General features: G+C 29.9%; 3 protein-coding genes across 9 annotated transcripts; 2 read left to right on the top strand and 1 right to left on the bottom strand.

Moving 5' to 3' along the window:
• The first annotated feature begins 34,430 nt into the window (after nucleotides 1-34,430).
• On the top strand, nucleotides 34,431-82,530 carry LOC135958020 (uncharacterized). Its single transcript, XM_065508884.1, has 8 exons — nucleotides 34,431-34,492; nucleotides 51,634-52,926; nucleotides 76,693-77,588; nucleotides 77,652-77,750; nucleotides 77,814-77,918; nucleotides 78,412-79,356; nucleotides 79,431-79,490; nucleotides 79,581-82,530. The coding sequence occupies exons 2-8, from the start codon at nucleotides 52,747-52,749 to the stop codon at nucleotides 80,566-80,568; spliced, it is 3,273 nt and encodes a 1,090-aa protein (XP_065364956.1). The 5' UTR covers nucleotides 34,431-34,492; nucleotides 51,634-52,746; the 3' UTR covers nucleotides 80,569-82,530.
• A 9,575-nt stretch (nucleotides 82,531-92,105) lies between these two features.
• On the bottom strand, nucleotides 92,106-93,449 carry LOC135958117 (calcyclin-binding protein). The gene is made up of 3 exons (XM_065508981.1): nucleotides 93,293-93,449; nucleotides 93,065-93,228; nucleotides 92,106-92,939 (listed from the first exon to the last, which is right to left on the bottom strand). Exons 1-3 carry the CDS (start codon nucleotides 93,305-93,307, stop codon nucleotides 92,438-92,440), a joined length of 681 nt encoding a protein of 226 aa, XP_065365053.1. The 5' UTR covers nucleotides 93,308-93,449; the 3' UTR covers nucleotides 92,106-92,437.
• Nucleotides 93,450-99,813: 6,364 nt separating this feature from the next.
• CaMKII (Calcium/calmodulin-dependent protein kinase II) lies at nucleotides 99,814-134,512 on the top strand. 7 transcript variants are annotated; one of them, XM_065509977.1, is made up of 5 exons: nucleotides 100,217-100,686; nucleotides 107,265-107,480; nucleotides 107,567-107,856; nucleotides 112,737-112,873; nucleotides 131,625-134,512. In XM_065509977.1, exon 5 carries the CDS (start codon nucleotides 132,127-132,129, stop codon nucleotides 133,594-133,596), a length of 1,470 nt encoding a protein of 489 aa, XP_065366049.1. In that variant the 5' UTR covers nucleotides 100,217-100,686; nucleotides 107,265-107,480; nucleotides 107,567-107,856; nucleotides 112,737-112,873; nucleotides 131,625-132,126; the 3' UTR covers nucleotides 133,597-134,512. The 7 variants fall into 7 exon arrangements, with proteins under 7 accessions (XP_065366053.1, XP_065366052.1, XP_065366049.1 ...); XM_065509975.1 differs by having other exon boundaries at nucleotides 107,169-107,480; XM_065509980.1 differs by lacking the exons at nucleotides 100,217-100,686; nucleotides 107,265-107,480; nucleotides 107,567-107,856; nucleotides 112,737-112,873 and adding exons at nucleotides 99,878-100,026; nucleotides 106,309-106,520.
• The last annotated feature ends 610 nt before the right edge of the window (nucleotides 134,513-135,122 follow it).

Below are 135,122 nucleotides of genomic sequence, written 5' to 3'. Positions count from 1 at the left end.
ACATACAATAGAAATTTATAGTTAGACGATGATTATAAATGAAAAATGTTAATTGAATGAATGAATGAATTGGTTTTCGTATGGAGTGGAAGACTTACTTTTTTATTTAATTTTGGAATGGTTAGACAGATATACAGATATGTATGTATGTAGATAGCAGTGTATGATGATTGATTGATTTTATCTAGTTATTAATAAAATAATGAAAATTAGATTTGAGAGATTAGTAGCCTGTGTAACCATAAATTTAGGTCTACTGAGGAGAGGCTTTTTAAAAACAATGTTTACGGAAGTGCTTAATTTAATAAAAAAAAATTCAACCGCAGTGTGGTGGATTTTAATAATTTCAGTGAAAACATGTTATTAAAGATTTATATCTTTCAAAATATGTATAAATAAATTTAGGGAATTCAATCTTCAAGTAAAATATTTGAAAATACCGTCTGTCGGAAAAAATATTTTTTAATCCGATTTTTTTTTCATAAAAAGTTTTTTTTTTCGCTAAATATTAAAAAAAAATATTTTTAAAATTTAAAATTTTATTTTGAAGAATAATTTGGTGAAGGGTATACAAAATTCGGCACAGCCGAATATACAGTATTGGCCATAACTAAAGCACCCCTCAATGGATTTTTTGAAATCATAATTTTTTTGATAAAAACGTCTTTTTTGGGATGTATTTTGTATATATTTTATTAACTAATATTGTTAATGTTCATTTAATATTCATTTAGTAAAAGATAATTTTATTAAAAATTAATTTAAAATTATAAATCATATAAAAACTCAAAACGCAACGGACAAAACAAAAGCACCCTCTTATAAGATGTTTAAAAATTTGACTCGGTACTGCATATTTGCAAAGTGAGTTATCGGGAATCACAATGAATGGACTTAAAAATTCCAAAAGATAAAAATATAGATAAAAATATAGTAATGTGCAAAATTTAAGTTTTATACAGTTTATTGCGAAAAAAACAATGACAAGGAACAAGTACTCCAGTAAATTTAAAATTAAAGTTATTGAAGACTTTTTTTCGTTCGCGAAAAAAAACACGATATTATGATTTCTTGATCAAAAGAGCAATACAAAAAGATCCTACAGCATCAGCTATTCAAGTACGAACAAGTTTAAGATTATGCGTTAGCGAAAGAACAATCCGTTGAAGAGTAGTAGAAGCCCGATTATTCAGCTAAGAACAAGAAAGCTAGACTGAAATTTGCCAAAGCCCACATCGACTGGAGTGTCCAAAAATTAAAGACAGTACTGTTCCCTGACGAATCCAAATACAACTTAAAAAGTTCCGCTGGAATAAGGCGTGTACGCTGACCATAAGGAGGAAGACTGAATCCTAAGTATTGCAAAGGAACAATTAAACATGGAGTAGGCAATGTAATGGTCTGGGGTTGCTTTTCTGGTCAAGAATTTGGACCAAATCATAAAATTTATGGGATTATGGATCGGTTCATGTACCGTGATGTATTGAAAGCTGTAATGTTGCCTTATGCCAGTGAAGAGATGCCAAGCTCCCTATCCAACAGGATAACGATCCTAAGCACCCCTTCAAAGTTTGTAAGACTTGGCTACACAGCAATAAGATTCTAGTTCTTCATTGGCCTGGTCAATCTCCCGATCTCAATCCTATTGAGAACTTGTGGCACATTGTTAATATGAAAATAAATCGTGAAAATTGTTGAAATAAGGATCGGAAATTTTCACGATTTATTTCATGCCGTTAAAATAGCCTGGGAAGGAATATCGAAAAACGCCATAAAAACATATTATATTCTATGCCAAGAGATGTTCATGTGCCATCCAAAACAAAGGATTTGCAACTAAAAATTAACTAAAATTTTTTGTTATAGTATATCCTTGAAGGGGTGCTTTAGTTTTGTCCGTTTCATTTTCTACCTTAAAATATTTTTTGATTTTAAGTTACCTCTTATAGAAAGGTTAACTTTGAAACTTTGACTAGCATGTATTTTGTTGTTGCAAGAGATAGGTTTTTGACAACAGACTTAGGTTTTTGACAATTACGTCTCGTCTCCATGTTACCCTATGACTGCAACCTCTGCCACTATATATTCACACGCCAACTTTCGTGAACCTTCTAGTGCTTTCGATGTTAATTAAACATTCAGTGTTACCATACTTTCAAACAAAGTTCAACTCAAAGCTCTTTTTTCTCTTCAGACTGAAAAATTCCAGTTGAGGTGACAAAAATACAGATATAATCGATTCATTCATTTGATAATAAATCACAATGAATCCGTTTTATCTGTGAAGAAAAAATATTGTAACAAGAAAGCTTATAAAGAAACTTCCGAAATTTTCCGACACAAATTTGATGCGATTTTCTAAAAACAATATTCCTGGCAAATTTTTCACTATTGGGAACCCTAATTCCGAATGAAGAGGCTCCAAAAATGACATTTTCAAGGCATCTGTTTTTATCTGCAGAGCTTTAGCATGGATAAAACAATAATTATATGTTACAAGTGAAATATTTTTGGCTCTTCTAAAGAATTCGTGAAGAGGTATGGTGTAGTACCCTTCCGAATTGAGCACTTCACATGGTTTTAATGATTGATTTTTATGATTTTCCGATAAAACAGACTTCAGTAGACTTCTGTCAAATTTAGGACACATATGAATACATCCAAGGAGTCTTTTGAGTCGATCACAAACGATTTATTAAATATTTTTTTTACAAATCGGAATCCGTGGCGAGGAAATCTTTTCTAAGACCAAATGTTCCTGAGATATCAAATGTATGAGAGTGGAGCTAGTGGACAGTGGAAAAACATCCAAAAAAAAGTGGAAATAAATCTAGAAATAAAAAGCGTGTGTGAGGTATCATCTACGTTTGCCAATAAATCCAACATCAAAACTTAAATCCAAAGATACCTCAATGAAAAATTTGTTGAAATCTCGGAGTATCCCTTAGAAATTACAGATTTATTTTAACTATTATAATTATCCTGTATGGTGTCGGGATTGAATTCAGAATGCAAAACTTCTAATAAAATAATAAAAAAAATTGGAATGATGTCAGATTTGACGTTTTGATAGGTATAGCCCTATCTCAAAACAAAAGTAGTAACATTCATGCATGAAGACTTTTGGGAAAAGATGGGGTCTCCAACCACACATGGTATATTGATGTACATATCGTTCATTAGATCCGTTCTCACTCATTGCACACTTGTTTTGGGGAACTCTATGAACACGAAAACATTCCTCTTCTAGTTTTTACAAGATTCAGAGACTTGTCTCTCTTGCAATTACTGGTTTGCATAGTTCGCAGCAAATTTCGCGTTCCATAAAACTATCAACTAGCCGCTTAGATCGTGTGATATCACACCTATGGTAAGGCAGTTACTATTGGAAGCCAATATCATTCGCATAATTCTCTAGATACCAGTAGCAATGCTAGAAAGAATGATTGAAAATTCGACCTTCCGAATGGACCACCTACAGCGAAGTCGCGACCAAAGTAAATGTCAGACATTGTTTGTTTGGGTCATAATAAAGTTTCCGATATCCAAGTATGTTTTAAATGTTTCATTTAAAATTAGAAATAAAAACTCTAAATAAATCACCATTTATAAAGATCAGGACTGTATCAGAGAATGATCTGGTTCATGATTTCTCGTTCTTCCGACAGTACCTAGTCAGACTTGGAACTTTATCCTCAAAGTTGAGGATTTTAAAAGGTTTTGTGAAAAGAAAATGGGGATAATTTTTTAGATCCAAATCAGCATTTGCGTGCAATTTCGTTATCCATAGTTCTTTAAACATGTTTTGCTATGCCAAACGTTCATATTTCTAAAAATTCTCGATCAATTCTCTAACATTGCAAAATCGAGAAAATATCGAATTGTGCTCTCAAATGATTAATATGGCGATAATACAGTCACGGATTCAGGTCAACCATTTGGGGTGGGGGTGTTGGCTTAGGAAATAGAGTAAAATTTCTCTCGGTTGCAATTTAAAATCGACAAAATCGGTTCACAAATGGCTGAGATATAAGGAAAAAACCAGGACAACCTCGATTTTTGACCTTTATCTGGATTACTAAGTCATTAATATAGACAATATGGATATCTAATGATAGATATTTCAAAGACTTTTGCAACGACGTATGTATATAAGACCATAGTAAGTTGGAGCTACAATGGGTGAAAATCGGAAAAAAACATTTTTTAACTCGATTTTTTTTTTCACCAAAAGTTTTTTTCGCTAAATATTAAAAAAAAAATAAAAAATTTAAGGCCTGTTTCACGATGTCGAAAGAAAAATGATTCGAACAAATTTATATGAAAACTATTCGAAAGAATTTTAAAAACTGAGTGTTTTTCATACAAATTTGTTCGACTCATTTTTCTTTCGACATCGTGGAACAGGCAGTTAAAATAAAAAAAAATAAATTTTGTTTACCTAAAAATATTTAAAATTTTTATTTTGAAGTATAATTTGGTGAAGGGTATATAAGATTCTGCACAAACGAATATAGCTATCTTACTTGTTGCTTTTGGTTTTGGATCCACGCCTGTCTTAATGTCTCCCTGAAAATTCCGTGTTTAGAGTTAAAATTTGGAAAATTTTTGTGATTTAAGAAAGCGAAATTGTTTTTTACAAAGTGTCTCTGATAAAAATAATTGTAATATATTTAGTGGGAAATTTTCACGTGATCATTGTTCGTTCATATTTCAGTTTCTCATTATACCTATCATTTGAAACTTTAATACATATACAGTATTGGCCATAACTAAAGCACCCCCTCAATGGATTTTCTCAAATCATAATTTTTTTTGATAAAAACGGCTTTTTTGGGATGTATGTATTTTGTATATATTTTATTAACTAATATTGTTAATGTTCATTTAATATTCATTTAGTAAAAGATAATTTTATTAAAAATTAATTTAAAATGATAAATCATATAAAAACTCAAAACGCAACGGACAAAACAAAAGCACCCTCTTATAAGATGTTTAAAAAGTTGACTCGGTACTGCATATTTGCAATGTGAATTATCGGGAATCACAATGAATGGACTTAAAAATTCCAAAAGATAAAAATATAGGAAGACGTAGTGTGCAAAATTTAAGTTTTATACAGTTTATTGTGAAAAAAAAAAACAAGGAACAAGTACTCCAGTAAATTTAAAATTAAAGTTATTGAAGACTGGAAGACGGGCTTATCACTACATGAATTTAGTAAAAAATATTCAATTAACAGATCAGTTATTTCCAGGCTCGTTTCAAAATTTTTTAAGACTGGTCGAAAATCTCCGGTGCATTCTGGAGGTCGTTCGGTAAAAAAACACGATATTATGATTCCTTGATCAAAAGAGCAATACAAAAAGATCCTACAGCATCAGCTATTCAAGTAGGAACAAGTTTAAGATTATGCGTTAGCGAAACAATCCGTAGAAGAGTAGTAGAAGCCCGATTATTCAGCTGACGACCAGCAAAAAAACATTTCTATCAGCTAAGAACAAGAAAGCTAGACTGAAATTTGCCAAAGCCCACATCGACTGGAGTGTCCAAAAATTAAATACAGTACTGTTCCCTGCCGAATCCAAATACAACATAAAAAGTTCCGCTGGAATAAAGCGTGTACGCAGACCAAAAAGAGGAAGACTGAATCCTAAGTATTGCAAAGGAACAATTAAACATGGAGGTGGCAATGTAATCTGGGGTAATGTCTGGGGTTGCTTTTCTGGTCAAGGATTTGGGACAAATCATAAAATTTATGGGATTATGGATCGGTTCATGTACCGTGATGTATTGAAAGCTGTAATGTTGCCTTATGCCAGTGAAGAGATGCCAATTATAGGGAGCTTCCAACAGGATAACGATCCTAAGCACCCCTCCAAAGTTTGTAAGACTTGGCTACAGAGCAATAAGATTCAAGTTCTTCATTGGCCTTGTCAATCTCCCGATTTCAATCCTATTGAGAACTTGTGGCACATTGTTAATATGAAAATAAATCGTGAAAATTGTTGAAATTCGGAAATTTTCACGATATATTTCATGCCGTTAAAATAGCCTGGGAAGGAATATCGAAAAACGCCATAAAAACATATTATCTTCTGTGCCAAGAGATGTTCTTGTGCCATCCAAAACAAAGGATTTGCAACAAAAAATTAACTAAATTTTTTTTTATATTATATCCTTGAAGGGGTGCTTTAGTTTTGTCCGTTTCATTTTCTACCTTAAAATATTTTTTGATTTTAAGTTACCTCTTATAGAAAGGTTAACTTTGAAAGTATTTGTTTATCAATACTAAACATATTAACAAATGAAAATAATACATAATAGATATTTAAAACTTTGATTTTATAAAAAAAATACCATATGAAAACAATTCATTGAGGGGGTGCTTTAGTTATGGCTAATACTGTAGATATTCATTTATTAACGGTCTTATTAAACAATCCGGGTATTTTCGAAGTTATATGTATTTATATTAATTATGTAGGTACGAGTACATGTTCATAATAATCACCATCATAATTTTCTTTCTAATTTATAGTGTCTAAAGTGGCTGTATTCATACTATACCTCCATAGATATTTAAAACCTCTTCTTGTTTTTATTAATTTCATTTTAAACTCAAAACAGAAACACAGCAACAATTTTACCATAAATAAATTTTCCTTAGTTCAATTAACCAGCAACCAACAAAAAAAAATTCATTTAAATCTCTTAAAATTTATATAGAAGCAACCAAAAAAATGACTCTCACACACATGTTTAAGAAAATACTTACTTAATAATAGAGAAAAAATGATAAATAAATATTAAATGAAGAGAAAAAAATAAAAAACAAAATAAACATTAATAAAATCACATCACAATATAAATAAATATATACATATTTTTACTCGTATACAGCACATTTTTAAGCTGAGCTCCGCTCCACTGTACTCCGCTTTGCTCTGTTTTGCAGTTTAAAAATTATGAACTGAAAATAAAATCTATAGTAGGTACTCACTCGTACTTGCAAGAAAATTATGTACTATGTTGAAATGAACTTTTAGATGGAGTTCAAATAAAAATTCATCAACAAAAAAATAAATAAAATAACTTCTCTCAGCACTATTTTCTTACGTTAATATTATTAACAAACAAAATTTGTATTTCATTTAAAAGAAAATAATAAATAAAACTACAACAACAACAACCATATAGGAAGGAAAAACAAAACATTTTGTTGTCATTTCTGCTTCATGTTTCGTTCATGGAAACGACCAGGCCAACAGAAATCTTAAACGAAGAAGTCGTCGGTTAAGTTTTGTGATTTTGTTTTCTTTACACAACAATAACACAAAATAACAAAAACAACATCGTCATCATCATCATCGTCACAATTCAATAATAAATACCTACAAACGAACAAACAAAAAAATTCTCGCATATCCGTTTATACAAATTATTCTCTTCTCACTAATACGACTACACTTTTCATTTTCACACAATAAAAAACTGTGATTTTCTTCTTCTTTCCTTTTTTTTAATTGTTGTGTTTGTTGTAGAGATGTTGGTTTCTTCCTTCGAACATAAAACAAGTTAGAGTGCTCTATATTCGGCTGTACCGAATTTAATATGCTTGCTCTTCGCTTTAATATTTAATAATTGCAAAATTTATATTGTAGAAGTTACCAAGCGAATGCCCAACTTTTATACCCCTACCACTCAGGGTGAAGGGTATAACAAGAGAAACGAATATGGTGGCGTTTCAAAAACAAAAAACACAGCAACTAAAAACCTTTCATACTAATTTCAATTGATTTTTATTAAATTTTATTATTACAAATATTCTTCTTCTTATAGCTATGAGTACTTTTTAAGGTGTTTATTGCTCAACTTAAATTAGAGTGTGAATATGTGTTCGTCAAGAATTTGCATACAGAGATGCCAACTAAGTGTTTTTCTCACTTTCACATCTATGCGGGTTTCGTTTCAGGGGGAAAATGTTGACCTTTTCTGACCTAATCTACGGGATTTTTTTTAAAAAATATTTAGCTTTTATTTTGAAAGATTTTTATACACTTCCTTTTCGAAGCCCCCAAATAACTTATATACACGATTCATACATCAATATCTCCGGAATTCTTCCGGCTCGGTTGCTATTTAAAATCGAGAAAATCGGTCTATAAATGGCTGAGATATAAGGAAAAAACCAGGACAACCTCGATTGCTGACCTATTTTTGACCTACATACAGTATTGGCCATAACTAAAGCACCCCCTCAATGAATTGTTTTTATATGGTATTTTTTTGTATTAAATCATAGTTTTAAATTTCCCCAGCAAAAAATAATGGAAATGCATCTTTACATATGACATTTTAATCACATCTAAAGTTGCAAATGAATCTTTTCTACCTCTGAAGATGTGATTTTAAATATGGGTATTTGACACTGAATTATAAATATTTCGTTGATGTAATTGTTTCCTACATTTTTTTAATTTTTTAAAATTTATTAAAACCTGTAAAAATTGGTATACAAACAATTTTTACATTTTTTAATCATTAAAATTAATCAACCATTGTTTCATAAATTTTATAACTACATTAAAATCAATTCATAAATGCTCAATTACATCACTTTTTTTCTATTATTTATATTTCCATCCAAGATTCCAAAAAATATAGTTATCCACTACCTACATTAAAATAACACCTTAAAATCGAAATTTAATCGCATCGAAAGCATCGAATTTATTAAGTAACAAGTTGTCAAAAATGAACAACATCCCTCCAATGACAAGCTAATGTAAAATTCATAGCTTTTTCACCAAAATTGGAAGTACATCAAGCATGCTATTTGTTGTGAAAATTCTGCATCTTCTTCCTCACTTTTTTTGCTGGGTCTATTATGTATTATTTTCACTTGTTAATATGTTTAGTATTGATAAACAAATACTTTCAAAGTTAACCTTTCTATAAGAGGTAACTTAAAATCAAAAAATATTTTAAGGTAGAAAATGAAACGGATATAAAAAAAATTTTAGTTAATTTTTTGTTGAAAATCCTTTGTATTGGATGGCACAAGAACATCTCTTGGCATAGAAGATAATATGTTTTTATGGCGTTTTGCAATATTCCTTTCCAGGCTATTTTAACGGCATGAAATAAATCGTGAAAAATTCCGATTTATTTTCATATTAACAATGTGCCACATGTTCTCAATAGGATTGAGATCGGGAGATTGACCAGGCCAATGAAGAACTAGAATCTTATTGCTGTGTAGTCAAGTCTTACAAACTTTGGAGGGGTGCTTAGGATCGTTATCCTGTTGGAAGCTCCCTATAATTGGCATCTCTTCACTGGCATAAGGCAACATTACAGCATTCAATATATCACGGTACATGAACCGATCCATAATCCCATAAATTTTATGATTTGGCCTAAATTCTTGACCAGAAAAGCAACCCCAAACCTCCATAATTAATTGTTCCTTTGCAATACTTAGGATTCAGTCTTCCTCCTTTTGGTCAGCGTAAACGCCTTTTTCCAGCGGAACTTTTTAAGTTGTATTTGGATTCGGCAGGGAACAGTACTGTCATTAATTTTTGGATACTCCAGTCGATGTGGGCTTTGGCAAATTTCAGTCTAGCTTTCTTGATCTTAGCTGATAGAAATGTTTTTTTTGCTGGTCGTCAGCTGAATAATCGGGCTTCTACTACTCTTCTACGGATTGTTCTTTCGCTATCTCGTAATCTTAAACTTGTTCGTACTTGAATAGCTGATGCTGTAGGATCTTTTTGATCAAGGAATCATAATATCGTATTTTTTTCGCGAACGACCGCAGAATGCACCGGAGATTTTCGACCAGTCTTAAAAAATTTTGAAACGAGCCTGGAAATAACTGATCTGTTAATTGAATATTTTTTACTAAATTCATGTAGTGATAAGCCCGTCTTCCAGTCTTCAATAACTTTAATTTTAAATTTACTGGAGTACTTGTTCCTTATCATTGTTTTTTTCACAATAAACTGCATAAAACTACGTCTTCCTATATTTTTATCTTTTGGAATTTTTAAGTCCATTCATTGTGATTCCCGATAACTCACATTGCAAATATGCAGTACCGAGTCAAATTTTTAAACATCTTATAAGAGGTTGCTTTTGTTTTGTCCGTTGAGTTTTGAGTTTTTATACGATTTATCATTTTAAATTAATTTTTAATAAAATTATCTTTTACTAAATGAATATTAAATGAACATTAACAATATTAGTTAATAAAATATATACAAAATACATCCCAAAAAAGCCGTTTTTATCAAAAAAATTATGATTTGAAAAAATCCATTGAGGGGGTGCTTTAGTTATGGCCAATACTGTATATACCCTTCTCACGAAAGTGAAGGGTATAATAATATTATTTGCCATTTACACCACAAACCCGAAATCACATTGTTACGTTCATACCTTTTAAAATCGATGGTTTACTTCCTTAAAATAAACCGTATTATTTTAATTGCAGATAAAAGCGATCAATAGTTTAAAAATTGTAACCACTCTTTATTTATTTAAATTTACACAACAATACTATTACTCAGAATAAAATTTGATTAATTGAATTCCTCGGAATGGCTAAAATTGCAATAGCAAGAACTAGGGCCATTACTCATCCCAATAATCACTCTCTTTTAATACACATACCTTGTAATTTACAAGAATTGATGTTATGTCTAACAGCGCCTATGATACACTGACCCTCTGCAACTCTCTGTTACTATTTATATACAGAGTGTCATCTTCTAGAAGTTTCAGGAATTATCAAACTAGAATGTGTCATTTCTAGAGCCTACTCTAAAGTTATCCGCCTCTATAAAAAATAAAAAGTAGCAAATTATATTTTGCTTTAAAACGGCTGGTATCACTGTTTTCCCTGGTATGTTTGAGTGAGTGTGTGTGAGTGGGTAAGTGTATGTGAGAGTGTATTCAAGCGTATGCGTGTGAAATATTGTGTGGAAATTTTAAATTTGATTATTTGTCTGGTTGTTTAATATTTTTTTTTATTTTTATTATTATTGTTATTTCTTATTAATGTTATTTAAGTAAATGTGAAAAATTCAATTTAATTTGCATAAACACACTTAATTATTGCGACATGTGTGTTTCATTTAATATGAAATTGTGAAAACTGAATTATAATCATATTTTCTTGTCAAACATCTGCAGCTTTTATTAATTAATTATATACACACACAGACAAACAAACCCATTTAAATACGTTTTATTTAAATTTTCTTTTAACTATCGATCGACTCTTTGGTATTTTACACATTTTCTTTTTGCGAAATTTTTATAGAAATTTATAGCATTTATTTGGAAACTTGTTTATTCGTTCGTATTTTTATTATTTCTGTGTTTATTTGTTTGTTTGTTTGTTTATTTTTACTGTGCAATAAAATAGTTTAAAAATTAATATTTGCATAAATAAAGCCAGCTAGCTTTAGCAGCTCTCTTGGTAAAATCGTGGAAAACCAAGCCCAAAAACAAAAATGTCTTGTGTATAAAGTGAAGGAATTTAAGAAAATATATGTATTTATGCATTTATATCTATTAGATATAGATGTAATTAAATGAAGTATGTATTTTATTGAAAAAGTATAAGTAGATAATGTAATAAATATGGGTCCTCTCGACCTTATTTCTTAACTTGTTTGCTGATGATTTAAATAGTTTTGCTATCAATTGCTTTAATTATGATAGAATTAATGAGGAGGATAATAATAATTTTATGCACTAATACATTGTTTATTAAACAAATTTGTATAACCTTTAATTTAATGAATGGAAAAAGTATATTTCGTTATTCCTTTATTGAACTTTGTTGAAGTTTCAGGCTAATTGGATGTTTGAAAACGCATAATACAAGGCCAAAAATTTAATTTGTTATTTAAGTTTTTGCTAAAAATTGTTTATGAATTATTAAATTTCGCTTTTACTTATAACGGAATCATAATCAATACAGAATTATTTTTCTATATAGATGGCGTATCTTTTGAACGTGGTTTTTGTTTTTAATAAATTATATGTATGTCATTTTGGGTACATAAGGGTACATACATATGTGTCATTTATTCTCACTTTGTTATTGAACATTATAGTGTAAACGACAAAGTTTGTTTTTGCTTCGAAAATGTCGAATTTTATACCAACAAAGCGTCATATGCGGGTAGTTTTGCTTTACTTCTTTAATTTGAAACAAGTACCACTGAAGCACACCGATTGCTCACCGAAGCTTATGGTGAATGTGTTTCGTGTTCGGTTTCAACGTGCGGAGATGTTTTGTGCGGTTCAGATGTGGTGATTTTGATACGGAAGATAAAGATGGCCCAGGCCAGCCAAAAAAGTTTGAAGACCAAGAATTGGAGGTATTACTCAACAAGAGAAAATCATTGGGAGCTACTCAAGCAGCAATTTTAAAACGTTTTAGAGCAGCAAGATTCATGCAAAAGCAGGGAAATTGGGTACCATACGAAGCGAGATCTTGAAAGATGCTTGAAAGCTATAATAGAAAATAATTTTTGCACCAAATCTTTACTTGCCTTGAAAAATGAATCCATTACAATAACCCGAAGAGTAAAAGATGGCATGTGTAGCCCGACGCTAAGGTAATGCTCTGTATTTGATGGAAGCAGAAGGGTCCCATCTATTATGATCTGCTGAAATCTGACCAAACCTGTACCGAACACAACCGATTCGTTGAACATGAAGCCCTAATACACCAATACCCTGGCTTGCGTCGCTTCGTTCTGCGTCGTTTCGAAGTTGCGTCTTTTTAAAATGTCTGTGATTTTGAAGTTGCATCGATTTTGCTTCAGTTTCCATCGCATGGCTTCGAAGTTGCGACGTTAGTCCAATTAAATGAAAATCAATACAAATGCATGCAAAATCGTGCTTCGATCTGCGTCGTGTTTCTACGGTCCCAATTAGCGACGTAAACCGTGGTATTAGTGTATTCCACCATGACAACACTCGGCCACATGTTGCAATACCTGTTTAAAATTATTTAGAATGAAGTTGTTGGGAAGTTTGGCCTCATCCGCTTTATAGTCCAGACCTTGCACCGTCCGACTACACTTTTTTTTACCATTACTCCTCTTGGGAGCATATGGCTTCCACAAAGCATCTCCATCTTACACGATTATTTGCAGTTATTTTCGTGTCTTCCCATGTAAGACTGGACTGTCGTAGTTCTTGGAGTATCGTGCGTCTCCACGTATTCTTTGGACGACCACGGCTTCTTGAACCTTGAGGGTTCCACTCTAGCGCCATCCTTGTTATACTGTCAGGATTCTTTCTGATAGTATGGCCGATCCACTTCCATTTCCTACGTTTTATCTGTGTTAGTATGGGTTCCTCGTTGGTGAGGTTCCAGAGCTCCGTATTGCTGATGTTGTTTGGCCAGAATATTCTGCATATGATTCTGAGGCACTTGTTAATGAAGACCTGTAATTTTTACGTGATGGTGTTCTATACTAACCAAGTTTCACTTCCGTACAGCAGAGTAGACTTTACACATGCGTTGAATATTCTAAGCTTGGTACTTCTGGATATCTGTGAGTTTCTCCATACTGGTTGTAGTCTTCCTAATGCCGCTCTCGCTTTATTGAGCCAGTTATTTACTGTTTCAGCGCCGCCATTTGTTGATACTGTACTGCCTAGATAGCAAAAGCTTTCTACGTATTCAACTGGTTGGCGTTGTAGCATGATGTTATCGGTGCTAACGTTGTTGATTCTCATAGCTTTGGTTTTCTTGTTGGAGATCTTATGCGAGAGTAGACAAATATCATCCGCATAGTCCTAATCTTCGAGTTGGCGTGAGAGGCTCCATGTTATTCCTCTTCTCTCTGAACAAAAATATGTTTGTGAAGCCACTTAATTTTTAATATTCGAAAAATCCATGGTGAAAAATGTTTGTCCTCTACCAGGAATCGAACCTGGGGTGCTTGGTTTTGTAGGCAAGCACATTAACCACTACGCCAGTATCCGATATTGGCTTGATTTGTTCTTGACCTCAAAAGACGAGCAGTTCTTTTGGCTCGATGCTAACAATGGCCAATACTTTGAATAAATTCATATTGTACAGAATAAAAGCTAAAAATTTAAAAAAAAATCTCGCATTTTTTATGTCATACACCCAATAATAAAGCCAATTAGATGGATATTAAAAACGTTTTTCTCTGTTTTATTTAAAATAAAAAAAGTTATCCGCCTCTATTAAAAACAACCTTTATGTTTTACATCATGAAAAAAAATCTTGTAAACTTGTGTTATTAGCATAGAGAATTTACATAGAGACGAGACACTCCGATTTGTCAAACAAAAAAACAACAAATCATATGTCTGATACAAAAACAAAATACATTGACTAGCATGTATTTTGTTGTTGCCTGAGATAGGTTTTTGACAACAGACTTAGGTTTTTGACAATTACGTCTCGTCTCTATGATACCCTATGGTTATTAGTTTATTCAATTAATTTTAACAAAAACAAGTAAGAGAGCTATATTCGGTTGTGCCGAATCTTATATTTCGTTTAACAAAAATTAATTTTTTTTTCAAATTTTTTTTAAATTTTTTTTTTAATTTATTAGTAAAAAAATGTTATAACAAAAAATTTTTTTGGTGAAAAAAATATTTTTCCCGATTTTGACCCATTATAGGTTCGACTTATATATGCCGATGCAAAGGTCTTTGTAATATCTATTATTGGATATCCATATTATCTATATTAATGAGTTAGTAATCCACATATAGATAAACAAGTAAGAGAGCTATATTCGGCTGTGCCGAATCTTATATACCCTTCACCAAATTATACTTAAAAATATTTTTATTTAAACAAAATTAATTTTTTTTTTTAAATTGTTTTTAAATTTTTTTTTCCAAATTGTTTTTTAATTTTTTTAAAAAAAAATTTTTTTCAATATTTTTTTTTAATTTTTGAAAAAAAAAATTTTAAAAAGAAGTTATGAAAAAAAATTCGGGTTAAAAAATATGTTTCCCGATTTTGACCCATTGTTGGTCCAACTTACTATAGCCTTATATACATCGTTGCAATGGACTTTGAAATATCTATCATTAGATATCCATATTGTCTATTTTATTGAATTAGTTATCCAGATATAGATCAAAAACAGGCAAAAAATCTAGGTTTTCCCGGTTTTTTTCCTAATATCTCAGCCATTTATGGCCCGATTTTGTCGATTTTAAATAGCAACCGAGCCGGAAGAATTCCCGACATATTGATGTATGAATCATGTATGTAAGTTATTTAGGGGAAAAATGAAAAATGTAGAAATTACAAACGGAATGACAAACTTATATATACCTTGCCACTCATGGTGAAGGGTATAAAAATAGGTCATAAATCGAGGTTGTTCAGGTTTTTATTTGTGTGCCGATTGTCTCGGTTATAAATAGCAACGGAGCCGGGAGAATTCCCGATATATTGATGTATGGATCATGTATGCAAGTTATTTGGGGGCTGCGGAATGTTGATTTCAACATACAGACGGACATGGCTCGTCGACTCCGCTATCTATAACCATCCAGAATATATATACTTTGTGGGGTCGCAAATGAAAAATGTAGAAATTTATATATAAAAGTTTCTACATTAAATCATAAAACTTTTAAGGGACTTATCACGTTAGCACATTATGATAACGATGTATTTCTTTAAATCTGAGTAAAAATTAAAAAGTATTGGACTATTTATTATGAATCTAAAATGATCGACAATTTTCTTAATTGAATTATTTTTCCTAAAAATATTTTCAAAACTCTACACAGATAAATCAAATTACAACTTAAATTTTTTCATAATTTCGATAAAAAATCTCTGGTGCAATGCAATGCAAATCAATTCAAATTCTTTGTCGTTTACACAAATATCACAGAAAAATAAAATAAACAAAAATATTTCAAAATAAAATTAAACAACTAGATGAAGATTATCAACTCAATTTATTTATTATACATACAGACATATTTTTTCAAACACGATTTCATGAATTGCTTTACAAAAACAAATCACTTGAAATAAATTCCAATTGCAACAACAATTTACAATGTAATTTAGTACTTCACTATAAATGAAATACATACATACAACAACAACAAATAAAGCATTTAAATCGAAAGAAGAAAACAGACAGAATCAGAAATATACAGCAACAATTGCAAAAAGAATTTTTACATTCATTTATCTAAATCACAAAATATCTTTCTTGCAAAACCGACAAAAAAAAAAATACACCAATAGGCAAACAAACGAATGGTGAGACGGACAGTTTTACTTATACAGACACAAATAGACAAACAGCTAGATTTAAAACCTAAAACTGATATTCAGACAAAAGATACAAACGACAGATATTTCAGATTGCAATAACCTCTAAATACAAAAAAAAAAAAAACAAATCTACGAAAAAACGCATTGAATTCAAAGTGAAAAAAACAGGCTCAAAAGAAAATCCATAAATGCAGATACATATTTCTTTTTGTATTTTATTTCATTTTTTTGCTTACTTACTTACTTATTTACTAGTATTTCAATTTATACAATAATTTTTATTTTATTTTGTTTGATTTTGTTTTTTTTTTTGTAAAAAATAAACGCATACTTTTGCTGCATACAACAACAACAGCAGCACCACCAAAATATAAAAACCCGCATCCATATTAAACCCCAAACTCATTCCATAAATATGAACACACAGATACAAAGCTACACAGCTACAGATACAGATACACTTGCATATAAAAGCATAAATAACAAATGACTTTATGAGGAAAAATTAATAATAAGAAATATATGAATGTTTGTATGGATGTATGAATGTATGTATATATTTCTATTTAAGAGTGAGTTTGTGTGTCTCTGACTGAATGTTGTACGTACTTTTGTACGTTTATTCGTACTATAATTTTGTATTTTAAATAATGAAAATATACTTTGAATACTCGTTCTTGTACTATTTGAATGTTCAAATACAAACACACAGATACACTCACACATACTTTTACAAATACCTTCATCATGGATATAAAGAGCAGACTGTAGTAAACATACGAAATGAAAATATTTGTGTGTGTTTCTGTTTTTTATTATTTGTATAATTTTATTTTAATTTAATGTTCATATTTATAAAAAAAGAAGGAGAAGAATATAAAAAAGTACACAAACTTCAATTACAAGTGTATGAGTATTTGGTGTTGCCACTAACTAGTTGATTTGTGGGGAAATGGTTTTACATTTTCCGGGACTTTAATAACACTATACAACAAAATTAAAATTTTTTCCCAAAATTACAAGGTCAGACCAATAAATTTTGATAAAGGAGACAAAACAAAAGAAAGACACGTGTATCGGCGTTTTGAAAGTTTACATCTGAATTTCATTTGAGGGGGGGTTAAAGTTTTTCAACTCTGGCACAATCTTATTGTTAATCGGCATAAGAAACCATGTGATCCTTACATTTTAAGTATAAAATGTGTTCAGCAAATTTATGTAAAATGTTACGGAGAACATTTTTGTAGAATATGATAACCTTTTAAATCCTCAGGGGATGGCTCTTTTTTGTCCTTCTTTTAAAAGAGTAAAAAACACCATTAAAACAGGAATTTAAGGGGTTAAAATGTTCCGCAAAAATATTGTCCGTCAAATTTTACTATAAGTCCCTCAATTCACCAAAACGGAAAATTGAAGCAGAAACTCAGAAATAAGACATAACAAAAGAATAAATAAAGTACAGTGGGACCTCGATTATCCGTATTGGTCGGTACCGGAAGCATTCTGCATAATCAATTTTCCCGGTTAATTGAGTTTATGTACATGTTTAAATAATATAAGGATTTTATTAAATTTCGGAAATATGCCCGCCCACATCATTTCATTTTCTGGGCAGAGTAAGTTATTCTACGCATTTTCAAAACTGCAGAAGTAACAGCATTCCAAGCATTATTAATTGACAACAGTGCTTTCTTGATGTTAAACGCTTTCTTAAATTCTTATCTATTGATTGACGTGAATAGTTTTTGCACTATAGTTTTCCGATAATGACATTTAAAGCTCCATATTGCACTCTGATCCATCGGTTGGATCAAAGACGTCACATTTGGTTTGGAAAATTGTATAAATCGTTCATTGCTGAGTTTTCCTATTCTATTGATATGAATTGTGGCAGCTATATAATCAGCTGAAGATTTTTGTCCTAAGTTTGTGAATTCCATGTCGCTATTAATCCAGAACTTTTGGTTCTTCAGCAGTCTTTAAATATTTTCAGTTACGAATGGGAAATTCCTCTTTTTCGTTTTATTCACATTGTGTTTGTTGTTCAAAAATAATCGAAAAAAAAATTGCTTATAATCCCGGATAATTGAGGTAATTACGGTTAATCGATGCAAAAAAGTTGAAATCGATCCAAAATTTGTTTATTTTTCTTTCACGGATAATTGATGTTGCCGGATAATCGAATCACGGATAATCGAGGCCTCACTGTACCCCAAAAATTTATCATGAAAAAGAAATAGTTCAAATTTAACTATAAATCACTAATATCTCTATTATTTTACCTTCGATAGCAAATTTGGATAGGAAGTATTCATTAATTACATTTTTTTTGTTTTCCAAACAATTGGCTTACATTTTTAACTTTACTATTGGATGTATGACTTAAAAATGCGGGATTTACAATAGATGGAGTATGTTTTGTACATATATGGTTTTTGTTTTTATACCCTTCACCTTCGTGGGAAGGGTATATATAAGTTTGTCATTCCGTTTGTAATTTCTAAATGTTTCATTTCCGACCCTATAAAGTATATATATTTTGGATCCTTATAGATAGCGGAGTCGATTAAGCCATGTCCGTCTGTCTGTTGAAATCAATTTTCTGAAGACCCCAGATATCTTCGGGATCCAAATCTTCAATAATTCTGTCAGACATGCTTTCGAGAAGTTTGCTATTTAAAATCAGCAAAATCGGTCCATAAATAACGGAGATATGAGCAAAAAACCGGGACAACTTAGATTTTTGACCTATTTTTGATCTATATATGGATTACTAAGTCATTAATATAGACAATATGGATATCTAATGATAGATATTTCAAAGTCCATTGCAACGATGTAGATAAGGCTATAGTAAGTTGGACCTACAATGGGTCAAAATCGGGAAAAATATTTTTTAACCCGAATTTTTTGTCATAAATTTAAAAAAAAAAAATTAAATTTTTTTTTTAAAAAAATTTGAAAAAAACTTTTTTTAAAAAAAAATTAAAAAACAATTTCGGAAAAAAAATGTTGAAAAACAATTCAAAAAAAAAATTAAATTTTGTTTACCTAAAAATATTTATTTTAAAGTATAATTTGGTGAAGGGTATATAAGATTCGGCACAGCCGAATATAGATCTCTTACTTGTTAATAACTTAGATGTTATTTTGAAGAACATATCTGCCATTTATTCACAATTAGTTATTGAACATTACACATAGGGGCAGCTATATGGTGACTTGTGGCGATAAATGAAAAATGCGTTTTACAAAACAAATGATATGTCATTGGAAAGAGGACACTTTTCTACATATAGTTTATTCGGAACATTTTTTTCCAAGCTTTGGTTTAAGAGTAGCAGCAAGCCAAACGTTATAAAAAAATACTACATTTAATATCTATTAAAAATGGAATATTAAGGTGTATATTTCATTATTGAAATATCTTATTCATTATTGAATAAAATAGTTTTTTTGTATTAATAATATTGATATATGTTGTTGGGAACTGATTTGTAATCTTTTTTTAAAGAAATTATAAATGCACGTACTTAAATTTTGGTAAATTCCGAACAAGCTATTATTATAATTTTTTTTACATGAAAAAGTTCTTTGGAAGTAAAAAAGTAGCATAAATGCGCAAAAATGCCCATAACTATTTTATGTTGATTAAAGAAGGGAATGTATAGAATTATATTCTATTTTAACATTTTGCGGATTTTTGCGGTTTTCGATTTTATTAAATTTTTAAAATTTTAGGCCTTTATTCAAAAACGTTTATCAAAAGTCTTAAGTACAAATTTTGTATGAAAATTTGTTTTATAAATCTTTGATAAATGGTTTTAAATAATATATAGCAATACATTTTTTATTAGCAAATAAGATTTTGGAAATTTTTAAACTATTTTTAGCATCAGTTTAACTTTTAAACTAACGCTAAAATCAGCTACCATCTTTTATATCGCCAAAATTTGAAAAACGTAACTTTCTTCTCATAAATTCAGATTCTGTAACAATACGACTCCGAAAAAGTCCAAAAAAAAAATATAAACGATCTTCCACAGGAGGCATCGTAATTTTTCGTGCCAACCTGCGATACATCAATTTCAGATGAAAGCGATATAGACGATAGTAGTGAATGATTGCTTTTATATTAGAACTAGCTGACCCGGTGCTATTATATATAGTACTTATAGTATATAGTACTATTAAGTCTCCCTTTGTGAATCTGATTGTAAATGTCTAATTTCAGATTTCTGGGTTCATGATTATAGAAAATGCAAAAGAAAGTTACCACTAAAGTCACCTTTTGTGAATTCAAATTCATTCAGAATCATGTGTGCCTAATTTAAAATTTTAAGGTTTATTATTATAAAATATTCAAAAAGTACCATTGCAATAAACAAATAGTGCCATTGATTATCACTTTTGAATTCGCCTCACTAAACCATAACCCGTCAAGTTTGAATTTTAAATTTGTATAGCCTTTCCTATATTATCAACTAATTTTGTTTCTATAACAATTAATATTTAAAAATTATCACAAAACCGAAAAAAAACGAAACCGCGGTTTTGAAATTCTTCGGTTTTTTGGATACTCTAGGTCCGTTATTATAGTAAATTCAAAAAAGTACGTATGAGAACAAAGAAAAAGTACCAAGAATTTTCACTCACTTGGGACCATAGACGCCTAATTTCATATTTCTATGTCCATTATTGCAGAAAATTCAAAAAGTACCATTAGAATATATAAAAAGTACCAAAAAGTACCCCACTTGTGGTTTCCCACTCACTCCCATATAAGCTTAATTTCATGGTTTTAGGTTAATTTGTGAAGAAATTACAAAAAGTCGAATAAAGAAAAAGTACCAAAAAGTCTATCTCTAGAATTCTCACTCACTTAGGACCATATATGCTAAATATCATGTTTCTAAGTTCACTGTTATAGAAAATTCAAAAAAGTACCATTAGAATAAAGAAAAAGTACCAAAAAGTCTCCCCCTAGAATTCTCACTCACTTTAGAACATATACGATTAATTTCATATTTGTATGTCCATTATTACAGAAAATTCAAAAAAGTACCGCTACAATATATAAAAAGTACCAAAAATCAGGTACTTGTGGATTCCCACTCACTCCGGTCCATATAAGCTTTATTTCATGTTTCTAGGTTCATTGGTGAAGAAATTACAAAAAGTATCATTCGATTAAAGGAAAACCCATAAAATTCACATATGTCATATAAAATTCAAAAAGTACCATTAGATGAATAAAAAAGTACCTATAGTTCAGTTCTCACATTTTGGTACCTAAATATTGTACCCTATTCCTAACACAAACTTCACTCAGATACATATCAGCTAACTTTAATGTCGATAAGTGAAATAATTTAAAATATTAAAAAAAGTACCATTAGGAGAAAAGTACCAATTTCTCTTTTCTTCCTAGAAACAATCAAGTTCGAACTTTAAAAATATTTCATTTTGCTAAAATTGTTTATGTTACAGACATGTCTCAAAATATTAAAATCTGTGTTAATGTGCCCAAGAAAAATATGTTTTAAAAAAAGTACCAAACTGTTTACCCGGATTTGGCCCAATATACACCTTGGCACTCGAGTTCCAAATAACACCCTGTTAGTTAATTTTTGTACGAATCCAGGAACCAATGTTAAAAATTATCAAAATTGGCTTAATAATTTCAATAAAATGTATTTGATTTTCGGTTAACCGGAAATGCATTATAGGGAAATCAAATTTTGTACCAACAAAGCGTCATATACGGGAAGTTTAGCTTTACTTCTTTAAATTGAAAACAAATGCTTATGGTGAATGCTCCATCGGTGTCGGTTTAGAAGTGGTGTTGTTGACACGGAAGGCCAGGCCAGCCAAAAAATGTGGAAGACCAAGAATTGGAAGCATTACTCCATGAATATGGTTGTAAAGGGTACCATAGCCTATCAAAATACTCATCAAGCACTGTAGAAGTATTAGTGAAGATGTGTTTGTGTGTGTGAAAGTGTCACACACTGTCGTTCTTGGTCGCAAAAGATGAGCAGTTTTTTTTGGCTCGGAATCAAAGATCATTCAAATAAGAATTATTCGAATTATCGAGGAAAAAATGAAATCATTTTTATTCGAATGAATAAAAATTTTAATTTTGTCGAATAATCGAATACTCGAATAATTTATTTACAAAGTTATGAGGATCAATTAAAAATTTAGTTTAGATTTCAGATAAGTATGTACGAAAATGAATTATGGTTGGTAATATCCGTAAATACGTTCAGTTGGTCATCGACAAATTTCCATCACGCTACAGTCCACCAAACTAGAGATTCATATGCTTGTATGGGACATATTATAGTGGAAAATATTCACTAATTAGATTAGTGCTCAAGCCCTTTTTTGCACCGAACGTATTGCTGCATCCCCCTTCACCCTGAGTTGTACGTTCAGTTTCCATGATAATTTCGAGTCCAGAACCAGTTGTGTTTTGTATGTGTTGGGAGTAAACTCCATTTTCAGTAGACCTGTTACAGAGCATTTCCAAGGCATTGGTTATGATACTGTTAATCACATTCAGAAATTCATTCGCTTATTTTCCAATTTGTAAAGGAGATATCATCCCATCTTGCGGTGTTCCATGATACTCTCGATTTCAGCATGGTGACTAAACAGTTGCCGATGTGTACTTAAACATCTACATTTTCTAGAGCCCGTTGAATTGCGATAGATGTTACGCGAAGGCTCCTTTAATGTCTAGAAAAGCTGCCGATTAGATGTTTGATAAGTAACACACCAAACATTAACTCCCTCCATTCCTGTCAGGAAGGAAAAGTAACGTTAAACATCCTATCAAAATACGTGAGGGACGTTATCTAATCCGAGGTTTGGCTTATTAACGTGGAAAGTAAATTCAGCATACTTGTTTGTCCACACGTTCCCAACACAAACAAAACTGATCTGGTTATATTTACCACAAAGACCAAGCTTCTCCAGCATCCAGTTTGTCATAGACCTATTTCCTTTTTATTGTGGTTCACCGAATTATAGATTCAGTATTGAACCAGTTACTGAGTATGTATTTCCAAGTGAATTGTAGTAACCTCTCAATAGTGTTTCCAACCTCTTGCAGACCTGTCTCCTTTGAGCGAGCCTTTAGGTCGGCATGTTGGAATTTGGGAATAAAACTATGTTTTACCCATCTTCAACCAAGCGGTATGTAGTTCAGAGTGATGAATCCCTTTGCACTATGCAGTATCCGCGATTATGGAGAAAAACTATCAATCGTCCATGAAATTCTATCGTGGGAGATTGTGTTTTCATCGATTTCAGAGAGTGATTTACCATCTACCACATCCTTACAGTCTGGTAAATGGGTAGTGAGTGGAATATTCAGAGATTCCGATGAAGATTCCTTAGTATTCTCAATGCAAAATGGGTATTGTGTAGAATATCGAGAGATTCGGATGAAGATTCTGATCCTTTTAACATAGATCGAATTCGAGTATATCCTGGCCAGAACATTGTGTAGCCTTTAGTATTTTCAATGGATTTGCAAACATTCCTACATGAATTTATTTTTGGGTTGTTACCGGCATTCTTATAAGCAATGAGCTTAACTCGGTAAATTTGTCATATCTTTTTTTATAGGCCATATTCAAATCTTTATGTTCTTCCTTAGGTAGTCTGGATAGTTTCGAATCCTACCAAATTACACATTTATTTCCACTTTTATCGAAATTCCCACACGTTACTATTGAATATGAAATAGTATCGGAAAATGTACGATCATATCCCTGGTTTAAATACAATAAAGCCTGCCTCTTAAAAAAAAACTATTTGTGAAGATTCTGTGTGAGCTTGGGTTTGTAATTCGATTTTGATTCGAACATGTTCAAAAACTAAATTTCATAACCTATCCTTTCGTTTGGGCCCTATCGTGATTTCAACAAACAGACAATAGCTAGATCGTCTTAGAATTTCATAAGGACCCAGAATATATATCTTTTTTATGGTGGGTATAAAATTTATGGAGATTACAAACTTATACATATATTGAGGGGCCTGCCAGAATTTTTGTAATAATGTTTAAATACGTCGCGGATTAAATCGTCTTCTGATCGCTGTAGTAACATCAATCTGGAAGAAGTGTGTAGACACTTTTTAGTGACTTCTAGAGGTAACGAATACGACTCTTCTGGATGTGTCAATGTGCGGATTATTTCACTTCTGGAAGAGTCGAAGAAGTGTCTTCAAAACTGCCAAACTTTTTTTTAAGAAAAAATGCATAATCAAGCAACTTCTGGTAGATTCTCTTCTATATTTGACACATTTATCCCAAAGACTGTTCCACATGCTGACAGGAAGGGTTATCAACAGTATATACATGCATATATCCTTACGATCCATGCTGAAGGGTTTAATAACTTGATCATGCCATAATAAATTGTTCTTCAACACAATTTAAATACTAGTCCTTCATTTAACAACCTGTGGCAACTTTGCATGGCACTCACTGTGTCTGTTTTCCTAGTAATTTGTGATTGTATAAATTACGAGCATTTTCGTCGATATAGATTTTTTCTTTTAATTTGTTGTTTTTTGAAAGACACATACAAAAAAGTAAAAAAAAAATACCGACTGTAATGAACGACAATCTGCGAATGAACAATAACGATGAGAAAGAATAATAAAAATAAAGTTTTTAAATCCCAAAAAAACAAAACCAACAATAAGACACACACTCTAAGTCGTTCAGTAGATGTGATTCGCAAAAGTATGTAAGTTGCTTTACATCTTCAGAAGATGTATGGCCAAAAATAAACACACTGCTGAAACACCACAGGAACTAAACTAGAGGAGGAGAGGGATAGAGGAGTGAAATAATCAAGTTAAATAAACCAATAACAAAAACTACTACAACAACAGGCATCATCTACTTAAACTAACTAACAAACTTAACTTAAGTTTAACTAGGCACACGGAAAATATATTCATAGCGAGCAAACAACAAAACGAACGTATCCAACCAACGTAACAACCAACCATCCAAACTTCAGCTATTATTTGAGCTTAAAAATAAATTCCTTAAAAAAAACGAACAGCAACAACAACTACGACAATATTAAAAAATAGTATTACAATATTTTCAATTCATTTTTAAGAAAACACCAACCAACATCAGCCAGCGGCAGCATTATCATCATCCATGCCACCACCATTCCACACCACCAATTCTTTCTTACCTTGTGTGTGTTTTTTTATTTAAGAAAATATACTTTCTTGGAGCCTGTCAAAAAACAAAAATAAAAAACAACAACCAAAGTGGTTTGTTCACTTTGTTCTTGCTGTTATTGTTGTTGTCATTCCTGATGCTGCTGCTCTTTGAGTTCTTTCTGTTCGGATTAGTTCTTTCGTTTCAGTTCGTTAAAATTTATTATTGTTTCATTATGATTTTTCATTTGTGTATTTCATTTCTTGTACGAATCCGAACAACGAGTTCGACTACGATTATTTACCTAGGTCAGGGTTGCCGTTTTAAATATTGTTGATATGTAGTGGTTGTTTTTGGTCATAATATGTTTATTACAACAATCATTGGTACACATGGAAAAATCGATGCATATGTGAATATATTAACACTACGTACTCAGATTCTCTTGATCGGGTTAGATATTCTTAGTTCTAGTTCAGTTCTAGTTCAGTTCTGGGAGCTACACAAGCAGCAATTTCAAAACGTTTGCAAGCAGCAGGATTCATCCAAAATCAGGAAAATTGGGAACCATACGAATTGAAGCTGAGAGACCATGAAAGACGATTTTGTATGTCTGAAATGATGCTTGAGCGCTATAAAAGAAAATCATTTGCTTGCGATGAAAAATGGATGCATTACGATAAACCGAAGCATATGAGATCGTACGTGAATCCCGGCCAACCAGCCAAATCAACACCAAAGCCAAATATCTATGGCGATAAGGCAATGCTCTGTATTTGGTGGGAGCAAAAGAGTCCTATCTATTATAAGTTGCTGAAATATGACCAGACCATCAAAGGGAACCTGTACCGAATGCAACTGATTCGTTTGAAGCGAGTATTGTACCGTTAAAGGTACTTAGAATGAAGTGGTTGGGAAGTCTTGCCTCAACTGCCCTATAGTCCAAACCGTGCCCGTCCGACTACTATTTGTTTCGAATGCAGAACTACATCCAATAATTTGATTAGTGCTCAAGCCCTATTTTGCATCGAACGTCTTGCGGCATCCCTGTTCACCCTGAATTGTACGTTCAGTTTCCAATATAATTTCGAGTACAGAATATGTAATTCCTATATATTTCGCTTTGCACAATATGAACAGTTAACAGCCCCGTAGACGTGGAAATCTGAAGCTTGGTAAATAGAAACAGTTCTGTTTTCTCCATTATCTGTGAACCTGTTACAGAGCATTTCCGAGGCATTAGTCATTATACTCTTAATCTAGAAGGAAAAGTAACGTTAAACATCCTATCAAAATACGTGAGGGACGTTATGTAATCCGAGGTTTGGCTTAGGAACGTGGATAGTAAATTCAGCATAATTGCTTGTCCACACGTTCCCAACACAAACAAAACAGAACTGGTTATATTTACCACAAAGACCAAGCTTCTCCAGGGAATAAAACTATGTTTTACGCATCTCCAACCAAGCGGTATGTAGTTGAGAGTGATGAAGCCAAGTAGTGATGAAGCTCTTTGTACTATGCAGTATCCGCGATTATGGAGAAAAACTATCAATCGGCCATGAAATTCTGTCGTGGGAAATTGTGTTTTCATCGATTTCAGAGAGAGATTCACATCTGACACGTCCTTACAGCCTGGTAAATGGGTAGTGAGTGGAATATTCAGAGGTTCCGATGAAGATTGAAAATCGGTATTGTGTAGAATATCGAGAGATTCGGATAAAGATTCTGATCCTTTTAACATAGATCGAATTGGAGTATGTCCTGGCCAGAACCTTGTGGATACTTTAGTATTTTCAATGGATTTGCAAACATTCTCCATGAATTTCCTTTCGCGGTTTTAGTGTCATTCTTATAAGCAATGAGTTTAACTCGGTAAGTTTGCCATATCTTTTCTAAAGGCGATATTCAAATCTTTACGATCTTCCTTAGGTATTATAGAGAGTTCCGAATCCTACCAAGGTAGTTAAAACTTCTTAGCATTTGTTTAAGTTGGTAACTCTTGGCATACCTTTCCAAAATAACAACGAAACAAAAAAAAAAAACAATATTTATCTTCTAGAGCCTATTGGAAATATCATACATTTTAATTTTTCGTGCTTATTTCTCTATATTTTTCGTTTACAATTCGTGTTTTTTTTTTGGTTTGTTTTTATTTGTAATTTCTTGTTTTGGTTTTGCTTCTTTCTACAAAATTAACAAAAAGAACATAAAGTACGGAAGAAAAACAAATGTGTCTCAGTGCAAAAATCTGCTGCAGCAGCAACAGAAGTTTGTGCCGCCAAATAACAGCAGCAACAATAACAACAAAAATAGCAACAGTGAGTTATTTTCTCAGCCTCATTCGTATCTGAGAGATCAAACAAACAACAAAAATAAAATGCATAATAAGAGAAAAAAAACAACAGACATTTTTTTGGTACGACAACGTTTGGTTGAAAGGACGGACAGACGGACGGAAGCAGCAAGTGCTGCAATAAAGTGTTTTTTTATTGTAAAAATGTGCATGTAAAGCTAGTGGTGGGTTGAGCTTTCAGCTGACTGACTGACTGCCCGGCTGCCTTGACTGTTTTTGCTGTTGTTCCTGTGTGTCTTTGGTTTTTGCTTTGTTTTTGTTGCTGTTGTTTCTGTTTTCCTACATTTACAATTCATTTATTTATTTATTATTTTATTTTCATGTGTTTGTTGTACAAGATGTACTTGTGTGTGTGTGTGTATTGAAATGAAAAATTTAAATGCAGGTTTATTGTTGTTTTTTTTATATAAATATTGGTTAGAGATTGTGTAGTTGTTGTGCGAAATATTTAGTTGTTGTTATTAGGCAGTATGCATTTTGTTTGTGTTTTTGCTGTTGCTGTTTCCATTGTTGTTGCTGTTGTTTCATATTTTAATTTCCTTTACTCATTTTCTTTTCGTATAAAATTTGCTTTTGTAAATTTTCGTGAGAGAGTCTTTCAGTCGTTTTCTATCTTTGGGTTGGTTGGTTAATGTTGGTTGTTGTTTTTGCTGGAAGTAAATGTGTTTACATAAAATTAAGTTTAAGTAATAAAATATTTAAAATGTTTTTACACTCAAAGAAATCGAGTATGGTTGCATAATTAATTCCATATAATAAAGAAATATGTATGTAAAAGGTCATTCAATTGGGAGTTGCGAACTTTGACTTTTGATAGTGGCCATATAGTTGATGCTACATCTGTCGAACTGGCTGTCATTTATCTAGTTTGTTTTGCCAAATTACCATGGACGGTTATAGGGTTCAACAACACGAAGAAATGATAAAATTGTTTTATTAAAATTGGTGTTCTGTTAGTTTTTCATCAAAAAATCATCTTAATCACAATATTGTCGAATTTGGGACGATATTAATCCACATTAGATCCAAGAGCGTCCAATTTATGTATCCCGAAAAATTCACGGAAAATTGGACATTTCGACACGACTTAAAAATTCTGTTTTTTTTTCCTCAAATTTTTAGCTTTTATTTCGAAACATTGGGACAATATAAATTTATTCAAAGTATTGGCCATTGATAGCTATGACATTTTCCCATCTTTCTGGCAACATATGGATTCAAAGCCAAAAGAACTGTACATCTTTTGAGGCCAAGAACGAATCAAGCCAATATCGTATACTCTGTTCCAAAGTGAAGCGTATACCAGAGATAGCGTTCTGAATCGATCGAAACAAATAGTAGTCGGTCGGGCAAAGTCTGGACTTTAACAGGTATTGCAACATGATCGTGCAACATGTTCGCTTCAAACGAATCAGTTGCGTTCGGCACAGGTTCCCAGTGATGGTCTAGGCAGATTCCAGCAGCTTATAATGGATAGTGCCCTTTTGCTACTCCCCCCCCAAATACAGAGCATTACCTTATCAACAAGGATATTTGGCTTTGGTGTTGATTCGGCTGGTTGGCCGGGCTTCACATTATCTCTTACGCTTCGAGTTATCGCAATGGATCCATTGTTCATCCCAAGTAAAGATCATTGCAAAAATGATTTTCTTTTATAGCGTTCAAGCATCACTTCGGACATGCACAATCGTCTTTCAATGTCTCTCGGCTTCAATTCGTATCGTACCCAATTTCCCAGCTTTTGGAGGAATTCTATTGAAATTGCAGTTTGAGTAGCTGTCAATGATTTTGCAATCTCTTGTTGAGTTTTACACCAATCTTTATGGAGTTATGCCTCCAATTCTTGGTCTTCAAACTTTTTGGCTGGCCTGGGCGATATTTGTTCAACCGAAAAGTAAAATTCTCTATGACTCCGGTGCATAAATGAGCCTGAATTTGATATTGGCATGGGCTATGTTAGCTATGAGGTCCGCTGTGGTTTTTGGCTTACTCGCATAGAAAAAGCCTATCGATCTTGGTGGCCAGTTTACATCACCTCCACGTGAGATGACCGTGCCCTCAAATCGCTCGAGCTGAATGTCCAATGTGTTCATGAACTGTGTGGCACGTAACGCCGTCCTGTTGAAACCACATATCGTTGGTGTCCATAACATCCAATTCAGGCCAAAAGAAGTTGGTAAGACCGCTCGCCGTTGATGGTGATAACATAGCCAACGTCGTTACTAAATAAATATAGATGACGCCATCAGCTCAAATTCCATACCCAATAGTGACATGTGGATTGGTATCATCCCAAATTAGACAATATTGTTTGTTGACGTGACCATTCATCCAGAAATGATTTTTTGAAAAATGAACAGAACATCACTATTGTTAAAACAAAGTTATCATTTGCACGCGTTGTTGGACCCTATATTCGTCTGTGGTGATTAGGCAAAACAAACTGAATAAATGACAGTTAATTCGACAGATATAGCTTCAACAATATCATCGAATTCAGGAGAGTAAAGGTTAAAAAATATTATTTTTTTTTTTGATCGACATTTATCGGTTCGTACCAGCTAAGGATAGTGCACAGTATTTTAGATGGTGTAGTCCTATGTGCACCTGTTTCAATAATCGCTACCATTTTTATAATTTTGTTACGAAATTGCACTATCAATTAGAATTTAACAGTGTGTAACGAACTACTGCTGGCAACATGCATCATGTTTATAAACATTTGCAGTACTCGTGTATATATAATTTACATACACGAGTTTAAATTATAAATAGTAGCAGCGAATTGCAGTGAGTTAGTGTAGGAACTGTTAGACTTAACATTAACTGTATTACCAGTGTGTTTTCAAAGTGTGTAATATTAGTGTGTGCATTGAAAGAGAGTGATTATTTAAATTGTTGTGTTACTTTAAAATTTAAAGTAAAACATTTTTTTAAAAATGTACTCCTCTGAAAATTTGAAGTCCTTTTAAAAGGAAACAGGATCACGAAATGAAAAACTGAAAACGCAGTTTTTCTCCATTTAATTTATTGTTTCAGGCATATATAATCCGGTTCGTGTCTAATATTGAGTGTCGTACGGTGATATAGATAAAATATAGAGGTTTTCCTAGTTTTTTCCTAATATCTCATTTATGGGCCGATTTTGTCGATTTTAAATAGCAACCGAGCCGGAATTCCCGATATATTGATGTATGAATCATGTATGTAAGATATTTGGGGGCTTCGGAAAACTGATTTCAACATATAGATGGATAGACGGACATGGATATATCGACTTCACTATCTATAACGATCCAGAATATACATATATACTTTGTGAAAGAATGACAAACTTATATATACCCTTGCCACTCATGGCGAAGGGTATAAAAACGGTGGTTTATTTACTTAAATAAACCGTATTATTTTAATTGCAAATAAAAGCGATCAGTTATTTAAAAATTCTAACAACTCTTTATTTATTTAAACTTTAAATAAATAAAGAGTTGTTAGAATTTTTAAATAACTGATCGCTTTTATTTGCAATTAAAATAATACGGTTTATTTAAGTAAATAAACCACCGTTTTTATACCCTTCGCCATGAGTGGCGAAGGGTATAAAATTCATTCTTTCACAAAGTATATATGTATATTCTGGATCGTTATAGATAGTGAAGTCGATATATCCATGTCCGTCTATCCATCTATATGTTGAAATCAGTTTTCCGAAGCCCCCAAATATCTTACATACATGATTCATACATCAATATATCGGGAATTCCGGCTCGGTTGCTATTTAAAATCGACAAAATCGGCCCATAAATGAGATATTAGGAAAAAACTAGGAAAACCTCTATATTTTATCTATATCACCGTACGACACTCAATATTAGACACGAACCGGATTATATATGCCTGAAACAATAAATTAAATGGAGAAAAACTGCGTTTTCAGTTTTTCATTTCGTGATCCTGTTTCCTTTTAAAAGGACTTCAAATTTTCAGAGGAGTACATTTTTAAAAAAATGTTTTAAAATACTTCTGATCATCCTACTATGTCAAATTTAGTATCAAATGATCAAGAAGAGTTGTAAAATATTTCGTATTATTTTTATTTTATCCTGAAAGGATCAAAAGATGTCAAAAATTTCCTTTCAAATTTCTATCCTTGAATATCCTTTTAGATTTCCAATAAATTCCTTTTAAAAAAATAGTGAGTTAAAGATCCAAATATTGAATACCACATGCCAAAATTTCATCCTTCTATCTTAACAACTTAAGTGTTAAAAACTATTTTAAATTTGAATTATTTGATTTTTTATATTTTATTTCAATATTTCATTCGAAAAAAATATAACAAAATCCGTTATGAAAAGCAACGAAGAAGACTTTTAAAATGGTATAGTCAGGCAAGCACGACCTTATGATACCCTACACCGGTTATATGATTATAAAGAGTTTTCTTTTGATATGAAACTTATTTGTGTTGAATCTTATTTGAATACAAACATTTTCGGTAGTGGGCCTTATATGGGAGCTATGAATAATTATGGACCAATCGTCACAAAATTTGGTGGGATGAATTGCGAATATATGAAACATATTTGTGTTGAATTTTGTTTGGATACTGACATATTTCAGAGATTTATGTATATTAATGACATTTTCGAGAATGTTGCTTATATGGGAGCTATGGAATATTGTTGACCGATCGTCACGAAATTTGGTCGTGAGAGTTCGGCTTACATAAATCTTAATTGTGCTGAATTTGGTTTGAATATGTTTATAATTAAGATATTTATGAGAGCTTAACTATTTTCAAATAGGCCAATTGTATGGGGGTTAGGATAAATAATGGGCTGATTCTAACCAAATTCAATACAATAGCCTTTGTCCTTGGGGCAATATAAAAGTTTGTGCCAAATTTTGTCGAATTATCTTTAAACCTGCGACCTGTAGTTTGATTATATTTTTGTATGTTGCAAACAACAGCCCTAACCCATTATACCTCCCCCACTATGGTGGTGTAGTTTATAAACATGCACTTTTCTTAATAAAACTTTTTTGTATACTAATAAATTTTTATAAAGGCTGAAATTTTGACATTTAGTATAGAATATTTGGGTGTTTAACGCACTATTGTTTTTAAAAGGAATTTATTGGCAATCTTAAAGGATAAACATTTTAAAGGACATTTTTGACATGTTTTGATCCTTACAGGATAAAATAAAGATAATACAAAATATTTTACAACTCTTCTTGTTCATTTGACATACAATTTGTCATTGTTGGAATAGCAGGAGAATTTTTAAATATTTTTTGAAAAATGTACTTCTTTGAAACTTTGAAGTCCTTAAAAAAGGACACAGGATCACGAAATGAAAAACTGAAAACACAGTTTTTCTCCATTAAATTTATAGTTTCAGACGTATATCATCCGGTTCGTGTATAACGAATTTTTCCTCTATTTGTCGGACGGTGTATCTGGATAACTAAGTCATTAATATAGACAATATGGATATCTAATGATTTCAAAGTCCATTGCAACGATGTATATAATAAGTTGGGCCTACAATGGGTCAAAATCGGGAAAAATATTTTTTTCTCACGATTTTTTTTTTAATAAAAAAAAATTTTTTGTCACAAATTCTTTTTTGAAAAAATTTTTTAAAAATTTTTTAAAAAAAAATTTGGAAACAAAAATATTAAAAAAAATGTTTAAAAACAATTTAAATAAACAAAAATAATTTTGTTTAATTAAAAATATTTAAAAAAAAATATTTTTAAGTATAATTTGGAGAAGGGTATATAAGATTCGGCACAGCCGAATATAGCTCTCTTACTTGTTAAAAGGTAAAAACGTAACAATATGTTGGAACTTTCTTAAGGGAATTTTATTTACCAATATAGACTACACCGCTACCCGTAGAATTAGAAAAATAGTTTATAAGAGGAAAATCAATTGTTTATTACAGAATTCAGAACTTTAGGTTCTGGAAACATGTAAATTTAGTAAAGAAATGAAATCATAATAATTCATAAATTAATTTGCACATGTCAGAGATTTCTTTGAGTGTAAAGTACAAACTGAATACTGTAACAATGTAACAACGATAACAATAATAATAATAATAATGAGAATAAAACATCTAAAGTAAATTTCCAATCTATGCTATACTTTACATACACCGATACTAAACACAAACACACACACTCAAACCAACATAGTCAAATAAACGCACACATTTACACTTGCTTACATTCAATTTAATTTTAAAACTAGGAGTGTATCTAGCAGATACTTACGTACGTTCGTACGTACATATTTGTACTAAGAAACTTTACTACGATTCTAAAAGCTAAATAATGGTCGTATTATAAATTTTACTTGAGCAGTTGAAATTTTATTTCAATTTTTTTTTTTATATTTTTTTGAATTTTATATTTAAACACATTTCGAAAAAAGAATTTGCGCTCATTACATTATTAAACTTGTACTCGTCGTTCATTTGGAATGGATGGATGGTTGGTTTGTTGGGGGGTTCGGTCGGTCGGACGGACTGCCGGTTCTACGTTTGGGTTATAAGTTTTATTTTATTCCCTGCTGCTAGATAAACTGGTAAAAATTCATAAAATTCATAGTTTCAATTATTTGTCTTGCCTGTGTGCGAGTGTAATTGTGGCTAGAGAGCGAGAAAGAGAGCGCAATATTAATTTGACTCTTTGATTTTATTATTTTTAATTTTTTTTTATTTTTTTGTTTGTTTTTGGAACAATGAACGAACGAACGACGGACGCGCTTATAAGTTTTCTTGACTTTACAAATCTACGAATAAATATTTCACAAATAATAAAATAAAAACAAAATTATTTTGTTGTTTTTGTCGTTGTTTTTCTTCGTACTATTTAAGGTTTGTTTGTCTATCTATCTAGCTGTGGTGGTGTGTGTGTGTGTTTCTTTTTAAAATATCTATAAGTTTTAAGTTTGAAAATATATTTTTGTTTTATTATTTTATATTGTATCTACAAGAACAACAATAATAAAAACATACATCCATATTTTCGTTGACTGTTGGTTGGTTGCTTGGTTGGTTTGTTTGTTGTACTTACTTTACTATGTTGGTTGTTGGATCGTCGTCGTTGGTTCGTTTCAGTTTGGTATGGGCATAGCTAGAGTTTTATGGCATAGCTTGGAATGGTTTCGTTGGGTTGTATGGATGGATGTTGGTGGGTAACTTTGAACTCTTCTTATAGTTGCGATTGTGTTGGTATGAATGTTTTTATTTTTATTATTATTTGTGTATGTTGTACAAAAAAAGTACGTAGTTTATTTTATATGTATATTTTCTTTTCATAAATTGAGCCGATTTTTTATTATGTATAATTTTTTTTTTCGCAAGTTTCGCAACAGTGGGTTAGGCGGAGGAAAGTTTTAGAATTATGATTATTTTTTAATTAAAATTTAAAAATACTTACATACATATGTATGTATGTAATAAAAGGAAAAGCTATAATTAAGTTTTGGTTATCTTAACAAAACAAAATGTTTACCCAAAAAATGTTGATTAACAAAATATTCGCATTTTTTTTTGGTGTAAATATTTTAGTCCAAAAATACTATACAAATAAATACAAATTTGAACAATTTTTTTTTGTTGATTTTGAAATATTTTTTGAATATTTTTTTTTTTTTTTTAAATGGCCTGACAAAATTCGGTTTAAAAAATATTTCTCCAGAAATTTCGGAATACATATAGGCAAAAAATTTAAAAACAAGTAAGAGTGCTATATTTGGTTGTGTCGAATCTTATATCGTCACCTAAAATTCAAAATAACGTAACATCACTTTTCATAAGTTTATAGGAGAAGCAAAAAACGATGTAAAATGAAAACTACTTGAGATATTGAAACAAAATTTTCAAATCTGAATTACAATGACACTAGAAATATATCTTATAAAAAAAACTAATTTTTTCAAAGCACACTTTAAGATATGTGGCTTACGTTTATTTGAATTGTTATTTTCTGAAACAAAAAAAACGTATCATCAATATAAATTTTTATGAAAAAATAAAAACTTAAATTAAAAAATTTTTTTATTTTAAATAAAAGCTGTTGATATATGGGGCATTTCATAATAAAAAAAATGTTTAAAAAAAGGGCCCATATTGGAGAAAAAATCGATTTTGCAAAAAAAAATCAAAAATTGTATTTCTTGAGTTATAAAATATTTATTTTGATAGATATCCCACTCGCATCCCACTAAGGGACTAAAAATATCTTAAAGGAATGGACCTAAGCTTTCTTTTGACTAAAAAAAAATTTTAAAAAAGGGCCCATTTTGAAAAAAAATTCGTATTTGCAAAAAAAAAAGTCAAAAATTGTAAGTCTTGAGTTAAAAAATATTTATTTTGATAGATATCCCACTCGCATCCCACTAAGCGACCAAATAGGTGTTCAAGGAAAATATCTAAGCTTTATTTTAAGAAAAAAAGGGCCCATTTTATTGATTTCGGGAAAAAATATTAAAATTTTTTTATTTTTTTTTAAATATTTTTTTTCGAAAGATTGAAGAAAGAGCTATCTAAACTATTTGGTACACATTTTGCTAAGAACAATAGGTAATAAGTTACATGGATAAGAAAAAACACCTGTTTGACCCCCTACAACTCAGAGAGTTCTCGACCGATCTTGTTGAAAAATTGTGTCTGAGTTACTATCCAATAGAACTAACCTTGGTGAAAATTTCATCCCGATCGGAAGACATCGATTTCAAAAGTTGGTTCACTTGACATGAAATGCCCCATATACATTTTTAAATTTTTTATGTTTTTTTTATTTTAATTACTAACAACTACTTTTTTAAACTAATCTTAAATTTTCATAAAGACTGCAAAAAATATTTAATTGCAACAAATTTATTAAAAAAAAATTAGTATACACCTAATATAAGGTAAAAACAATTTATTAATAAATTACTCAAAGCGTAATATTTTTGCAAAAAAAATTATTTTTTTTTTTATAAAAAAAAATTTTGACATGAATTTTTTATGAAAAAATTATAACATTATTTTTTTTAATTTTCTTGTCAAATTTATTTTTTAATGAAGACAAATTTGTCAAACATTTTTTAAAAAAATTCTTTCTAAATTTATTATTGTAAAAAATTTAATGATAAAATTCCTTTTTTTTATGGAAAACAATTCGGGTTAAAAAATATTTTTCCCGATTTTGACCCCATTGCAGCTTCGACTTACTATGGCGTTGCAAAGGTCTTTGAAATATCTATCATTAGATATCCATATTATCTATATTCAGATAAACAGTGACCTACAAAAGTCTACGTACGACCATTATTTTCGTAACTCGCTGACTTCTAAACCATAATAAGTAAAAGTAATGATGCAGTTTTATTTCAAATGCATTTTTATTAATATAACAAATAAAATAGCGCTAAATTTATAATTAATTTAAACTGTTATTCACAAAAAATTAAAAAAATATGTTGACAAAAGTCTACATACGATCTGTACACTAAATAAACATTTTTTAGAGAATACAAATTTTCATTAAATTCAATATTTCGTTGGGCCACCACGGGCATCTACAAGCGTCTGGGCATCTAAGTAACTAAATTTTCCAGTTCTACGGACGTTATATTTTGCCATTCTTCTGGAAGCTTCTCCTTTAACATTGGTGCACAAGTAATAAGATGTTTTCGGATCTTCCGTTGTAGAATTTCCCACAAGTGCTCAATAACATTTAAGTCCGGGCTTTGAGGTGGTGTGTACAATTGTCGTGGGGCATGGTAGAGTAACCAATCTTTGACAGTTTGAGACGTATGTTTCGGATCGTTATCTTGCTGAAATATCCAACTTTAACCAAGAGTTAAAATATCAACTGGTGCTCTCAAATTTTGTTCCAAAATGGATTTGTACTAATAACGATCCATATTACCCTCAATAATCACTAACTTTCCCACACTGCCACCACCATGCTTAACTGTAGCAAGTAAGTTTTTCGGATCCATTGCTGTATTTGTTTTGCGCCATACTTTATCTCTCTCCAACACTTCCAAATATGTTATACTTCAACTCATCAGTGAACATAACTCGCTTCCAGAATACCATGTACTTTTCAAAGTGCTTTTGGGCGAATTCCAAACGAAGTTCGCGATCCGTTCGCTAATTTAAGAGGATTTCTGCTTTAATTACCATTATTATTTAAGGTTCTTGGAATTGTTCGTGAATAAACAATATCTTCTGATCTTGTTGCGAGTTCTTTGGCCAATTTTGTGGCATTTACTTTTGGGTTTTTGTTGACTTCTTTTAAAATGAAGATTACATCTCTACGATGTAGTTTCTTTGGGCGACCACTTCGCGGCTTGTTTTTAACTGTACCAGTGTTTTCAAAGTAACTGAATATTTCTTGATCGGTAGACTTAATAAATAGCATTGTTTTTTTTATTGGTTTTTATGAATAATTTTGCAAGTTTACATTGCAACAACATTTTTTTTGGTGCATAGCTATAAAAATAGATTTCAAACAAAACTGCATTATTATTTTTTTATTTACCGGGTTTTATCTTATAAAGTGGCAAAAATTGTGGTCGTACGTAGACTTATGTCGACTACTGTGAGATTTTTTCTTTAATCTCAGCCATTTGTGGTCCGATTATCTCGATTTTAAATAGCAACCAAACCGGGTCTATAGCGGATATATTGATGTATGTATCATGTAAGTTGGGAGATACGGAAAGTACAGACGAATATGACTATATCGACTCCGCTATCTATAACGATTTCGATCCGAATATACATACTTTGTGGTGTCGCAAATGAAAAATGTAGAAATTACAAAAGGAATGCCACTCAGGTTGAAGGGTATAATTAGTAAGGGAGCTGAAACAAACTTGATTAGTGAATTAAATATGGGTACATTAAATTTGAAACATTTGTACAATATAAATTTATTCAAAGTATTGGCCATTGTTAGCTATGACATTTTCCCATCTTTCTGGCAACATATGGATTCCGAGCCAAAAGAACTGCTCATATTTTGAGGCTAAGAACAAATCAAGCCAATATCGGATATTCTGTTCCAAAGTGTAGCGTATCCCAGAAGGAGCGTTCTGCTTCTATCTACCTCGGACTATAAAGAGTGTGAGGAAAACTTTCCAATCACTTCTTTGTAAATAGTTTTTAACAGACATGTCTGGACGCATATTCTGGGCGTTTTGAGGCCAATGCTCGCTTCAAACAAATCAGTTGGGACCCTTTTGCTCCCACCAAATACAATTCGGCTGGTTGGCCGAGCTTCAAATGGATCAATTTTTATAGCAAGTAATGATTCGGTGCAAAAATGATTTTCTTTTATCTCGGCTTCAATTCGTATGATACCCATTTTCCCTGCTTTTGGAGGAATCCTACAGCTTGCAAACGTTTTGAAAATGTTGACTGAGTAGCTCCCAATGATTTTACAAGCTCTTGTTGAGTTTGGCAACAATTTTTTTGTTCTCAGTGGCACTTTTTTTTAATTAAAAAAGTAAAGCAAAACTTCTCGCATATGATGCTTTGTTGGCACAAAATTCGACATTTTCGAAGCAAAATAAAACTTTGTTTACACTATAATCTTTAATAACTAAATGAGAATAAATGACAGATTATACCCTTCAAAATGAAAAAAAACAAGTAAGAGTGCTATATTCGGCTGTGCCGAATCTTATATACCCTTCACCAAATTATACTTCAAAATTTTAAATATTTTTAGGTAAACAAAATTTAATTTTTTTCCAGTTGTTTTTTGAATTTTTTGAAAAAAAAAAAATTTTCGATTGTTATTTTAAATTTAATTATTTTTTTTTTTAAATTTAAAATTTTTTTTTTTAAATTTTAAAAAATTTTTTTTTTTAAATTTAAAAATTTTTTTTTTTAAATTTTAAATTTTTTTTTTGTTTTTTCAATTTTTTTTTTTTTTAAAAAAAATTCGGGTTCAAAATTTTTTTTCCCGATTTTGACCCATTGTAGGTCCAACTTACTATGGTCTTATATACGTCGTTGCAAATGTCTTTGAAATATCTATCATTAGATATCCATATTGTCTATATTAATGTCTTAGTAATCCAGATATAGGTAAAAAATAGGTCAAAAATAGAGGTTGTCTTGGTTTTTTCCTCATATCTCAGCCATTTGTGGACCGATTTTGCTGATTTTAAATAGCAAAATTCTCGAAAGCATGTCTGACCGAATTATTGAAGATTTGGATCCCGAAGATATCTGGGGTCTTCAGAAAACTGATTTCAACAGACAGACAGACGGACAGACAGACAGACAGACAGACAGACGGACATGGCTTAATCGACTCCGCTATCTATAAGGATCCAGAATATATATACTTTATAGGGTCGGAAATGAAAAATGTAGAAATTACAAACGGAATGACAAACTTATATATACCCTTCTCACGAAGCTGAAGGGTATAAAAACACTATAAATCCCTCCTTTTTAAGTCATACACCCAATACAAGTACTCAAACAATGATTCCAATCCTCAGTACTCGTTACACTATACAATAAAAACGTCTCAATATAACACCTCAGGTTAGATATTGTGTCGTGTTAAAATTAGTTTAAGTTTATCGGGATTCTCCAATATTATTTTAGCGACCCACAACTGCAGATTCATGCTATTGTTTGGCATGCTCATTATGTCCATATTCTCTGGGAACCTTTTAGAATATCAGGAATGATATAGCATTAATAAGGTTGATTGAATCCGTTTTCGGGCAAATTTTCATTTATTGGTGCCCCGATAGACCAGCCGATAGTGTGCTGAACTATTAATCTCAGGGTTGCGGGTTCGATTCCCGTCAGAGACTCTGGGTGTACCTGCAGACAAGAAAATCGCTTCGCAGTTTTTTTTTTTAGTCGAATTTTGTATCAACGAATCATCAGACGCGGGAAGTTTTGCTTCACTTCTTTAATTTGAAGGACACCGATTGCTCACCAAAGCTTATGGTGAAGACAAATATCGCCCAGGCCACCAAAAAAGTTTGAAGACCAAGCATTGGAGCCATTACTCCATGAAGATTGTTGTCAATTGTTTCAAAATCACTGGGAACTACTCAATCAGCCATTTTAAAACGAGCAGCAGGATTCATCCAAAAGCAGGGAAATTAGGTACCATACGAATTGAAGCTGAGAGACGTTTGTATGTCCGAAATGCTATAAAAGAAATTAATTTTTGCACCGAATCATTACTTGAAAATTTCTGAAATAATTTTTCTTTTTGCATTAACCACTGTGCAATAATAGTAGATTTTTCATTTTAATATTTTTTCCTTTGTTGAATTATTTATTTTTTTCTTCTTTTTTGTTAAAAAAAAATAAAAAAGAAGTTTATATGTTTCAGTTTCTTGACTCTTTTTTTTTTCTTATTAAGTATTTGACTAGCAATAAATAAATAAAATAAATACCAAAATGAAATAAAAAAAAAATGCCAGCCATGCCTTCTTTAGCAACTTATATTTTCTTGAATCTCGAATGAGTTTGTGTTTAGTTTAGGTTTTTTTTTTAATATTATTTTTGAATTTTCGTTAAATTCGTATTGAGTTTCGTCGTTTGTACTTGTTTTGTTGTAAGTTGTATGCTCGTATTTGTGAATTTAGTCTATAATATTATTTTGTTGTACATATTGTAGTAAAAATAAGTAACAACAATAGCTAATGAAACGTGTGTTCAAATGTTGTTGTAGTTATTGCTGATGTTGTTTTTGTATTTATAATAAACTACCGGTGAGGTGGTGGTACTCGTATCGTTTTATTCATACAACAATCATCCATCCAAACATTCACAGATCCATCCATTCATACACAGATACACAGATATTTACTTGTTCATTTGTATTTGTTTATTGTGGCACTTTTTTTTTTAGTGTATTTTTCACAAATATGGAATTTTTGAATTTATGTTTGAATAATTGAAATTGTGTATTGTATTGTATTGAAATTATATACCTACTCATACATATTTTGTTCAGTTGAGTTTAGTTTTATTATATTTTTTCTTTTAGAAAGCACAATAAAGAAAATAATAAAATGAAATAAAATAAAATAGTAACATGTATGTAAGTTTAGTTCAGTGGTTTGTTTTTTTTCTTCTTCTTCTAAGTTTTATTAAACTGTACTACTTTTATAAATTAAATTATACATTTAGTATATCTTTTTTTTTGTTTAAATTAAGTGGATTTGAAATAATTGTATACAGTGGTGGGTTTCGTTAAGATAGATATGTACATGGATACATACGGATATCAATTGACATTTAGTGCTAAATTTTTAAATTAACAGTAATTTAATGAATTAAATTTAGTTTGAAATGAAATAAGTATAATAATTTCCAAGGTGCCGAACGCGACATTCATACTCAAAGGCGTAAATTAAAAAAATTCTACACAATTATTTCTTTCTTATTTACACTTGGCGATATCATGTTTCTAGCAGTATGATAATAATGAACATGGTATCCCGAACGTGACAAAAAATGCAACTCGATTTCGACTGTTAAAAATCAGCGAATTGGAACATAATTTATTAAAAATGATTTTTTTATACCCTTCATTTTCGTGAGAAGGGTATATATAAGTTTGTCATTCCGTTTGTAATTTATACAATATAATTTTCCAAACCTATAAAGTATATATATTCTGGATCCTTATAGATTGCGGATTCGATTAAGCCATGTATGTCTGTTGAAATCAATTTTCTGAAGACCCCAGATATCTTCGGGATCCAAATCTTCAATAATTCTGTCAGACATGCTTTCGAGAAGTTTCCTATTTAAAATCAGCAAAATCGGTCCACAAATGACTGAGATATGAGGAAAAAACCAGGACAACCTCGATTTTTTACCTATATCTAATGATAGATATTTCATAGACCTTTGCAATGACGTATATAAAACCATAGTAAGTTGGACCTGCAATGGGTCAGAATCGGACAAAATAATTTTAACCCGATTTTTTTCACCAAAAGTTTTTTTCGCTAAATATTAAAAAAAATTTAAAAAAAAAATTTTAAAATTAAAAAAAAAAAATTTTATATTTAAAAAAACTAAAATTTTCCAAAAAATTAAAAAACTGCAAAAAAAAAATAATAAATTTTGTTTACCTAAAAATATTTAAAATTTTTATTTTGAAGTATAAATTGGTGAAGGGTATATAAGATTCGGCACAGCCGAATATATGTATATCTCTCTTACTTGTTTTAAATTAAAATGGAATACTGTAGCTATTAATTGAGAGTTGTCTGGTTGAAATGTATAACATTGGTTTGTAACGCGACATATTTGTCCTTCTTTTTTGTAATACCGATTAGTCAAGTAAATTCAACTCAAAACTTCATCAACTACAAATATTACATTATTTTATATACAAGATAATTCAGGCAATTTATTAATTTTACGAGATATTTATTATTTTATAATGAGTCCTTATTGTAAGGACTTCCAAACTTTGACAGTTGATAGTAGCCATATTGATGAAGCTACCTCTGTCGAATTTGCTGTCATTTATTCTGATTGTTATGCCAAATCACCAGGGACGGATATATGATAGAATTTGGGACGATACCAAACAACATGAGATCCAAGAGCGTCCAATGCATCCCGAAAAAGTCACTGTTAGATGTAAAATTTGTGTTGGCTAAACATTTGTTGCTAAATTTAAAATGCATATGGGCAATTCCATATCATCGTACGTGACATTTGTACGCCTATAGATGGGAATAGATTTTGCAAAAATAAGAGTATCTGAAAAATAATTTGATATTTATGATCCATTAAGAGGGTACTATATTTTAAAATAATAACAAGTTCTTTCAAATCATTGTTGTCTAAAATATCGAGCGAAATAAGGGTATATCGTACGTGACATAAAACGGAACTCATTTTGAGGAACATGTAGAAATATGCGAGAATTTTCGAATCGTGAGAGGCGATATTTTTTTCTTTTAATATCTTACACTTAACGAAATATTTGTCCTTTACAATCCGTCATATTTAAATAAAAACAATCTTTGGATGATTTTATAATAAATAAAATAAAAGGTGAATAGAAAATATACATTCGGTTTCAATAAACAATTTTATAATAGCAGATAAACAATCCGAGTCAAATTCATTTCATACTATATGCTAATTGGGAGCTTAGTTTTAACCGCAATTTAGCCTAAAACATGCCAATTAACCCAGGTATGCCGACTGCACTACATGTAGTCCATGTATTTCTTCTTTACAGGATACGTCAAGTTTTATCAAAATACCATTTTTTATTCAAATATTTAGTAGTCCCCAAAACCTCATGGGCGATTGTGTGATCGCATTATTTTTTTGCTACTATTTTTGAGTTATTGAATTTTTAACTTGTGATATTTTCATAATGACTATATTCAGTCATTATGGACATATCTCGTTTGTACGGAAAGTAAAATTGCACATTTACAAGTGAATAAATACTATATTTTTTTGGAATTTATATTTATGAAGAGTAGCTTGATTGTTATATGCATGAATGTTTCATTATTGCTTTTAGTTTTGTTTTTGTGACACCAATCCTATTTATTGGACGACTTAAATTTTTAAAAAACTATAATTGCACTGTTCATTTACTTCCAAAATAATATAAAAGTTCTTTTAAAATGATCAAGTGTTTTCTCCTATTAAAATCATCTTGAAAAAAGGTTTTAAACGTTTTTAGGTTTTCAGTCGTGGTAGTCATTCTCGTGGAATTGCCCATATGATAGATAATTGATCAACCTATAAAATTAGTGTTTGAAAAGGGTTCTACTCCTTTTAGGTGCGTTCTTATGGGTTAGCAAAGTTTAAATTTGTGGAAAAATTAATTTAATGGGAAGTAAAATAAAATATTTTTTTAAAATTTATTCCAGAAAAGATTTAATTTTTTTTTGTAAAATAAAATATTTTTTTAAATTTTTGTGTTTTTATTTTTCATTTTATGATTTAAAATTATTCCAGAAAAGATTTAAATTTTTTTTTAATTTGTTTGTAAAATATTGCTCACAATCCGTATAAAGGTATATCTAATGGTTATATGTCATAAATTGCTTAAAAATGCATGCAACACATTTTTGGAAACAGGTATTTTTTAAAATTTTACCTCTAACAAAAAATCACCCGACGGGCAACTGGACATTTTTGCATTAGGTAAAGGAATAATCAAAGAGCTTATTTTGAAAATATTGCAAATATAGAAAGTGATTGATTGAGAAATATATTTCTCAACTTTGATGAAAAAATGGATAGTTTTGGTATAAATTTTTTTTAATCTTTTCTTAAAAAATAGATCTATAGAATCAAAAATAATGATCCGTTACATAGTTTTCGAGATATTGTATCTGAAAGCGGACCAAATTACTTAAAAATGCCAAGTTTTTTGGAAAAATGAAAATCAGTCAATTTTGAATGGTTATATCTTCTGAACCAAAAATCTGATTGTAATAAGATTGGCATATTTGAAATCATTGGACAATTGTAAAATAGGTTTTTTGATTTTTGCAACCTCACTTATTTTACGGACGCCAATGTGCGACCGAGATCATGCTACAAACCAAAGCGGATCATGCTACAAAGATCATGCTACAACACTTGCGAAAAATTTACCATTAATCGATCTTTGATCGGTCACACTGAGGGACAAGAAATCTAAGTCTGCTGCAAATCAATATATTTTGTTGTTGTGTCAGTCATAAAATTTGGGAAAGATTAAATATGTGTTACGAATATCATAAAATTTTATTATTTCATATTTTGAAAATGCTTTTTTAATGATTGAATAAAATTAACCCGCTTAAAAAGTTAAATTGTGTATAGCTATAAAAATGTGTTTCTTTTCATACGCAAAAATTAAAGTGAACCCCTAAAAACTATAAAAGAATCCTATTGTCCTTTAGATTCTACTTAGATATGAAAGCTGTAAGACATATTTTAAATTGTTGTTCATTAAAAAAGAATTTAAACCCTCAAATATTTATGAAACAGAATTGTTTTTCATTTGTCTTACAGCTTGCAGTATATGTTCTAAAATATAAACATCAATCAGATTATTTTATACATTTTAAGGGGTTAATTTTGATTATATGAAAGGATTTAAAATAAAACTTGTTTTTTTATACATAAATTTACCACCTTGGATGTGAAAAATATTTTGGTATGAACTGAAAATTAAGAAAAAACATGATATTTATTTTCGAAACATTATTTATATTTGTTGATGGTGGGTAACATTAAAAAAGCTGGGGGTATATTGATTTTGTCATTCCGTTTGTAACGCACCAAAATATTTGTCGCAGATCCTCAAAAGTATATACATTCTGGGTTCTTATGATATTATAAGACGATCTAGCTATGTCCGTCCGTTTGTCTGTCTGTTGAAAATACGATAAAGCCCAAACAAAAGGAGCTAGCTTGCTAAAATTTTCCACAAATTCTCTTTGTTAATAAGATTTGTTTGGTATCGATCCATGATTTCACCTATTTTCATTGTATTGTCACAATGTTTCCACATTTAAATTCACTATTTTAAAAATTTCTTCGAACAGAAAAACAAGATGCCTGTCTCAACATCATTTAATAAGGTCTCCTGCTAAAATTAAGAAATGCTGGTTGTGACAGTTGTTCAATTAGGCGATGATTAGTGACGAATATGAAAACAAATTTAAGTAGTCCAAAAATTGCATTTTTTTAATCAATATCTAGTAATGAAAATACATAAAATAAAATTTTGTAAGTGTTAAATAAATACATTAATTTATTGCATGTAGACATTTTCTATTTTCCTACAATTCTCTTTCTTACCATGCCAAAAAAAAAATAATTCTGTTACAACAACCCAGTAGTTAAGCAAGTAGTCAATGTATCCCTAATAGATACTTATTGTCACTAATGTCTGATTACTTGGATAACTCCAATTGGTGACTTGACATCTTTTTGCTCTAAACACGGATTTCTCGGCTTTGATTCACCATAATGTATTTACCAATAATTAAATTTTATATTTTTTGTTGCTTGACTGGTTTTTGAAATAAGCTATTAAATTGTCAATTTAGTGTCTCTAGGTAATTCATAGTGTAGTCACTTTAAAATTTAGAAAGCTGTTATTTTATTCACCACAAGTAATCTATGGAAGATGTGTCGGAGAAAGGTTTGTTTACAAGCAACCTGAATATGAAATGTTTTTTGTTTAACTAACTTTTTAAGGTCAATTAGTTTCCGCTTGCACTCGTACATGTTAAATTAAGTAAGAAAAGTATGGTCGGTCAAGACTATGACTAATTATGGACCGATGAAACGTATTTCTGTTGAATTTTATGTGGATACCAACATTTTTAAGAGATTTATGCTCGTTAAAGTGATATTCGGAGGCGGGCCTTATATGGGAGCTATGGCTAATTATTTTTTGTTCCTAATTCCTACACCGTTCAAAAATTCGAGGCACTTGAAAAATGTTTTTAGACCAGCGGACGTCACATTGTATTCTCATGCCCAGAACATCAAGAGCGTCCTATTGCCATGACCCCATTCAGAGATTGTCAGAAGATCCCGATTAAGGGAATCATTCATGTTTTGCATCATCTTAAAAAGAATAGATAGGGTTGGAAGTTTGACCCCCTTGCGGTACCCCTGAATTTATATAAATCGAGAGAAGTTAATACCGACAGCTAACAGCTAATGGACGAGCTAACGTCGAAGAGCACTGCTTTAAGACCAGCGTTGGCATGCCATCTGGTCCAGTAGACTTATTTACTAATTATGGACAGATCATCATAAAATTAGGTGACATGAATTCCCTATATATAGAATTTATTTGTGTAGATCTATATAATATATGTATGTATATCTGGAAGGAAGAATAGGCTACTTTTTATTTTGAAATTTCAAGTGAACGTGGTACTTCCCATACAAAATATCTGGTTAGTATAACTGTGAAAGCCGCAAAACTTCGCGGTAAATTGGGTATTTTCGAATATTTGTAGACCTATAATTGTGACAGTGCACTGTGGTTCCAAATCTAAATCTAGGTGGACAAAATTATTTGGCGCTCTTTATATGTTTATAGAATTGGTGTCTCCGATTCCAAAAAAATTTTAAAAGATCAATATAAACTTTTTTTCAAGTCAATATAAAAAAAAAAATGAAAAAAATACGTTTTCATGTACTTCTGAAACCAAATTTTTAAAAAGATCTGTATTTACTATATTTCAAGTTACAGTAGGGTCTAGATATAATATAATTAAAAAAAAATATTTCCAAAAATTCCATTCCTTAAAAATTAAAAAAAAAGTAATTCGGCGAGTGCTGGCGGCTACATTTTTTTTACAAAGACTTTCCCCAGAAGTTTCTTTAAATGATGTATATAGTCATTAAACTACCCAAGAAAGGAGACAACGGAATGCAAAAACTGGCGGGGTATAACTCTTTTAAGGTGCTAGCGAATATAATACATGCTAGACTGTCATCATCAATTTCAGCAGATCTTCGTAATGAGCAAGCTTGTTTCAGACCACACCGTTCTTGCACCGATCATATAAATAGCCTACGGATCATAGAATGGCGATATCCACTATATCTGATATTCATCGACTTCGCCAAAGCATTTGATACTATCCACCATCAGGCTATTTGGCACGCACTTCGATGTAAAGGAATTCCACCTGAGCTAATCGACCTTATCAGAGCTCAGTATGGCAACTCAACAAGTCGAGTACTGCATGAACGCATGTTAGGCATTCTCATTGGTGTAAGCACTGGTGTACGACAGGGATGTATCATATCTCCGCTGTTATTCAATATTGTATTGGACTCAATTATGCAGTAATCCACCCGTATTAGAAGAGGCATTACTTGGGGTATGAATGGTCGACTGGAAGATCTTGATTATGCTGAGGATATTTGCATGCTCGAACACAACTTCATCGACATATCAGCCAAATTGGATCAGATACATCAGCTGGCATCGGGTGTAGGCCTTCATATTAACTTCGACAAAACTAAGGTTCTACGCATCAATGCAATTAATCTCTATAAATTCAAGGTCAACAACAAAGAGCTCGAGGATGTGCAATTGTTCTGCTACTTAGGTAGCATATCCACCACAGGCGGCTCACGTGATGATATTGCATAACGCATAGGAAAGGCAAAACAGTCTTTTGGTGCATTACATAGAGTGTGGAAGTCACCACAGATACATATGAAGACTAAGCTCCGCCTTTTCTCCTCAAATGTTCGCTCCACCCTGCTATACGGATGTGAGTCCTGGAACTGTACTGCAAGTGACAGAATATATATATATTATACATATATTCTGGATCCTTATAGATAGCGGAGTCAATTAAGCCATGTCCGTCTGTCTGTTTTTCCAAAAAACCTTAAAAATATTAAAAAAAAAATTATTTTGAAGTACAATTTGGTCAAGGATATATAAGATTCGACACAGCCGAATATAGCTCTCTTACTTGTTATTTCATAAAACCATTTCACATTTTTTTTTATTTTATTACGATAGGGGCAACGGGTTAAGCTAGTACCTATATAAATTAGATATTTATGACCGATAAAGTTCATTTTCGGAATGACATTTGTATGGGGGCTAAATGAAATAATGGACCGATTTCAGGGCCGAAAATATTGATAGTTGTATAGCTGATAAAGTATTTAGTTAGGTTGCTAGTATGTGAATCCGTTGACTACTTGGGACCAGCTATCAGACAATTTCATAGTAATTATAGTAACCGAAACCGAAAACCGGTCAACCGGTTTTTTCATCTTTGTAAACTCCACCGGTTTGTGTTTTTTCACAAACCGGTTTTAGTTAATTTTTTTTTGTAAAGCTCATTCAAACATATTTATGAAAAACTTTGATACCATTTTCAAAAATATTGATAGCATTTAACAATATTTCGTAAAAGATATAAAATAATTGCATAAAGATAGAGCCTTAAAAATTCGAAAATGCTAAATTTCCGAAGATTTAGTACACAATTCATAACACATTTGCTATTAGCGTCCATAAATAATAACAAGTAAGAAGCTATATTCGGCTACCATTTACCAAATTATACATCAAAATAAAAATTTTAAATATTTTTAGGTAAACAAAATTTATTTTTTTTGCAGTTTTTGTATTTTTTGGAAAAAAAAATTTTCGAATTGTTTTTTTAAAAATTTTTTTATTTTAAATTTTTTTTTTGTTTTTAATATTTAGCGAAAAAAAAACTTTGGTGAAAAGAAATTCGAATTAAAAAATATTTTTTCGATTTTGACCCATTGTAGGTCCAACATACCATGGTTTTATATACGTCATTGCAAAGGTCTTTGATATCTATCATTAGATTTCCATATTGTCTATATTAATCACTTAGTAATCCAGATAAAGGTCAAAAATCGAGGTTGTCCTGGTTTTTTCCTCATATCTCAGCCATTTGTGGACCGATTTTGCTGATTTTAAATAGATAACTTCTCGAAAGCATGTCTGACAGAATTATTGAAGATTTGGATCCCGAAGATATCTGGGTCTTCAGAAAATTGATTTCAACAGACAGACGGACAGGCAGACAGACGGACATGGCTTCATCGACTCCGTTATCTATAAGGATCCAGAATATATATACTTTATAGGGTCGGAAATGAAAAATTTAGAAATTACAAACGGAATGACAAACTTATATACCCTTCTCACGAAGGTGAAGGGTATAAAAATAAATTTAAGGAGACCTTTTTCATATTAAACAAAAATTTAATATAAACCGTCTAACCGGTTTTTCTAAAAGACAATAATCAAAACCGGGTTTTTCAAAAACACACTTTTTCGGATAACCGGAAAACGCTTTTTTTAATTTGCCGGTTTTTTGGACACTCTAATTGCAATCCAAAAGGGTCAATTGACTAAGCCCTGTTTAGGACATGCTAGTTATGTAGCTAGTTACGTAACTAGTTGTCACCCTAAATGATAGGTAAAATCACCAGTTCGGGACAGTCTCCTAGAACTGCTGGTAACATATTCAACGTTACTTATTAAATTATTTTTTAATGCATTTTAAATCATAATTAACATCATTCGATATTTTCTTGAAATATACGTTATTATGGCTGTAGTCGTTTATTGAATGTGTAGTTTCTTACATTTACATAAAATACATAGACATACATACATAGATACAAATACATATATGTATGTATGTAAATGTGTGTGAGTACATTAATTTATATCCTATCTTATCTTGTTTCATTTACTATTTCTTTTTTTAATACACAATTTTTTTTCACATAATTTATTGAAAAACAAACATAAAAGCAGTAAAAATGAAATGAAACTAAACTAAATTTTACATTTTTCTAGTTTTTTGTTGATTGTTCTTATTGTTGGTTGGTTGGTTGTTCAACAAAATTCTGAATTCTGGGTATGTTTATTTATGTATTAGTAAATCTATCCAAGTGTGTGAGAGTTACTGAAAATATTTTCAAATTGTTGGCTACGAAATACTCGTTTCGTCTACATACTTATTTGTAAATAATTGTAATTTCTTTAAAAAAAACAAAATGTGAGTGAGTGTGTGTATTTCTTTATTATTATTAATATAAAATAAAATTTTCTTATTCTCTTCTTGTTTTTGTTGTTGTTGTTGTTTGTATGTTTTTATTTTATTTTCATTATAATTTTTTCTTCCATTTTTTTCCAATTTTATTTTAGATTCACTTAGAGTCGGAGTCAAACACAACCAGCAGAGTCACACAAGACACACAATCGTAGTCGTCGCAGTCTGTTTTAGATATTGGATCAGAGTTGTAGTATGTCGTTGTCGTTGCCACCGCATACGGGTTGATTTTAATTTCAAAATTATTTATAATAAATAACAAAGTGAATTAATTATTATTGAAAAAAAGAAAGATTGAAAGAAAATTTAATACATTAATTTAGCTGAATGAGAATGTGTGTGAAGAAAGAAATATTTCCTTTTCCTGGCTACGAATTTTTGTTGTATTAAATTGTAAACAAACACAACAAACAAAAAAATTCAAGAAAATTTTAATAAAAACACAAAATTAACAACAAAATAAAAGTTTAAAATAATTGTAAAATCTTGCGCGCCTACCAGTGGTTCAGAAATATGTGAAAGATACTTGTTGTTTGTCGCGCTCTCTCTCTCGCTCTCGTATTCATTCTCAATCGTATACTCAGTGCTCCGATTCATAGTCAATTTTATTATATTTGTTAAATGTGTGATAATTTGTTTTTCTGTTCGTCGTTTAATTTATTTGCTAAATAAAAAATCGTGTGTTTCTTCTTTAATGTTATAATAAAAACAAAAAAACTTAATTTGCTCTCTCTCTATCTCAAACCTATAACTAAATTTGTATCTCTTGGATATTGGTTGTGTTCTCACACTTGTTGTTAGTGTGTGGCAGACAGTGTGATTTTATGATTTGTTTACACTAACAAGTTGCTGTTGGCTGGTTCGTTCCACATGTCATCATCATACATGTTACAAATCTGTAACAACAAGCTGTTAAAAAAAAAACAAAACAAATACCTTCCTTCCGTCCAACAGAAAATTCGTTCTACATCATATTTAGTATGACGATTTGGTGGCTAAAACAATAAAAAAACACAAAATAGTCTCATTTTTCGTGGAAGTGTAAAGAACATCTTAAGAAAAATAAAATTGTTACTAGCAGTCTAGTGTGAATTCTTTCAAACCACTTGTTGTTAACATAATTTAGGCGGTATTTTTTTAACAAAAAAAAAATCATAAAGTTTAACGAAATTTAAAAAAAAACCACGCTCATTTTTAATGTTTTCAACATGGATGCAACATCTTCAATATCGTCGCTATCAAACAATTTGCAATTATGCCGCATTTGCATTTCATCAACGCCCTCAACTGCAAATGGCAGCAGCATTAATAATTGTTCAACACAAATGATTTCAATATTTGGCGAAGATTCATTATGGAAAAAAATTACAACGCTGGCTGATGTTAAGGTAATTTTTTTATTTTTTATTTTTCTTTTTTGTATTTATTTGTTATTATGTATTTAATAAATAAATCTACAACAATGCTTTGTTATTGTTTTATTTATGTATTGTAATTTTTTTTTATATAATATTGAATATGTATGAATATTTATTTTATTAATTCAATGCATTTTATTTATTTTATTATTCATGACGGGGTTTTCATTTCATTTCTTTGTATGCAATAATTTCAATTATTTCTTTATATATTTTTTTATTCATTTGAATTATTTTAGTCTACTTTCATAATAAATATGAAAATTATATAAGTTGTAATATTTTTAAAAGATTTTCTTAAAGTTCTCTAGACGAAAAATGTTTTCTTAAAATATCATGCAAAATTAAATGTTATAAAGAACAAATTTTTACATTTTATTAGTTTAACATTTTTAAAATTTTGATCCCTTATTCATAAACAATTTTTAAATTTATCAAATCTTGTATGGAAATATGTATGGTTTTATTAAACTTTGATCAATTTAAAAAAATATTTATGAATATATTTAATTATCAAAATATATTTTTCATTAACAAAAGTTAAATATATAATAAAGTAATTCACGTCACCTTCACCATGAGTGGCAAAAGTATATCAAGGGTCTTCCAATAAAGAATTCCAAACTTTGACAGATGATTGTTTTATCAAAATGGGTGTCTAGTAGGGTATTCAATCGATTAACCGTTAATCGGTTAACCGATTAATTTTGGACGATTAACTGTTCGAATAATTTGAAATTGCCGATTTTCAAATAACAAATAAACCGATTAATTTGTATCGATTTTTGCACTTTAAATTTTTTTTTTGTATTTATTTTTCCATTTCAATTCAAATACAAATTTCAAATTAAAATTATATATTTTTTGAACATCCAATAAACATGTTTAGTGAATTTTATGACATTTTACTATTTCTTAAATAAATTTTCAACAAGTCATGCGATCTCAGAAATTTAAATAGAAGATTTTAATATCTTTCTAACCTGTATTTAACCCAAATTTTTACTTATCAAATACATATACGAGAAAACATGAATTTTTACAATGTTAACAACAAAAAAACAACCTCACACAAAAAATAATTCATTTTTTTGAAAACCGATAAAACTATATGAAAGATTAAAGAACGGCGCATATTTTGTATTACTCAGTTCAATAAACACGGATTTTGAGTAATGATGTTGTTGCAGCAAATAGGCGATATGTTTACAAAAATGATCTCAAATACCTTATTTGCCATTTTTTATGTTTTTGTATACAAAATTCGTTGTTGTATTTTCAATTTGAAATGAAAATATAAATTATTCGGTTAATCGAATAATTTTAATTAACCGATTATTAACCGATTAAATCTAAACCTCGATTAATTATTTGCTCGATTAACCGATTAAACCAGAAACCCGATTAATTGAATACCCTAGTACTAAGTCATTAATACAAACATTAAGTATATTTAATGATAGATATTTCAAAGTCCATTGCAACACTGTGTATAACGCTATAGTAATTTGGACCTACAATTGGTCAAAATCAGGAAAAAATATATTTTAACCCGAATTTTTTTTTCGCAAAAAAATTTTTTCGTAAATTATTTTTCAATAATAAATTTAAAAAATATTTTTTATAAAAAAATAAAAAGAATTTCGAAAAAAAAAAAATTGTTTAAAAAAAATTTTGAAATTTGTTTTATGCGCAAAAAAACGAAAAATATGATCTTAAAATATAAAAAATATGCACTTAAAAATAGTTGATTATTGTTTGATTTCAAAGTTGTATTAAAGAAATACATATGTATGTATATCAAAAAGAAGTAAATTAAATATTGAGCTCATAAATTAAAATTGGTTATTATATAGTTTGATTCAATTCATTTTATTATATTTAGCAATAAATTACAATATGTTTACTTATGTGTTGTTTTAGATTTCCGAAGAGTTTCTTAGACAATTGAGTTCTCTCAGCTTTTAAACTGACTAACACTTCAAAATTTATTTTAGTAATTAGTGGCATAATAGTTATCTTTCTAAATCCATGTGCCCCAATGTATATGGGATCAATAGGGAGAGGATGTTCCGGATAAATTTCTCGAAATTTTTCTATTCTACATAACGCATTAAAACCCACTTTTTTATCATTTGAATAATGTTTTAAAAACTCTATGAAGAGCGTGTGTAATTTTTTGATAAAAAATTGCAATGGATTTTGTATGTAGATTAACATCTAAATAAAGTCGGCTTCTGAAATTTATATAGAATTATCAAAAAACCTTACACTAGTGGAATGATTTGTTCAGTTTAATACTGCGGCAATTAAAAAACCTTTTTGTTGCAGTTTTGTCATGGGAACTCAAAATGCCGTGACATTTTCTATGTTTCTTCCTTTCTCATCCATTGTTTCGATTATCGATATCTATGTATATTTTTTTAAATGATTTCTTAACAGTTTCGTTAAAAATTCGCATGAGTAAATCTATCTATGATTTGAACGCGAGGTTTTCGATGTATCTTAATAATCTGAACATTTGTTGAATAGTTGTTTAAATATTTATTTAAGAAGTTGCCCATAATAACTTACAATTTTGAAATTTTATTTTAATTTGTTTACGTAATTCTTCAATTTGTTAAATTTTGATATCTGTGCGTGTATATTTTTAATTTAATTCAAATACATATGTATATGGAAAATAAGATCTCTTAAGTGAACAAAAGAAAAATCAATGGGTCTCTCATTTTTTCATTAAGTAGTTAGGCCAATTAACATTGGACCTTAACAAAATAGTAAAATATTGAAATAAAAAATTACAATGCAAACAATAAAATTATGTTAAGGAAACAAAATATGTAATGATATAATAAAGAAAATATTCAACAAAAATATGCAGTTATGAGTTAAATATGCAAAAATATGCTCTAAAACGCAAAATATGCTACTAACAAATCGATGACAAAATACTTAAAATTTTCTGAAACGGATAAATAACTAAGTCATATGTTTACACGACGCACAGCAAAAAATATGATATTGCATATTTTTGGTTACCCTGTACATAAAATTCAACAAACACAATTATGTTTCATATACATATATATATAAATCACGCGACCAAATTTCATGGCGATCGGTCCATAATTGGTCATAGAAATCTCTTAAAAATGTTTGTATCCACATAAAATTCATCATCAATATGTTTCATATATAAATAACTCACAATCGGTCCATAATTGGTCATAGCTCCCATATAAGGCCTACTTCCGAAAATGCTAGGGATAAAAAATGATTGAAATATTAAAAGAAAAATGTTTTGCTCATATACAGTGGTTGACAAAACAATGGAAACTTTTCCAAATATTTCATTAGTGGCCTAAAATCTGAAATAATTTTTTAAAAAATTTTAACATTTTTGTAGTATTTTATTTGTATACTTTTATTAACTAAATTTAACAAAAAACAAAGGACATAATTAATTAAATTCTAAAAATGAGAAAACAAAATTAAAAGATTTCTTTATTACGGCATTGGAAACATAGGTATTATTTTAACAAATATGGTCAAAACTTTGCAATAACTCAATATTTTGTTGGGTATCCCTTATTTTTTATAACTGCTACACATCGACGATGCATTGAACCAATGGTCACCTTTGAAATATTTTGCCATTCCCTTATAACAGCCTCCGATAAATCTTCCTTCCTGGTGTAATTTTGAGTCCTTATTTTACGATCTACAATTTCCCATAGATTTTCTATGGGATTGAGATCTAGCGATTAGGCAGGCCACTTCAAAACACGTACCTCGTTGGATTGTAACCACTCTGTTACAACCCTAGAGGTGTGTTTCGGGTCGTTGTCGTGTTGGAATCTCCAAACTAGGGGCATATTTTCCTCAGCTTATGGATACATAACATCGTTTAATATGATTCTGTATCCTATACCTGTCATGATATCTGTTATAATATGAATTGGGCCCATACCTTCCCTGAAAAACATCCCCATACCATAATATTGCCACCGCCAAACTTTACAGTCTTATTTGTGTACTTTGGATCTAATCTTATTCCCTTTGGTCTTACAAATGTTTTCCCATCACTGCCTCTTAAATTGTATTTGGATTCGTCGGAAAAGAGGACAGTATTCCATTTCTGTATCGACCAGTTTAAATGATCCCTGGCAAATTGTAGACGAGCAGAACGGTTCTTTTTAGAAATGAGTGGTTTTTTCACAGAACGATAGCAACCAAGACCAGCCTCATTTGCCCTGCGACTAACTGTTCGGGTACTTATTTCTAATTTTAGGCTATTATTAACCTCTCGAGGTGTTATTTTTGGGAATTTCTTGAACTCTCTCGCTATTAAATTATCTTGTCTAGGAGTAGTCTTACGAGGTATTCCACCTAAATGTTGAGTTTTTACAGAACCGGTCTCACGAAAGCTTTAAAATCGTTAATTATTTTATTTTTTAAGTCTTCACAAATCTTAACTTTAGTCATTTTCGTTAACTTTGAATAAAAGCAATTATGCGAAAAACTTAGAAAAAGAAATTGTGAAAAATTACCAGAATTTTAAAATAAAATAACTGTAAACAGGATGCTTTTTACATCGTTAATTTAAATATTATTTTCGTTTTACACTTCTTTCTTGCAGAAGTTTAAAAGTTTCCATTGTTTTGTCAGTAGCGAAATAGTGAATATTTTTAATTTTGTTCCCTTTTTTCAGAATATAATTAATTATGTTGTTTGTTTTTCAGTTAATTTATATAAATAAAACTATACAAGTAAAATACTAAAAAAACTAATTTTATTTTAAAAAAATATTTTAAATTTTGGGCTACATATGGAATATTTGGAAAAGTTTCCATTGTTTTGTCAACCACTGTATGTACATTCTTTCTTGTTTTTACTTATTATTATTATTATTTTTCTTAAAATTGAATTTAGTACAGCCGAATATAAGACTCTTATTATTTTCATATCTAATTTATCTTCATATTCTTTTATGAATTTTAAATTTGTTAAGAAATTACAGTAGTAATATTCATTGAGTGAACCAAATTTGTTGAATTTGTTGTTTTGCGAAATCCTAAAAACATAAAGGGCCTACAATTGTCTCATCAGTTTTAAAACTCTGTACAACCCTCTTTAAATAAAACATTAATTTTAAGGGGAAAAAAAACAAATTTTAATCAAAGAAATTAATTAATTTGGTTGAATACAAACCGAATTCATATTTTTGTATAACAATATGCGTTAATTTACTGAGATTTTCAATTAAAAAAAACGAAAAATAAAATAAACAAAATTTAAATCACATCAAATACTTACTTATAAAATGAAATACGAATATTAATTTAAACAAAAAATGAAACAACAACAAAATGAATAAATATAAATCACAATAATTTTATTAAATTAATTTTCTGCTTGTACAAACAATTGCAGTCACACATACTTACACAATGTGTATTTTCATACCAATACAAATGCAAAATTTAATGAACACACAAATGTTAACATTCGAAATTCGAATACAATTTGAAAAAAATATGTATAAATTCATATTCATACAAACATATTCGTACATCCATATGTATGTATGTATCCATATGAGTAGAGGAGAATATTACAATAAAAAACCAAATTCAAACTTGTATATTTTATTATCATTTATTGTTATTATTTCATTGTTGTTGTTGGATGTTTGTATTTTTTTATTCAATTAAGCTTGAGTATACATAATTTTTGTTCATTTATTTTATTGGAACGCTAAAGAAACAATACACAGATACAGAGACAAACTCAACAAAACCAAAATCAAAATTAAATTCACATTCTTATTATTTTATTATGTATTTTTTTATTTTTATTTATTCATTTATATTTGTATTAAAATTTTGCTCATACAAACGAATTTTCTTCAACTTCTTCCTCTGTTTGTGCCACAAAATAATAAACAATTTGAAAAAAAGCAACAAATATTTTCTCGAAATAACGAGAAATACTTAAATAATATGTATTTTAAGTAATAAAGTAGAAAAAAACGTACAATATTTTTTAGTTGTTTCGTTTTTGTCTAAAAATAACAAACAAACAAACCAAAAAAAAGCTGAATCGTATGTCATTATTTTAACTAATACAATCAACCAACCAACAAATAAATAATATTAAATTAAATTAAATTTATTCATAATTTTTTTATAGTTGTACAATGTTTTTTTTAATTTTAATTCTTTTATGATTTGGGCTTTTATTGTTTGTTTTTGAGCATACAAAATAATTTACCGTTTAAATGACGGTTTTGATTTGATTTTTTTTTCCAATATTTTTTTATTTGAATTTATTATTTTTTTATTACTTTTTAAACATACAATAATTTTAGTGTATGTATTTATATGAAGAAATTGTAATTTATTCGTTGGTTGTTGCTGGTTTATTTCTTCTTAGGCATACACCATTTCCGAAGAGAGTCTTTAGCAGGACAGGGATTTTCCTGCAAGTGCATGTTTGTTGTCAGTAACTCAAAATCAATTTTCATCAAAATCATTATAAAATCAATGGATTTTTTTTATAATTTTATAGTGAAGTGGGTCTTCGCTTTGTGCAATCCTCAACTGTTTTAAGCTGCTGCGTGAAAAAGTTACTTCAATAAAATGTTACTCGATTATAGCAACTTTTCAGGAAATTAAAACGATTTTTCTATTTTTGAAAATAAACATTAACGAAATGTCTTAATAAGTATCTAAATGAAATTTGATTACTTGGTTTTCCCAACAACTGCGGTTTTTAGGAAAAATGGGGCTGTATATTGAGATTGTCATTTCGTTTGTAAAATATCGAAATACACTCAGCTCTCGTTTTATGCGGATTCAAATTTATGCGGTTTTTAAATTAACGATTTTTTTGGGGAATTTTAACAGATTTTTAAATTTTAGATGTTTTTTTTTAAATTCTAGTGATGAAAATGATATTTTACAATTTGATGATACGATTATATCATCTAGTGATGAAAGTGACGTTGAACCAATTCCTAAACTTTGCCGACAATTATTCAGTCATTCAGATTGATCATACATATTTATAGAATTTCCTTAAAAAATGTTTTAGCTTATTTTTTTAATCATTTTCTGTTTTTTCTGTTATTAATGAATTAATATTATATTTTTGTTTATTTTTTTAAAGGGTTTTTGTTTTTACTGTTTGAAATACATAAATATATTTTTGTTGATTTTTTTTATGCGATTTTGCTTTGGATTTTTAATTAAAATTTTAATTTATGCGGTTTTTCAGAATTTTGGAACGAATCATTAGTTTTTATATGAAGCAAGAGTATCGTTTTATGCGAATTCAATTTATGTGATTTTTTTTGGAACGCATCTATCGCATAAAACGGGACCTGAGTGTATTAGTCTTAGAACCAAAAAGTATACATATATCGATGCCTTAATATAAAAAGGCCCTAAATCGAGTTTTTTTAAGTCTAGACTTTTTGTTGGCTAATTCATATATGATCGGACCATTTATCGAAATAAACGAAAATCTGGACTTACAAAAAAACACGAGTTAGGGCCTTTTTATATTAAGGCATCGACATATTCAGGGACCTGTTAAATTTCTAAGACGATCTAGCTATGTCCATTTGTCTGTCCGTCTGTTGAAAGCACCATAGAACCTCGACGAAAGGACATTGTTGGATACAATTATTCTTTATTGATCAGAAATGTTTGGTACTGAAAATGAGCAAAATCGGTCAAGTAGAACCAGAGTTATGCTCCAAAATGTGAGACAATTTCAAAATTTTTTTATATTTTTCGAAAATGTTTTGCTGTTTTCTTTAAATACATATATTGCAAATAAATAATATCATGAAATTCTACATAAATTTATCTTTTGATAAAAATACAAGCTTTATTGAAAATGGTAAGAATCGGTCCATGATATCTCCCAGCCCCCGGAATATGGTTCTATGATATTGTACATATCGCTCATTTGCCGCAACAATATCATAACTCAAAATCCGGGTTTTTTGAACTGAGTAATACAAAATATGCGCCGTTCTTTGGTCTTTCACATAGTCAATTATTTTTTTGTATGAGAGTGTTTTTTCGTTGTAAACGTCAAAATTAAAATTCATGTTTTCTCGTATATTTGACAAGTAAAAATTTGGACTAAATACAGATTAGAAAGATATTAATATCTTCTATTTAAATCAGATTTTATTTCTGAAATCGCATGATTTGTTGAACATTTATTTAAGAAATAGTAAAATGTCATAAAACATTCCTAGCCGTTTTTCTTGAAACGACTTTTTTTGAATTATAACATTGTTGCAGCAAATGAGCGATATATGCCTTTAGAATAGCATTTTCCATACACAGTTCACGAAATTTTATTTGGATCGGTCCATATTTGACAATTTTAAAGCCCACTCCCTAAAATCACTTAAATACGCATGATTGAAATTCGACAAAAATAATTTTATGAAGATCGGTCCATAATTGGTCATAGCTCCCATAAAAGGACCTCTTCGAAAAAACGGGCAAATTCAAAAAACCTGTTTCCGGTTTAACCGAAAATTGCTAGCTATTACCTTTTTCCATCTTTCTGGCAACATATGTATGTATGTATGGATTGCTAGAACTGCTCATCTTTTTTGATAGAAATCCAACTCGCATCCCACTAAGCGACCTAATAGGTCTTCAAGGAAAATTATAAGCTTTCTTTTTTAAAAAAAGGGCCCATTTTGAAAAAAAAAATACAAAAAAGTTTTTGATTTCGGAAAAAAATTTCAAAATTTTATTTTTATTTTTTTTTAATTTTCCGATCTTCTTCTTTTATTCCACCGATCTTGTTGAAAAATTGTATCTGAATTACTATCCAATAACCTTGATGCAAATACGGAAGACATCGATTTCAAAAGTTGGTTCACTTGACATGAAATGCTCCATATATATTCTGGATCGTTATAGATAGCGAAGTCGATATAGCCATGTCCGCCTGTATGTTGAAATCACATTTCCGTAGCCCTAAATAATATATAAACATGATTGATACATCAATATATCGGGAAGATTGGAACACAAATGGTTGAGATATAAGGAAAAAACCGGGACAACCTCGATTTTTGGCCTATTTATACCCTACACCACCATAGTGGGGAGGGTATAAATTATTCGAATAATTAATTTTTTTTTTTTAAAAGTAAATAATGAAGTTTTGAGGTCGGGTTTTTAATATTTTATTGTTAAAGAAAAACAAAAAATAACGTTAAAGTTAAAAATTCAAGTATTGATAATGTTAAAAAACATTCGAAAACAAAGTCCATCATTAAATTTTCAACAGAAATATTCTGATCAGATTAACTCCCGAACAATCTACAAAACAATTGACTAGCAAACCCCTTAGTTTCCGTTTTGGAGCTATGCTTTAAAAAATTTGAGCTAGTTGGACATGATCCTGAATTCAAATGCAATATAAACGTATTAAGAACTTTTTATGTCGTTCATTAATTCGGGTTTTAAATTGAGTAACTAATTCTTTAGTAAATTAATTATTCACTATTTCTAAATTATTTATAACAAATTGTATTATACATCAAGCTCTATCAACGTTGCCGAATCTTTGCTTAATAAAGTGGTCTTGGGGAATTACACAATAAAGGGAATCTGTCCAAAGTTTGATATGATTGTCAGTGAACGTGGCTAATTTAAAGTCAGGCAGTGCATGATTGACGCATTAATAAATAACAAAGATGTTCAACGATGTTCAAAATCATTTATAAGAAGAACTCCATGCTTTTCTTACAACAAAACGTTAGTTTGCAATATTTGTGTTTATCATTCGATTTATTAAATATTTTGCAACACTTACGTACGCGGTTAATAACATCACTTATATACATACATATATTTTAAGATCATCGCCTTCATCTATTTCAATATAATCATTATAAATGTCATCCTCAATATCACTTTCGACGACCGTTTTAAAATCACATTCTCCATCACATTCATTATTAATTGCGATTCCTCTAATATTTCGCCAGCTATATAACAAATATTTTATTCCGTACCCTTTATTTTCATTGGTCAAGTTAAAAATTTTGAAAGATTTGTTTTTAGAATTGTAACTTCTTGCAGTAATATTTATATATGTATTTATAGAAGGAGCTATCGGAACACTCATCTACAGTGATCGAAAGTCCCTTTTTCTTCAGTTATTTGTCGAATTTCAGAAACAATACAATTTTTGTGAGTCATTATTACTTATTTAAATTTGGAATTATGAAAAATTTTAAGCAATTTAATAAATTTAAATATATATGAACATTTATTCGATTATTCTACATAAAATTGTTCGAATTATTCGTTATTCGAAAATGGCCATTTTTAAATTGTTCGAATAATTATTCGTAAGAAATTATTCGATTAATCGAACGATCATTAGTCGAATGAATACCCTAGTATACACACAAAATTCAACATAGTTAACTTTAATATAGACATAAATCACTCGACCTAATTTCATGGTGATCGGTCCATAATTGGTCATAGCCCCCATATAACCCCACGTCCGAAAATCACTCAAAAATATAAATTATTGAAATTTTAAAATAAATTTTTTTTGGTCTTTTACTTAGTGTAGAGTATTATATGGTCGGGCTTGACCGACCATACTTTCTTACTTGTTTTTTTAATTTTATGCGAAATTGGTCTGATCATTCGCTACTACTTCATTTAGAATTTAGCTTTTAATAACACTGTCCAACAATTCTGAAATAGCATGTTGAGTAGATAATTTTTGTAGAATAAAGTTTTGATTTTTTGATCGAAGGGAGCATTATTATACTGAAATTGTATCGCAAATATAGGTGATATTTTCAAAAACAATTTCGAACCACTGTAGACCCGACATACATATCTATAAAACTAAAAAAAGATCGAACAAAATTAAAAAAGTAAATAAATAAACCTAAATAACTCTTGACCTAAAAGTGATAATCTACATATGTATATAAATTTTTTGTAGATCTTTTCTAGTACTATTTATATTTTAAATATCATCTCATTCGGATCATAAATGACGTATAATTTTGCTAATTAAGCGTAAAGAGCTTTATTTACAACTTTGGTATCTTTGGTGACCCCAACTGAAATTTTCCGGCAAAAATTTTCGTAGAATATTTGAATCCTTAAATGTCCTTCTTGAAAGGACTTTTTTTGATTTTCTCAGATCTTCCAAAAAAATGATCCCCATAAAATTTCTTACTTTAACCCACTGTAAATAAAAATTCAGACCAGCTGGACTATAAGTTTATTCTACAAAAATTATCTACTCAACATGCCCTTTCAGAATTATATGGTCGTTATTCTGTTCCAAAAATGCTGTTGAACATCTCGCACAATTGATGTTGCAAACTTTGTATTTCCTTAAACAATTGGAGATGGTGTAATAAATTGTGTAGTTGTACAAAAATATTTTGTTCGTTTTTGTTGTAAACTATTTTTTAAAGTTTTGTGTTTTTTTTTGTTTTTTGTTATTTCGTTTTTGTCGTTTGCTATAAGTTTTATATGGATGAGAAGAATACACTCACTCGTATGATGATAGTTGGTAAATAAATAAATAAATACAGAGTTTAAAATTACTACTATATTAGTCAAAAAATTGCAAAAAAAATTCATAATTTTACATGAAAACTGCAACAAATATTTAACAAGATAATATTTCATTGTATACATACTAAAAATATAAATACTATTTTCCAATTCCATATATGCACAAGCTTCATGGTAGAAATATTTGTCGCAGTTTTTCCAAAAATATTTTGCCTTACAAAATATTTTACGTTGCAGCTAGAAGACAAAATGAAAATTTTGCATTTTTAAATCTTTTGCTGCCTAAATATATGTATATTTTTGGTTAGCAAAAACAAATGAAATTGCTTGTGTATAATATACAAAAAAATTACTACAAAAACATCATACATACAAACAAATTGCAGCGTGAAAACCATAAACTGCAAACGATATGCGCAGTGAAAAATTCAAACAATGAAAATATGGAAGATGCTAAATGTAGACTGCCAAACCATACGAAGTTGAAAAATGTAAAATACGAAATTGTGCAAAGTTAAAAATGTTTAAAGCGAAAATGTTTATTTTTAAAATATTTCCGCCGCATATATGGTTTTGTTTTGCCGCATATAGTCATTGAGTAGAAAAATGTGAAAAAAAACTATGAAGTTGATTTGGGTGTACAAAATAAAAATTGTATTGAAATGTGTGTTAATAAAGAATTTTAGTGCAATAAAATAGAAGTTTTATTTTTTGAGGTATGTAATTGTATGTATTGTGAAAGATAAATTAAATTAAATAAGATTCTGGACAAAGGATAGCTAGCGGATATTATTGAATTTTTTGATTGATTGGCTTTTTTAATACGAATTCAAATGTATTCATGCTGGTGGTAATAGGAGTCCAGAAAAATTAGTAAGAAAAAAAATAATTTTGTATGTAAAGCGGTTAAAAAAGGATATATAATGCAACAACAAAATGTGACAACAACAGCCAAATACCATAAATAACAGGATCATTCATTTTATGAATAAAATCTATCATAATAAAGTGTTGTACATTCAAATGTTTCCTTTCGTAAAATTTGTAACAGGAGAACAAACAAAAAAATAAGCAGCATAGAAAATAATTGTGGAAGAACAATTTTATGTGTAAGATATAATGCAAAAAAGGGACAGGTATAATTACAACAGTAGCAAAAGGAAATTAACTACAACAACATCAACTTATACACACAAGTAGGTAATTATGATATAAAATTGCTGTATGTGTGTACATACAACAACAATTTATGCAAAAATCATAAACAAATACATAAATAAGGTTCAGTCGTGATCGTGAGTGATTTTGTAGCAGGAGAAAAAAGGATAAAGAGGAATGATAGAAAATGTAAGTATCAACAAAAGATAGGAAAAGAGTTAAAAAGGGATAGAAAATGCAACAACCAGATTATGGAAGGACACATGCATGAAAGCAAGAATAATTTATCACTACAAATGAATACAAAGAGGTTATAAATAACAGGAGATACGAAATTTAAGAAAGTTCCTGAAAATATAATTCTGCAATCAATATTACAACTATTCGCGAAGAAAAAAATAACGGACACAACGACAAGTGTACAAATAATAAAAAACAAATACGCACAAAAATCCTTTACAAAAAACAACAACTCAGTGCACATGACAAAAATTCCTCGATCTAAAAATAAACCAAAATGCGTAATAAAAAATGATCTGTAACGGTATTCAACAAAAATCAGTTCTACACAAACAATGCAATAATAATATCATCCGCTATCCTTTGCTCATAACCTTCTTGAATGTACTTTCACTGCATTCCTATCCTTCACAATACATATATTTTTTTTAGCATTCTATACTTTTTTTATTTTACTCCTGTTACAAACGCTCAGCCAATCATACTCATTTGCATTTCAGATTGCACAAGTTGTTGTTGACTTTTTAATTTTCTACATTAACAGTAAAGAAACAACAAAATGCAATTAATTGCAACGGTACTCCACCACATGTCTAGAAATTCCTTTGCTTTGTATTTGTTCCTATTTTTTGAATGTGTTGTTGTTGCTTTATGCAGCTAGAGGACACACAACCAACAGTTGCATTTCAAAATTACTTGAGGTAGTAGTTAAGTAGTTGTTGTTGTATTTCCTTTTTCTCCTGCTGCACTCGTGCCTATGTAAAAAATTTGTTGTGCCTTCGTTGCATAATTTGTTCTCTGTTGCTTATTTTTTTGTTTGTTCTCCTGTTACAAATTTTACGAAAGGAAACATTTGAATGTACAACACTTTATTATGATAGATTTTATTCATAAAATGAATGATCCTGTTATTTATGGTATTTGGCTGTTGTTGTCACATTTTGTTGTTGCATTATATATCCTTTTTTAACCGCTTTACATACAAAATTATTTTTTTTCTTACTAATTTTTCTGGACTCCTATTACCACCAGCATGAATACATTTGAATTCGTATTAAAAAAGCCAATCAATCAAAAAATTCAATAATATCCGCTAGCTATCCTTTGTCCAGAATCTTATTTAATTTAATTTATCTTTCACAATACATACAATTACATACCTCAAAAAATAAAACTTCTATTTTATTGCACTAAAATTCTTTATTAACACACATTTCAATACAATTTTTATTTTGTACACCCAAATCAACTTCATAGTTTTTTTCACATTTTTCTACTCAATGACTATATGCGGCAAAACAAAACCATATATGCGGCGGAAATATTTTAAAAATAAACATTTTCGCTTTAAACATTTTTAACTTTGCACAATTTCGTATTTTACATTTTTCAACTTCGTATGGTTTGGCAGTCTACATTTAGCATCTTCCATATTTTCATTGTTTGAATTTTTCACTGCGCATATCGTTTGCAGTTTATGGTTTTCACGCTGCAATTTGTTTGTATGTATGATGTTTTTGTAGTAATTTTTTTGTATATTATACACAAGCAATTTCATTTGTTTTTGCTAACCAAAAATATACATATATTTAGGCAGCAAAAGATTTAAAAATGCAAAATTTTCATTTTGTCTTCTAGCTGCAACGTAAAATATTTTGTAAGGCAAAATATTTTTGGAAAAACTGCGACAAATATTTCTACCATGAAGCTTGTGCATATATGGCATTGGTTTATAGTTTGTATATTTTCAGTATTTGTGCACATTAATATGAAAACGATTCATATTTATTGCGCAGTCGGTAGTCAAATGTAAAAAACGTTTGACTAATTTTAAACCCTGAATAAATATGTGTGTTTTCTTTCGTCTGTATTTATTTTATGATGGTTTTCATAAATTCAACTTGCAAACATGCATACGAAACGATACGATTCTCAACCAAACATTCAACCAACCAACCCAACAACGACTCTGACTACACGTAGTTTAATGTACGATACAATTTGTTTTTTATTTAGTTTTTAATTTTGTTTGCTGTTTTTTCTTTTTTCTTTTGTTGTTGTTGTTATTTGTTTAAGAAGTTGAATGTTCGAATTCCTAGTTTTTTGTTGTAAGTAAAGTGAGTGAATGAATGTGTGTGTTTGTTGCTGTTCTACTCGCAGTTGTAAAGAGTGAGTGTAAGTGGGGAGGGATGTGTTTGGAGACGGATGGAGTGCGAGTACAATTTTACATTTTGTTTTTCTTTACATTTTCTTCTTGTTATTTAATTCTTACTTCCCAATCAGTTTACAAACTTAGAATAATTTTTGTTGTTTTTGTTATAGTTTTTTTGGTTGTTTTGGTTTTTTGTGTTTTTCTAAATACCTGATTCTATGTCGGTAAAACTAACGAACGTCAGACTGACTTTAAGTTGTTCGTTCCATGGTTGGTTGTTGTTAGGTTAGTTGGTTGGTTGGTTGGTTCGCTCGTTTGACTGTCTTCTGGTTGTTTACAAGTTTGTTTGAGCTGAAACTTTATTTGGTTTAAAAAGCTGAGAGGTATTTTTCGAAGGCATCGAGGTGTTTTATTTTTAGGAGCTTTAAATTGTATGTTGTTGTAAAGGTAAATAACTAAATAAATATGTATGTAGTATCTTCACTTGTACGAGTTAATGTTTGTGCGTGTGTTTGTGTTTGTGAAGGAATGAGTTTGTAGTTTTTCTAGTCTAAAACTTAAATAATTTGTGTGCACTTTGGATTATTTTAAAATGCTTGATTTTGTCTTTTTTTATTGCTGCTAAATTAATATTACAGAAATGTTACACTCTGTGAAAAATTTTAGTTAAAATGCAGTTATAGATTTAAATATGTATTTATGTATTAATAAATTTTGCAAGGCTTGAAAATTTTGACGTTATTATCATCATTTTTATTCATAATCTCTTATTGGGTGGTTTTTACTTGAAGATGAAATGTCTATTAATAATCAGATAGGTAATCTAACAATAACTCTAATCTAACGTTAATCTATTTTAATGTTTTTTTGGGTTTATAGTTTAAATTTCGTAGTATTGTCAGAAAATGTAACATTTTGTTAAGAAAACAGTGAGTAATTTATAAATAATAAGAAGAAAATTGTAACTGGCTGTTTGTACATATTGAGAAAATATGTAAATGGGATAAATTCCGAAAATTTAAATAAAAAAATCTATTATGTATTCTTATGAAATTGCACTATCAATTTAAATTTCACGATCTGTAAAGACTGCTTGCGCCATTCATCATGTTTTGCTAAAAGCTCTAGAAATAGAACATTCTAGTTTTGTGCGTAATTCATGAAAGATGGCACTGTATATAAATAGTAGCAGCGGTTGCAGTCAGTTTATTTGATCATAGAAATTAACCAATGAAATTAACCACCGTTTTTGAGAGGTAAAAACGTAAAAATATTCTCAAGTTTTTAAATCTTCCTTTCGGATTTATTTGCTAGTATAAACGGCCAATATTGGCCATATACAAAAATATTCGACAACCCAAAAACTTAATTTTATATTGAATTTTCATGACAAAAGGCAGCCCTTAGTCAATTGGTGTAAGTAAATATGCTACACAGGCCAACAAATTTTTAACCCAGATACCAGAGTATACCTTTCATCATAAGGTTTTTGAAATATCTTACTCTAAAGTTTGACATAAAGTTGAATTCGTTATAACAGCGCGAATTCACCTTTATTTATAAAATTGCATTCAAAATATAGGTTTAACCTCTGTTATATCTTGTTTCTTCTTTGAGATATGTATATTAAACTAATGTTTCAAAAAAAAACCGGGTTTTCGCTGTATTCGTGGTACTAATTCCTTGACTTTTTGAATTTGCCGCATCTTAACTGAAAGGCCAACACTGCTCCTTTCAACTGTCATCTGTCAGTTAACTCCTGTCAAAATTTCAACAAGCTGCGTCATTTACTATATTTCGTTTTGGCCGTACAAGCGCGGAAGATGTCGAATGTTCTGGACGCTCAGTTAAGGTCTCTACACCCGAAACAATTGAAAAAATCACGATATGTTGTTGTCCGATCGGAGATTGAAAGTGCGACAGATTGTAGAAGCCATATGGATCTCACATGGCTCAGTGATCAGGGAGGGACAATGAAGGCAATTGTATTGCTGATTACTTGGCGGGAATAGGAGCCTTGATGTCGGAATACAAAATAGAATTCGGGTTAAAATTTTTTTCCGATTTTGACCCATTGTAGGTCCAACTTACTATGGTCTTATATACGTCGCACAGTGGTATGAGAAAAAAAAGATGGAAATAAATCTGTAACTTCTAAACCCATAGTCCAATTTGAATGAAATTTCACATGCACAAAGAGGAAGTGTTGTCGAGTTTAAGTTTTGAATTTGGACCTCATGACCCCACCTGGACCAGGGGTCCCTAAAGTAGGACACCTTGGGTATGTTCAATTTTAAAAATGATCCTATTTCTTCGTTTGTGTTCCGATTTAAAAAAATTGCATATATAGAATCTTCTCATCGAGCACTACATAAAACCTCGTCGTAGCTATCAATTATCTTTTATAGCTTAGGAGATATTCGCATATCAAAATTAAATTTTAAACATTTTTACCCACCCTACTCCAGTTTTTTGATGACCGTGGTTCCAAATATTTCCCGATTTTCTCCACTTTTTTAACAACAGATGTATATATCAAATAAAGAAAGAATTGGTTAAAAATCATGACTGAGTCCAAAGTTACATGCATTTGAATTTAAAAAAATAAAAAAGGCGATATTTCGTTATTTTTTGGGGAAAAAAGTACTTTTATTCTTTTTAAGTTATCTAAAAAATTTCTAAGAGGATGTATAATGAATTTGTACTTTTTTAAAAGCTAACTTTACATCAAATATTTTAAATGAAAAAAAATTATAATTTTTGATACCGAGGGGACCAGGTCCATTCAAAAAATGCCTATTTTTATGTAAAATTCAATTTTAGAGCAAAAATTCTCAAATCGCATAGTCGATATCAAATTATAATAATCTATTTTAGATGGCCCTATATGTTATTAATTATTTTGTAAAGTGTTCCGATAACCCCGCCCCTAGTATGGATATTATAGGCAAAAAAATAAAAAATCCCATTTTTGGAATTTTTCAATACTTTTTTGGGAATTGCGGGATTCCTGATTACAAATTTCAAAATTTGTATCTATGCCAAAACTTATTAAAAAGCATTTTTTGTCATATTTTTCAAAAAAGTATTCCATGAATTTGTTCACTGTCAAAAGTTATATACATTATTGGAAAGTAGACATAATCTTCTATTCCTTGATATATAACATGTCGTGGTGGGGTCATGAGGTCCGAGTTCAAAACTTAAACTCGACAACACTTCCTCTTTGCGTATGTGAAATTTCGTTTAAATTGAACTAAGGGTTTAGAAGTAACAGATTTATTTCCCTCTTTTTTTTCACATACCACTGTCCGTCGTTGCAAAGGTCTTTGAAATATCTATCATTAGATATCCATATTGTCTATATTAATGACTTTGTATTCCAGATATAGGTCAAAAATCGAGGTTGTCCTGTTTTTTTCCTCATATCTCAGCCATTTGTGGACCGATTCGGATCCCGAAGATATCTGGGGTCTTTAGAAAATTGATTTCAACAGACAGAAGGACATAGCTTAATCGACTCCGCTATCTATAAGGATCCAGAATATATATAATTTATAGGGTCGGAAATGAAAAATGTAGAAATTACAAACGGAATGACAAACTTATATACATATACCCTTCTCACGAAGGTGAAGGGTATAAAAAATCAGCGGTGTCCTTAAGACTTTGCATAGTATACAGGGGAAATGTCAGCAGACACTCAGTAAATAGTCACCTAAGATGACTTTAATTTTCAACTGAGTACATATTTCTTAGCTATTTTAATGCAGACCGTTAATTTTTAAATTAAAAGTCTCTGTTCACTTCCGGTAAATTTCAAAAACATACTTTAAACAACTAGCTTCTCCTCTGGCTTGACTGGGTCATACCATATACACACATGATTATTAATAAAAGAATAAGTTAAAATTTAATTTTTTTAATTAAATTTTCACAAAAATCAAATTTAAAATTTTACGTAACACAGATACACACACAAACACACGCGGAAACAGAACCTGCACACCAACACATTTCACTGCAGTAAAATTTAGTATTAAATTTATATTTATTTTCTTTTCTCTTCTTGTGTAAATATATGGATGTGTGGTGTGTTGTTGTTTTTTTTGGGTTGATTAAATTATTTTGTGTTTATTTTTTTTTATTTATTTATTTTTCATATTAATAAATTTTTTATTTGTTCTGTTTCTTTTTCTGTATTCACTTTGAATATTTCTCCATTATTGTATTATAACGTAGTAAATAAATAAATAAATAAGTAAGTAAGTGAGATACAAGATATTTGTGTGAGTATTCAATAGTTTCATATTATTTCAATTTCAATTTTATTTTTTTTTTCACTTTATTTGTTTCTGTTTTTATATTGTATTATTTAGCTGGTGCTGTTATTATTATTATTGTATTATTTGTTAGTAGTTTTTATTTGAACCACTCCCTACTTGAAGAAAAAATAAATAATTTACATTTTTAGTTTGAAATTTTATACTTTTGTTGTAAATATTTTAAGTAATTTTTGTTGCCTTTTTACTATATGTAGTCGATGTTGTTGTTATTGTTGTTGCTGTCGATTTCTTTCGTATAAATATTTTATGATTGTCTATCGTTTTAAGTTATTTATTTATTTAATTTTGTAAATATGTTTTTCTTTTTCAACAAGTTTTGTATCTAGCAACGTTGTTCTTTTATTTTTTGTTAATGTCATTCTGGCAAATTTTTTTTTAACAAAATAATATTTATAGTTTGGTTTTGTAAAAACCAAAAATCGATTTACAATAAGCGATTGTAAATAGTAATAGTGTGCAAATTAAAACAAGACTTGCATACACAATTTTAGCTGATTTTATTATCATTATTATTTATTTTATGGCAAAATACCTTCGAAATTATTAATTAGGTAACAGAACTGAGAATTATATAAACAACAATCTTCGTTATTAACAAAATCAAACTATGTATATTGATCATAATTTATCAGGTTTCGTAATCGAAAATTATTTTAAAACTTTTTGGAAAGTAATAAAAAATGTATGACATTTCAGTACTTTTAAACAAATCGAGGGCCTATATTCAAAACCCTCTATCTTTGATAACTGAAATCTAAATAATTATTTTTTTTTTTTAAAGTGCAAAACCAACTGATCATTTCATACATATACATTGAATATTTTTGAAAAGCAAAACCCTCTATCTATCACAAAGTCCACAATAATGCAACATTTTAAAAACCAATTATATGTGAGATTCAGTAGTTGCTTTAAAAAAATATTGTAGAATACCGAATTTTAATAACTCAAGTAATACACGAAAATAAACAGTTTTTTGGCTCTCCTGAAAAGTTGTGTTTTTCAAGATAGAGGTTTTTGAATATAGGCCCTCGATATGCTACTTTTGTCGTGCTAAGAAAGTCCTTTGGAGTAATTAACTTAAAATGTAAGGATCGGAAATGCAATGTTACATGGATCATTCGCTAATAACGCCTTTACTTTGTGACTCTCGAGGTCCCTGTAAGATACTTCTAACAAATTTGATCAGATTCATAGTGAAATATTTTTGAGACAGTTCAGATCATGAAAGAGATATTTTAGCCAGAGCTTTGAATTAATTATTCATTCCAAATATTCAAAAGAATAAATTTTTTATTAATTTTTCAATCAAATTAAGTATTCTCTTTCCATTCCATTAAAGGATTTGTTACGAATTAATTCTTTGTCTTAATTCCTTACCTCCATTAACACGAAGTCTGGTTATGCCTTAACTAATAGTTATACAGTCGGTTAAAATTATTGTTGTATGAAAACTGTCAGTATAACTATTAGTTAAAACATAACCCGACTTCGTATTACTGGGGGTTAGTACTTTAAACGTATTGAATTCATTCATTTGAGAATTCATTCTTTATAGAATTAATATGGATTGAAACATTCACGTTTTCTGTAATTCAAATCCATTACAGAAATATATTACTAAAATCTATTAAAAAAAGGCTTTAGATAGTTTTTATACCCTTCACCTTCGTGATAAGGGTATAAAGTATATATATTCTGGATCCTTATAGATAGCGGATTAACCCATGTCCGTCTGTCTGTTGAAATCAACTTTCCGAAGCCCCCAAATAACTTACATATACAATTCATACATCAATATCTCCGATATTCTTCCGGCTCAGTTTCTATTTAAAATGGAGAAAATCGGTCCACAAATGGCTGAGATATGAGGAAAAAACCAGGACAACCTCGATTTTTTACCTATTTTTGACCTATATCTGGATTACTAAGTCTTTAATATAGACAATATGGATATCTAATGATAGATATTTCAAAGACCTTTGCAACGACGTATATTGGACCTACAATGGGTCAAAACCGGAAAAAATAATTTTGAACCCGATTTTTTTTTACCAAAAGTTTTTTTTCGCTAAATATTAAAAAAAAATAATTGAAAAACAAAAAAAAAATTTTTTAAATTTAAAATAAAAAATTTTATTTAAAATATTTTAAAAAAACAATTCGAAATTTTTTTTTCAAAAATTGAAAAAAACAACTTTGAAAAAAAAAATTAATTTTGTTTATTTAAAATTTTTATTTTGAAATACAATTTGGTGAAGGGTATATAAGATTCGACACAGCCGAATATAGCCCTCTTTTTTCAATTCATATTTTGTAAATGATTAAAAGCAAAACAAAACCAAATCTGGATGAAGAAATAATATATTCATTCAATTTGTATTAGATTTAAATTATTGGGTGTATGACTTAAAAATGCGGAATTTTTTTTAAAGTTTTAGCTTTTGTTTTGAAACATTTGTACAATATAAATTTATTCAAAGTATTGGTCATTGTTAGCTATGACCTTTTCCCATCTTTCTGGCAACATATGGATTCCAAGCCAAAATAAATGCTCAGACCGAGAAAGAATCAAGCCAATATCGGATACTCTGTTCCAAAGTAACGGGTCACTGTCTGAACTAAAAAGCGAGGGAAAAAAAATTCCCAACCACTTCATTCTAAATACTTTTTAATAGTTATTGCAATATGTGGCCGAACGTTGCGATGATAGAATATTACGGTTTCATGTCTGACCGTATATTCTGGGCGTTTTTCTACCAATAATCGTTTCAGGTACAGGTTACCTGTGATGGTCTGGCCAGATTTCAACAGCTCATAATAGATAGGACCCTTTTGATCGCACCAAATACCTTAGAGCCATGGATGTTTGGCTTTGGTGTCGATATTTGGCCGGTCTTCCCATACGATCTCTTACGCTTCGGATTATCGTAATGGATCCATTTTTCATCGCAAGTAATGATACGGTGCAAAAATGATTTTTTTATAGTGTTGAAGCTGCATTTCAGATATACAAAAGCTTGAGTAGCTCTACCAATGATTTTGCAAGCTCTTGTTGAGTTTGACAACAATTTTCATGGAGTAATACCTTCATGTCAAAATCGTTGAAACCGATGGATTATCATAAGCTTCGGTGAGCGATCGATGTGCTTCAGCGGCATTTTTTTAAATTAGAGAAGTAAAGCAAAACTTCCCGTATATGACGCTTTGTTGACACAAAATTCGCAATGCATTAAAACAAAAAACCACATTCAAAATATACGAATTCCCAATACAATTTTCCATGGTTACAACATTAGAGGTACAATCTCGTGATGGAATCTCCAATATCCTAAGCATATGTGTACAAAACACGTTTAAAATTGATCTGTATCCGATCCAGTCATCTTAAAAATGTTCTCCCAAACTTCCTCCTAAATAGTATTTGGTTTTTTAGAAATGCGAGATTTTTACGTGGGATATTAGCAACCAAGACCAGCCCCTTTTGATAACCGTACGGGAGTATTTTTTGTGAAAAATGTGTTGCTATTAAATTATCTTGTCTTGGAGTAGATTTACGATTCCATTTTCATGAAATTTTTTTATAATTTGTGAAACTGCTGATTTATTAACATAGTGCAACACATAAAATGCAAACTCCTTCTGGAGTGGAATTTCTCGAAGTACTAACTAACAAAGCCCCCATTTGGACATTGAGCCACAGTTTCGTCTCATTTTCCAGAAAACCATACTAACTCGACAAAGTTTTGTCTATGTTCGACCAGTGTATAAATGCAATCGAAAAGACATATCGATCTTATTACTTTAGAGTTGAGGAGGATCGGATAAATAACATATAAAATCAGTAATATACTGAGATTTAATAGAAAATTCGATTAGAATAATGCAATTTTGGCAAAATATAATTAAATACTGTTGCTTATTGATCCTAATGGTTGGAAAAGCGTTCACAATATTGTACAATAAATACAGGTAGATAATTTTCAAGTTTTTATAAATTCTGATTATGTTTTGGAGTTCAGAAAGCAGTTTTCTAGACTCCGACCAAAGTCGTTTTTCTTCAGACCAAAAAACGGAATCTGATTGATTTTTTTTGATGAATACTGACGAAATACTGAGTTTAAGGAACAGGTGTTTGCATTTTTAAAACATTGTATTATTCCATGAACTAAATAAAACATCCTTGAATCTTTTGTAAAAATAATTATACTCAAATCAAAACTTTTTATAATTACAGATCGAACGTGGCGATACACTGCCCCAACAAGTGTGCATAACCTGTGCCAAAAACACCATATCGGCCTGTCTGTTCAAAAAGAAATGTGAAGATGCTGATAATTTCTACAGACAACAATTGCTAATACGTAAAATCGAAAGCAAATCCGATCACACAAATACCGTTGAAACGGAAGACGAGGATGAGGTTGCTAATGATATGACAAATGGGCAAATTCACAAACTGGCCGCCAATAAAAGTGACGAGGAACTCGAATTGGATGAACACAATTATAAACATCAGCTACATCGTCAAATAAATGGTGGCGATCATAGATTGGAAGATGCTGGTGATAATGAAAATCATGAAATTGACGATGATGATGATCATCATCATGGTCATGTGGTAGAGGATGATGGTGAAATAAAAAGTGCCAATGGACAAAAACCTGCATTTGATTTTAATTCGATACGTTTGATGCATGAGTACATGCAACAGCATTTAAGCAAATTAAATGGCATCCAGCGTAATGGCGGAAGTGATGATGAGGCGGCCGAGGGTACAGCAAGTGAAACTGATCAAGACGATGATGATGAAGATGGACCGTTGCCATTGATACCGGAAATTGAGTTAATAACACCGTCCGAGGATGGAGGCGCAGGCGCTACTGTTACCAATGGTACAGCCTCGGCGGTCGATGCTACTTCTGGCATGACACACATGCGTGGCTATCAATGTCCGCACTGTTTTCAAATATTCGAAATGAAACAAGTTCTAAAGGCGCACATGCAAAGTGTTCATGGCACCTCGGGTCCCGTCTATGAGTGTACGAATTGTAAGAAGACCTACTTTTACAAACGTTTCCTGGAGAAACACATACGTCGTGGTCGTTGTGTTAAGAAAAGACGTAATCAAACGTGAGTAGTTTTTTTTTGGGGGGTTTCTAAATTTAAGAACTAATTTAATATTAAAATTTTTAGGCGACCCATGCAATGTACCGACTGCAATGTTTTATTCCCTACTGGTCATCATTTGGGCTGGCATAAACGTACTGGCTGCCCCTCGAAAACAGCAAAAATGTAAGTTTGATTGTCTTAGAAACGAATATATTGGAAGTAATACAAATTTTTGTTTAATTTTAGGCCTCTGCAACAACTTTTCAAACAAAATATCGTGCAATATAACAATTTTCCCAGACGCATTGGTATACGAAAACCGGAAAATGCTATTTATCTTCATAATCGAAAGTAAGTAGATCAAAAGATATTTATTTTTTATAGATTACTAGTTGACCGCCCCGCCCCGGCTTCGACCGGTAGCATTTACTAATGTTAGTTCTTCAAGTTTCTCCAACACACATACACCTGCCTGTTCTTATTTATTTGCAAATAAAATATCTAAATTTGTACTGAGTACTTTAGGGAGCTTTTTTATTACAGTTGACTGGACTCAAAAAAATAAATTTCCGAGTTTTACCCGGAATTTTTTAATTTTTTTCTTTGCAACGAATAAAAAAAAATCAGCTGTTCTCACGTGATGCCATTACATACATGGACCATTTCATTTTTATATAAGTAGATCAAATGATATGTATTTTTTATAGATTATTAGTTTTAGTAGGAGACCGTAGACGAACGAATGGCGACAAATTCTATTAATTTTGAACTAGAGTTTATTGTGTATTAGTATTAAAACTTAAAGTGAAAATGGCTTTATAATATTTCTTCTTTAATTTTGCAGAATTATCATGGCCAACAATAAACGCAAGGGCAGAACTCGCATTAAATTGGACGCCAAGAAAATCGCCCTGGCCAAGCAATTGATCTTACGAGAAGCCACTACCACAGTCATTGCTAATGAATTGAATATATCACGAACATTTGCCTGGCGTCTGCGTAAAAGTCTCGTCAATGGTGTCAGTTTACACGAGCGAGTCATCGATCCACCCGAAGATGAGGAGGACGATAATGATAACAACGAGGCAGAGATGCCAAATAATGAAGAAAGTGAAATGTTAAATATAGAAAAACCCGAAAATCAACTAAATCATCAGCCCTTTACCGAGCACATTAAACGTGAGCGAGCAGCTACTGAAGATGAAGAGGAAGAGGATCATGATAATAATAATCAAGAATCAGATAATGAAGATCACCACCGGCAACTAGAACAACATCACCTGGAACTGCAGCAACAACAACAACAATTAATAAGAGAAAATAATAATGTTAGTGTAGCCACTTCCGTAATACAACGAACAAATGAATTGAAATTAAATAATGCTCAGCAGCAGCAACAATTATCAACAACAACAAACGCCATATTAGAACAACATAAATTGCACAATAAAATATCTGTAGTACAACAACAAAGACTTATGGAAATCAATAAAAATGCTCACCTAGATAACAATGATACTGCTACCGATACGGACAGTGATAATGATGATGATCCCGACTCAAATCATCGTCATCATCAATATCAACGTCATAAACAACAACAACAAAACCAACAAGAGACTGAACATGTAAATAGTCAACAACAACAACAGCAACAAATACAACAATCTTTATATTTACAAAAATCAACTACTTTAAAAGACCCAGAAGATGCTCAAGCGATTCCTTTGGGCAATGGTAAAAAACTACCGCTTTTGAACCATTTATCTCCAGCTGTAGCGGCTGCAATGTAAGTTCAAGTTATAATTTTTAATAAATTTAAATTCATTTTTAATAAATTGAATGTATTTTTGTTTATTTTAGCCACCAATTACCTGTAAATCTTTCAATACGTCCGATTGCTTCTATGCAGAATAACGAAACGTAAGTGAAATTAATTATATCAATTAAATTAACTCAACATTTCACTTTAATCTTATTTATAAACTATTTACTAAATTTCCCTAATTACAGATCATCGAACAACATCAGTGGTTCCAAAAAGAAGCCACGCAAACCGAATGTCTTTATAGACGATGAAAAATATGCCATGGCCAAAATGTTGGTGGCACAAAATGCCTCAACTATGGAAATTGCCAAGGCACTGAATGTCTCACAAATGACTGCCTGGAAGCTAAGAGATGCCATAATTAAGGGAGTACCCCTGTCGTATCGCAATAGACGTGATATCCGTATGACCATGATGAGGCACGATGAAGACACGGGCAGTGTGCTAAGTGAGGGCAGCGATACGAGACGTGAAACCGATACGGAAAGGCAACAACAGGCTTTGCTGGTGCAACAGCAATTGGATCATCAGCAAAAATTACAGCAGCAGCATTTACAGCAGCAACAACAAATACAACAACTGCTACAGAGACAACAACAGTTGCAACAGCAGCAGCAACAACTGGAACAGCAAAAGCAACAACGACAACAGGAAAGAGAACGTGAACAGCAGCAACAACTGCTGCAAAAGCAGAAAAAACAACTGCAGCAGCAGCAGCAACAGTCAACGCAACAAATCCAGCCACTAGAACAAAAACACACAAATCCTAGGCGTCGTCTTAAGGCAGCCGAACGTGAAGTTCGAGACAAAGAAATAACGCGAGAAATTCTAGAATTAATTAAAGAAGACAACAACATACAATACTGGAAAGTGTCGGCACGACTGGCGGAAAAGGGTTACGCTATTTCGCCCTCTTCGGTGTGTCAGAAATTAAAATCGATGGGCATACACAGGCGCTGGAAGCCTGGCGACAAACCGCCCCTCATCGATATGGAACAACTTAAGGGCAACACAAATGCCGCCAACCATATCACCACCACCACCAGCAGTATGGCAGCTTTAGCCACTGCGGCAGCTAATGCACAAAATGCATCCTCATCGGCCGATGAAAGTTATGAGCAACAATTCGACATGAGTGGTGCTCATTTCTTAAGTGCCTTTACCACACGTTAACAAAATTCAGACAACAGAGCAGCAATACATATTGAACGAATATCCCTTAAGGATTAAGGAGGTAATATTTAGCAGTATGTGTGAAGTAGTAGGTAGTAGTTAAACTTGTAGTTGAAGTTGTAGAAATATTATTAGTTTAAATTAGAACATATTTTAGCTTTAATTTATAGCTAAACTGAACTTTGGAGTTATAATTTGGAGCTTGACAAATTATTTGTTGCTATTAGTTTAATATTTGCTTTGTTATCGCATTCGTCAGATTTGCCGGTTTTATTGAGAAGCCCAGTAATAAGAAAATTAATGATTCATTAAAAGTATTAGCTAGATGAAATATATTATTGCACCATTAATCGATTTCGTATCCTTCCCAATTGCGATATTATTAAGCCTTTTTAGTTGATAGATTGTCAAAAAACTCCAATAACAATATCGCCAAAATGTTATGACGATATCGCCAAATATTCTTCTACACTATGTGAATTGTTGTATTGGAATTTGTCGCTAAATAGAATCTAAAGAAAATCAAAATTTATTATTGTTTTCGCTTTAAAAAAAAAACAATGAAACGGTAGCGAAATTCCCACTATTCGTAGAAAACTACACTCGCAAACTTTGGAACACAACAACTAAATATATGAGACCGTGGTTTACTACACCTTGTAAGACTATAAAAATTGCAACCAACATTCAGAGTTTCCTGATAAAATTAATAAATAAACTTTAAAACAAAAGCGATATTTAATAGCGGAAATCGCTCTTCGTTGCAAACTACATCTTCGTTTGCTATGGTAATTTTAATTGAAACTACCCCTGTTTTGAAGGTCACAATAACAAAAAATATGAAACTTTGATTCACTACACTTGAGCAAATTTGCAAGATTAAAATCAATTGCAAACTGATAAATATGCAAGACATTTTTGCCCATCAAACACATAGTATTGATCTTAAATTGAGAATGATTGCAAATGTTTGAGAATGCTTTGATAGTTTTTGAAAATAATGCTTCTCCTTAAACATTTTTTTTTTAAACCTGCAAATCTGATTAGTACTAGAGCAAAGCGATTATTTAAACTATGATTTTGGGCGTAAAATATTATTAGATTATGTCAAGGTTATTTATGATAAATGATGACTTAATTTAAATGTATTTAGGTGAAATATTAAAAAAATACTCGGTAATTAAATTCGAGGGGAGATACTTTCGAATTTCTATGTATTTGCATATAAATTCCAACATTTTCTTTTAACGAATCAGCCATTTGTGGGCTGATTTGATCGATTTTAAATAGCAACCGAAGCGGGACTATAGCGGATATATTGATGTATGAATCATGTATGTAAGTTATTTGAGGGCTACGGAATATTGATTTCAACATACAGACGTGCATGCATACTTACAACAGTGTAACAGAAGCAAGTATGCAAGACCTTGGCTCCCAATGACACGCTGTGTAAAATTGAAATTATTTCCCAATGTATATGCAAAAGAAGGCCTTTAGGAAGACCTGTTTACTGCATCGTATTTCCGCTGTTTTTCTTTTCCGTTGCTCTCTATCACTAATATAAAATATTATCTTATAAATCCCTCTCTCAGTGATATAACACAAACAACGATTAATGGTTAAGACTGTGAAATTACCATTGAAATGAAAATGGGTGGACCCGTAATTTTCGATCTCTGTTAAAAAGTCAAGATAATACGAGTAATATCCAATTTGAACTACATAATTCCTAAAAAGTATTATTTATTTAACTGCTGTGGAATTAATTTGTATTTTACCAATGAAATTAAGTCATCATTTAAATCTCATTTAAACTCAGAAAACTCCAATTTTTTCACACTCAAGTGGGAATTATGAAAAATATACATAATTAAATAAATATAACCTAAAATAATTAATGTAAATTAAAAAACAGAAAAACATTCCTCTTTTAAAAAACATATTTTTATACAATTTTATTTTTCCGCAACCCTAGTGAGTCTATAATAATTTTATTTTTATTATTTTAAATTCCTTTAAAAGTATTTTGTAGTATTTTGTCTTACAAACAAACAAAAAATGACTTCTTTTTAAAAGACATGATTAGTTTTTATTATTATTATTTAAAACAAATTTCCAATATATTATTTATAAAAGAAACAACATTATTTACATTAATAATATATTTATTTTAAGGTTTTTCGTTATAGAAAATATGTATTTTTAATTTTACACAAACAAATCCTTGCTTAAGAACAAATTTAAAAATTGTATTTAATTTTTAAACTCTAATAAACTGAACTCAAATATAAATTAAAAAGAAAAACAAAACAAACATGAAAATAAAATAAAAAAGTGCAATTAAAAAGAATAATAAAATAAAAAATCACACACACATTTTTCAGGTTAATCAGGAAAAATGTTTTAAGCAATAAACAAACAAAAAATATAAAGTATTTTTATAAAAAAAACCATTAAAAAGAATTCTTTATAATTAATTTAAAAGAAAACAAACTAAAAATAATTATAATTTTAAGCAGCTTTTAACAAATACAATGAACAAAAAGACAAATTATGATTTATGTTTTAAGTTTTTGAAATTTTAATTATTATTTTTTTTTAATATTAAACTGAAAGTGATTTATTTACAAAACATTTCAATTTATTATCATAATTTTTTTTTTTTAAATATTTTATCAAATAAAATATTAGTTTTAAAACAAACAAATGAATATTTAAAACAAGTAAAAATAGTTGTGCCTCTTAATGAAAACCCTTAAAATATTAGAGTTAGAGTTATAAACCATAATAAATAAACTAAAATGAAACGATTTATTGGAAATAGTTATCAGTAATCGTTATTATTTGACTGGCAGCCTTTAAAACAAATTAAATAGTAATTACAAACAACAACAAAATATTTATATATAAAAAATATTTAATGCACCACTCATTTATGGAAAAACCCCATTAAATAAATAAATATATAAAAATCTATTATTAAAAAATCACTGTAGTTTATTAAAAATTGTTTGATCAATGAAGAAATTGAAGAAGAAATTTTAAAAAATCATCTCATATACATGACATATTTAAAATTCATTATTATTATTATTACTATTGTACGAGTGTAATATCATAATTCATTCCGCAATTTTAAAATGAAATAAATTCAATTTTACATAAACAACGTGCATACAAACATAAATAATACACACATGTAATAAAGAAAAAAATATATAAATATATTAAACAACAAAAATCTTGCTAATTTTATTTAAATGAGGTATCAAATTTCAATAAACTACCAATTTTCTGACATTTCACAATTTTGGTTTTATTAGCTGGTTGTGTAAAATTTAAATATTACTTTTTTGTTTAAAGCTTGTAGGATTTTAAAGGTATGGTCACTACTTTTTGGTTTATTTATAGAAAAAGATATCGCCGATAAAATGCCATGATTAAAATTGAAAAAGGCTTTCAACTTTAGTTTTTATAAGCGTTTAAACCAAAAACGCCCATATTTCCCCAAGTGGGCGTGGCTTTAGGCAAAAAAATATCCGATCATCTGAAAGTCCAATTCCAAATCTATACGATGGCGAAAACTATAATCTGGAAGCTGTCTTAGTTTTCCAGTTATTACATGTGGAAGAAAATTCGTGATGCACCATTTACCTTCTGCAAGATTATGTTCTCCTAGTACTTGACAAAAAATTGGCATTTTTTGAAAATCATTTTTAGTGGCTGAATTTAATATTTAGAAAATTACTTATATCTCTAACAGATTACGACCAATATATATGAAATTTGAAATGGTTCTAGAAAAAGATATAAGAAACTTGGTTGTTAAGAAAAATTTTGTCAACGCTTAACAATTTTGGTTTTGTAAGCGTTTAAAACTTTAAATTAAAATATCCTTATAGTGTGCATGGCAATAGGCTTATAATTTCTAACTCAGATGGTAGACAATTTTAAACTTTATAAGATAGTGAAGGAATTGTGTGAAATCTCCACATAGTTTTTGAGTTATCACTAATTTAATAAAACTTGTTCCCTTTCAGAAGCGTTTTTTAAGATTAAATTTGAAATATCTCTCTTTAGTCATAGCTATGGGGTAACAGTTTTTCATTTATTCAAAAGAAGACTTCAAAATCTTTCACCTAAAGAAAAAATCATGTCTAATACTTATTTAATTTTGCAGTTATAAGGTTTAGAAAAACTTTTGACTACGACCCAAAATTCATGTTTCTTGTGCAAAATTTTAATATCACATTTTTGTTCACAGTTTGCAGGATTTTACAGCTATGAACACTATATTTGGTCTCTTTATAGACAAAAGATATCGCCGACAAAATGCCATGATTAAAATTTAAAAAAGCTAAAAACTTTAGTTTTTATAAGCGTTTGAACCTAAAACGCCCATATTTCCCCAAGTGGGCGTGGCTTTGGGCAAAAAAATATCCGATCATCTGAAAGTCCAATTCCAAATCTATACGATGGCGAAAACTATAATCTGGAAGCTGTCTTAGTTTTCCAGTTATTACATGTGGAAGAAAATTCGTGATGCACCATTTACTTCTGCAAGATTATGTTCTCCTAGTACTTCACAAAAAAATTGGAATTTTTGAAAATCATTTTTTAGTGGCATAATTTTATATTTAGAAAATTGCTTATATCTCTAACAGATTACGGCCAATCTATATGAAATTTGAAATGGTTCGAGAAAAATATATAAGAAACTTGGTTGTTAAGAAAAATTTTGTCAACGCTTAACAATTTTGGTTTTGTAAGCGTTTAAAACTTTAAATTAAAATATCCTTATAGTGTACATGGCAATAGGCTTATAATTTCTAACGCTGATGGTAGACAATTTTAAACTCTATAAGATAGTGAAGGAATTGTGTAAAATCTCCACTTAGTTTTTGAGTTATCACTAATTTAATAAAACTTTTTCATTTTCAAAAGCGTTTTTTAAGATTAAATTTGAAATATCTCTTTTTAGCCATTGCTGTGGGGTAATTTTTTTGCATTTATTCAAAGGATGACTTCAAAATCTTTCACCTAAAATAAAAATCATGTCAAATGCTTACTTAATTTTGCAGTTATAAGGTTTAGAAAAACTTTTGACTACGACCCAAAATTCATGTTTCTTGTGCAAAATTTTAATGTCAGATTTTTGTTCACAGTTTGCGTGTTTTTGTAGCTATGGTCACCATATTTGGTTTATTTATAGAAAAAGATATCGCCGATAAAATGCCATGATTAAAATTTAAAAAGGCTTTCAACTTTAGTTTTAATAAGCATTTAATCCTAAAACGCCCATATTTCTCCAAGTGGGCGTGGCTTTGGTCAAAAAAATTATCGATCATATGAAAGCCCACTTATAAATCTATAAGATGGCGAAAACTATAATCTGGAAGCTGTCTTAGTTTTCAAGTTATTACGCGTGGAAAAAAATTTGTTACGCGACATTTACCTTCTGCAAGGTTATGTTCTCCTAGTACTTGACAAAAAAATTGTCAGTTTTAAAAATCATTTTTTAGTGGCATAATTTTATATTTAGAAAATTGCTTATATCTCTAACAGAATACGGACAATCTATATGAAATTTGAAATGGTTCTAGAACAAGATACAATTAACTTGGTTGGTAAGAAAAATTTTGTCAACGCTCGGTTTTATAAGCGATTAAAACTTTAAATTAAAATATCCTCATAGTGGGCATGGCAATAGGCTTATAATTTCTAACGCAGATGGTAGACAATTTAAAACTCTATAAGATAGTGAAGGAATTGTGTAAAATATCCACATAGTTTTTGAGTTATCACTAATTAAATAAAACTTGTTCCCTTTCAGAAGCGTTTTTTAAGATTAAATTTTAAATATCTCTCTTTAGTCATAGCTATGGGGTAACAGTTTTGCATTTATTCAAAAGAAGACTTCAAAATCTTTCACCTAAAGAAAAAATCATGTCAAATGCTTATTTAATTTTGCAGTTATGAGGTTTAGAAAAACTTTTGATTACGACCCAAAATTCATGTTTCTTGTGCAAAATTTTAATATCACATTTTTGTTCACAGTTTGCGTGTTTTTGTAGCTATGGTCACCATATTTGGTCTATTTATAGAAAAAGATATCGCAGACAAAATGCCATGATTAAAATTTAAAAAAGCTAAAAACTTTAGTTTTTATAAGCGTTTAAACCTAAAACGCCCATATTTCCCCAAGTGGGCGTGGCTAAGGGCAAAAAAGTTAACGATCATAGGAAAGCCCACTTCCAAATCTATAAGATGGCGAAAACTATATTCTGGAAGCTGTCTTAGTTTTCCAGTTATTACTTGTGGTAGAAAATTTGTTACGCGACATTTACCTTCTGCAAGATTATGTTCTCCTAGTACTTGACAAAAAATTGACATTTTTTGAAAATCATTTTTAGTGGCATAATTTTATATTTAGAAAATTGCTTATATCTCTAACAGAATACGGACAATCTATATGAAATTTGAAATGGTTCTAGAACAAGATACAATTAACTTGGTTGGTAAGAAAAATTTTGTCAACGCTTAACAATTTCGGTTTTATAAGCGATTAAAACTTTAAATTAAAATATCCTTATAGTGGGCATGGCAATAGGCTTATAATTTCTAACGCAGATGGTAGACAATTTTAAACTCCATAAGATAGTGAAGAAATTGTGTTAAATATCCACTTAGTTTTTGAGTTATCACTAATTTAATTAAACTTTTTCCTTTTCAGAAGCGTTTTTTAAGATTAAATTTTAAATATCTCTCTTTAGTCATAGCTATGGGGTAACAGTTTTTCGTTTATTCAAAAGAAGACTTCAAAATCTTTCACCTAAAGAAAAAATCATGTCAAATGCTTATTTAATTTTGCAGTTATAAGGTTTAGAAAAACTTTTGATTACGACCCAAAATTCATGTTTCTTGTGCAAAATTTTAATATCACATTTTTGTTCACAGTTTGCGTGTTTTTGTAGCTATGGTCACCATATTTGGTCTATTTATAGAAAAAGATATCGCAGACAAAATGCCATGATTAAAATTTAAAAAAGCTAAAAACTTTAGTTTTTATAAGCGTTTAAACCTAAAACGCCCATATTTCCCCAAGTGGGCGTGGCTATGGGCAAAAAAGTTAACGATCATATGAAAGCCCACTTCCAAATCTATAAGATGGCGAAAACTATAATCATGTAGCTGTCTTAGTTTTCCAGTTATTACTTGTGGTAGAAAATTTGTTACGCGACATTTACCCTCTGCAAGATTATGTTCTCCTAGTACTTGACAAAAAAATTTTCAGTTTTGAAAATCATTTTTTAGTGGCATAATTTTATATTTAGAAAATTGCTTATATCTCTAACAGAATACGTCCAATCTATATGAAATTTGAAATGGTTCTAGAACAAGAGACAAGAACCTTGGTTGGTAAGAAAAATTTTGTCAACGCTTAACAATTTCGGTTTTATAAGCGTTTAAAACTTTAAATTAAAATATTCTCATAGTGGGCATGGCAATAGGCTTATAATTTCTAACGCAGATGGTAGACAATTTTAAACTCTATAAGATAGTGAAGGAATTATGTAAAATATCCACATAGTTTTTGAGTTATCACTAATTAAATAAAACTTGTTCCCTTTCAGAAGCGTTTTTTAAGATTAAATTTTAAATATCTCTCTTTAGTCATAGCTATGGGGTAACAGTTTTGCATTTATTCAAAAGAAGACTTCAAAATCTTTCACCTAAAGAAAAAATCATGTCAAATGCTTATTTAATTTTGCAGTTATAAGGTTTAGAAAAACTTTTGACTACGACCCAAAATTCATGTTTCTTGTGCAAAATTTTAATATCACATTTTTGTTCACAGTTTGCTGCATTTTACAGCTATGAACACTATATTTGGTTTATTTATAGAAAAAGATATAGCCGACAAAATGCCATGATTAAAATTTAAAAAAGCTAAAAACTTTAGTTTTTATAAGCGTTTAAACCTAAAACGCCCATATTTCCCCAAGTGGGCGTGGCTATTGGCAAAAAAATTATCGATCATCTGAAAGCCCACTTCCAAATCTATAAGATGGTGGAAACTATATTCTGGAAGCTGTCTTAGTTTTCCAGTTATTACGTGTGGAAGAAAATTTGTTACGCGACATTTACCTTCTGCAAGATTATGTTCCCCTAGTACTTGACAAAAAAATTGACATTTTTGAAAATCATTTTTCAGTGGCATAATTTTATATTTAGAAAATTGCTTATATCTCTAACAGATTACGGCCAATCTATATGAAATTTGAAATGAGGGTAGAAGAAGATACAAGCAACTATATTGGTGACAAATTATTTGCCCACTGCCACGCCCACTAAGGGAAACAGGGGCGTTTTTGGTTGAAACGCCTATAAAAACTAAAGTTGCAAGCCTTTTTAAATTTTAATCATGGTATTTTATTGACAATTTCCTTTTCTATAAATAAACCAAATATGATGACCATAGCTACAAAAACACACAAACTGTGAACAAAAATTTGATATTAAAATTTGGCACAAGAAACATGAATTTTGGGACGTAGTCAAAAGTTTTTCTAAACCTTATAACTGCAAAATTAAATAAGAATTTGACATGATTTTTTCTTTAGGTGAAAGATATTGAAGTCTTCTTTTGAATAAATGAAAAACTGTTACCCGATAGCTTAGTCTAAAGAGAGATATTTCAAATTTAATCATAAAAAACGCTTCTGAAAGGGAACAAGTTTTATTAAATTAGTGATAACTCAAAAACTATGTGGATATTTTACACAATTCCTTCACTATCTTATAGAGTTTAAAATTGTCTACAATCTGCGTTAGAAATTATAAGCCTATTGCCATGCCCACTATGAGGATATTTTAATTCAAAGTTTTAAACGCTTAAAAATCAGATATTGTGAAGCGTTGACAAAATTTTTCTTAGCAACCAAGTTTCTTGTATCTTCTTCTACCGTCATTTCAAATTTCATATAGATTGGTAGTAATCTGTTAGAGATGTAAGTAATTTTCTAAATATAAAATTATGCCACTAAAATATGATTTTCAAAACTGCCAATTTTTTTGTCAAGTACTAGGAGAACATAACCTTGCAGAAGGTAAATGTCGCGTAACAAATTTTCTTCCACACGTAATAACTTGAAAACTAAGACTGCTTCCAGATTACAGTTTTCGCCATCTTATAGATTTGGAAGTGGGCTTTCATATGATCGATAATTTTTTTGACCAAAGCCACGCCCACTTGGAGAAATATGGGCGTTTTAGGATTAAATGCTTATTAAAACTAAAGTTGAAAGCCTTTTTAAATTTTAATCATGGCATTTTATCGCCAATATCTTTTCCTATAAATAAACCAAATATGGTGACCATAGCTACAAAAACACACAAACTGTGATCAAAAATGTGATATTAAAATTTTGCTCAAGAAACATGCATTTTGGGTCGTAGTCAAAAGTTTTTCTAAACCTTATAACTGCAAAATTAAATAAGAATTTAACATGATTTTTTCTTTAGGTGAAAGATATTGAAGTCTTCTTTTGAATAAATGAAAAACTATTACCCGATAGCTTAGTCTAAAAAGAGATATTTCAAATTTAATCTTAAAAAACGCTTTTGAAAGTGAATTTTTTTTATTAAATTAGTTATAACTCGAAAACTAAGTGGAAATTTTACACAATTTCTTCACTATCTTTTAGAGTTTAAAATTGTCTATCATTTGCGTCACATATTATAAAGATATTGAAGTCTTCTTTTGAATAAATGAAAAACTGTTACCCGATAGCTTAGTCTAAAGAGAGATATTTCAAATTTAATCATAAAAAACGCTTCTGAAAGGGAACAAGTTTTATTAAATTAGTGATAACTCAAAAACTATGTGGATATTTTACACAATTCCTTCACTATCTTATAGAGTTTAAAATTGTCTACAATCTGCGTTAGAAATTATAAGCCTATTGCCATGCCCACTATGAGGATATTTTAATTCAAAGTTTTAAACGCTTAAAAATCAGATATTGTGAAGCGTTGACAAAATTTTTCTTAGCAACCAAGTTTCTTGTATCTTCTTCTACCGTCATTTCAAATTTCATATAGATTGGTAGTAATCTGTTAGAGATGTAAGTAATTTTCTAAATATAAAATTATGCCACTAAAATATGATTTTCAAAACTGCCAATTTTTTTGTCAAGTACTAGGAGAACATAACCTTGCAGAAGGTAAATGTCGCGTAACAAATTTTCTTCCACACGTAATAACTTGAAAACTAAGACTGCTTCCAGATTACAGTTTTCGCCATCTTATAGATTTGGAAGTGGGCTTTCATATGATCGATAATTTTTTTGACCAAAGCCACGCCCACTTGGAGAAATATGGGCGTTTTAGGATTAAATGCTTATTAAAACTAAAGTTGAAAGCCTTTTTAAATTTTAATCATGGCATTTTATCGCCAATATCTTTTCCTATAAATAAACCAAATATGGTGACCATAGCTACAAAAACACACAAACTGTGATCAAAAATGTGATATTAAAATTTTGCTCAAGAAACATGCATTTTGGGTCGTAGTCAAAAGTTTTTCTAAACCTTATAACTGCAAAATTAAATAAGAATTTAACATGATTTTTTCTTTAGGTGAAAGATATTGAAGTCTTCTTTTGAATAAATGAAAAACTATTACCCGATAGCTTAGTCTAAAAAGAGATATTTCAAATTTAATCTTAAAAAACGCTTTTGAAAGTGAATTTTTTTTATTAAATTAGTTATAACTCGAAAACTAAGTGGAAATTTTACACAATTTCTTCACTATCTTTTAGAGTTTAAAATTGTCTATCATTTGCGTCACATATTATAACCCTATTGCCATGCCCACTATGTGGATATTTTAATTTCAAGTTTTAAACGCTTATTAAGCCGAAATTGTGAAGCTTTGACAACATTTTTCTTACCAACTCAGTTGCTTGTATCTTCTTCTAGAACCATTTCAAATTTCATATAGATTGGACGTAATCTGTTAGAGATATAAGCAATTTGCTGAATATAAAATTATGCCACTAAAAAAATTATTTTCAAAAATTCCAATTTTTTGTCAAGTATTAGGAGAACATAATCTTGCAGAAGGTAAATGTCGCGTAACAACTTTTCTTCCACACGTTATAACTCGAAAACCAAGACAGCTTCCAGTTTATAGTTTTCGCCATCTTATAGATTTGGAAGTGGGCTTTCATATGATCGACAAATTTTTTTACCACAGCTGCGCCCACTTGGGCGTTTTTGGTTTAAACGCTTATAAAAACATAAGAAATAAGCTTTTTTAATATAAAATTTTGTAATTTTTAAGGCGACATCTTCTTCTATAAATGGACCAATTTCTGTAGCCACAGCTTTAAAACTATTCCCGCTTTTAGCAAGGAATAGTTTAGTAGCTATTTTATTTGTTAACTAGATCTACACCACTAACTTATTTGTCTATGCCATTCCATGATAATTAAAACTTCTACAATTATTAAAAAAGTAAAAAAAACACATTTATCTCTTGGTATTTCATTTAAACAATTTAATTTTTATAAATTCACTGTATATAAATTATGAAATGTTTATAGTATATAGTTATATAAATGATATTAAACATTAGCTTGACTATGCTAGGAGAGAATGGTACAAAATTACTATTAGAATACATATTTGTACAAATACGGAAATTAAAAACTATGGAATTGTACATAAAACAATTCAAGGAATTACGAATGCGAACTAATTATTTAGACATCAAGTTCCATTTCATCAAAAATAATTCAACTACTCTAGCCGACGACGGTTATTTCTCTTTAAAATATGCATTTGTCTTGTTGGCTGCTGTTTACATGGACGATAGATCCAAACTGCTGGCATCGCCTTTATGTATCTTTTCCTGACTTTCAGTCCAAGCTTTAGCAATCATCTGCTTCGTTTTGGTATCTCCAGTCATATACATTTTCTTCATTATGTTGACAAGAGCATCCGAAGGATTGTCCGAGTCTGAGGACTTCAATTCGGTATCTTGGTGTTCCTTTAAACGTTTTTGAATCGAGGTCAAACAGGACCAGTGTCTACCCTCGGTGGCTTTCTTAAGATAAATGGCAATCATGCCGGTCTTTATCTTGCGATAACTTTTTACAACATCAATTGGTTCAAGTAAATTGTTTATAACCAAACCATAGTCTTTGCCATGCAAATTCGAAACATTCACATTCATTGAGTTTTCGGTAAATTTAGTAACAACTGCTGATTCATCTAAATTTTGGACGCCTCCCAAAGTAATGAATATTTTAACGAACTTGTCACTTTGATCCCAACCGTATTCTGTGAGTTCACTAAAATATCTGTAAACAAAGAGAGAATGAAAAAAAGCAGAAAAATAATAGCAAATTAGTAAACAACATACACACATTTGCATTGTAATAGTTAATGTTCTAGAAAATGATTTGTAAATTAAATGGTTTCATACCTTCTGGGTCCTTGTTCTTTACTCTCCTCGGCTTGTTTAGCCTTAAACTCCAACGTTACTATCTCACGATCCACCTCAGCTTTGGCATGAATTAGTGCATCCTTAACACGCTGCCTAGTGGCTTCTCCCAAAAGTTTTGAGAATTCCTCAGAATCTTGTCGTAACTGCAAGAGAATTTAACAAATTTAATTAAATTAATGAAATCAACAGTTTAATTTTCTTTATTACCTCTTCAATACTCATGTTTATGAATGATTCAATTGATTTTCTGATATGAAACGAATCAATAAATATACACGCTTCTTGTTTCCTCAATATTTATATAAATTCGCGATGTTTCTTTTGCAAGTTGCAACCTGGGTTGTATTAATTAGTACTTTAGGCGGTGTTGCATTTCGTAAGGGTTGCCATTTTCACGCTCTGTTTTAGATGATTGATATTTATAGTCGTTATTTATTAGGTAGGTGAAAAACTTTATAGCTCTTGTTTGCAAACTGAATAGATATTTTGAAGCAGCTAAAATAAAAATAAGAAATTTATTGTTTAATTTTTTAAAATCACATAAAAATTCTTAAAAGTTAAAAAAGTTGGTTGTTCAATAACAAAAACCTATTACGAATTATTACAAATTTTCACACAAAAATTTTAAATTTGTATTGAAAAACTGGAAAATTTATAAACAATTTGTGATAATTCGTAATAGTTTTATAAATATATAAAATAAAATACCTTAATACATCAAATAGGATATAGTACTCGTTCGGTTGCTATTCAAAATCGGGAAAATCAAGCCCACGACTTACCAGATTTTTTGATCCATATATCGGTTATTAAGCCAGGTACATGGACAATATGGATATCAAATTTCAAAGACATTTCCAAAGTATATAAAGCCTTTTTAATTCCAACAATGGGTCTATTTCGGGAAACATATTTTTTAACTCTATTATTTTTTACCAGTTCTTTTTTTTACTAAAATTACCTTTGTTGCCGTTATTTTGCTAACTTCCCTCATAATTATTCAAAAGCAGGCATCGTAAACTCGGTTAAAATTGAATCATTTTACCTAACCACAATACAAATGTCCTACCGGAACCCTTTCAAAAAATGCAACTCAAATATTAGTAAAAATTTCAACACCAAATTTATTTATGCCCACGACTACCCCGATTTGTTTACCTATATCTCGGTTACTAAGTCAAGTAAACAAACAATATGGACATCAAATGAAAGGTATTTCAAGAAACTTTCTAACTTGGGGTTTACACGATCAAGTTTTGCCTTTCAAGTTTTAATACACTCACACTTTTTTACTAAACACTCACACTTTTAAGAATTGAAACGAACTTGTTTCAATTTCCCTTTCAATTTACAATCAAGAAAACAGCTGATTATATTTTTTTTGCAGAAATTGCGCTAAAATTCATTTCAAGTTGAGTGCAGCCTACGTCACAGCTTTCAATTTTTATAAATTTTGACAAACAGAATCGTCACCTAAAATGCAAAACAACGTATCATCAAAAAATTCAAAATTGATTTTATTATCGATTACGATTCACTACATCATATTACATATGTGTACAAAATTTTAAACTTTTACTATCAAAAATAACCAAGTTATAACCAAAATTGAAACTAAAGTATCATTAAGTATATGATTTTCTTAAACAAAATAACGTATACGCTTTGAGTAATTAATTAATAAATCGTGTTTACCTTATTTTAGGAAGTATCTTTATTTTTATACCCTTCAGCTTCGTGAGAAGGGTATATATAAGTTTGTCATTCCGTTTGTAATTTCTACATTTTTCATTTCCGACCCTATAAAGTATATATATTCTGGATCCTTATAGATAGCGGAGTCGATTAAGCCATGTCCGTCTGTCTGTCTGTCTGTCTGTCCGTCTGTCTGTCTGTCTGTCTGTTGAAATCAATTTTCTGAAGGCCCCAGATATCTCCGGGATCCAAATCTTCAACAATTCTGTCAGACATACTTTCGAGAATTTTGCTATTTAAAATCAGCAAAATCCGTCCATAAATAACGGAGATATGAGCAAAAATCCGAGACAACCTCTGAAAATTTCATCAAAAAACACAATGTATTGCATGCTTTGACAAAAAAACAACAAAACGTATGCTTGGGTGTGCAAGCTTTGTGTATTTGGTTTTTTTTGTTTCTTTTGGCGTTGTTGTTGTTTTTTATACAACTAAACGTTTGTTTGGTTGTGTGTTGGTTTTTTTGACAAAAAATCAACAAATCGTATGTTTTAATGTGCATGCTTTGCGTATTTTGTTTCTTTTGGCGTTGTTGTTGTTTTTTATACAATTAAACGTATGTTTGGATGTGTGTTGGTTTCATTGCCTTGCGTATTTTGTTTTTTCTTTTGGTGTTTTGTTTCGTTTGGCGTTGTTGTTGTTTTTTGTGTTCTTGATAAATTTAGGATGCTGTACGCTGAAAGTGGGCAATGTACATACATACATATATACTAATTATAAAAAATAATAATGCATCCACAACAAAGGTGAAGGGTATATAAGATTCGGCATAGCCGAATATAGCACTCTTACTTGTTTTTAGTAAATTTGTTGCAATTGCATATTTTTTGCAGTCTTAATGAAAATTTAATGAAGAACATTTTTTAGTTTAAAAAAGTAGTTGTTAGTAATTAAAATAAAAAAAAACATAATAAAATTAAAAATGTATATATAACTGCTTTTATTTAAAATAAAAAAAAAATATTTTTATTTAAGTTTTTATTTTTTCATAAAAATTTATATTGATGATACGTTTTTTTGTTTCAGAAAATAACAATTCAAAAAAAAGTAAGCCACATATTTACAAGTGTGCTTTGAAAAAGTTATTTTTTTTCATAAAATATATTTCTAGAGTCAATGTAATTCAGATTTGAAAATTTTGTTTCATATCTCAAGTAGTTTTCATTTTATATCGTTTTTTCCTTCTCCTATAAACTTATGAAAAGTGATGTTACGTTATTTTGCATTTTAGATGACGATATGTAAAAGACGTAACGTATCCAATTCCAATTCAATTTCAATCCAATTTCGACCAATTTTTTGCTGTTTACAAAAATTAGCATACATGGTAGACTTTCCAGGAAATCGATCACGTACTCAAAATTTCAATAAAATTGTTTTCCTGATTAATTCTGGTAACTTCTGACTAAAGCCTGTAAATCTGATTAGTACTAGAACATACCAAAAGTGTCATTTCGTTTTGACTATTTAAAAAGATATTTTGATTATTTTAATGGATTTTTTAATATAACGATTTTATTCCAAATTCAACTGGCAACTATGTATAAAAGGCTTTTAAAAGGATTTAAGAGAAATTTCCGAGCAATTTCAATAATTTTAGTAAAACTTAACTTCTGTGTCATCATATCGTCCTTTGATTAATAATTTTCAGCACAGAACAAAAACTCTTAATCGAGAAAAACGACAAAGAAAGTTTTCATCAAAACGTTAGTTTTGGTTTTATTCGAGCTTAATTCACCGATGTCTCAGAATTTTAAATTCTCTTGTAGATTTGAATTGAAGAAAAATTTACAATAATTTTATTAAGCTATTTTGTAATGGATTCGAATTAAAGACTTGAGTGATTTCACAACAAATTAATTCCATAAAGCCTATGAATTGATTCCTAACTAATTCTATATTGGAATTGAAATTACTTGAATTGAATCACTAAAGTTATAACTCCAATGGTAAACCATAAAAACTTAAAAAAGTAAGTATATGCGGTGGTATTAAAAAGAATTCACTACACATGTTTGAACAATCAAATGCAATTAGTCTAGTAATAACGACTATATCAACCCTTGTTTTAAAACCATATTTAGTGTGAGAACATGCCAAATCATGTTAAAAGCTATTGTTATGTGTGTTCAACTGTGAGTGTGTAAACCTTGTAAGCTGTTTGCCAAATATGGCAAGATCAGACAAGTTAATAATTAAATTTTTTGTCACACTGTCACACCTGTAAATTTTAAGTTTTAAAAACATTTAATTCAATTGATTATTTATAAGGCCAATAAAGAACACAAAACAATACAATACAGCCGCTGTAATTAATTGTATATGTGAAATAATAAACGTACATACAATATACTTTTGTTTAATACACATTTTTAAAAGCGGCAGTTTGTCACTTCTATTAAAAAGGGGATTAAATAGAACAAACGATTAGAAAAATTACATGCATGGCGTCGGTGTTGTGCATGCATGGACACATGAAGTAAATTGTTTAACGAAAAATATGTTATGACATTAACACTTAATAACCATAAATGGTGGCTAAAATAGAAATTAATCGTTTAGAAAAGTCATTGCTACAAACGAATTTTCTGTGTGCATTTTAAAAAACATGGGTTCACGATAAATTTGTGTTAATTCAATTATTTAACCCTGTATCATATGTGTATCATATGTGATGCACAGGACAGGAAGCTAGTTTCTTTCACACGTCCGTGCATCATATATGATTCACAAATTATATTATTTTTCAATTTCAATTCTTTTTTTTTTTGTATGGGGACAGGCAAAGGGTTAATTAATATTCATCTTATTTATTTAAAAGTCTTATTAAATAATTAAACTGATTACCTAAAAACTCTTATAAAACTCTTATACTAATTTACAAGTCTTCGTTTGCAAATATATATTTAAGACATAACAGATATTTTTAATTTACCCTGTACAACGTAAGTTGTCAACGTAAACTCTACAAATTATTGTTCTAAATCAGTGAAAAAAATACTTCCAAAAAAGGATGAAATAATATTGTTTGTAAAAAACCGAAAACATACACAATATGTTTTACAATTTTAAAGCAGTAATTAACTTATGAATAATAATAATTAATGTCGTTATTTAAAATAATATTACGGTTACAAAATGGTTATTAACAACTTATGTCAAAGTCTCGACCATATTCATACAGAATCATCTGATATGATGAAATTATTACATAATTCAAGCAATAAATGAAAAACAAAAATCAAAAGTTGAAATTCATATAGAATCTTGGATAGAACTAAATTTAATCTGTAATGTCTAAACAAATTTAGTAAATAATATCGAATAATGGAATCCCCTAACGGAAATTGGTTAGATGATTGTAAATTGCATAACAAATTTTGAGTTATTTTAATTTTAACACACATTAATAGTGTAGAAAATTGTATATAAATTTATTGAATATTATTTCTTAAATTTTAAACCAATCTATTTAAAGATTTCCGTTACACAGCAATCTACGATACATTGGCAGCTTTGTTCAAGTAATATATTATCGAGAAGTTGGCAACAATACAAAATTATTTAAAGGATTTTTATAAACAGGGTGATTCGATTCATTTAACCCATTTACACCACTACACATTTATTATTTGTCTCTTGCATTTTTATACGCTTCACGCTTCGTGAGAAGGGTATTTATAAGTTTGTCATTCCGTTTGTAATTTCCACAATATAATTTTCCGACCCTATAAAGTATGTATATTCTGGATCCTTATAGATAGCGGGGTCGATTAAACCATGTCCGTCTGTCTGTTGAAATCAATTTTCTGAAGACCCCAGATATCTTCGGGATCCAAATCTTCAATAATTCTGTCAGACATGCTTTCGAGAAGTTTCCTATTTAAAATCAGCAAATTCGGTCCACAAATGGCTGAGATATGAGGAAAAAACCAGGACAACCTCGATTTTTGACCTATATCTGGATTACTAAGTCATTAATATAGACAATATGGATATCTAATGATAGATATTTCAAAGACCATAGTAAGTTCGACCTACAATGGGTCAAAATCGGAAAGCAATTTTTTTAACCCGATTTTTTCACAAAAAAAAATTTTAAACAAAACCATTTTTTTTTAAATTAAAAAAAATTTAAAATAACAATTCGAATTTTTTTTCCAAAAAATGAAAAAAAAACAACTATGGAAAAAAAATTAATTTTGTTTACCTAAAAATATTTAAAATTTGTATTTTGAAGTATAATTTGGTGAACGGTATCTCTTACTTGTTTTTAAGTCCATTTGGGGCTTGAAACCAAATTTTATTATTTTTATTAATAACAATAAAGTGTTACCATGATATTCAAATACAAACATTTCTGGGGAATATGTTAGTGTTAACAATTTTTATAGGCATTAGTAACAATTTTATTTATAAAAACTAATGAAATTAGTATTTTTACGAAAATGATAAGCATTAGTGGCCATTTCTACTATTTTCTTTTACAAAAATACATAAAATAAGTTAAAAATATAATTATTTTTCCAAAACTATTTATTGGCAACTCTGATTGTCTTCATTTGTACGAAAGTGTCGAAAATCACTGTCCATCTGAATGTATTTTTTCGTAATGTTACTTGCATGTGTAAACGCTAGGTAAATGACATCAAAACATTTAATGGTTGTAATTAGAGCCATTATATTATTACAGCGTTTTTTTTTAGTATAAATAGTGGCAACTCTGGCCACCAATGTCGATTTGTCAATTAACCGTTATTTACAGAAATTCGATTAGTAGCAAGCCCTCCTACAACAAAAATGTAACGACCTATAATGCTGCTCCACTTAATTGCACAACAAAGATTTTTGAAATAAATTTTTCCAAAATATTTTATTTTAATCTTTGAATGTTTGTTTACATATTGATAGAATTGTTTATGAATAGAATCAAAAGTAATGGAATTTAATTGAAACACCCTGTAGAAGAGAGAAACGTTTAAAAAAGTCCCAGCAACGTTGCTATCTTCACGGAGGTAATAGAAAATTAAAAAATAAATTATTCAATGTTAAAAAATTGTTGCATGTTTCTTTTTTTTTATTTTATTTGTTTAATAACTAAAGCAATTTTCATTTCTGCTATTTTCTGTAATAATGGCAAAGAAAATTAAAACAAATGTTGCTTTATTTTCTTTTGCAAACGAAAAGTAAGTACTACTTTTACACCACATGCCTGCCTGCTGCTGCTGCGCCTCCTATAAACACACACCAACCACACAGTCAATTATTACGTAATTTGATTATTTGGTGTCTTTTTTTCTTTCTTTCTTGTTTTGTGCTACATTTTATTTATAAATATTCGTTTCAAAAATTTCTAGTAAATTGCTTGCATGCGACCGACTCTCTACTACAATATTCTTCTGCACCATTCAATCGAAAAAATCAAAAAAACAAAAAAGTACAACAATAATAATAAAAAAAAAGTTTGCAAATAAAAACGAAAATGCTACTGTAGCGGAAAAGAAGTTACACACATGAGTGTAGTTGTTATTATTGTTAGAAATGCAAAATACAAAAGAAAAAACCGAAAAATACAACAAAATAGTTAGAAAATAACAGTGAAACGGTAAAAAAAAACGCAAAAGAAGAAGCAAAAAAAAAACAGAAATAGATAATAATAAATAAAAATAAATGTAAACACGCGTATATTTGTGTATGTGAAGTTAGACATTTGAAAAAAAAAACGTAAATCCATAAACAGTTGAGTTTTTATTGTTTTTTTACTTCTCTTTTTGTTCCACTGTGAAGTGTGGAATGTATGTGGAACGTAAATGAACGAATGAACATCCATTTACTTTTTATAAAAGGTATACAAAATATTCTATTTATATAGAGAAATGTACGTAGATATATACTATTGTCATAAATAACAAACAACAACAAAGAAATACAAGATGTGAGGAATGCTATTAAAATAAATATTCAGATTCAGATGTATGTAGATATATAAATGTTGTATGTATGTATGTATATATCCAATCTATATGTGTGTGCTGTATATACCTACATATGTATCTAAAAATGATACAAAAACAAAAACGTACTAAAATACACAAAAATAACGAATTAATTTTGATAATAAAATGAATAATTTGCCCAAGTTAAACGTAAATAAATGATATACATACATACCTACATATTGTATGTTGTACACAACTTATACTACAAGTTATCGCAATAACAAGGCGATTTCAATATGTAATCTTAATTATTTCTCCATAAAATACAATATGTACATATTAGATAGATACAGACGTTGTACCTACCATCCATATTGATGTTTGCCTGTCTGCTGCCACTTTAGCCGGACAGTTTCCCCCAGTGACCTACAATTGGCACTTCAATGTCAGTCATGTAAAAGAAGCAAATCTTTTCAGTGTTTTAGGAGTTTCAGTAAAAAGTTTGTGTTTGTGTTCTGCACTACTTTTGTTATAAAATAAAACAAAAGTTTTTCATTTAAATGCGCATCTACATCTGCAATACAACATGCTCAATTTCGTTGTCTGGGAATGTTTATGACTGAATCAAATGATTTTTGTTTTTATTATTTTGGTTTTTGCGTTTTTCTTTCATTATTTTCTATTTCAACTAGTGTTTTTCTTTTATTATAGCAGAATTTTGTATTTTTGCGATATTATTACTTGCATACATTATTCTTTTTATTAACTTTAAAATGAAATACAGTAATATGTACTGAAAAGTATTAAAATTTTCGGTTTCACTTCCAAAATTGGAAGTATGTAATCCAAATTTAAGACCTTTAAATGTCAGGAAACCAAGTCTTATTTTATACGATTTTTGTTTAAAAGCAGTATTGGGGGATTCAAACGGTCTGCTATTAGATCGTATTGTCATAATGTCAATATTTTTTTAGTTTAAACAAATTTTTGTTGGGTTTCAAACAAAAAAGTTATAAACTAATAAGACTTTTTGAACTATGTTTATTAGTTGGTCATATAATAACACTTTTTTTGTTTGCAGCACAACAAGAATTTTTTTAAACTAAAAAATATTTTACGACATTATGACAATACGACATAATAGCAGACCGTTTGAATTCCTCAATTGTTTATTTTCTTTTTGTTTCGTATTTCTAGGTATTTTGCTTTTATTTTTATGCTTTACAAGAATAAGCTACAAAAAAAATAGTTACCTATTAAATATTAAAATTAATTTGTTTTAAAATGAACAGATATGTATCAACATCTGACTGATATATTCAAAACATATCAGATTATGACACGTAGTAACTAGGGTTTCTAATCGGAAAAATGGTCCCGGGAATATTCGGGAATTTCTTTATAAGTATTATTCTTAAAGTTACAGTTTTGTTTTGTACCTTACGGGGCTATCAATTTTGATAGTCGTGCTTACAGGGCACTGGATGTTATGAAGGTGTATTCGTTTATTCATGCGTTAGGTTGATTCGTCGTCGAACCATTTTCGACATGTGAAGAACCTCTTGAGGACATGAATCATGGACATGAATTGGGTCCATAAATGATCCTTTAGGGACTAATTTATGGACCCAAGTGAGCTGGTAATACTCAATGTTTCATATCGCAAAATGTATGAAAAAGTAAAAATTTGTTTACATACCTACATTCTGAATTGAAAAAGTTCACTTTTGATACGCATAACGCATTTTTTCAAATTAAAATTAGTCGGAACTAGTGAATGGTATGAAAAGCTAATAATCGATTTTCGACTTTTCGATCAACCATTTTCATTTCGATTTTTACAGTCGATTAATCGAACCCAATAATCGATTTTTTAATAATCGACCTACATTTTTGGAAACTATAGCAAATGACCCATATACGCTATAATTACGGATTAAAATGATATTTTTGAAGAGTATTATAACTCATTTATGTTGAGGTGCTCATTTTATAAACCGTAACGGCAAACATTTGACAACAATTTTCTGGAAAAAATTTCGTAACACTTTTTTTTTTAAAAATTTCGCATTAAAAAATGAGGTCCTCCGGGAATATTTTCCGATGTCAGCTGAAGATTAATATATTGCAAATTTTAATGAAAGCAAAAAACGTAGACAATACTAAAAATTCCGGAATTTTATTTCTATTTCGAATAATCGTTATCAAAAATCGATTTCAGCATAAAAATCGGAGTATATAATCGATCACGAAATAATCGTTTTTAGGGCCTGAAAATCGATTTTCGACCATAATCGTAATCGATTTACCATTCACTAGTCGGAACTCTTAAATTTGTTATTAAATTTTATTTAATTCATTTGAAAAATTGTAATTATTTTTTTTTTGGAATTGAAAAAGTCCAGGAAATTAGACTGTGTTCTTTGATAGACAACTCATTTTACATAATTAACATATCTTTGAAAAATCTTTGTTTACTAGATGTATAAAGAAATATACAATAATATTATTACTTTAATTTATTAATAATAAATGATAGCTTGTTTATACTTAAACAAAATTTCACATTAGTCATGGTCAGTCATGCTATGAAAAAATGCGTATAAAAGCTTCATCATTAAACAGTAAATAATTTTCAGGAATTTTAATGATTATTAGAATTCACATGAAGTCGTCATTCTTTTAAACGAATGTTATGGGGAAACATTTTTTCAAAATTTTTAATAAAACATTTAATTTCCATTTAAATATGTATATTGTTAGCCATGTCTATATTTTATAACATAGTTGTGAAAATAACGAAAAATAGCATAGATAAATGTAAGTTTTACGGGGGTAATTCGATAATTCGGTATTAACTTTAGGTCTCAATATTGAAGTCTCAATGAATCTTTACCAACGTCTTGACTACCCATTAATTTGACATGTTTGGAAACCTTTTATAAATTTAAAAATGATATTATGAATAATTATTACACGTTTGCTAAATATACGTACGCTCCATTCAAATTGACTACTAAGTTGCGGTTTTTATGGCGAATGAGTCATACTACATATTCGAATCTAGCAATAATGTTTTGTTCATACTTAATTCTCTGCAGTCAAAAACTGATCCAGACAAGAGTTCATACCAGTAATTGCAAATTGTAGCAACTTTCATTAAAAAATGTACTTTTACCGCTCTAATTGTACAAAACTAACTTTTTTGAATTATCATACATTATTTCATATATGAATAACAAGAATCAAGAATCACCCTCGTAAACATTCATCAATCAATCTATCAATTGGCGTTGATAATTGTTTGGCGACAGAACAAAACAATTCAATTGAAAGAATTTTAATTCAAAAGTGAGGTTTTCTTGTGATTTAAAGTTAAAATTTTAAATATTAGGTATGTATTTTAAATATATGTACATACTAGCAATAGATTTTTAAACTTTATAAATCAAACAGTATACAATTATATGAAATAAATCGAGTTTAAGTAAATTTCGAAGGAAAAAAATTTATTTTTAAATTTCAAAAAATACAGAATAAGTTTTTTTATAAGAAAGTTGTCGGAATGGAATGCATTTGTGGGGTTAGCTACAACCCGGTTTTCAGGATTGTTCTGTGTTGCTATTAATATCACTGTAAACATCACATATTTAACACACCTTTTAAGGGTGTGTTAACAAAGATTAGACACAACTACACCATTTCCAATTGTATTTCAGAAATTTCCAATTGAATTTCAGAAATTTCCAATTGTATTTCAGAATTTTCTAATTGAATTTCAAAATATTCCAATTATATTACCGAATTATCCATTTATATTATAGAAATTTCTAATTGTATTTCAGAATTTTCTAATTGGATTCACATACCGGTTACATAGAGTCAGTTATCTTACTAGCTACCTAACTGGTTATTTGGTCAGCTATACAACGAGTTATTTTAAGATGTACGGGTGGTAATTGACCTCAGATAGTCAGTTAAAAAGACATCTCATAAACAGTCTAGTAAGCGATTGATTGTGAACAAACCTTCTTCCGAATACTCTCCAATCGATTACTTTTTTTGGGTAAAATACTTTCTAAAGTGCAGTACAAAATAAAAGTTTAAAGTGACTACACTTTAGGTTACTTAGAGACACTAAAGTGACAATTGGCTTTACGCTAGATTAATTGGGATGCCAGTAACTTAAGCTAAAAGAAAATATACTGTATGAGAATTATATCAACACAATTTGTATAAAAACAGGTTGTACGAATAACATAAAATTAAGTACAAAATAAACGTTTAAAGTTTTCCGAAAGATGGCAGCCGCGTTTGCTCACAATCGGGTGCACAAAAGGGTACATACACACCGTTACAAAAGTATACATACGATCGACTTATTGGGCTTTTTTTAAAACATCATATTTAAAAATACAAGGCCTGACTCTTTCATTCACTCATTCACTGACTCATCAGTGAGTGGGCTACGAAATCTTCCCTCTTTCGCTCAATTCTCCGGATTTAGCCCTGAGAGACTATTTCTTGTTTCCAGACCTGAAGAAATGTCTCGGCGGAGAGAGATTTGGTTCCATCGAGGAAAACATCTCATAAAAAATACATATTTTAATGACCTCGACAAATCTTATTTTGACAAAGGCTATGACTATGTTGAAAAATTAAATTATTATTTATACAAAAAGCTGAATTTCATTCTAAAAGCCCTGACTCTTTGACCCATCCTCAGTTTGAAGAAAAGTATTCTATATCTGGAAGTTAACTTTCCAAAGAGTTGAGTTTTTTTTTAATAATTATGAATATAAATTTACATGTAGTTTAAATCTGGAGCCACAAATAAGTTATTAAAATTATTTAGTTTTTCTCTAATCTTATTCGAAATTAAACTGTTCATACTTGTATTTCACTAGCATTCATCTTCCAGCTACTATGGATAACTTCACAAACATAAAGAAACGTAAAGGAAACATAAACTAGTAACAAAACAAACATAATACCTATTAAAGTAACAATTAACTTTTTATTTATTACTTCTTGGAATTAGACAGAATTTAAAGCACAAAACTAATAATATTGTAGGAATAAAGAAAGTGAGATAAAACCCAAAAATATTTCCTATAATTTCATAACAATTTTTGAACATAAGGAAACATTTGTTGAGTGTAAGTTACTACTAACTGACTTACATACATTTTCTTATATAAAAACAAAGAAAACAAAATAAAAGCAAGCTAAAAAATTATGGGTCGCTAAGCAGCAAATAAATTACATGTTGTAACAATAATATTACAAGTAATTCATTAAAAGGTCTGGTGGCAATTCAATTTCCTATTAAGAAACGTATTTTTTTTTTATAAAAAAAACTTCCTAAAGCACAAAATTTGGTTTATAGTTTGGTGGTCCTTCGAGCAGGTTTCATTTAACTTTTCATTTAATAAAACTATGTTCATATCATCAATGTTTTTCTCATTGGCAGGAGTCTCGTTTTAATCGAGAAATTGGTATTTTTAATGCATTCTCATACAATTCCAGCACAAATAAGAAAAACATCTTAAAGGACATAATGTTGCATGCGCCGATCAAGTCATACATTAAGGCTGAAATTGAAAAGAGCTAAATGTTAAAAAAAAATTGAAGCTTATACATAAATAAAGCAGAAAATGGTCGGAAGCGAGCTGCACCGACTATTGGCAATGCAAGAGCAACTAACTTGGCTTCAACTAACAAGCTGTTAATAGCCCTAGGCAAGTATTCATGGATAGAGTTTTTTTCCTCCAATTTAACAGTTAAGTGTAGGGATTTGGTTTAATAGAAACTTTTCTTACATCTTAATAGAACAGGTTAAATATTGTATTAAAGATTAAAAACATTAAAATTAAATTATTTATTTTCCAAATTGTATCTTAAAACACTTTCAAATTAGAACGTTTAAAAAAGTATTCAGATTTCATCTAATAGAATTTTTGAATTTAGTCATACATTAAAAGACTCTTTAAATACAATTTTTATTTTTAACAAATGCTTGCAGCTAAATTATTTTGATTAACCTAACTTTTCTAATTTACACTAACGTTTCTAACCTCAAATATTTTGTTAAATTTTTTACAAATATCAAGGATATTAGTCCTTAAATAAACAATTTATTTTATACCAAGTATTAAACCGCAATGTATGTATGTATGTGTAGTATATGTATGTAAATGTATTTAGGCCTCATTTGTATAAGATATCTCAAAGCATTTAAGCTTTTAATTTGTTAACATTAAATAAATACAAGATAAATACAAAATATGTATGTATACACATGATATGATAAATATTGTATTGTATATAGGTATATGTATACCTTACCCACAATGTCGACTGACTTATGTATGAATTTCTATTATAAGTGTTGTACGTTTGTGCATTAATTAAAGTGGAGAAGAAATTTTTGTGTAAAATAATCCATATTAAGAAGTGACAATTGTGTTAATAATCCATACTAGAACTGTTAAATTGAATGCTTTTGTTAACAACCAACAAAATAAACAAATACACACCACACCGCAAGTGCAAAGAAAATTAAAAGCAACAGCATACGATACGAAAAAAAGAAGAAATCTCATCACTGATACAGATTCTGATAGCTGGCTAATTTCTCCAGAATATCTCCCATTTACTACACACAATCTCAATTATATAATTGCTATAATACTAAGCAAGTAAGTTGTATAAACTACCCATTAAACACACTCATATTAATCCTAAACTCTTCTTTTATCTTCCCACCCCCCACCATTACATAAAGGTATAAATAATTTCCCCGGTGATTTGGTTTAGAGAAATAATGGCAGTTATAATTGGATAGACAGCAAACATGAAAAAGAAAATGCTACAAAATAAAATATTTAATTCAACGTAATGGCAGTTAAAGAACGTATATGAACAATATAAGCAAAATGTTGCTTTAATTAAAAATAATAATAAGAAGTACAAGATTCATTCTACCAAACAAGTAGTACTCAGGTGCCCAACATTTAAAGAACTTAATAATTATCTATCAATCTTCAACTATATTTTTGATTGGAAAAAAAATAGGTAAGTTTTTAATGAAAATAAATTTATTTTTAATCTTTAAATTTGATAAGACATTTTATCGTAAAGATAGATAGTTTTGTTTTTAAACACATTGTTCTACATTAATTGAATTTGCGAAATGAAATTGAAGTTTTGGTTTCTTAAATGCATCAGGGTTAAAATTTTTGATATTAGTATTTGACTTTTACGGGGTCTTATTCACCACCCACCAAAATAAAGGGGGTATATCGAGTGTTTCATTCCGTTTATAACATATCAAAATATTGGTCATAGAACCAAAAGTAAAAAATTCTAAGACGATAGCGCATAACGCCTCGATTGATCCCCAAATATTCTTTGATAATCAGAAATGTATGGTATTGAAAATTGGCCTTGAAGGATCCCAAAATATTCTTTGTTATTTAGAAATGTTTGGTATTGAAAATGGCCAAAAATATGCCAAGTAGAATCAAAGTTATGGACCAAAATGTGACACAAGCTCCTAAAAAATTGTTGGTTTTCGTAAAATGTCTTTAAATATATTGCAGATAATAATACCATGCAATTTTCCACACATTGATATTTTTATAAAAAAGACATGTTTTTTTTGGAAATGGAAAGAATCGTTCCATGATTTTTCCCAGCCCCCATACAATTTTTTTCCCGGAATATGGCTGTATGGTACATAAAAGCCTATATAATAACAGTATCCATACAAAACTAAGCAAACATTAAATAAAAAGAAAGAAATCACAAAACGAAATTTTGTCTGAATCAGTCCGTATTTGACTCACTTCCTAAAATCTCTTATAGGTTTAAATTCGACATCTTATAAATATCGATATCGAACCAAAATTTTACTCAGAGCAGTTGTATTCAAAAATAATATTAGCTCCCATATAAGATCCACTTCCAAGAATAACTTTAACAATAAAACTATTGTAAATATGTTTTGTTGAGACGAATTTGAATCAAAATTGTATGATAATCTCCCAATTATAGGTTATAGCTCTTATCTTAGATCTCAGAACAATACATTGCTCCTATATAAGGCTCACTCCGAAAAATACATAACCTCTACCAAAAATATGGGGGTTATATTGATTTTAAAAGTTTTGAATCATACATTTTTGATCCCGATAATAACATTTAAATGCATGAATCTAGCAATGTGAAATTTACCACAGATATTTTCTATACAAAATGCACAAGAATAGCACTCTTACTTGTTTTTTAATTTTATGTACATGATTTTCTTTCTATTAAATAGAATGGTTTAGTTTAAGTATTAGTGTTACTAATATCACAAAGTTTTTCTTTCTATTCCCAAGAAAATAATAAAAATATTCGATAATTCCCCGGGAATTTATTAATGCTAAATCAATCCAAAAACCAGTAAAGTGTTTTTGATTAAGCAGTTTTCATAGACTTATTCTGAGTATATTTTCCTTTCACCATAATAATTCATTTCAAAATAAATTTTAGTTAAAAAATTGATAGTCGGACTACTTTGGGCAAGGGTTTCACATTCGATCTACACCTTTTTCAATTGAAAATGAGAACTTTTCATTTCAATTCAGAAAAGATCAATCGGAATTGAGATTTTTCATTTGATATTCAGAAAATTCCAATTGAAAATGAGATTTTTAATTTAAAATTCGGAAAAGAACAATTGATAAAGAGAATTTTCATTTATAATTCGGATAAGAACAATTGAAAGTGAGAATTGTAATTTATAATTCGGAAATAAGAATTGAAATTTCAAATTCGGAAAAGAACAATTGATAATGAGAATTTTCATTTATAATTCGGAAAAGGTCAGTTGAAAATTATAACTTTTTATTTGAAATTAGGAAAATAACAATTAAAAATTAGAATTTTCATTTAAAATTCGGAAAAGAACAGTTGAAAATTAGAATTTTTATTTATAATTCGGAAATAAAAATTGAATTTCAAATTCGGAAAAGAAAAATTGAAAATAAGAATTTTCATTTAAAATTCGGAAAAGAAAAATTGAAAATCAGAATTTTCATTTAAAATTCGGAAAAGAACAATTTAAATTGAGAATTTTATTTCAAATCCGGAAAAGAAAAATTGATAATGAGAATTTTCAATTGTTTTCGAATTACTGTTAAAAATGGTGTAGTTGTTGGCTTTCACACGAAACTGTTTGAATTTCTGTACATTTTAAGAATATTTCTTGTCTTTCAAGGTCTGTTTGGCTTTAATTCGTATGGTACCCAATTTCCCTGCATTTGGATGAATCCTGCAGCACGCAAACGTTTTGAAATAGCTGCTTGAGTAGCTCTCAATGATTTTGCAAGTATTAGGCTATATTTAAGATTTGAGTTGCATAGAGATGCAAAATTAATCATAGCAAAAACTGCTCAACTGCGGTTCATCTATTATTGTGCGGATTTTTAATTACATACATTTGAATATTTAACACGCCATTAACAAAAACAAAATGCTCTTCATGTAAACTTACTACAGCCTTTTACATAGTACATATTTCTAAAACATCGTAGTAAATTATAGTTTAATACATTTTGTTGCTGTGTAATGTTATATTTTCTTTATTTAAAATTCATATTAACAAAATCTACTGGAGAACTTTACTATAAACAGTGAAAAGCACTTTTACGTTGTATTATGGTATGTTGTTTTTACTAGACTTACTACAGTTTACAAATAGAACTATCATTATAATTCAATATAATTCAAGCAATAAATCATAAAATAAATGTATGTACATCTGTTTAAAAATCACAAATAAGAATGAAATAAAAATCTTTTAAAGTGAATTCCTAGTTAAAGTCCTTCAAAAAGTGTTGTGTCGTTTAATCAATACATGTAGCCAACATGTTATTTACGTGTTTTAAATAGACAGATACGAGAGTTGATATTTCTTTGTTTCGTTTGTTAGTTAGTTAGTTACATGTACTGAAATTATTTTAAATCACGTTATGTATTTTCAATTTAATTTAATTTGCAATAACAATATGAAATTATTGTGTGTGCGCTTATAAATAAGTTATAATGTGACTAAATTACAGGGAATGGCATGTGGTTTTAACTATACATACATATGTATACAAATATAAAGTACATACAGTCAGAGGATATTTATTGTAGATATGTAGTAGATATCTACAATACATATCTACCAGTTGTAGTATTAATTTAAGAATTAAAGAAATTTACAACAAATATTGTTTTATGTTAGGGAACAGAAAAAAAAATCGATTTAAAATCTATTTGGAATAGAAACTAAAGAGTCAATTATTATTAAACTAAGTATGTTAACATTATTTTGTGAAAATTACTGTGAAAAATAAGATTAAAGCTTTATTTAGACGGTTGTCAGATCTAACAAATATTGTCAGATAACTGTACAGAAAGTGTCTTACAATCGTGTGAACTTAAACTTTTTTCTGGCAATATTGTCAGAGAAAACATTGTTAGATCCGACTGCTAGTTGATACAAATATTGTCAGATATCCGACAATCGTGTGAACACATATAGTTGTCAGATCATTTTATACTGTCAGATGGGCAAATTTTTAACATCTGATCACCGCATCATTGTCAAATAAAAAATATAAGCAATGAAATGTAAACAAAGTGTTTGAACGCGAAAAATCAATTCTGACATTTCTAAATACGCGTGAACAGACAATTTTTTGCATGACAACGTTGTCAGATAATTGTCTTACGATGGATTTCCAGATTGTCTGACAAATGTCTTAAACCGTATGCTTCAAAAATGTCGAATTTTGTACCAACGAATCATCATATGCGTGAAGTTTTGCTTTACTTCTATAATTTGAAGAAAGTGTCACTGAAGCACACCGATAGCTCACCAAAGCCTATGGTGAATGTGTTCCATCGGTTTCAATGTGCGAGAGATGGTTTGTTGCTCCGATTAATTACTTGCGATGAAAAATGGATCCATTACGATAACCCGAAGTGCAAGAGATCGTATTTGAAACCCGGCCAACCAGTTGAATAGACAACAGAGCCAAATATCCATAACGCTAAGGTAATGCTCTGTATTTGGTGGGACCAAAAGGGTCCTATCTATTATGAGCTGCTAAAATCTGGCCAGACCTTCACATGGAACATGTGCCAATCGTAGATGATTCGTTTGAAGCGATCATTGGCCGAAAAAATTGGTCCGGCTACTATTTGTTCCGCTCTCTCTGGAATACGCTTCACTTCAGAACAGAGTATCCGAAATTGGCTTGATTCGTTCCTGGTCTCAAAATGTTTCAAAAATTGTTTCAAAAAATAAAGCTTAAAATTTTAAAAAATTTCGCATTTTTAACATAGAAATTACTCAAAATAATCCACTTACGAGTGTTGTATTTGTTTTCACATAGTTTTTCTTACTATCATTCTCGCCACTTAGGTTTATGACAACTGAGTTAGGTCTTTGACAGTAGAGTTTTCGATGTCAAAACAAAGCTTAAGTTCTCTTCGAAATTAACTATAATTTTGAAATGTGTCAACTTTCCAAAAATGTTCGTCTAGGTCGGACACGGATCCTGGACAACCATTTGGGGGGAAATAAATTAATAAAAAAAATAATAAAGTAAATCATATTAAAACTTTTCGGTTGTGGAGTGGGGAATTTTCTTTTTTAACCCTCTCGATCCGCGCCTGGTATAGATAGATAATGGTAACGAAATTGTTTTAATAATGTGTCAGCAGTAATTACTTGAATGGTTTAACATTAATATTAATTTTTAAATTGAAATAATGTAAAATTAGTACTTGGGCCTAAATTACCAACTCGGGTTTAGATAATTTTATATTATCTTAGTAATACATATCTATATTTATAATCTATTAATACATAATGTGTATATTACTAATTTCTCTTCTCATTTTTATTACAGGAATGACTGATAAACAATTGCTACATCAACACTTTTGAAAATCCTCAATCATCCTCAAAACCATAAAACTTATAAATAATTTAAATACGAAGCACGATTTAAGTTTATTTGTGGATTTATTCTTAATCATTTGGCGAGTGAGTTTATATCACATTGTATTTAAAAATATGTCTTAGCAACTACACACATAAATACATGCATATGATTGAAAAAAAAATATATAATGAATTGTGTACAATTTCTATAAAAATATTTTGCACAATTTTACACTGAAAAATAACAATTCCACCAAGTGTCTGTAACTTAATGTCCCTAACATTAAAAACAAAAGATATAAAAATAATAATAAAATGACTGCGTCATTTGTATTTAACTGAAATGGTGGTTAAAACCATTTAGAATATTATGGATTGGATTTGTGGTGTGTGTGATGGATGTATGTATGTTAAAAATCATGTATCATAGCAAATATTTAAATATTATACTATAGTTATAGTATAGTAAGCAATCATATCATATCAAAACAAACTCATTCGCTAACATTTACACAACTGACTATAAAACTTCAATCACAGCGGCAGAAACAATTGTTTATGTTGTTATTTAGTTATTGTATACCGTGATATTAATTGTTAACATATTTATTTATTTATGTAGTTTAATTTCTATTTTTTTGTAAAATAAAACCATTTATTTACCTCTCTATCTACTACACCTATACATATTCAATGTTGCACATTTATTATTTATTTTGTATTTGTTTAATGAAAACAGCAATAATACACAGCTTATACTAATTAGTTTGTATTTTATATTTATTATTTTACATGAACATTAGTATGTACGTTTGTACTTATTACTATGTAATACTAACTGATAAATAATTGTTAAATCAATAAATTTAATACTTATTGCTAGATATTATTAGATGTACAATTTGGTTTTACAATAATTTAAGTAATTATTAGGGGTTAATAGAGTAATTTTAGTTGTTTAATTACATGCTACAAATATTTAACATGAATAGTTTGTATTTTCTAATAAATTATTTAAAAACGGGAGGATATGAGGCCAAAATCAATTGTAATAAATTTGTTACTAAACTTTTGAAGTATGTAATTAGATATTGCTTAGCGATAACTTAAAGAAGTAAGATTTTAGTTTTCCTTACACTCATAATAGCAGTTTCCATTCTAGGTTGTATATTTATCATAAAGGACCAAAACTAATAAAACTGTTAATTGAAACTTAAGAAATGTTTTCTAAAATTATATGGCTTAACATTTAATAATAGCCCAAATTCGGTTAGAGAAGTGTTACTAATGAAAAGAGTTTTTTAATTTTTCGGGAAATCGGAATTGATTTCGAAATTTCCCGGGATCCCGGGAATCCCCGCCTATAACAAATTATTCAAGTTTAAGAATGTAGACTTCGTTGGTTTGAAATGTAATTGAATCCAAATACAAATTTAATATAAAGATTTCTAATTTTGGTTATATACAAACCTGACACCATTTGCCATTTAAATGGCTTTAATTTTTCATTAGATTTTCTTCTACCTTCATTAGATTCCAATTAATTCTGTTAATGCGCAAAAAATAAATATTTAAATTTTTTTTTTAAGTAAAGATGTTAATTAAAACTTTAAGAAAACTCAATAATATTAAACAAAATTCAATTCCACGGAAGGTGGTTTTATTCCAAACATTTTTGTTGTACTCTTTGTGAAAAAGCAAAATACATACTAAAATAATTCCACTTTCGATTGAGTAGAATAGAATTCTGTGACATTCACGAGTTTTTGGACTATTTTGAATAATAAACTTGTTATTGGTCTATTTGGGTTAAATCTTTGTTATTGTATGAAACTTCTGCATTTGTTTTGGAGCTTTAAGCTTCTTTTAGAGAAAGTCAAGTTCAAAAAACATCAAATAAAACTAAGGAAAATAATTCCCGGGAATTCTCGCAAAATTTCCCGCGATTTCGGGATTGAAAATTTAATTTAATGTTTAAACATTTTGTAGCGAAAGTAGCTCGCTGTTGGAATCAATTGCCTTTTGAACTTCACATATTTTCACATACGAATAATGTTTTTGGTCTGCAACTGCTTAGACATATTTTTGATTGAGTGTATGACTTAAATATGCGAGATTTTTTTAAAATTTGTAGCTTTTATTTTGAAACATTTGTATAATATAAATTAATTCAAAGTATTGGCCATTGTTAGCTATCACCCTTACCCATCTTTCTTGGCAACATATGGATTCCGAGCCAAAAGAACATCTTTTGAGGCCAAGAACGAATCAAACCAATTTCGGATATTCTGTTCTGAAGTGAAGCGTATCCCAGAGAGTGTGTTCTGCATAGAGCGAAACAAATAGTAGTTGGAAGGAGGACGTTCTGGACTATAAAGCGAGTGAGGCAAAACTTCCCAACCATTTCATTCAACAGGTATTGCAACATGTGGCCGAAAGTTGGCATAATGGAATATTACGGTGTCATGTCTGGTCGATTTTCAGTTAATGCTCGCTTCAAACGAATCAATCATGTTAGATAAAGGTTCCCTGTGATGGTTTGGCCAGATTTCGGCAGTTCATAATAGATAGGACCCTTTTGGTCCCACCAAATACAGAACATTACCTTATCGCCATGGATATTTGGCTTTGATGTTGTAACAGTTCCGCTGTTTTTGGAAGTTCTTCCATGATGAAAAAACTTCCGGTTGATACAGCTATTGCTGAGTTAACAATCTTTGACCGATTAGGAATCGGGTCGTTCCGGATCGTAGATCCGATAGTCGTGGAAACCTCAATTCGGCTGGTTGGCCGGGCTTAACGTACGATTCATTATGCTTCCATTTTTCATCGCAAGTAATTATTCGGTGCAAAAATGATTTTGTTTTATAGCGTTCAAGCTGCATTTCAGACATACAAGGTCTCTTGCTTGAATGGTACCCAATTTCCCTGCTTTTGGAGGAATCCTGTTGCTTGCAAACGTTTTGAAATTGCAAGGTCTTGTTGAGTTGTTAACAATTTTTATGGATTAATGCCTCCAATTTTTGGACTTCAGACTTTTTTGGCTGGCTTGGGCCATCTTTGTCTTCCGTGTCAAAATCACCACTTCTGAACCGCTCAAAACAATCGCTCGCACGTTGAAACAGATGGAACACATTCGTCCTAAGCTTTGGTGAACAATCGGTGTGCTTCAGCGGCACTTTTCTTTTTTAATTTAAAGAGGTAAAGCAAAACTTCCCGCATATGACGCATTGATGGTATAAAATTCGACATTTTCGAAGTAAAAAAATTTTGTTGTTTACATATATTTAATTAAAGACAAAAACCGATTTCAAAAGATACGCCATTTGTTGTGAATACTGCATTGGAAAATACCGTTATCGAAATAATTAAAATATCGATATCGTTACCGTTAAATTTGTACCATTTCAAATCGCTAGCCAACCTTGATTTATTTGTATGATGGACAAAGAGTTTTATAAATTCTTTGTAAGAAATAAATTGACAGCAAAATTTAATTATGGACACAAACCAGGAACATTGAAATTTACATAAACAATTTAATTTTAACTAACTCTTGGTAAATGTCGTAGTTTCTTTTTTTAAATAAATAAACTTGCAACGACTGAGGACAAAAATCTTCTTTCATAGTGTAGGTTTGTTTACACAACTGTCAGAATCGATAGAGTTCCAATGAAGGCGTACTTGGCTGTAGACGGAAATATAATTATTGTGTACATATGTACGTATGTACATAAATATTTTTTATTTTTTTCCTTTTTGCTAAACAAATGTACAATATTGTTGTTGTTTATATTAGCTTTAATAATTGGGTAACCTATATATATTCATAGATACATATATACATATGTATCTGCCAGTATATACAATTGTTTATATAGATTTACATTCATACGTACCACCCCAAAACAGCCAACCATAAAGTACACAACTCAAAATCGTTCATTCGCACAACTACAACTTGTTTGAAATTCACACAAAATTGTTGAATTTTGAAAAAAAAATAGAAATTACCCCATAATTGTTCAAACAAAGTGGTGTCTCATTAAGACTCACTTCACTCTCTTCGTGTGTTCATCAGAAATATAAACAATATTTTTTTGTTTTCAATATTAAAGTAATAATTTTTTCTTTTTTTGTTATTATTTGAATGGTTTAGGTGAGTTTTGTACGTAATTGTTGTTTAAACATAAAAAGGAACAAAAATATACAAATATTGGGGGAAAATATTAACTCCAAAATCAGAAATTCTTTAATAAGTAGTAGTGTTTTTTTTGTGTAAACTAATTTTTTTTAAATAAATTAAAACATAAATCTTCTATCTATATACATATATAAAGGAATAACTGGTAAAAACTAAGTTTTGGTACTTTGTGGCACCCTACGTATTTTTTAAACCAATAAAAATATAAATAAATTTTAAATCGTATTATAAACTTATCAAAAAATGCCAAATAAAATTTTGGTACTTTTTCTAAATTCGAACCCTTTAGATAAAAATTGGTACTTTTTCATAAAATAAGTTTCTCTATAAATTGACATAGACATATGAATATTTTATTCAGAGCACTGAAATTTTTTCTTAAGCACATGAACACAGATTTTAAATGCTTCAGACATATCTGTGTCACAAATAATTTCGACATAATGGAGTATTTTGAAATTTCAAATTTGGCGAGTGTTCAAGAGGAAAAGGCAAATTGATACTTTTTCTTCTAATGGTACTATTTTAATAACTTATCGACATAAAAGTTAGCTGGTATGCTTCTGAGTGATGTAAGAATTAAGGATCGGGTACAAAGGTATAGAGCAAAGGTACTTTTTCGTTTCTCTAATGGTACTTTTTGAATTTTCAATAATAACTGAACTAGAACAAGTAAGAGAGCTACAGTGCCGGACTTAAATATTCACACAGCATACAGATTTATCTTTAATCTTCCATATTTTTTAAACGAAGGCCACAACTTTCGTACGGGTTTCAAAAAAATATTTATTTACATATAACTTATTGAAATATATGCACCCCTATCGCGAATCAACATTTCACATGAAATATTTTCCCTTTTCCTTTTTTCGTTCATCAACTTTGTTCACGTGAAAAAAATTCCCCTTGTTGTGAAATTTTTAGATGGAATTTTGTAAACAATAAACAGCTGTTACGAACAAAATCAACTATTGTGAATGTAAAGTTCATCATGATATTCCCGATAGCAATTTTCTCTTCGAGGGAAATGGATATTTCATGGGAACAAAATTTCACATGTTATTGCCGATAGGGGTGATGGAAAAACTAAACATAAGTTGGCACATTTCAGAAAAAAAATTAACTAATGTTTCGAAATTCGATTTTAAGGGGACAAAAATATTCACACAGTTTCTTATTTTTAATAAGAAAATAGTTTTTTTTAATCGACCAATTTTTGGTGACGTCAGCTCCAATATTTTGCCATTCTTGTGACAGGACTTCTTTAAGTTGAGTCTTACTAATAATATGGTCCTTTCCTAGACGCCCGCCCAATTTATCCCACAGATGTTCTATGGGATTCATGTCAGGTGATTGCGGAGAAGTCGGGAGAATGTGGGGAACATGATGCACTATCCATATTCGGACCTCATGGGCTGTGTGTTTGGGGTCATTGTACTGTTGAAAGTAGAAATGTTCCCAAGCTTTAACTTTAGAGCCCACTGTAGTAGTTTTTCTTTTAAAATATTAAGGTACACTGTTTTGTCCATTGAACCGTCGATGAAAACTAAGTTTCCTACACCAGATGCAGCCATACAACCCTACAACATGACACCTCCACCACCATGTTTGACAGTGTTTACTACATTGTTCTTTTCCAATTCAGTGTTTGGGTTTTTCCAAACTGTTACTCTGCCGTCCGATTGAAAAATACTTACAAACAATCTTACAAATATAAATCTGAAGATTTCTGGAACGGAATACTATTCATAGATAATATTTTTCAATAAATTTTTTTAATCGGACGGCAGAGTAACAGTTTGGAGAAGGACAATTTTTTTTTTAAATTTTTAGTGAAAAAAAAATTTTTGAGTGAAAAAAAAATTCGGGTTAAAAAATATTTATTCCTATTTTGACCCATTGTAGGTCCAACTTACTATGGTCTTATATACGTCGTTGCAAAGGTCTTTGAAATATCTATCATTAGATATCCATATTGTCTATATTAAAGACTTAGTAATCCAGATGAGTGAAAAATCGGTCAAAAATCGAGGTTGTCCTGGTCTTTTCCTTATATCTCAGCCATTTGCGGACCGATTTTCTCGATTTTAAATAGCAACCGATATATGAAACGTGTATGTAAGTTATTTGGGGATTTCGGAAAGTTGATTTCAACACACAGACGGACATGGCTATATCGACTCCGTATCTATTACGATCCATAATATATATACTTTGTGGGGTCGCAAATGAAAAATGTAGAAATTACAAACGGAATGACAAACTTATATACAGTGAGCCTCAAAAGAGAGTATACACCAAAAAATATTTGATTTTTTTTAAAATTTTAATGATTCGGTTTGTTGGAGATTGAGTTGAAGAATAGATTCGGTTGTGAAAAAAAAAGATTTAAGTCGAACTATAATGATTTTCATGATCCTAAAAAAATCAACAAATTTGCGGATGTTTACTCACTTTTGAGGCTGTGTGTATATCCTTGTCACTCATGATGAAGGGTATAAAAACTATTTTTGATTGAAATATTAAGTGATCACTGATGATCGTGTTTTTTAATTTGAACCTATATTTATCGATTTATAACCAGGTTTATGTTTCAGTTCATTTTCATTTTATTACGATTGGGCGGCGAAGCGCATCGGATTATCTAGTATCTACATACTTATATGTTTTAGACAAGTCTAAACATTTATTGTTAATACATACATACTGATGCATTTTTAGCACCCGCCTTATGAATTTGTTTGTTATTAACCCCAAAATAACGAAAATTGGAAACAAAATTATTGAAATTATTATTATTAATAATACTATTTGACGTTAATGTACTCGCCTGTTGTTTGTTGTTTGCTAACATTAAAATTTTTGTCGAACCAACTAAAATTTATTTAGTAAAACAAGTAAATTACACTTAAGAGACCAAACTAGAGGCCTTAACGGTGTTTAATTTTATATGTATAAATAAATAAAGACTTACATATAAGTATAACATTTTCTATTAAACACTTGGTTGTTTTTTCTTTTATAAAAGCCAAGAGCCGCCATTTAATCAATATATGTATGTACATAAATGTTTTATTTATAATTTACTTAAATATGAATCATTTATAGACACCACCACTTTGGTTTCCTTTAAAGAACATTAAATTTCAATACATTTTTTTTTATTTATAAAAAAACATAACTGCCTCAGAATTTAATAATACTATGAAAAAAACAGAGCTAGTAACATTATAATAATATTAAAAACAGCCATAAACCATTTATGATTTATTAAGTGTAAAGTTAATAACATTGTGTATTAACAGAGCTCACCACAAACCGCTAAACACTGCCACTGCCACTGACCGACCGACCAACACACTTAATTTTATATAGCCGGCCAAATTCAGACTTTAATTTAGTTTTAATAAAAACAATTTGAAGCATTAATGTGGCATACATTAAAATATTGTATGTAGTAGTAGGAGCTACTTGAAAATAGGCATGTTAAATTGATTATTTAATAAGTAGTTTTGTTATTAGATGTGGCAACATTATTATAGAAGTACACTAGACCAGTGGTCGGCACTCATAGCCACCGGGTGTCGAATATAATAGGTTACATACTAGGTAACGATATCTGCTGTTATTTTGGAAATAAGCTGACTTACATTTTAAATCCTTAAGATTTAAATGTATCTTTCCATCAAAACTATCCTAGGAAACTGATTTGGACTTTTTTGAAACGTCTAAAAAAGTTGATTGACAATTAAGTATGAACATTTTTGTTTATACAAATATTTGTTTACAAAAACAATAGTCATTAGCTGAAAAAAACCTATAGTAGGAGAGGGTGTATAAAATTCGTTACCAGCCATAATTGCTGCTTACAGTCTACATGAACATGCATGCATTTGATTTATACTCATATAATTATAGAGATTATAATGATTTTTTTTTGTTCATTCGTTTAATATGAGGTTTTAGACAAGACAGATATTAATCAGTTAATCGTTGTGATTAAAACAAAATGTAATAAATTTTATTATTTAAATTAAGTTTAAATTACGGTAAACTGTTTTCATAGCTGACAGAGAAGGGTGATTTTAAACGACAATGTCCTACAGGAATATATTTATCTACACATGTATTAAAATATAAGACAAAACATTTAGCGAAAATTAGAGTCAGTTTATTCAAACATTTATAAAATATCGAAGTTACAAATAGACACTGAAGTTACAAATATACAAAAACGTAAACTCTTGAACTCAAAGGTCAAAATTTGACAGTTCTGCAAACCATATTCTGAAAGCTTAACTCTTCTATATCTATTTAAAGTATTGTAAAGGGTATTTTTTTTAAAGGCGGATAACTTTAACTTGAAATAAAGCAGAGAAAAACGTTTTTAATCACCCCTATTGCCAATAACATGTGAAATTTTTTCCCATGAAATATCCATTTCCCCCGAAGGTAAAATTGCTATCTTGATATTCCCATGAACTTTTCATTCACAATAGTTAATTTTGTTCGTAACAGCTGCTTATTGTTTACAAAATTCCATCTAAAAATTTCACAACATGGGAAATTTTTTTCACGTGAACAAAGTTGATGAACGAGAAATGGGAACATTTCCTATTCATATTCTATCACCCCTATCGGCAAAACATGTGAAATTTATGTTCCCATTCCATTTCCCTCGAAGGGAAAATTGCTATCGTTAAATTACCCTGAACTTTTCATTCACAATAGTTGATTTATTGTTTAGACAATTTATTCATTAGACAATTTGAAGCACAACAACAATTTGTTTCAACTATCAAAATATATACATTTTCCCATCCTTCTGGCAACATATGGATTTCGAGCCAAAAGAACTGGTCATCTTTTGAGGCCAATAACGAATCAAGCCAATTTCGGATACTCTGTTCCAAAGTGAAGCATATCCCAGAGAGAGCGTTCTGCATCGTTCGAAACAAAACTTTTCAACCACTTCATTTTAAATACTTGTTAACAGGTATTCCAACATATGGCCGAGCGTTGTCATGATGGAATATTAAAGATTCATGTCGGCCAATGATTGCTTCAAATGAATCAGTTTTGTTCGGTATAGGTTCCCTGTGATGGTCTGGCCCACCAAATACCGATAATTACCTTAGCTCCATGGATATTTGGCTTTGGTGTCGATTCGTCCAGTTGGCCGGGCTTCACATATGATCTCGTACGCTTCGGGTTATTGTAATGGATCCATTTTTCATCGTAAGTAATGATTCGGTGCAAAAATGATTTTCTTTTACAGCGTTCAAGCATCATTTCGGACATGCAAAATCGTCTTTCTAGGTTTCGGCTTCAATTCGTATAGTACCCAATTTCCCAGCTTTTGGATGAATCCTGCTGCTTGTAAATGTTTTGAAATGGCTGCTTGAGTAGCTCCCAATGATTTTACAAGCTCTTGTTGAGTTTTACAACAATCTTCATGGAGTAATGCCTCCAATTCTGTGCGATCTTTGTCTTCTGTGTCAAAATCAATACTTCTGAACGCCTCAAACCATCTTTCGCACGTTGAATCCGATGAAAAACATTCACCATAAGCTTTGGTGAGCAATCGGTGTGCTTCAGCGGCACTTTTTATAAGTTTGTCATTCCGTTTGTAATTTCTACATTTTTCATTTCAGACCCTATAAAGTACATATGTCATGGATAAGCCATGTCCGTCTGTCTGTTGAAATCAACTTTCCGAATCCCCCAAATAACTTACATACACGATTCATACATCAATATCTCCGGAATTCTTCCGGCTCGGTTTCTATTCGAGAAAATCGGTCCACGAGTGGCTGAGATATAAGGAAAAAACCAGGACAACCTCGATTTTTGTCCTATATCTGGATTACTAAGTCATTAATATAGACAATATGGATATCTAATGATAGATATTTCAAAGACATTTGCAATGACGTATATAAGACCATAGTAAGTTGGACCTACAATGAGTCAAAATCGGGAAATAAAAATTTCGCTAAATATTAAAAAAAATTTAAAAAACAAACAAAAAAATTTTTTGCTTTATTTTGAAGTATAATTTGGTGAAGGGTATATAAGATTTAAAAATTTGTTTCACTTACCCTCAAAGTATTGATTTAAACGGCTTTAAATATGTTGAAAGTAAAAGTTTCAATTCAAACTCGATATTTATTTCATGCTCTTCACCATCGAGTTGATTTCACACATCATAAATGAACCATGATCTTTCAACGAAAGCCAAGAGCACGTTTTCCACCCAACAAAGTTGTCTGGTAATTCGAGATTTATTTAAAGTGTTGGTAAGAAGGTATTTATGGACCGTAGAGAAAACCTGTAACTGTAACTGAAACGAATTCGAAATAAAATAAAAATAAATTATGAATATTAAATGAATTTAACAAAACGATAAAACGAGCAGAAAAAACATCTTATTAATCAGAAAAGAAATTTTAAACAAACAAATGAAAAGAAGAAAATATTGTAATTAAATAAACTAACGCCCACAAAACTGATGTTTGTTAAATGGATTTAAACTACAACACAACTGATAAAATGCGAGAACGGATGGAGCCACACAAAGTCATTTATAAAAAAGATGGATCAATTTGTTGTATATTAAACATTTTCATTAAATATGTACCGCAATCAATGACCAAACGAACGATCAATCGATAGATTCCATTCATTGACCGACCACAATGAATACAAAATGTGAAGGTAAAGAGTTTGTAAGAGCGTAGTATTGAATTTAAAATAGTTTTTTTTCTGAAAGAATTACTTTTATAATCTTAAAGACGCAGACCATAAATTTTAATAATATAGTTTACCACCAACACCTTACTTTTATCAATTTGGTTTTTTTTTTTGTTATTTTATAGATTTGTTAAGTTATTTTATTTTGAATATTATTTGTTTTTATTTTTGTCTATATTTTCATTTGCTTTTGATTTCAAATAAGAAAGTCTTGAAATCGAAAGTGTTATTTATGATTGGCACCCGTTGCCTGACATTATTGATACAGGTTGTTATGGTTGTAAATGTGAAAATCTGAAAATTGAAATATTTGAATTAATAAAAATACTAGATTTTATGGCGAAAATCTCTGGTGATTTATGGTGTTGTTTTGTATCGAAGATGTGTCAGATTTTTGTCATATTTTAAAGGTTTTATGCAGGTGTGTTATTATCTATTTATTGTGTTATAAAAGAAATACTTAAGATTGAATAATTAAGTGAGGTTTTTTTTAGATAACTAGCTTAAATGATTTGAATTTAATGAAATTAAAGTTATGAGAGACCAAAAAGTATTTTTTTGGAGCCAATCTATGAGATCTTTCAAAATGATAGGAACCGGTTCTAGTTCTAATTGCCAAGTCCAAGCTGGGGATAAAAAAGAAAAATACTGGTTATAAAATATGATTAAAATTGATTCTATCTATGTTCGACCAAATTTGTTTAAAATTCATTGACAATTTCTGGTTACTTGAGTAAAATATAATAAATTATCTCGATATTGAGTGGTATATTATGAAGAGAATAAAATTTTGCTTGCTTTTGCAAAACTAATAAAATGAGTTTTCGGTTACCTGAGTAACCATTGCAAAATACTTGAATAACAGACGTTTTTAGTTAATTAATCGTTTTAATATCTATTAAATATAAATAATATGATCGATTTATTTAATATTTGATAGCAAATTTGATTTTAAAAGTGATTCGTGGAATAATAAAAACCGAGTACTCGAGTAACCACTTTTGAAATAACAACAATTTTGAACGATTTATATAAGATAGATACAAATAGATAATGGTAACTCGAGTAACCGGTTTGAAATACTCGGATAATCGATTAATACAAGGAGTAATCGTTTTTTATTTAGAAATATTAAATAATTTAAGTGATTAATTCATGATTAAAATCAAATCATGGTTTTCAAAATAGTTAAACGAGTATTATTAACCGATTAATCGAGTAATACAAACCGATTAATCGTGTAACCATTTTTGAAAAACTAAACTTTTTCTTAATTTAAAAGATATCTAATGTCAAGGATTTAATGATTAAGAACAACTCATTGTTTTAAAAATATTTAATATTTAAATGATTAATCGAGTCATACAAGCCGATTAATGGAGTAATAATTTTTAAAAAACAAAAATTTTACTTATGTGCTGTTTTTCTATAGCGAACGAGTACTTTGAGTGGAAATTTAACATGTGTTTTGTTATTGTAACAAAAACAAAATACATGTAAAACGTCCACTCAAAGCGCTCACTCGCTATAGAAAAACAGCACATTAATAATTTAAAAGACGTCTAATGAAATGGATTTTGGTTACTTGAATAACCAGTTTAAAATATTTAAATAACCGATATTTAAATCGAGTAATTATTTTTTTATTTAGGAATATTTAATAAATTATTCACAATTAAAAACAATACATTGGAAAAAGTAAAAGACTACAGTTTGAAATATTCAGAGAATCAATTTTTAAATAGAGTAAACGTTTATGAATCTGATAAAATCATTTTTAGAAAGTAGTCAAGCGATTAATCGAGTTATTTTTCTCGTTTTAGAAGAAAACTATTGAAATGGCGTTTCTGTACTTGATTAACCGATGTCAAATATTCGCCTAAATGTTATAAATGTACAATCGACAATGTTGCACGATTTAGACTAAAACTAATGATGGCTTTTTTATACTTAAGTAACAGATTTTAAATACTCAGATAACGGACTTTTAATCGAGTCATGAAATCCGTTTAATCTAGTAATCATTTTAGAAAAAAAATAAATTTTTGCTTGATTTAGAAAGAAAATTAATGAATTTGCATTGCGTATCTGATTTTAAATACTCAGAAAATCGTATGTTAATTCAAGTAAGCATTTTTATATCTACTGAATATTAAATAATATTAATGATTTGTTTATTATTTAATAAAAACCTTGGTTTTAAAAGTATTTAAAGAAATCAAATGAAAAGCTTGTAGAAAATTACGTAAAAGCTATAAAAAATTAATTTTTATACATTGCTGTAAAAAAATAATGTTAAATTCTTTAAACAATTTCCAATTTTTTACAAAAAGAACCTTTAAATGTTTTTGTTTATTTATACGTACATATATATTTAAATATTAATTTATTATTACAAATTTCAGAGATAATAGTGCTAAAAAGTCATTTTTCAAATTGATGATTTTTCAATGTGTTTAATTGTTTGGAATTTCAAAAATTTACATAAAAATAAAAAAAAAACATGAAAATCAATTTTTCAAGCTGTCAATTGCAATTAGTCTGTTTAAAAATTGTCTTTGTGTACAAACATACACACATATTATGTATGAAAGAGTGTATATTTTTTGCCACAGAGCATCGACTTTTTTTATTGTAGTTTTTTTGTATATTTGTCACACTTTGTTTCTTGCAATTTAAATATTAATCGTTTATTTACACTACAATACTTTAAAACGGTACAATTGCCAATTTTACAGTTACACTCACACACAAATACACCTACAAAACTAAATGCTCTCATAAAAATTGTCACACAACCAAACATACATACACGGCGAGAGCTAATCAAGTGCGACAATTTTATTATTGTTATTAAAATAATGGCTGCCTGTCTGCCTGTTTTGTTGTTTTTGTTGCTGGTATATTTACAGTAATTTTTATTTCTTCTTCATGTTTTGTTTTGTTTCATTTCATTTTGTTTTTGTTTTTATTGTTATTTAAGTTTTATTAGTGTGTTTTTATTGGCAATGTCAAATTTATTAAATAAATACTTTACATTTTTACGATTGTTGCAAGTATTTATTGAGTTTGTTGGCTAATTCACAATTACAAATGAATGGAATGGAATCTCTTTATGATTTATTTTTTTTTACGTTAGATTTTTTTCAAATCGTGTTGAAGATAAACAAATCGTAAACAGAAAAAATTCCACTTTAATAAAAAATCATTAATGGAGTGTATGTGTGTGTGTGTGTGTGTATGTTGTATGTTGTAAGTTTTAATTAATAATTGTTAATTAGTTGGCGAAAATATTTCGTAAGCCTGTACGTCGGTGGTTTAATTTAATGAAAATTAATGGTTGTGTTGTTATTGTTTTAATGGTTTTCAAATTAATCGATTCAATTAATAATTCTTTGAATTGTTTAATGGTTTTTAAATGATTATAGTTTGTTTTTTTGATTTTCAATCTGGAACAGGATTTGAAACTAATTTAAACCCTGAAATATGGATGCAAAATTAAATTTTTGATCGGTATCAATATAATATTCAAATGTGTAGTACAGTTTTCACCTTCAGAGTACTAAAATTTAAATGTTGTGTTGTTTTCATTAGAAAATTCTGTTATACACAAATTTTTCTGTAGAAAAAACTGTTATTCGCAAATGTTTCTATAGACACAACTGTTATACACAAATTTTTCTATAGAAACAACTGTTATACAAAAATGTTTCTATAGAAAAACTTTTATACACTATTTTTTGTATAGAAATAAACTGTTATACACACATTTTTCTATAGAAAAAAACTGTTATACACAAATTATTTTATAGATTAAACTGTTATACACAAATTTTCTATAGATACAACCGTTATACACATATTTGTCTATAGAAATAACTGTTATACACATATTTTCGATAGAAAAACATGTTATACACAAAAAGTATGTAGAAACAGCTGTTATATACACATTTTTCTATAGAAAAAAAACAGTTATACACAAATTATTTTATAGATAAAACTGTTATACAACCGTTATACACATATTTTTCTATAGAAAAAAAACAGTTATACTCAAATTTTTTTGTAGAAAAAACAGTTATATACAAATTTTTCTATAGAAAAATCTTTTATACACAAATTTTTCTGTAGAAAAAACTGTTATACACAAATTTTACTATAGAAAGAACTGTTATACTCCAATTTTTCAATAGAAAAAACTGTTATACACATATTTTCTATAGAAAAAAATGTTATACACATATTTTCTATAGAAAAAAAATGTTATACACAAAAAGTTTTCGTAGATAAAACTGTTATACAAAAATTTAACTATAGAAAGAACTGTTGTACTCAAATTTTTCGATAGAAGCAGCTGTTATACACACAATTTTCTATAAAAAACTGTTATACACACATTATTTTATAGATACAATTGTAATACACAAATTTTTCTGTAGAAAAAACACAATGTTTCTATAGAAAAAACCGTTATGCACAAATTTTTCTATGAAAAAAAAGTTATACATAATATAACGATAGAAAATAGTTTGATAGAATCAAATTAGTTACGCGAGTACCACGGTATTTTTCAACATCAAAAGAAGTTCAATCGTATCAACTTTTCTATTACTGACCTGAAACAATATTAGCTAAAGCTTAGTCAAATTTGTACTGAGTTTAACTAAACTTTAAAAATTTGCTTTGTTTAACTAAAAAATTTCTATTAAATGCTTAAAATGTTTACTATTTGCAGATATTATTCTTTATTCAGTTTATTTTTATTCTATTAGTTATCTATTTATATTAAAACATACAATTAGTCCATGACTTTTCTCAAATTTGATCTCTAACTCAAAAAGAGGTCATTGTACATATTATTCTTATCAAAGTCATTAAATTAAAAGACAAATAATTAATAAAATCTAAAATCAAACTCTGCTTATTTAAACATAGTAATATAAAGTCATTTACTTTTGTTTGTATATTTTGCTAATTCTTCATATCTTGATCATTTATTTATTAACAAACAGAAATATTTAAAATATTTGTTTGTTTTTTTTTTGTTGTTTTATTTGTCTTAAAATAAAATTGATTTATGACACCTTGTTCAACATTTTAAATTGAACAAACACCACAAACTGGATATTGAAAATGAAAATATTCTTAAATTTTTGCAATATTTTTTGTTGTTGTTGTTAAATTTTCGAAATGTTTATATAATTTATGATTTTATGTTGACATTTTGGTATGCCAAATGTTGCTGCTGCTGCTGCATGCATGCAACACAACTTGACAACTCCAACAACCATGAAAAGAAAAACAATTACGAAAAATACTACTCAAATAGGTGGTGTAACAAAAATTGAGAAAAAAAAATATTTTTTTTTTTTTTTTAAAAAAACTAGAGATATGAAGTGTCTACACATGCAGCTGTGATTATATCTTAACACTTGTCTCAAAAATACAGTGCCATTTATTTGAATAGGATCAAGTTGTCTGTAATTAAATTCTGAAAAATCGGAGTATTTTCAGTAAAGCTGAAACTGATGTCAAAGTTTTATAGAAGCAGTTAGGCATAGATAAATACACATAGATCGGAAACTCTAATGTCAAAGACCTAACTCAGTTGTCAAAAACCATAGAGAATATACATAGAGCGGAAAGTCCTAACTGTCAAAGACCTAACTCAGTTGTCAGAAAGTGGTGAAAATGTATTACATAGTAGAAAAAAAATATGTGAAAACACATATAGTTTCCGCTCTATGTTTCTATGTTTAGTGGTAAATTCTTCAAAACTTGTTAGTTGTTGTAGAAATTATAAAATATAATTGCTCCTGTAAATCGAATGATTTAAAAAACCCAACAATTTTCAAAAACGAAAAATTTACGATCTAAATCATGTGGAATCGTTTAACGAAACACAAAAATTAGTTAATTCTTTTTAAAAACGAAAACGTTAGTCCTATTCGGTTTATAGAACAAGGGGAAAGTTGGAAATAACTTTTTATAAAAAATTTTAACAGTAATTTTAATTTATTTGTGCAATAAATTTGTTATGCTTTAAATAAATTGAAATAAATTTTTTTTTCTTTTAAAATTTTAAAAAAATTAACAGCTTTTTGACAAATATCCCAGCATGTCTGTTTTTTTTGTATAATTTTAATGCTTGTCTTAATGCTATTAAGTTGATTAACAATAATAAATTAATCAACATTAATTAAATTGAAATGTTTTGTAAGAAATAATTTGATTTTTTACATTGTTCGCATACATACCACATAGACAACACAGCAATGTCCTTGACTTTAAAAAAGGGGTTGAGGGAAAACTAAACTACATAAGTGGTAATACTTACAAATAAAAAACCAAAACTCTGGCCACTTTTAAGCTAATATCCTGTTTTAATAAATTTCCCTTAAACAGGGTTGTATTTAAAATTCACCACTTTCTACACATACTTAGCTAAACACAAAGAGAGCCTGGAAAATAGAGAAACAGAGAGAGAGAGGAATATAATTTCCCATTAAACACCCTTATGTACCGTTAGAAATGTGTGTTTTGTGCTAAATTTACGCACAGTGTTACCAACTTTCTATGACAAATTCTAATTGGCAACATAATTGCGACACATTGTCAGGCCAGGCAGTGGCCATATTTAACATTGCTTTAGTGGTGGCGACAGGGGTTGTGGTGGTAGTTTTAGAACAGTTTTTCGTAGTCTTGCTTCTGCGCGGAAAACGACAGTTAGAAATTATTCCCATTGTGGGGAGACTGAGACTTACTGACTGCAGAACGAGAACTAAAAAAAATACGGTCTTGTTCTTTTTTTTAGCTGAGTGTGTTGGATGCAAAGAAAAATATATAGAAAACGCATCAACGTTGAAAATGTAGATACAAACTTTTTTCTCTGCTGGTTAAGTGCTTCGTTAACAACCAAACGAAATAGAAAAAAAGTGAAAAATTACTAACTAAAAAACTAACTAACAAAAAATACAAACTGTTGAACGGTAAGATAAAAATTATTAAACATCAATAAAATCCAACGAATTTATACGTATTTCCAATCCTCTAATACATTTTTGTTTTTCCCCCAATGTGTATAATAAGTGAATTTACAAGAAAAAAGAAACTCAAATGAATATTAACCAAAAAAAAAAAAACGAAACGAAAAGCAGAAAAAAAAACTATATCAAAAATCATTACAGGACAAGGACTGATTAGAATTTACATATACATACACTTCCGTTGTTCACAAGTTTTTTTACTCTGCCCCGAATCTGGGTCAGTTGGAGTTTAAGACACAAGCGAATAAGAACAGAAACACTGAATAAATAGAAACTGAAAAAAAGCCCCGAATAAACTGAAAATAAAATAACCATTTAAAAAAAACACATTCTATACTACTACTACTCACTAACCAACAAAACTAACTAACTAATATTTTAATAATATAATAAATAAAATATAATATAATATAAAAAAATATACATATATAATAAATATCTACATTTTACGTATATCAGCTATACATACAAGTAGAGTATATACAATATATACATACATATACTACAATATTTATATACATACATTTATATATTCATCAAACGAAAAAAAAAACAGAAGGAAGAAAAGAAAGAATACAAAAAAAACCTAAAAACTAACCGAGTGCTTTAATAATAACTCTTGCCCCTTATTTTATTGTAATTGTAATTAAGAAACAAAAAAATATATAAAACCATAGAAAACTTCTGCTTGCTCTCTACACCTACAATATTAAAGCAAAAACAGAAAAAAAAATCGAATAAAGTTTCGAAAAAATATAGATAGAAAAAAAAAACTAAAACAAAGTTAAAAATCAATTTAATCGACTGCTTTCTTCTTCTGCGTTCTTTTTTTTATTCCGAAATATAGAGTTGCATCTACAACATACTACAACATCAACTACTGCTACAACACCAACAATACCAGCAGCAGCAACAACAACAATTACAACAACAACATATTAAAGAACAAGAAAAAGAACACCAAAAACCACATACAATCACACAACAGCAACAACAATCTAAACGGCTATCGGAGCTACGAAGTACGATTAAGTCTTCAACAGCGACTACGATTACGACGACTACGACCACGACGACGGAGGAGACAATTTCCACGATTAATCAAGTATCACACTACTACTACCACCACCAAAAGCAGCAACAACATTAAAGAGAAGAATTAACACGAGCAAGACCCCTCTCAACAGGAAGAAAGAAAGGAGGGTGGAGAAAGAGGTGTTAGAGAAGTTAAAGACGAAAAAGAAGCCAACGACTGCGACGACGGAGACGACTACACAACAATCTGTGATTGACGTGGTGTGGTCCTTTATTTTGTTGCCGCAATAGATTTTCTCAAGTGTGCCATCGCGATGGCTGCTCCAGCAGCCTGTACGCGTTTCTCGGACAATTATGAGATTAAAGAAGAGCTGGGCCGAGGCGCTTTTTCGATTGTAAAACGTTGCGTTCAAAAATCCACAGGCAATGAGTTTGCTGCAAAAATTATCAATACCAAAAAGTTAACAGCACGCGATTTTCAAAAGTTGGAGCGCGAGGCGAGAATCTGCCGCAAGCTACACCATCCAAATATTGTGCGACTGCACGACAGCATACAGGAGGAGAACTATCACTATTTGGTGTTCGATCTGGTGACCGGGGGCGAATTGTTTGAGGATATTGTTGCAAGGGAATTCTATTCGGAGGCGGATGCATCGCATTGTATTCAGCAGATATTGGAATCGGTAAATCACTGCCACTCGAATGGTGTGGTCCATCGTGATCTGAAGCCGGAAAACTTACTATTAGCTAGCAAGGCCAAGGGTGCCGCTGTAAAACTGGCCGACTTTGGTCTGGCCATTGAGGTGCAAGGTGATCATCAGGCCTGGTTCGGTTTTGCCGGCACTCCTGGCTACCTCTCACCGGAGGTGCTCAAAAAGGAACCCTACGGCAAGCCAGTGGACATTTGGGCTTGTGGTGTTATCTTATACATTTTGCTCGTTGGTTATCCACCGTTTTGGGATGAGGACCAGCACCGTCTGTATTCCCAGATCAAGGCTGGAGCTTACGATTACCCATCGCCCGAATGGGATACGGTAACACCAGAAGCCAAAAATCTCATCAATCAAATGCTTACCGTCAATCCCCACAAGCGCATCACGGCGGCCGAAGCCCTCAAACACCCCTGGATATGCCAGCGCGAGCGTGTTGCCTCCGTGGTACACCGCCAAGAAACTGTTGATTGCCTCAAGAAGTTCAATGCCCGTCGCAAGCTGAAGGGCGCCATCTTGACCACCATGCTGGCCACGCGCAACTTCTCCAGCAAGAGCATGGTCACCAAAAAGGGCGAGGGCTCGCCCGTCAAGGACTCGACCGACTCATCCAACACCACGTTGGAGGACGACGACGTCAAGGCCAGGCGCCAGGAGATCATTAAAATCACGGAACAACTGATTGAGGCCATCAACAGTGGTGATTTTGATGCCTACACCAAAATCGGTGATCCGCATTTGACTGCTTTCGAGCCGGAGGCCCTCGGCAATCTGGTCGAAGGAATTGACTTTCACAAATTCTACTTTGAAAATGTCTTGGGCAAAAATTGCAAAGCCATCAATACTACCATTTTAAATCCACACGTCCATCTCTTGGGCGAGGATGCCGCTTGTATTGCTTATGTACGCTTAACTCAATATATCGATAAACAGGGTCATGCCCACACCCATCAGTCGGAGGAGACACGTGTCTGGCATAAACGCGACAACAAATGGCAGAATGTCCATTTCCATCGTAGTGCTTCGGGCAAAGCTAGTGGAGCAACGACATTTGATTTTGTATCCCAAAAGTAGACTACAACTGCTACGACTTCTACGACTTCGACGATTACAACCAAAATACAACAAAAACAACAACAATGACGACGACCACGACGACGACGACGAAAGCCACGACGACAGTATGTCTACCACTATATAAACTATAACAAAAACAACAAAAACTACTTACAACAAAACAGGATTATTTGTGTGTGTGTGTGCAAGCGAAGGAGAAGAAGAAGAAGTGGAAAGAAGAGCTAAAGGAGGAAGATGAATCAGAACAAGATGATGAAACAAAATAGAATACCGAAGATGAAGAATTATAATAGAAGAGAAGAAAGAACAGCAGCATATTTAATTAAAAGCGAATGAGGAAAAAATAAACTTTTTTTATTGAACAAAACAAAAAAAAAACCAAACAAACAAACAAAAAATATAAAAAATAAAACCGTGCAAAAAAACTTTTTATTTTTTAGAGTGCAAGAGAAAGATGTTGAAGAAGATACAGAAGAATATTAGAAGAAGAACTTGAAGATGAATTTTTATTTTATTTTTCGGAACAAGAAGAAGAGGAAGGAGAAGAAGCCGCAGCAGCAGCAGCACTTGTCAGTGTTAAAATTACACAGATATTTTTTGCGTCTACGTCACCATTTTTTTCTTACTTTAGACTCTTATAAAAAATATACTTATAATTATAAATTAAAACAAAACAAAAAAATAATAAAAACAAAAAAATACAAAAAAACCAAAATTCGATCGAATTCTTAAATAAATTATATCACAATTTAATAAAAATAAATAAATGAATAAAAAAAACAAAAAAATCCCAAAAAAACATACATGTAAACATTTAAAATTTAACTAACTAATTAAATTTAATTCTAAAATAAATTCTAATTAAATTCTCAAAATAAAATAAAAAAAAACAAAAAACCAAAAAAAACAAAAACGATTGTAAAGTGTATTTATTTTTTTTTGTTCACCTAAAACCCCCTTCATTTGCTCTCACACTCTAAATTTCGTTGTTTTCCCAACAATTGAATTGAATTTGGAATTGTATGGATTCCATTCAATTAAACCAATCAATTGATGAACCACCACATGTGAAGACAGGGGATGCTTCCGTTTACCAGCTCATTTTCATTTACATTTACATACATGTTCATTTTCATTTCCTCTTTCCGACTCCCTGTCAATTATGTAGGTTTTCTTTTTTTTTTGTGCTACATTGTATTTATTTTATCCACTTCTCTTTATTAATTCAATATGTATATCAAGGACTACAACACGGACTCTGACTGTATGAGTGACTATGTGAGTGAGTGACAGAATGACTGGTGTGTGTATCGTTATTCATCATCATCTCCATCCTCCACATTGCCATTTTCCCAACACAAGTATTGAATTAAAATCAACATCAATAACAACAATAAGAATCATATTCAAATCTACCATGTACGACGGGTATCATCATCATGTTAAACTAACTAATGACAATTTATTATTCATCCTCTCTACTCCATATCACTTCATGTCCTTCGATATTGTGTGTCAGGGGG

This window comes from Calliphora vicina, chromosome 4 (genome assembly GCF_958450345.1).
Source record: "Calliphora vicina chromosome 4, idCalVici1.1, whole genome shotgun sequence".
Lineage (NCBI taxonomy): Eukaryota > Metazoa > Arthropoda > Insecta > Diptera > Calliphoridae > Calliphora > Calliphora vicina.
Note: the sequence above shows the minus strand (reverse complement) of the source record. Positions and strands in the feature narration are given on the sequence as shown.

Excerpts from the sequence above, each read along its gene's own strand:
- CaMKII (XM_065509981.1), top strand. The coding sequence starts at position 132,127 with ATGGCTGCTCCAGCAGCCTGTACGCGTTTCTCGGACAATTATGAGATT.
- LOC135958117 (XM_065508981.1), bottom strand. Across the intron at positions 92,940-93,064 it reads AAAGAACAAGGACCCAGAAG|ATATTTTAGTGAACTCACAG; the intron begins GTATGAAACCAT and ends CTTTGTTTACAG.
- LOC135958020 (XM_065508884.1), top strand. The coding sequence starts at position 52,747 with ATGGATGCAACATCTTCAATATCGTCGCTATCAAACAATTTGCAATTA. Across the intron at positions 77,751-77,813 it reads CCCTCGAAAACAGCAAAAAT|GCCTCTGCAACAACTTTTCA; the intron begins GTAAGTTTGATT and ends GTTTAATTTTAG. Across the intron at positions 79,491-79,580 it reads TCTATGCAGAATAACGAAAC|ATCATCGAACAACATCAGTG; the intron begins GTAAGTGAAATT and ends CCCTAATTACAG.